Source organism: Hoplias malabaricus, chromosome 2 (assembly GCF_029633855.1).
Source record: "Hoplias malabaricus isolate fHopMal1 chromosome 2, fHopMal1.hap1, whole genome shotgun sequence".
In the NCBI taxonomy this organism is placed as follows: Eukaryota; Metazoa; Chordata; class Actinopteri; order Characiformes; family Erythrinidae; genus Hoplias; species Hoplias malabaricus.
The window spans coordinates 14,476,106-14,620,284 of NC_089801.1; the positions used below are offsets into that span (position 1 = coordinate 14,476,106).

The 144,179-nt window shown below is 39.1% G+C and overlaps 2 protein-coding genes across 3 annotated transcripts; one reads left to right on the top strand and one right to left on the bottom strand.

Annotated features, from left to right (window-relative positions):
• Positions 1 to 3,385: 3,385 nt before the first annotated feature.
• spock3 (SPARC (osteonectin), cwcv and kazal like domains proteoglycan 3) lies at positions 3,386 to 47,889 on the bottom strand. Its single transcript, XM_066659422.1, has 11 exons — positions 47,770 to 47,889; positions 47,528 to 47,650; positions 27,352 to 27,391; positions 23,497 to 23,602; positions 14,442 to 14,532; positions 14,153 to 14,258; positions 12,617 to 12,730; positions 9,366 to 9,587; positions 7,444 to 7,506; positions 6,187 to 6,324; positions 3,386 to 5,493 (listed from the first exon to the last, which is right to left on the bottom strand). The coding sequence occupies exons 2-11, from the start codon at positions 47,648 to 47,650 to the stop codon at positions 5,345 to 5,347; spliced, it is 1,152 nt and encodes a 383-aa protein (XP_066515519.1). The 5' UTR covers positions 47,770 to 47,889; the 3' UTR covers positions 3,386 to 5,344.
• Positions 47,890 to 71,339: 23,450 nt separating this feature from the next.
• On the top strand, positions 71,340 to 109,664 carry ugt8 (UDP glycosyltransferase 8). Of its 2 annotated transcripts, none has more exons than XM_066649139.1 (6): positions 71,340 to 71,531; positions 88,140 to 88,969; positions 93,412 to 93,554; positions 98,295 to 98,371; positions 102,464 to 102,683; positions 105,550 to 109,664. In XM_066649139.1, exons 2-6 carry the CDS (start codon positions 88,142 to 88,144, stop codon positions 105,908 to 105,910), a joined length of 1,629 nt encoding a protein of 542 aa, XP_066505236.1. In that variant the 5' UTR covers positions 71,340 to 71,531; positions 88,140 to 88,141; the 3' UTR covers positions 105,911 to 109,664. The 2 variants fall into 2 exon arrangements, with proteins under 2 accessions (XP_066505236.1, XP_066505246.1); XM_066649149.1 differs by lacking the exon at positions 71,340 to 71,531 and adding an exon at positions 73,339 to 73,433.
• The last annotated feature ends 34,515 nt before the right edge of the window (positions 109,665 to 144,179 follow it).

The following is a 144,179-nucleotide window of genomic DNA, read 5'->3' on the forward strand; positions in this document are numbered from 1 at the left end:
CTGTACTATTTAAAATATTTAATGAATTGCAATGAAATCTGAAGTGAAAGCATCTTATTGGTACAAGGTCTAAAAGGTCTCACCCTCATTACCATATTTAACAATGTCCAGTAAAGATGTCATATATTTAGTTGTTAAAACATGTGCTCCCATTGTTTTACTGGTGTGTCCTGGGTTTGACGTAGACTAGTCTGCTTATTTATTTCTCCTGTATTTGCCTTACACAAGAATAGTGTGTTAATGCTGTTTTTATGTATAAAGAGTTACTTTGATAAAGACTTACTTTGAAAAAAACATTTTCTTTTGTTTATTGTGAAGCACTTTGGTTTTAAATGTGCTCTATAAATAAAATTGTACTTGATTTTAAAAGTCAATTTATGGTCAACACAGATTGTGATGAAATGTCGTTTCTCCAGGACACGGTGCTAACATTGGTTCTATCAAAGAAGCTGTAAGTTCCCAGTGTTTCAGCACTGACCTGCTGCTCTCAGCTCTGCCGTAAAGCAAGCCCCTGTCACTTAATAAAAGTGATGACCAATGAGAAGCGCATTCTCTGGTTAGGAGTTGTGGAATGTCTGCTCTGGAGTTGCTGTCTGTCTCAAACTAACCATTTGTCTAAACTTGTACTTCCACTTCTAATCATATTACTGAGGTAGAATGTAAAATGCAGTGTCTTACACAAGGACTGCACTGAACTGAACACTGCTCTGCTCACAGAATTAATCACTGATGTAAAAGCTGAGATTGGCTGAATAAACGAGTTTAATCAGTTGCTTCTACTTGATTGGAATGACAACTTGATGCTGCAGTGGCTTGCTGACCACTCTGCCAGAGGACAACTGAGATTGTGCACAGGAAACAAGATGTAAAGGTAAGTGGTTCTATGAAAATTAGTATTAGTATTAGATTAGTATTAAATGTTTAGGCAAACATGGTGCATATATATATATATATATATTGTGATATTGTGTGTTCTCCCCGTGTCCATGTGGGTTTCCTCCAGGTGCTCTGGTTGGTAGGTGGATTGGTGACTCAAAAAGTGTCCATCTTTGTGAGTGTGTTGCCCTGTGAAGAACTGACTCCAGGGTGTGTTCCTGTCTTGCACCCAGTGTTTCTGGGTAGGGTCCAGACCCACCCTCACCCTGAACTGGACAAGTGGTTACAGACAATGAATGAATGAATTTCGATGTTAGCAAATATGAAAGTTGCGTGTTAAACCCTTAATTTTTAGGTTTTTATTTTTACTTTTGAATAAAAGGACAATTTCAAAACTTTGCAACTGTTACCATAAAATGGTAGGAGATTGAATTACTATTATGTTACACCACAATGCTTATACAACCAACTTCTGGGACTTAAATTTTAAAATGTGAAGAACAGCTGTGTAAGATTCTTTAAAAACTGCAAGCTCTCTTAGAAAAAATCAACAGATCTATTGCTGTAATTTTCCAGGGAATAAGTGCTTTTTTTTTTAAACTGTGCTGTATATGGCCCAAGATCAAATGACCCACAAATCTTGTGAGATCCATAAAGCCAGTGCTTGTGAATATTCTAACAATCCTTAAGTAAAATATACCATATTTATATTAGCCTAAATTTACCCATGAAAAATGTTTCTTTTTTTAAACTAAATTTATTTTAAACACTGCATTGTGGGGAAGCACGTTCTATTGAGCATTAACTATTTTATTCAGACTAAAAAGCCATTCAATGTATTATTTAGTGGGTTGAACCAGTGCCCCGTTCAGGGTGTGTTTCTGCCTTGTGCCTAATGATGACCCTGAACAAGAGGGAAGGGTTAAAGGAAAGTGAATGCTGACAGTCTCCTTTGAGAGCAATTCCTAAACATATGTGTGTGGGTGTGTTATTAACTTTCATATAAAAATATCACTTATTTCAATATTGTTACTTTAAGTGACTGCTGTCCAAGGCAGTTAGAACTTGCTTTGGGGGGTGCCTTTCAAAGATTTCATTCTTCACCTCTTGATCATCCTGCTTTCTTACCACATAAATACACACACTGAAGTCAGGACCGATTGTAGTAACATGTAGAGAGAGAGAGAGCTCGTGGTCCAGTGTCTGCATTGGTTTTGTCATGTACTCTTTTAAAGGAAGAGGTAATAAGTGAAAACACTATTTTTTCAGTCATTTCCTTCCAAAGAGAAGAATACATTTGTAGGACACATTTTTGTGCTAGCTTTTGGAAAATGAGAAGTAGAGATGCATAAAGCTACAAAAAGTGTGTGTGTGTGTGTGTGTGTGTGGTGGTAGCCACTGGCTCTCGGTCAGAGCATCCACTGTTTCCAGGTCAGCGATTTCCCTTTTTATTTGGTAATTTAATTTCACTGAGTGATGAAAGTGCCCGAAAGAGCCATAATCCTTTCCCTTCCTCTCTCACACAAACACACACTGATTTGACAGATAAGTGATTGGGTTCTAATGATGAACCATGTCACAACTCGCGCCTCAGAATGTCCTGTCTTAAATGTCTTCTTAAATGCCACAGACATTATTTCGTTGACTTAAATTCTAGTCCAAACTGGAGTTTAGAAAGTTGAGCTGTTAGGTGTAAGTAATTCATACTGCAGCGTCAGGAATGATCTTCCTCTGAGATTAATTTCAAAACTATTAGTCATTAATTTGACGGCCGTCCTAGGAATTACTAAAATCGACCATTTGCAGCTGGGTCCTTCAACAACTTACTGTTCCACTTCACATACGCACCAACATTCACACAAACATTATCCACGAACACTTCAGCTGCCTTCCACTTTTCTCATTAACGTGCAGCTACAGCGGCTAAAAGAGAAAGTGAGTGCCCTAAAAGCTGTCATAATATAAACAATGCTTAAAGATTCTGTTTTTAAAAGAGCAGAAAATCGAGCTCCAGTCTGAATACAGAGCTGAACACATCCACAAATCTTTGCTTTTCCTTCCATCGTGAGAAAACAACACTATGGAATTGAAAGAATTTGGAGCTGTCACCCCACTTCATAACTGGGGTGCAGAAACTATCCCTGAAGATTTTTGTGAACGCTGAAAGGCTGGAAGATGTAATTGGAGGTAGGGCGATTTACACTGAATTCAGAAAAGCTTCTTTTTTAATGTTATATATATGTATTCTGTCGTTCCTCTCTAATGAAAACAAATAACTTGCACCTGAGGGCAGTTCTAATTAGACTTAAAAAAGGGTGGCCTCTGACATCTGTTCAGGACTGTAAGTGCGTTCTGCTTTTGTTGAGCCTTGATGAGAAACTGTGGCACATCAAATATTTATATGATATTTATACATAATGCAGCAGTGGCCACATTTCTCTCTCTCTCTTTCACACACCCCAACCCTCACTGAGTAACACAAAAATGAATAAATATAAAACCCCACCGCTCTGGTCGAACTTTATTATCAGCAAATATTACATACTGTTAAAAAAGGAAAGAAAGAAAGAAAAACAAACGCATTTGTCACTTCTATGACAACAACTGGACAGATGTGGACATGGGGAATAGAGGGTACTGTTTTTTTCTCCCCTGCTAGCACCTCCACCAACAATTGGACCAGCGGGAGAATTTTGTAGAACACGACAACAATCAAAAGTGTCCGTAGAAGGAAATCCTCATAGCTTTGAACACAAGTCGCTATGAAATGATATACATCCAAATCAAAATGGAAGAAGGCAAACAAATCGTCAAAATACATGAAGGACATGACGGAGGTTGAACATCTACAACGGTATGTCGGTGTTGGTTTATATTTTGACTGTAACGTACAAACTATTTGCGTATACGTTCTCCTACCAAAGAACCAAAACACATTTTATGTAGAGGTGAGCCCTCTCTGCTGTATGATGGTCATTTCTCCAACATTTTTATGCATTACATTACCAACTCTCTCTATGTCGTCCACTCAAAGGCACCGCACATCCTATGACAGCTAACAAACAAAACAGATAACGATGAATAACTGTTACATGTAGAGTTCTCCAACATACCTGATCTATCAGTTGTCAGTCCAAAAGCCATTAAGCAGAAAGCAGATGCCATGTGTTTACTGTAATATCTCATATCATCAAATGACAGCCATCATCACCCTGTCCATGAAAACATCAGGTGGATATGTGAGAATAATGGCTTGTTATAGCAGATTTCCTTTCTGCATGTAAAAAAATGTTAATCTCATAGTTTAATTTAGCAAGATTATAAACCCAAAAGTGCAATTATCATTAATCTCAGTTCTAAGTTGCAGAAAATGTACAGTATAATACACAAACACAAATATTAGGGATGGGCAATACAGCGATATTTCTGAGAATATTGTGAACAAATAGAGAATAAGATCAAGATATTAACATTTATTAAGTGTGAATATAAAGTTAGTTGAAAGGTAGCATTTGCCAAAAAAATCCCTTCATGACAACATCATAACTTTTAACCGATAGAGATATTCATAGAGACTTAATCCAACAAGCTTCAAATCTAATAATGTCTACTTTCACCCATTTAAATGTTCACCTCTGTGCCTGACAGCCCATGAAGGTTAATGCCAGTTGTCGTACAAATCTTACGCAAGTGTCGTGTAGCCTTATGAACACAGCTCTTTTAAAAGACTCACTACTGATTATTTTTCTGAAAGTTCATACTTCATTATTTACACTTACATAGTGTTTTTCTAGACACCCAAATAAATTTGTATTTTACTGCCTCAAACACCACTTGACCTGGATGATATGACGACAGCTAAGCCACGCCGTTCCAAATGATCAAACAGAGAAGCTAAATAACTCGATACATATTGTGTATCATGTCTTAAAATATAATAATTATATGTTTGCTGCATTGCCCACCCCTCAAACCCACACAAAGTAAATGGATGTAACTGGTTAGAAACATGTCAACGTGTGTGTCTCCATTGCTCTCTGAACAAACAGGACTTGCTTGTTTGCACATGCTTGTCTATGTGTTTGTGTTTGAGAACGTGTGTGTGTGTGTCCACACTAAATCTTAAGCATAATACTTCTATCCTGGACAAAAAAATAATAACCCTTTAGATCACTCCTCAATTACGATCCCAAGAGTTACTGTGGATTATAACCACACAAGAAAAATAAAACATTTTTGTTTTTTGTGTCATGAATAACTGTTTTTGTTTTGTTTTGTAAAAAAGTTGCACACTGAGAGGATGTTAATACCTTTTTTGTCTAAGCCTTTAGTAATATTAGTACTAAACTCTGCCTAAAAACGTGCTTCAGGACCAAACCAGTGTCTCTCGCTTCTTTCGTTGTTTGTGTTTCTTTTGGTTTCCATGTTTTTAGATTTTTTTTATTTTTTTTTTTTTGAAAAAAGTAGATTATGACAGGTAGCCATCATCGTCATCATCATCATCATATTCTTCATCGTCTCCCACCTCCTCTTCGTCATTGAGGAAAACGTCGTCTTCATCGTCTGGGAGCAAGGAATCACCGCTGCCAAAGTCTCCAGAAGACTCATGTATGGGGGCTACACACACAGACACAGTGAGGCGTAAACTGCATGTTAATAGTCATCGTGCACGGCAAGTGATACGTTGTTACCCTAATGAGCTGCTTAATGTACTAGAACACATTCACACCTGGGGAAAAAAAGGCACCTGCTGCTGTCATATTCCATACGCATTTTCAATAACGGCTTTAAGCCTCTTAAAACACTCATTTATCTTTGAAAATGTAAATTTGCTGTCATTCATCTTGCCCTCTTCACCACATTTGGAGTTTAATGTCTACAATACTGTTGTTATTTACATTATGGGAATCTAAATATGTAAAACAGTATTTGAAAACACTCGGGTAAATCTCTGATGACCACTACAATGTTCTTTTTTACCCAGTTTACTCTCAGACATTTACTCTCAGACATTTCAGTGGTTACTAGTTGAACTCTCTCGCTAAGACTCCTGCAATCACATGAAACGACCAAACACTAGAGATCAGCTTACTCAGAGGTGTCTAACTGCCCAGTTCTACTTTGTTGTCTAACAGACACCTGCATTGTCTAACACTGTACTGATTTATGTGGGAGGGGAAGGGCCATCCTACCCAGTCAGGGACTCCTAGCTAATTATGGCATTGGCTTTACTGAGGAATCAAACCTGCAATATCCCATTAAGAGGGATGCTACTTTTAAAAGAACTAAATGAACATAAGGTTTGCGTACAGCATTCAGCTGGTCCCATCCTGCGTGACCCAGCAACCTCGTTTCCATAGCGATCAACGCACCAACACTGACCACTGCTGCCATGGCACTGATGAGACCTGTAAAAGCCGTCCTCGTCGCAGGAGGGGACGTACTGACCTACAAACACACACACGTTATTCATAACAGTGTTTGACGAGCGGAAAATGACCATTTAATGCCCCTACAACTTTCGCAGCCAGCCTCTGATTCATAGCCATTTGGGTTGAGGCCACAAAACTGGCTGTCCTGCCAGGGATTTTCAGCAAATAAATGTATTATTGTTATTATTATTATTATTCATGCTTGCTTATTTATTTATTAATGTATAAATATTTTTACACGCCTGCAGGCCCCGGGCCATCTCTGAGAGTTCTGCTTAAAAAGCAGAGCAGGGGATAAAAATATCCCTTTTCATGTCCAATTTCCACCGTACGTCTCATCGCTCTCTTCACGCAAATTAAACACATGACCTTCAGAGAGGGAGAGAGCAACTCCAAGCATCACACACACACACACACACACACACACACACACACACTTATCTACTAAATCAAATTCAAAATGGACTCAGTTTCCCTCAACTGCTCAGGAACCTCTTTTTACAAATAAGACTGTGAGACTCACGCTATCATACGTAGGTATGATAATACATTTACATTTGCATATTCAGGGTCACATCCCTGTGCATATGCATTTATGCAGATAAGCATGGCATATGTATAATCATGTAATATTAATGCAAATGTGCTGTTACAGTGTATTTGATTGTGTAGCTCACACTGAGGTAGAATTTTAAGTGCTAGTTCTCTTTAGAGATAAAACTGCACATATCTTCTCCGAAATACATTTACTGACTGACTTTTGTTTTTATATACATTAAATGTTGTGGGATTAGTGAATTCAGCTCTTTAAAGGTGCACCCATTGTACACACTGGTCACATAATAGTAGTGGCAGTAGAATGGGCGTAGTGTGATGACCTGGAACAGCTACACATGAGCTTAAAATCTCCATGCCCAAAGCCAAGTGCGGGCTAGAAAGCCCTCAGCATTAAGCAGTGGGTCGGTATTCTCCAGAGTAATGAAGCTCCACAGCAGCATCCTTTGGGATGAGCTGTAGTTGGGTTTATGATCCACAACTAACTCATCCAATGTCAGACACTGCAAATGTGCCAAAATTCAGACAGGAAGAGAAAGATAAGCAAAGAGAGAGTGAAAGAAAAATAGAAGACTCTTACCCAATAGCTTCTTCCCAGCTTGTTGTTTGTGGATGTTGCTAATCTCTGATTGGCAGGGAGTGTCTGAAAAGTGACAAGCAAATAATAAAAAAAGCAATATAAACCACTTGACCTAAAGCTAAAAAGAAATACTGACCACAGTTCAAGAACTAATAGTGGAGATAAGACGGCAGGTTTCTGAATATTATTATTATTATTATAACTAGTAGCTGTTCATTTTCATATGCTGTACATTTTTTACACTTTAACACTTTGATGAGAACAAAAATAAATCCAACGTGGCCAAAAAGACCCATTTTATCCAACCCCTGATCTTAGGGCAAATTCCCAAACTTGAATAATCCCCACAATTGGTCATTATTTTTAGGGCCCAGACTGGGACTGGTCTACCTGCTAGGCCAACTCCAGCCACAAGGGGGAGAAAGGGAGCTGCTCGACTGTAATTCAGGGCAATCAGCAGCACTTGTCCTTCCCCATTTAGGAGATTCACTCTGGCTCCTGTGCTCAGTCTTGGTGGCTCTCTTTAGAGGGCAGTTACCAGACTGGCTGGTATTTTGGTCAAGGTCCTTGAGAATTTCTCTCAGGTTTCTGACTTCACCTTTTACTTTTTACCAAGCAGATTGAAGTTTCTGTAAGTGTGCCTTATCAAAGTCTCAAGTGTTTTCTTGCTCACACAAGCCTTGCTCCAAGGGATCTTTTAAAGTTAAATAAGCCTTTTACCTTTACACCTCCTTATGTTCTCCTTATGTTCTTTAGCCCCCAGAATTTTTTTCTCCGGAGCTGAAAATAATGATTAAAGCCTGTTGTGTTTCCTGCTCCCCAATTAATTTCTCAGTTTGTGTGCTCTCTCAGTTTAACTGTCATAATTCTTCATTACCTAGATAACCTGTATATTTCTGGTTGGGAAAGCTTGTAGTATTTGGATTCCCGTATTGTTCTCATGTTTTGAGCTTATCAGTTTTCCCCGACAGACTTACTACTGTTTTAAATGTTGTGCTCTCTGGTAGCTCTTTGCTCAATGGGTTCCCTATCACATTATACTTAGGGAATTCATAAGACACCCACGTTTGTTTTCATATAATTATTCCTAATTTGTAATTACAGATTTGTAATTTATAACAAATGTCTGTAATTTTAAAATCCAAATTTGACCAAAATCAGAACATTACTGTTAGAGTATTAGTATTAGTCCTAACATTAATTGTTAGATCTCTGGATCAAGTAAATGTGTTTGACATTGTTCTTATTACATGTGCTGGCCTTATTCAAACAATTCAGTCACCACTTGTACAGTTCATGTCTCAGCACAAACCAAATTTCATCTTGAATTTCATGTGGTCTGTTCAGCAGACCACAGAGCTCCAGGAAGTGAACAGAAAATCATGGCAGTGTCAATAGGAACTGGCAGTATATTCATTTTGTAATTTTACAGCATGAATAGTATTACTTTCTACATTCAGATTTACTACTGTAAGGTTGCCATAATTGATTTGAGTATAAAAAGCACATCTAACAGAATTGGAAAGTCTGGAGCTGCTGCACATGAGCCTACACGAAATGCCAAGTGTCAGCTAAAGGGGTATATAGTAGAGATGCATTTTCTGACGTATGGATGACGTATCCAATCTGGAATTAACTAGATACAGAAATTACCATAAAACATCTGCACCTGACCTCACTAATATTCCTAAGGCTGAAGACAGTCAGATCCTTTGTTTTCTAGAATAGTAGAAGCTGTTACTAGTGTGTAGTTTTTTCATTTTCATTGTGTGCTTTTTGAATTAGCACAACACAAAATTTCCATTGTGAATATCTCATGTTGATGTTTAGGCAATAGACCACATTTACAACTTTTTTGTAACTGACTTTTCACACTGAATTTGATTGGGTGCCACGCTGAAAGGTTTTGTGTGTGTGTTTACCCTGGTGTCTCTGGAAACAGGTGCACCACTCCTGGCTGGATATGAGTTGGTCTCTGCCAACGTCACATGACCTGAGGAAGGCTTTGTTGCATGCATCATTTCTTTGTGGACCTAGGTCTGTTAGTTCTGATTGGTCCAGGTGTAGGTCAAAGTTAGTGTCTAGTCTGGTGAACATCCAGCCCAGAGAATCCTTACAGAGAGGAATCTTACTCATGTCCACCCCTACATAGATAATAGAGAAGTGAAAATAAAGATGAGAAAAGGGATGGAAAAAAAATGTAATTCCTCCATTTCAGTTTCCATAGTAATATTCTTACTAGTTCACAGAGATTTGTGGATTTAATTATATATCAGTGAAGGCACTGTTAGTCATTCACATTTACAGTAGAGATCAAAGTCACATTTACCTAAATCTCAAAGTCACTGCTCAACTCAGTTATCAAACCTCAATAGAATGGATCAAAGTCTTTTCCACGGTTCAGTGACTACTGAGTTTCTTTACCATAAATGTTTTACCAATGATCTTCCACAGTTTTATTGAGAATACTGAGTTCAGGTCTGGACTCTGACAATTTCGTTAGAAATTTCTCCTCCAAACATAATTGAATTCTTCACACAGTTTGAGTTCAGTCTTCGTCCAGTTTGCCATTGAACTTTAGGTTTCCCCTTCCAACCCAACTAAACTACATGAGAGTTCGCCTTCATTCACACAACAACCCCCTCAGAGAATGCTAGTCTAGCCTTTTGTTCTTTGTGTTTAGTTACTGCTTGGTTACTGAGGGTGGGCTTTCAGTCTAAATTCTCTCAGACAGCGGGGCACTGCATGTTGAGGCAGAATCTTGCCAGTTCAGTGCTGAATGAACCAATGTATTGAGAGTCTTTATATCATCCTTTTCTCTGGCTCGTTTGGGAACCTGAATGAATTTTTGCTCTGTAAAGTCTATTATAGTTGAGAACATTTTAATTTGAGAAGTGACTGAAATGTAGGTAAATGTAAGTTTAGATCTCTACTGTAGTTAAGGACTGCTTTTCTGAGTTTCGTTTCATTATATGACATGACATTACGTCTGTACTGCTGTGTGACTGGTCAAACCATATATATGAAATAAACCATATATATTTAACATTTTATGTCAATATGTTTAGTATTAAAACCGACATTAGTCAGTATATCCAACAAAAAAATTACCTAAACATTTTTTTGGGCAAAATAATGTATTGGTCACTGCATAATAACAACGTATTCCATCATGAATAAGCCCTGCACAATCATGTGCATTTATATGTATGTTTGTGTAATATTGGTTTAGATGATATAAAGATTTTGATGTCCGTGACTGCGAAAAATTATATAGTGCAAGCATTGCTTGAGAAAGACTCATGTCAAATGCAAAAAGGACTTGCTGAACAACTTTGAGTAACCCAACAAACCATTCCATTTGTTTATACACAATGGGAAAATTTTAAAGGAAAGAAAGTAGAATTGAAGCCTCATGAACTGAATCAGAAGAATAAGGATGAGCGTGTTATGAAGTGTCTGAATATGTAAAAAAATAAATTCAATGAAACCTTTCCTGTGGTAAATTGTTACTGGTAATGAAAGTAGATATTTCTGACAAAAATAAATAAATATAAATAAAAAAAAGGGAAGCTCCTGATATGAATTTGATATGAAAGATGTGCTGTATTATGAACCTCTGGAACTGGGTGAAATTGTTTATGGTGATGACTGCAAACAATTGCTGTGATTGAACCAAGAAATCAGCTGAAAGTGTCCATTTACAGAAAAGATTGTGTCGCGTGAAATTGCTTCATGACGATACAAGGCCTCACAGTGCTAAAGCCGTCAGAGAAACGTACTGACACTTGGTTGGGAAATTCTAGAGCACCCTGTTTACACACAGCCCCTTCCAACTATCATTTGTTCCAATCAATGCAAAGTGCTTTGTCTGATGTACACTTCAAAATTTTTGAAGTAGTGCGAAAATGGGTTGATGGCTTCATTGCATCAAAAGACATCTTTCGTCACTGCTGGAATTGGTAAGCTGCCCGAAAGTTGGCATAAGGTGAAAGATATCTGCGGGGAATACTATGATGATTGAATGCATTGTTGTTTTCTCACAAATAAACTTTAATACTTAAAAGTAAATAAATAAAATATCATTTGTAAACCTAATATACTCCAAGCATGGGTCAAAAAGTGTATCAAGACTGCATTTTTTACTCAGTACTTCGGTTTTTTAAGCTGCTAGTGTATCTACTCAACCAGCACCTCTCAACAGCCATGTTTCTACAATGGCCGATCACTGGACTAGGAACCCCTACCCTGTATTTACAATCACTGTCCTTTTTATCAGTTCTACACACCATACAGGAGCACTGTGTAGTTCTACGATTACAGACTGTACTCCACCTGTTTCTCTGCATATTTCTTACCCCCATTAACCCTGCTCTTCAATGGTCAGGACCACCACAGATCAGGTATGGATCATACTCAGTGCTGCAGTGACATTGCCGTGGTGGTGTTGTGTTAGTGTGTGTTGCGCTTATACGAGAGGATCAGACACAGCAGTTCTGCTCAAGGTTTTAAACACTGTGACCACTCACTGTCCATTCTGTTAGAAAAACCTGGTCTACCTTGTAGATGTAAAGTCAGAGACAGTAGCTCATCTGTTGCTGTAGTTTGTGTTGTTTGTCCTCTAGGCCTTCACCAGTGGACACAGGGTGCTGTTGACTGGATATTTTTGGTTTGTGGACTATTCAGTCCAGCAGTTTCACTGAGGGCTTTAAGCAGCCCTACTGTGTCTGATCCTGTGGGGTCCTGACCATTAAAGAGCAGGGTGAAATGGGGGTAAGGACACATGCAGAGAAACAGGTGGACTACAGTCTTTAACTTTAAAACAAAGTGCTCCTGTATGGTCAGTGGAGCTGTTAAAATGTACAGTGAGTGTAGATACAGTGTAGGTGATGTGATCTTTCTGAGTATAACAATCTAATCTATATTAAACACAGTGAATGAGGTATTAATGTAGGATGTTTTTCAACAAGAAATAAATCGATGTCAGTATGTTTTCTAAACTGGCAATAAATGAGTTTTAGCTGTAACTTGTGTTATGCTATAATTTGTTCACAAGACTTACCGCAAATTTATTGTAGAGGTTTCCAACAGCTTGTGAGTGTAAGTGGTGTGGGAAATATGGGAGAGTCTAAAAGCTTTGTGTAAGTGTGGGTGTGTTTTAAAGGGCACTTACTCTTTTCTGGCTTCTGGAACCTGAGTTTCTTGCTGGGATTCCTGCCTTCATGTTGCTCTCTGATCCAGTCTCTCAGTTTGTTTGCAACGTCACTCATTTCTGCATCACTACAGTCTGAGTGCGCACACAAACACACACACACACACACACACAGAAATACCTTTCTATTGTTGCTTTTACAACAGACACAGACTGTACACAGTCTATTATGTTCACCCACATGGCAAGTCTGTGGAAGCTTTCATTAACCTTCATCTGAACAGCTGTCAGAAACACAATGACTCAAATGCGCTAATTTTAAAAAGCTGCAATTAACTGTAGAGCAGGAAAGAAGGAATATTCCCAGTTCCACGAAGAACAAGAAGTTGTGCTTGACATTTCAGCCTGTATCTGTGCCTACCCTGACTTTTTTATTGCAGCACTCATTAGTGAGCTGACACCTGGACTAGGCTCATCTGTGTAAGCCTCAGAGCTGGAAGTTTTTTTCATATCTGAGCTATAGATTAGTAACGGTAGAGCAGATTTGTGTTCATTTTGGTGAATCAATGCGGATTTTAAAAAGGCAAACATTATGATGGCATCCCATGCATTTTTAAACTGCTTTGCTCGTCACACATTCATTCTCTCTCTCTCTCTCTCTCTCTCTCACATTCGCTCTCACACTCTGATTCTGACATGGAAAACTTTTAATAGGTTTCAAAGGGATGCAGACTTTTAGGGAGGAAAAGAAATAAGGACAGTTTGTCGGACTGTAATCCTTAAAATAATCATGCTCTTAGCTGTTGAAAGCCATAAGGGCTCTCTGTACCATACAATGAGGATGAGAAAGAGTGTGTGCTCGTATGAGAGAGAGAAAGAAAGTGTATGAGAGAGAAATAGGTCATTATGGAGTAGTAGACATACTTTCTGAAGAACTAGGTGTTCTTTTTTTCTTTTGTGTGTGTGTGCGTGTGTGTACACACATGTGGTATAGGAAGTCCATAATCATGGAGTTTTGGGCTGAATTAAGCCTAATTTTTAGATCAATAGTTTAAGTGTTAAATATTTTTAAATACAATTATCAACAAATTTTCTCTCTTGCACACAAGCTCTCTCTCTCTCTCTCTCTCTCTCTCTCTCTCACACACACACACACACACACTCAGATTTCTTACACTCTGTTCCACCCTCTCAAGGCCTAATATAGTTCATAATTGTGTTTGGAACAGCTCTGGAGAATGAAGAATTGGACAAAACGCCCCCAAGTAAAAGTGGAGGTAATATTCATTGTAACATCAGTCTGAATTACACCACAGATGATGAGAGAATACTGTCGGGAAAGTCACAGTGATCTACTTAATTATTAAGCTTACCAATAGTTTAATATTTTCTGCAGTAGCAGCAGCAGCTGTAGTGTGTTTTGGGACTTTTAAATAGAACTTAAAAAGAACTTTATATATTCTACACAAATGGTTCTATACAGCACCAAAAAGGATCAAAAACGCCTTGTTCAGGTTGATGGAGGGGACTTTTGCTAAGTTTGTATTGTGTGAGTACCTTTCTTCCCTATAGGGTTGTCCAGATGTGACAAGCAGGGACAGTATCCAGGACATTTCACAGATATCTGCTTCCCAGAGTTACACGCATGATACTCCAGTTTACACTGTGGCATATGAACACAGAGATTAGATCGGTGTAGTACATTGTTGGTTAGAAATGAATCTTGCAGCCGAATACCTTCCTGGGAAATTACAGTGTAACCATACAACCATCACCATCACAAAGGGGTATGAGTTTATTATATGGGAAAATACTGCAATTCTGTGAATAAGCACACATATGTCACCTTGGTGGAGTAAGTGTGTCCATTTGTCCCACAGACTAGTGAAGGACGCACCACTGGACATCTCTTACACTTCAGCAGAGCCTTAGTGAGGCTAGAGAGAGAGAGGAAGGGAGAGAAAAGGAGTGACTCAGGGGTGACTGAGGTTAAGGTTTTAATGATATGTCCTGTGAAATGCATTATGCTGATTTAAAGCTACATTCAAAGACAAGACTCGGCTTTGCCTGCTTGCTCTTTCACCTCATCCCTTCAAATTCTGGCTCTGAATCACTGGAAGCAGCTCTTAAATACACTCTTTTTAAAAGTAAGATTAAGGCATTTAGCTGCATTAAAGCCAAACATTATTATTCATTATTTCAACTATTTTTACTTGTAGTACATTGAGGGCGACCCTCATTTACAGTGCAGGTGAGATAATGGATACAATATAGAATGAAAAATAAAGAAAAACCCTTTATATATAATAAAACAAGAAACAGCATATAAGAAGTAATAATTTAATCTAAGATTAAAAAGAATAGTTTAAACAAGCCGTGGCAAAGATAATTCAAGTGGTAACAAGAGAAATAATAAAGAAAACGAATGACTGAATGAGTGGAAATATAAAGCATAAGATAGTAGTTAAGCAGAAACCAAAAGCAATATTTAAATAAAAATAAGGGTAAAATAAAGGTATATGAAAGGTCAAATAGACAGCTAAAACGTACCTAAATCATAAAACAAAGTTAACTAGAGTAAAATAAACGTGTTCCGAGGCTAAACCCATATTCAGATGGGATCTGTTTTATGTGGGGTGCTGGGGCAAAGTCATTTTGCCACAGGACATCAGTAATGTTTATGGCAGATTCGCACTGGATAAGAAATCTTGGTGAAAATAACCGGCGGGAAGTGGCTACAGGATTCACACTTCACCATCTGCTGTGGATCAGACACAGCAGAGCTACTGAAGTTTTTAGATTGTCACTATTGTTATGAGAACAGCTCGTCCACCAAAAATATCCATCCCTCAAACGACAGTATTTTCTAGTCCTTCAAAATAAATAATGGCTGAGAATATGAAAAAACTATACTAATCAACCTGTTAAATGGTAACTTAATGAGTAGTACAGACATTCATAACATATCTGTAGGCTGCTACTGTGCAGAAAGCGTCCAGAAGTTTCTCTCGTTTAGGTCGACACTTTAGGTCGTTTTATGGATTCGAATGTGGCATGTTATTCAGCAGCAGGGCTTAGATTTGTTCTTGAAGTGTATATTACAACACTAAACACCTCCTCTGTTCTTAAGAAAACTCTTGAAAAAGTCCTTTCTCTGGAATATGACAAAATAATCCCCCACATGTCAATTCACACTGAATTAAACACCTGGTGTTATTTTTACTACTCATTTTACAGTAGGAAAAAGGGTCCTGAATCTTTCTTGAAATGGAAATGGAAATAACTGAAATGGTCTTTTCAGACAGGATTAAAACCACTGTGATACTTTCAGAATAATTTAAAATCATTTTTAAAATAATTTTTATTAACCCCATGTCCACACCAGCAAGCGGAGCTTTAGTTTCCTGCAAATTTCAGCTGGCTGCTGCTGCACTCTATGTAAAAACAGATTTTTCCAGTTCAGCACAAATTCTTGTTACCTGTAGGTTGATCTATTCACTGGAAAGAGTCTGGGAAGCCCAGTAGCCTAGTTGAGAGTTTACCACTGAGTTTGTGTTAAAAAACAGGTGAAGGAAGATGAAAACAGACAAAATACTCAGAAGACACTTCACTCAATGCTGTAAGGTTTTGTCCTCTATTTTTCTATGCTTTGAGCATCAGTTTGCAGGAAAATCATCTGCTGTGGTGTGCTAAACCACAAGTGTGTGTTAGCTGGCCAGCTATGTTTCTAAACAGTGTAGAGCCAGGCTTATTTTGCTTATTTTCAAACTTTTCTGTTCCTCCAGCACCATTCGCTGAAATGTGCTCTCCAAGAATTTTTTTTAATAAACACGTTTGTCGGTGTTAACTGTCGGGCTGTGCTGAGCTACAATGCACAGCGCAAACACTCTTCACTCAACTTATGCTCACCGATATAAGGCTCAGCACAGACTGACAGTGCACCCCCACCGAGAAGAGGATCTCTGCAGGCACCTCCAAGTGGGAGATACAACCTAACCATAACCTACCACTTGCTGGTATCCACCTACTTACTGGTCTCCGGCCTACAGAGATATGTACTTGTGTGGGGCACACACCCCCTCCCCTAAGTACCGTATGCCACGATAATATTTTGAGACGGTATAAAAATTTAGATACTCCACATCCCTGTCACAGTATCACAGATCAGGCTCACTCATACGCCAATGTGAAAAGATGAGTTTAATGGCTACAGAAGAACAAGCACATAACTCATATTTGTGTCATTTTCATTACTCAATGTTGTGACAGATGTCAGTATACTGCTGTAAGAATTTGATTGGACTCAATCATGAGAGCACTAGTGAGGTCATGTAGTGATGTTGCATGATTAGCTCTGGATCATAGAAGCCACTCCAAACCATCCCAAAGCTATTGGATGGTACTCCAGCACTCCATAGCACTGATTGAAAATCTTTTGGGGCGCATAGGGATCTTCAGTTGGCTACAAGATGGCTGCTAGATTGTTTTTTTATATTTGGGAATTATTCATTAATTCATTGTCTGTAATCGCTTATCCAGTTCAGGGTCACAGTGGGTCCGGAGCCTACCCAGAATCACTGGGTGCAAGGCAGGAACACACCCTGGAGGGGGTGCCAGTCCTTCCTACTTTTCATTTTTTCCTGCTATTATAACCTAGTCTGTGTATCCTGGATGTTCATTTTGATATTTTAGCTATTACGTATTGTTTTTGTTTTATGCGCCATGTATCTCAATGTTCCATGAATGCTCTCAGAACAATCCACAGGATCAAAACAGTCTGGCTTCAAACTGGTGACCAGAGAAGCACCATGCTACAAGATCAGCCTAACCACTGTCCATCTTCATTCTCCTTGACTTCTCTGCAGCCTTCAATACAGAAGACCACAAGATTCTCCTCTCCTGTCATTACACTCAAGTCATCTCATCTTTCCAGCATTCTGACACAGGTTTTTACTCCCATCTCAGCATGCCTCACTGATATCTCTTCATGGGTGGCAGGCCATCGCCTGAAACTCAATTCTAGCAAGACTGAGCTGCTCTGCTTCAATGGAATTACAGGTCTTTACCACGATCTTGCCATCTTCTTTGAGAACTCGATGGTCACTCCAACTGCTGAAGCATGAAGCCTTGTAGTATTTGTCGATGACCAGTTACCATTCTCTATTCATTTTGCAAACCTGTTGATTCATGTTGACTCAGTCAAGCAGATTTCTCCTTTACAACATCCTAAGATGTTGATGTGAGGCCACATGCATGCTTTTTTAGCATGCCAGTCCTTCAAAGGACACACACACAAACATTCACTCAAACCTATGGACACTTTTGGAGTCGCCAATCCACCTACCAACGTGTGTTTTTGGACTATGGGAGGAAACCAGAGAAAACCCACGGGGACACAGGGAGAACACACCAAATTCCTCACAGACAGTCACCCGGAGCAGGACTTGAACCCACAATCTCCAGGTCCCTGGAGCTGTGTGACTGTGACATTTGTGAATTACTTTTGTGAAAACAGTAACAGAAAATGAGACTGAAATGGTTTTAGACAAGTAGTGTTGATTTAAGTCTTTAAGTGGCTAACCTGGCATTAATTATGTCCATTACTTGTAAGCAACTTTAGCCTCCAGAGCCAAATTAAAGATGTAAACATGTCTTGGATGAACGAGTACATTTGGGATAAGTGGAAAATTGAATAAATTAGGTTTCTGGCCTTATCATTGCTTAAAGCAAAATGAAAGATGTTGATAGCTTGTTATTTTCTGCACAGAACACTCTGCTATTCTAAATTAGTGGTGATTATTTTATCCAGCTTTGAGACTGGAAAAATATGCATTCAGTTCTTGCAGTAAGATGATTTTCTTTTCATATACCTTTTTTGTGCCACTGTTTCTTCAAAAATAATGCAACAAAGTGGCCAAATCTGTTGTATTTTGAGCAGACCTCATGTCTTTTTCTGCCTCTCCTCATTCCTCTCCCATGCTTTGCTTTCATCAGATCATTAGCAGACACTTATTGGGCTTTGGTGCTCTCACACACAGCACACTTCCTGCTTCCATTTTCATGGCAACAATAGCTGTTGACAACTGCAGTTTAAGAAGAAAAACCAGGGCAGATTGTACCCTCATGTTCACCTCAGTCACTTACACACACACACACACACACACACACACACACACACACACACACACACACAAACCACTTTGGCAGGAAACACTGTTCATTTAATTGCATGAATCAACATGGGGTATAATGTGTTTATTCTTGAAAACAATTCCTTTTAACTGCCTCTGAGCAAGTTTCTTGCTCTGTCATTATCCAGTAAATGAGTTGGATGATGTCATTGTTGGTCCAGTGTACTGGAGGTCCAGGAACTAGAGCATGATGGAGCCAGAGGGTTCTTGGTTTGATCCCATAAAAATCCCAGAGGGATCAGACTCTCCCCATTACTGCTTCCGTCATGGCAGCAGATATTTATTGTTTTTAAAAACCTGGTTTCCTATCACAATATCAAATTTTTGAAAGGAATAGCCTTTCAGTGTTATTACAATTGTTGTTTAAGCTCACAAATTTGATCTCTTGTTATGCCTTACCTCCATGTTACACCAATTAACGTAGCTAACCCCATCTGATATTGGTCAATCATGAAAGAAGAAAGCATTAGGAAAGAACAGTACAAAAACTTAAATCACAATGTCTTTTGTATAAAGTCGACTGGAAAGAGCTGTATCTGAGGTTGTGTGTTCAGAAAGTATTTATTTTTGATACAACATTTAACTACTTTTCATTTTTTCCTGCTATTATAACCTAGTCTGTGTATCCTGGATGTTCATTTTGATATTTTAGCTATTACGTATTGTTTTTGTTTTATGCGCCATGTATCTCAATGTTCCATGAACGCTCTCAGAACAATCCACAGGACCAAAACAGTCTGGCTTCAAACTGGTGACCAGAGAAGCACTATGCTACAAGATCAGCCTAACCCCTGTCCATCTTCATTCTCCTTTACTTCTCTGCAGCCTTCAATACAGAAGACCACAAGATTCTCCTCTCCTGTCATTACACTCAAGTCATCTCATCTTTCCAGCATTCTGACACAGGTTTTTACTCCCATCTCAGCATGCCTCACTGATATCTCTTCATGGGTGGCAGGCCATCGCCTGAAACTCAATTCTAGCAAGACTGAGCTGCTCTGCTTCAATGGAATTACAGGTCTTTACCACGATCTTGCCATCTTCTTTGAGAACTCGATGGTCACTCCAACTGCTGAAGCATGAAGCCTTGTAGTATTTGTCGATGACCAGTTACCATTCTCTATTCATTTTGCAAACCTGTTGATTCATGTTGACTCAGTCAAGCAGATTTCTCCTTTACAACATCCTAAGATGTTGATGTGAGGCCACATGCATGCTTTTTTAGTCTCTTCTAATTGATAACTCTTATAACTCCTGCAACTCCTTTCTGGCTTTTCTTCCTCTGCATACCAGCAACTGATCCAGAATGCAGCAGCATGACTTGTCTTCAATGTTCCTAAGTTCAGCCATGTATCCCCTCTACTGAGTAGCCAGCCACATCCAATTCAAAAATAGACCAACCCCTCCATACTTGATGGAAACTGTCAAAACCAAGAGCCCTTAGAGCTTCAAATACAGCTTGGTTTGGCCCATCGTCCTTCAAAATGCATGAACAGACTGCTTTTTGTCCTGGCTGGAACAAACTTCCCTTATGTTTCCAAACAACAGTTGCTTGCTGTCTTGTATTGCAGACTGAAGACCCATCCCTCTTTCATGATTACTTAAATCAGCATATATCTTGCACTTATTAAAGGCTTATCTATGTATTCATGTCATACCTGAATTGACATTCAGGCAAAATGTAGTATGTGATCATTGTGCATACTTATTTTTGTATTAATCTACATTTGAGGTATCTCATGGATTCTAGCCGATATGAACTAGCTAAGCTTAATTTTCATTTATGTCATGAGTACATGCACCTGTGCTGCATAATCTGGCTGCTTCTATTGGTGGTGGTAACAGGGAATAAAAAAAGGTATATTGATCTTCATTGTCCAAACATATTATTATTGAGCAACAATTTACTTTGCCCAGCAATAGACAGAATCAGTGCTTGAATATTTATATAACACAGGTCACTCCAGTGATTCAAACACAAGCCCTGGCATCTATTTTGCAAAGCAGTGTAATGACTGTGATGTCTGGCTCAGCAGATGCAATGTGGAGTCCCTACTGCTAATTCAGGAACCAAATATAATTTTTTTTAACTATTAAAACGTTTGCTTAGAGATTGCTGTATTTTTCATTAGATGATCCCAAAAATAAATAGCTATTTGTTTATCTATGGAAACAGGTGAAACCACAGAAATATTACTTTCAAGAACACACACACCCACATGCCTCCAAATGGCTGCATGTCCTTTTTATTCCTCATCACTGTCAGCTAAGATAATGTATGCTAATCAGCAGAGGCTTGAGGTGCTACAGTGCGGTGCAGCGCCACTGATTTAACATGAAATGTTCCAAGTCATCTCCTGAACCCTTGTGCACTCTTGCAACAAGTTCAAACCTGTAAAATTGCTCTAGCCTTAATCAGCCCTCAGGAGTTTGGAGTGCTAGCTTCCTCTAGATATTTTTTAGGGTGAGCACTGAAAAATGAACAATTTCACTCCTCATTATGCAAGACCATACGTGTAATAAGTTTCAAGCTGGTTTTTCCCCATCTCCTGTGATAGACCTGAGGTTGAATCCTGAGTTCATATCCCAACACAAATGTGAGAATACAAGCTATACTAACAAGTAAAAATGAATTCAATTATTACAGCTAAATTTCTGCTCTAGTACAAATTTCTTGATAATACACATGTCCGAAGTGTACCGAGTGTATGTTAAGGTCCATTCATTAAATGTGGTGCTCTATAGCAGCCACATGAGTCTAAGTTCAAAAGTCAATGGGCTATAGGGTTATAAACCATCCAGGCATTTAGCGGTGGAGCAGAATAACTGTGATTTTTGAATTGATAAATCATCCTTCATATCCTCTGGGATATGCTGTAGTGGTGCTTGTGATCCAGAATTAATGTTCCAACATTAGTGCCTGACCTCACCTGAGTTCTTGTGGCAGAATTCAAAGAAAACCTAGTGTAAATCCTTTGCAGAAAAGCAGCAGCAAAGGGGGAAAAACCTATTAATGCCCTTAATTTCAGGGGAAATAAATTGGATGTTCAAATCCTTAGGCATATAGTGTAATTTTCTCCCACTGAGATATGAGGACTATTTGAATGTTAAAATAAAAAAAATCAATCAAATCCCTTACATATTAGGCCTGCAATAAATAACAAGACCCTGAATGGACGTTTTTTGAATCAAGTGTTAAAATTTACTACTGATACTCTCAGGTTAACACTAACAATGTTGATTTAACACTTGCAAATTTGCTGTGATATTCTAGGTGGAGTTTATTAACATAAAACCATCATTGCATTAAAGCTGTAACAAAATCTGCCCAGCCAGGTGATTCTCCCTGCGCACAAGAAAAAATTTCTATGCTTTTGTTCTGACAGGGACTGCCATACCAGACCAAGTATACCCCTAAACACAGCGTGAACAGGGCACTATAACATATTTAATATATATTTAATATATACTGACAAGGACTTGAATTAAACCTACTATAGTGTTGTTTATGTTCTCACATTCATGTGGTCGCCTATGTTCATTTACAGCACTAGCATGAGTATATGCGCCTGAGTTCTTCACCCGGCTGTGCTAACCGGCAATAGAAATGAAGGTTCATTGAGCGCTATTACACAAAGCTTATCACTGTTATCGAGCAAAAGTTAATCATGAAACAAAACGATATAGTTTCATCTCCCAGCACTATTTCAGTATACATTATTTACTGCATCTGTCACTGACTGACGTACATTACAGGCTGTCACCAGTTCACTGCATTAAATTTTTAAATTTGTTTAAAAATATTAGTATTGACAAAGCCAAGAGGTTTGATGTTGATATTAATATCATGTTTTTTTTGTTTGTTCTTGGCAGTTTTCCTGTGGCTTTTATAATGTTCAGAGCATTTTTGAAATCTTATTGGGTGAAGATAAGAATTACATTGTGATTAGTTTTGGCCATGTCATCCAGTCAATAATGTAAATGTAATAAAATTCCTATGTGTTTTACCTTCTACTAAAGAAATCACTGAAAAAAAACTATATTATATTAGTCCCGTACAAATTGCCAGGTTTGAAAATGAGTTTTCATGTGTTTTTGTGGCTAAATCCAAGGTACACATTGGCCTACCTCAAGTGAGTGTGTGGTGGTGGTAGTGGTGGTGGTGGGGGGCTCTATTTTACCTACAGACTTGCCACGCAGAACCCCTCCTAAATCGTTTCAGAGTTCATGTCCGCTGTCTCAAGCTCAGTTTGTGGTTGTGGTCCAATAGCGCCAATGAGCAGTTAATGTTTTCCTCCAAGTGTGTTGACTTTTACATTTGCTCAGATAACATAATGTTAATGGGGTTTTGGGGAAAAAAGAAAATAAAGTGGCTGGCTTCACATGTATTTCGGAAAGAATCTGCTAGCCTTAAACCTCTGAACAAAGTAGCATCCTGTCAGGAATTGAGGAACAGGAGTTGGGGAACACATTAAGAGAATTAACAAAAAATAAATAAATAAATAAAAACCAGATGAACGGAATATGAAAATAAAAAAGAATATATTTGTTTATATATGTATGAATGATAAATATATATGTTATCTGGTATGTTTTCTGTTAGCAAACTCAGAGCTAATCCTAGGTTTAATACACTGCTATTTCTATCTGTGGTTTGAAGTATTAAAATTATATAAGATCATATTGGAAACAGAATAGAGTAAGCTTTACCTCATCCGCTGGCTGACACAGGTGGGGGTTTTGTAGTCTTCAGCCACACACTGCTTATGTCTGCCACATTTGATCTTTAAGCAGGGGTCTTTGGCAGGATCCAAAGCTAATAATAATAATTGTATATATACACACACACACACAAAAGAAAAACATACATAAAGAGAGAAAAGAATGAAATTTGAATGAGAGTACAATGCACCACTTAAGAAGAATATCCAAAGCAGAAGCTGTGCAATTTATCAGGTGTCAATGCTGCCAGAAAAAAACTTAGATGTGATACTAAAAACCTTTTTTAAATTTAAAAGAATTGTCTTTGCAGGTTTCAGCCTTCTGCTTTAGGTCTGTGTGTGTGTGTGTGTGCACTTATAAATAAACACTCTATTTCTGAAGTGTGTTTTCTTGTGTGAGGTAAAGCTAGGGAGTGAGCTAAAGGCAAGCTTCTAATGCCATTAACTCTCTTTATAACTTTAAGAGGCTAACACACACACACACACACACACACACACACACACACCACACACACACACAGTGTATCAGTTATAGATGCTCCTTCGATTGCTCTTGTTCACACACAGAATGAGAGAGAGAGAGAGAGAAAGAGAGAGAGAGAAAGAGAGAGAGAGAGAGAGAGAGAGAGAGAGAGAGAGAGACACTTAGAATGGTCTCTGACCTCACACTGTAAGAGCCTTAGCAAAATCCAGCACAGGCTTCAGCAGCTTATCCCAACCTGATCTCCTCAGCACTCTCTAATTCTATTGTTCCTGTGTGTGTGTGTGTATGTGTGTGTGTGTGTGTAGTGTGTAGTGTGTGTGTGTGTGTTTATCTGTAACAGCACATAAATGTGAGGGTGATCAGTGCATCTTTCGTCACAGATGGACACTAACAACGCTTGACTAAAATTTAAATTGAAACAAGACAAATTAAGTCAAACAGAGCCTGAACATAGCCCTCCTGGGAGCAACCTCTGCACCTACAATTGCTTCTAAACTAAATCAAGCTAAATAATATTGATTCCCTAGGAAGGTACTCTCAGACTCTGTGATTAGGTCTTTACAAACTCACAATAACCTTTAATTCCTTGTGAAACAACCACACCCGGAAAAATGGTGATGCCTCCACTTGTCGAAGTAATGGTGCACCCTATAACAGAGACCTCCTCATTAACAACGTGTTTACTATTATTAAAATTCACAAGTAATACCACAGTCCATATAGAAATGTTTGTTCACATGACAGTCATATTTGTAATGTCACTGAGCAGTTATTTTCCTTCATACAAGAACAGGCTCCTGACTCACTGAATAAGGATAGCCACTTTAATGTAGGAGGAGGTGATTTTTCTCTGAAACAGTTTTTGTTATACTTCTTGAAATACTTTCTACATCCCGATAGCATTCGGTAAATGAAGTTATCTAACAAAATAAATAAAACAGGTTCCATTTCTATATACACCACAGGACTGTTAAGACCCTATCCAATTATTTCACTCAGACTGAACCTAGATTGCATGGCTTACAAGCCTGTCTACTACATCACCCTGTCCCATGCAAATGTGCTGCACACACACAGAGACCATATGCACCTTGAAGATGGAGGCAGAAAGGTGAAGACGGTTAAACAAAGAAATGAAGGACGGAGTGAGAAGGCCTTCAATCAAAAGGGGCTGGTTGAAACCAGAGCGAACACTGCTGTAGCTGCTGGGGTGTTTTCTTACATGTAAATGAGAAATGAGGTAGGTGGATGTTGTGGGAAGGTGAGGATTTGTGTACGTCTCTCTGTATGACTTGTCAAGCCGTGGTGTTCCTTTTTTGAGGAGTTTGGAACAAGGGCTGAATGTACAAGTGAGACCTTTTTCTTTGGACTTTTCCAAAAACTGATTTAAACTTAATGTTTCCTACAAAATCACCTATTTCAGCTTTAGTATTTCAAAAGCATATCATCACTACCCAAAGATAAACATGTATCTCCAAAACAGCAACTTCTAGGAAAGGGGAAAAACCTTCTTAACTTTTAATGGAACTCAATGAAAAAAGGTTTTATCTTAATTTTGGAGCATTTCTGTGGGTCCATTCATCATGAAATTTTCACACTTGGGGACACTTTATTCACACACACACACACACACACACACACACACACACACACACACATACAAACTCTCTTTGCTCAGTTTTTTGGGATGGATATTATTTCTTTTGAAAATAGCTTGAAAATGTAATAATAATAATAATAATAATAAAAACATTTAGCTCAAATTTGATCAAATTCTGACTGATTAAAATCAATGTTAATGTTAAAAATTCATATGGCAAAGTACATGTATTGCTGACTATCATGCCCTGGGAGAAGTAGCTGCTGCCAAATGACCCAAGAGGAATTCATAAACTCGAGGACACACACACACACACACACACACCATTACACATATACGGCATGGCATAAACTGTGGGTGTGAATTCTGCCTACTTCAGCTTTGTCCTTCCAAGACCCTTGTGGACAAAGTCATTTTAAATTTAGTTACAGTGGTGTGAGTCATGTATTTAAAAGTTAATGTAAGGTACAATATTTTAAAGGACTTAAGCCTAATTTAAAAGCTCCTACACCCTGCCCAAATCTTTCTCCTCTGTCAAAAGCACAAAAAGGAAAGGAATATTGGTCTGTCACAAAGATATTCTTACTCAATGCTGTAAGTATATGAAAGAATTAACTGAACAGCTGGCTCCTTTTGGATCTTGCTCTCTTAATTTTACATAATTTCCCAAAGAAATGCCCCTCTGCATTCAAACAGGATCATGCTTTTATTATAATCCGCTGGGAATTTGAAGAGTAAAGTAATGTGGGCTTAATGTAAGACATGTCTGTTAATATGATATAAATTAACAAAACATTTGCTTTAACTTGAATTTTGGGGGAAAAGAAACATTAGTGAAAATTACTTGAAAATGACTTTGTACAAGACTAGGCTTAATATATGTTTGTGAAAAATTGGCTCTACAAATTGCACTACTGATGATACAACTACTATTTATGACAACCTCTTTGTTCCTACACTTCCCATTACAACCCCACTGACTATATATAAGCACTTTTTAGTTCTACAGTTACAGACTGTAGGTCATTTGTGGTTCTGCATACTTTGTTTGCCCACTTTCACCTTGTTCTTCAATGCTCAAGACATCTACAGGAAACCCACAGAGCAGGTATGATTTAAGTGGTGGATCATTCTCAGAGCTGCTGTGGCACTAACGCGATGGTTATGTGTTGATGTGTGCTGTGCTAGTACGAGTGGATCAGACACAGCTGGGTTGCTGGAGTTTTTAACTCAAGGACTAGAAGACGACCAACACATACTGTGCTGCAACAGATGAGCTACTGTCTCTGACTTCACAGCTACAAGGTGGAACAGCAAGGTAGGTGTGTCTAACAGAGTGGGCAATGAGTGGACACTCTCTTTAAAAACTCCAGCAGCACTGCTGTGTCTGATCCCCTCTTACCAGCACAACAAACAGTAACATATCACCACCACGTTAGTGTCTCTGCAGCACTGAGAATGACCCACCACCCAAACCATACCAGCTCTGTGGGGGTCCTGTGGAGGTATTGAGCACTGAAGAACACTGTGAAATGGGGACTGCGGTCTGTAATTGCAGAACTACAACGTGCTCCTGTATAATCAGTGGAGCTGTAATGGGCAGTGAGTGTAGAAACAAAGAGGTGGTCATAAGGTCATGGCTGATTTGTGTATAATAGACATTATTAAATGCAGCAACTCACAATTAGAAACATAGATGTTGTGGTGTAATTGCTTTTAGAAGCATTTAAATCCATAATCTTAAATCTATTCAAACTTACCTTGATCAAATGGCTTCCCAGGGTTCCATGATCCAGGCTCCTGCAACAATAATATATGACTGATCAGAAGAATTAAACTGTAATCTGTATTATTAGAGTATTGCTTGTTTTTTTTTAATGTTGTACACAAGGTAATGCAGCAGTCATTTCCTTAGCCTGAAATAATTTCACATGTTCATACAAACCTCTACTTCCTGATAAGTGGAGGAAGCATTCAAGAGAAAAGCAAAAATAAATACCATCATTAGTGGAAGGCACATATGCACACACATGCTGATGAGCCAAAACATTAAGACCACCCTTAGGTGACACAATAATTTGTATTACCTAATAGCATTAACACAGGTCAAGGTTTGGGATATATTTGAGAAGGTATCAAACAACTGGTTTTCATAGTAGAGTGTGCTGGATGCGGGAGAAATGCTCAAGAGTAAACACCAGAACAAATCTGGGACAAAAGACAAAACAAGTCAAGATGGTTGTTTGGTGCTCCCAGTAAAATGAAAATTGGCAACTAAAACTAAATAACAATACAAGACACGAATGGACCACCCCCCCACCCCCCAAACCCACAATATTGATTGAGCTGACAATCAAGCGATAAATACAATATATTCTGCAGATAAACAAATCATTTTCCATTTAATTGGTGCCAACCAATTTTCCATGAATGGCTGGATAAGTTTGTGGTATCTGAGGAAGTGATGGACCAAGATGCATTACAGGAAGAAGACAAGCCAGTGAAGGGACGGCGATGCTCTGGACAAAAATCCACTGCAAAATCATGGGTCCTGTACAAGAATCTGAGACGTACTAGCTACCCAAGCACCATATAAGGAACAAAGTATTAATGTTTTGGCTCACACAAAGTGAAATACAATCTACTATACGAGAAACCAATACAAACACAGCAGCAAAAAAAATATTTGTCTTATTGAAGCAAACTACACACGTGTTCATGCTCGTCAATATAGTGTCATTATAAGAAGACTGTATCTGATTTGCTGTCAGGCTCATTAATTAGCTCACGCTCCAGTGCCTTCTTAATTGATTCTGACAGTTTGTTAGTCTGTGCTCCTGTCAAGACTGACATTTCTGATCGCTCCATATGGCAACCAACACACACACATGTGCATACATACAAAGATCGCACAATAGTATTTAGAAATGGCTGATTGGTCATTTGACTGACTGGCTCTCTGACAGTTCAGTTTCAAAGATTAGATATCTGCCTCTTTAATATGCATGCAGGTGCACTGTTTATGTGTATGTGTCTATGTGGGAGAGTGAGACACCGCATGAAATCTATTACAGTCTCCATTTGGCTCTAATACCTCACCAGCCTCAAACATACACAACCACCTCCTCATTTGGCAAAGCTTTAATATACATGAGGTGCTTCTTGATCAGAAAAAGCACTGTGCAGCTTTGTTCATTGGTTTATTTGTTAGGGGCTGTCTACAATTCAACAGATTTGGTTGCTCAGCTTGTATCTGCAAGATACTTTCAGTGACCTTCAAAAGACCTTTACCAGGAATGCTCAGATTGTTCAGTGAATCTCTCTAAATCCTTTGTATAATTCAATGGTGTGAGTTGTTAGGGTTATCTAGAGTTACTTATGATGTTTTCCACTGGATGTGATCGGCTCAACTCGGCTCGATGTGATTTCACATGGTCCTATTTTCACTAGCACAGCTTCCACACGAAATGGATTCAGTGATGTCAAAACCCTGTCTCTAAAGAGAACTGCAGGCATTAAAAAACATTACAATGGCAGCATGCTGTTTACTTGATGTGTATTCGCATGTGGTTTTTGTTTTTTGGACTGAACATGGCTCTGTGACCCACTTCTCACAGATCAGTAGAGTTTTCCTTGTTTCATGTCCGGCATTCCCTTGAGTTTTTGTCATCCACCGACCCAAGAAGCGCTTGAACATCTTCAAAACACCACGGGGTAATGTTACGAGCTGATGTTGTGAGTCACATGAAACAAATGGGATTGCTGCTGTAATGTAAAAGAGTTTTTACAAGTGGCTAGTTTGTGCTGGAGCACTGCATTTCGTGATAAATGACAGGTCTCTCTGGCCAATCAGGGCTATGCAAGGTTTACAAGTCACTTACTTGGCTCGCATAATACCAGGCGCAAGCAGGAACCAAAAAAGTACATCGTGATTTTATTGATTTTATACATTTATACATTGATTTTATGTATCTCTTTAATTAGCCTGCTTTAATTAGCTTTGTTTCTACCTGTTGTCTTGCTTTGATTTTCTTATGTACGGTGACCTTGAGAGTCTTGAAAGGCGCCAAAAATAAAATGTATTATTATTGTTATTATTATTATTATTATTATTATCGTTCCAAGGACCAGGTACCAGATTTGGCCAATGGAAAAGCAAAACAGCAAGCCAAGTTGAGTATAGTAGGTTCCATGCACTAGAAAAGTGCCTTTAGTCTCTGGCTTAAACTGTGCCCCTTTAGTAAGTTATGGTTTTGATTTGGAATTTGCTTGTAACTAGATTTCCTTTTCTGAGACGTCATTTACTACAGGTTTTATTTTAAATTTGTGTTAATGATTTTTACAGGGTTTATTTATAAATATAAATTGACACGTCTTGTTGATTTTGTACGTACGTATTATGGCACATATTTTCAACAGAGGAGGTAGTTCTACAAATACTAATGATGAATTTGACCTACCAACAAAACTATTACATTCGTGTGGTCGGTGTTAAAATCATGGCACATTTTGTAGTTCATGTTTTTTATTTTATTTTTGTTCATATTTAATAAAAGTGTACTAAAATTAGTGCACATACATGCCACTTGTCACAGTGGGGTGTTTGTGTGTTTGGGGTGTTTGCCTTTTCACCATTTGACCAAAGTTTGCATATGCGTTATTTATTACTTCAAATTCTATTTCATGTTTAAGAAAGCTGATCTGTATGATACCATGTTACTACAAAATGTAATCCAATTAAAGTTGGGACACTCCCTAAAAAAGAGCAAGACGAACAGAAATCTGTAGTGTGTTGTTTTACTTGAAGATTTCTTTAACAGACAAATGATCAAAAAATAAAAAAGATTTTCAGTGTTTTCAAATGCAAACATATCTATTTGTTAAATATAAACGACTTTAGACATAAAAGGCAACATTCGTGATTGTAATCAAAATACACTTTTCATAAAATTCATAAGATGTTTCCTCACCATCTGCTAGCTTTCCAGTCCGTTTGTGTGTTAAAACTAGTCTGATGTGTTTACGAAGCTCTAGTGTCTGTAAATGAGTGAAAAGACAAACTGGCTCGGTCCGGTATGCTAGTCTCTCTTCTCTCTCTCTCACTCTCTCTCTCTTACACTCTGCTCAAAGGCATCTGGAGTATTTTTATACAGTGGAGAGAACTCCAAAAAAAAAGCATAAACTGAAAGGAGAATATTGCTTGTGATGGCTCCATAGGTGGGTAAAACAGACTTATCTTTGCTGTTTCGAATCACTTAAGGTGGAAATGGCTCCAAACTCTGGAGACGGCTAACAGTCTGTGGTCGCTGTTGTCTGATTCAACTCTGCATGATGCGCCAGACAGATCTGGACTGCAGGCAGGTGAAATGATAAAAAGGCCCATGGTGAAAGACTTCAATTCTTTGCAATTTCACACAGAGAAACACTAGACTTGGACTGACTGACAATTGTCTCATGAAGTTTGCATAACCTTGTCAGTCTTTTATTTTGTATCTGCCCCAACTTTTGGGACACTACCTGCTGCGCGAATATGCCACCCAAATAATGACATAAAATAGCAAAATTTCAACTGGCGCCCCATCCAGGGTTTGTTCCTGCCTTGGATGAATCATCCTGCCTAATGATTCCGGGTAGGCTCCAAACCCAATGCGACCCTGAACTGGATAAGTGGTTACAGACAATGAATGAATGAATGATGTTTGTTGGTGAAAACATTAAAAAAATAAAAATCAGTTTAAAAAAATCTAACAATGTAACAAATTACCACTTTTAGTTTTAATTGGTTTTTTTTTTAAAGTGTCTCAACTTTTCTAGAGTTTTTATTGCCATTTTCACCATTTTCATGAACTCTGGAAAAAATTTAGGAGAATCAAGTCCGGATATTTTCCAGAGTTGTCCAGAGCTGCAAATGTTTAATGTAGATCAGCCATGGGACAGCACCTGTGAAGTATGGCATGATGTTTTGGAAGATTACCTGTTCTATTCACACATGCGCTCACTCTGACATTACCTGCATTTTATGCTAGGAGGCTAGCAGCATAAATCAATCAATCAATATATAAAGCAATCAACAATATCTGCAGCAACTTCTGGAGTGAAGAGGGTACCTTAGTGTTTGGTTGCTATGGCTTTGTTTGCCAGCACATGCCCCAGATTACTGTTTGTGTTTGGTTTTTCTCTCCCACTGAGTTTGAAGCGTGCCCAGATTTCAATACTAGCTCATCTGTGGTACAACAACACAAGCCTCGGGCTCTGCGGCCAGCCAAAAGACTCTCAAAGGAAACACATGCTCTCCCTCCCACTTTCTTTCTTTCTGCATTGCTTCACAAGATTTAGCCCACAGAAGTTGAAAATATCCCCTTTGCAATTTAATTAATGAACCTTTACAGTTCCAAAATAATTATATATATATATATATATATATATATATATATATATATATATATATATATATATATATATGTGTGTGTGTGTGTGTGTGTGTACTGTATATAAAGACATAGTGTACAACACATGTACACGAGCTGACACTAGTGGATATGCATAATGCACTACATTGTTTGGTTTAAAACAAGTATGAGATAAGGTTTGAAATCATTCACTACCCTCCTGTATTCATTTCCATAATACTGCACTGTATTTATTTTGATAAATGACTGAGGGAATGAATAGGGAGACATTTCGGACACAGCAATTGTGTTATCAGTTAAATAAGTTCTGCAAATTTACAACTGGAAGGTTGTTCAAAATTTGAACATGCAAATAAGTAGGGATGCACCAATCCAATATTAGGATCGGATATTGTTCCCAATATTAACAAAATGAGCTGGATTGGGTATTGGATAAATAGGCCGATCCATAAAACACATATTTTGAATTGCACAAAAAGTCTTTGTCTAACGTCACTGCTGGATCAGAGCACTCTGGCGTTTGTCTGGCGACTGCCGCTTCTGCCCATGTCTTACTCGTGTTTTGTGTGTTGTTCAGTTGTTGTGTTTAATTAATGGCTGTCTGTCTGTGTGAGGACCTGGTTTCTCCATTGCTGACTGGGGATTAGTTGTTTGCTTTCTCTGATGCTAACAGCTGGCCTGCTGACCAGAGGAGCCCATGTCCATCACTATTCTTCGGCAACTTCCTGCCTGTCTTTGTCGTTTCTCTTGGCTAGGACTGTAGAGTGGAGAAATCTGCTATCATTGTCTGTGCAGTTCATGTTCTGCTCACATTGTTGTTGGCTGTGGCTGTTGTTGACTGAAGGAGTTTGTCACTTTTGGCCGCTGCTTTGCAGATAGTGGTTTGTTAACACTGGAGCTAGCTGCTGCCGATTCGGCCGAGGAGCGCGTCCAGGTGCTGATGCTCGGCTGTGGGATTGTTTTCTGCCACTGCTCCTGGTGATGGCCAGGGGAGCACATACTGCAGCTATGGACCTAAAGACTCTGCAGCTGTTACTACCCGATGGTCCATTTATATCTACCACCGTGGTCAAACTGCAACTATTAACAATGACCGTCAATCATGGGACACATTTAAACCGGTGGCTCTATTCACTATTCACTTTCATTTTATTTTATTCTTTTGTTTTGTTTTGTACTCTTTGCATTGCTATGTCTTTTGATGTTCTTTGTGCTGTGTATTATTATTGTAAGCACTTTGGGTTTTTGAAAAGCACTATATAAATTAAATGTATTATTATTATTATTATTATTATTATTATTATTATTATTATTATATTATAAATTGTTTGCATGCTTGCAATGTTTGGTTACTCATTGTATTTGACCAAGGTCTTTGTTTATGCTCAGGTTCAGTTGCTACATTTTATTTCGGTTGCCTGTTTACACTAAATATTTAAAAATAAAATTGATTATCCAATTCAATACACCCTGAAGGGGGCGCCAGTCCTTCACAGAGTGAGACACACACACACACACACACACTCTCGTACCTACAGACACTATTTTTGTGTCGCCAGTTCAACCACCAATGTGTGTTTTTGGACCGTGAGAGAAAACCAGAGCACCCAGACAACACACTAAACCTCTCGCAGACCGTCACCTGGAGCGAGACTTGAACCCACAACCTACAGGTTCCTGGAGCTGTATGACTTCAACACTACCTGCTGTGCCACCATGCTGCCCAAAAAATGCAAGCTGTAAATTCACTGTACTAATTTAACTCTTAACACCATTGCTTTGTCCAAACTGTATTCCTATTCCCTTTTCCCTATACTTCTCACTATACAGTGCACTATTATAGGGAACTGGATTAAGGAGGGTAGTGAATAATTTCAAACCTTATCTCACGTATGTTTTTTACGAAACAACGCAGTGCATTGTTGGATATCCACTATCCACTAGTGTCAGCTAATGGACATGGGTTGTACATTATGTTTTAGGACACTTCAAAACAAAATAGCAGATCCCCAAAATAGTGTACTATATAGTGAATAGGGCACTGTTTTGGATACAGTGCATTAGAAATCTGATCTTAACCATGCTTTGTCAAAACCATCAACTAAAAGCTTGAAAATTCCTGAAACAAGAACATAAAAGGTCCAAGAGCTTTTTTTTCCAAAACCTATTTTTACTTATGTTTTAATAAATATAAAGTGCCATTGATGTTTGCTAAAAAAGGTTGCATTTACATCTCACATTAAAAATGTGTTGCATGCACTTATGTATGTAGCATTTTGGATAAACACAGGTTTTTTTTTTTTTTTTTTTTTACTCAAAAGCCACATGCAAAACTCAGTCAAAAATTACACCATAAACTTTGTTTTAATCTTTGTGTGTGTATATATACACTACATTATGAAAATCTGTCATTCCATTTGGTTCATATGAAAATAAAATCATAACGTGTCTGAACAAATCTACCAGTTCCGCACAAATCTCCGTGAGGCACCGTTGCCAAGAGATGGACAGATGCAGTCAGAGCGTATCAAGTTTCTCCACCTAAAACCAATAACAATGAATGAATGACTGAATTAATGTATAAATAATATTTGTTAAAAAACGTTATGAATCTAAAATAATGAAATAACACCTATAGGTTTGGAATTTCTAAAAACAGAAACTTTGATTCTCCATTTGTTTACTTCTGGAGGATTGGCTGTGTTTAAATGTAGGACTAATTACTAGAAATTGAAAGACTAGCCATAAACATTGTCCGTTTTTTCCACCATATATTTTTGTGCACACTAAAAAAAAAATTTGAAGTCATTATGTATACGACTGATTAGACTTAAGATTCTACTGATATGCAAGTTGTCATTCTACCTTAAATAATCCTTTTTTTTAAATAATCGTTTTATTTTAATTTAAATTGTACAATTTTAATAACAACAGCAATATGTAGTGTATAGTTTTCATGTCTTAAAAAAATAATATGGCACTTGGTGGACTTGATCTTGAAGCTGTAAGACATCCTCTATTAAATTAGAACTCATTAGAACCCCCCTCCCTCCGCTTGCCCTTAATCGGAATCAGAATACGAGTGTGAATCTGGAATCAGAAATTGAAGTAAAATTGGCTGATTTTCCTGTGTTACCTGTTAGCTGGTGCCACTACTGCTTACATACTTTAGTGCATCTAATGAATTATTAAAGCCTGGATGATTTAACAGCTGGTTCAGAAGAGCAGCAATGCACTGGACAGTGGACAGAGTGCTTAAATGTGGCCTTCCAGCCTCAGCAGTGATTCGTCTGACTATAAAAAATATAACCAGGGCCTATAACCTTGAAGAGTACGCTGCATCAGATGAGAAGAGACAGAGAGCAAGAAGGAGAGAAATCTGTACTTACTGCATGAGAGAGAGAGAGAGAGAGAGAGAGAGAGAGAGAGAGAGAGAGAGAGAGAGAGAGAGAGAGAGAGAGAGAGATGAAAGGCTGAATTGCTTTGTCCTATCCTGCATTGCCCACAGGACTCTAAATCCTAATGGTACAGAGCTCAAAACACACGCAATCACTCACACACACACACACACACACACACACACACACACACACACACACACACACACACACACACACACACACACACACACACACACACACACCCCTTGCAGATTATTACAGTCTGAGTAATGTAAATTATGGCTGCAGCAAGTTTGCGGTAATCACCTTAAATATATGAGCACAATATGAGAGCGCTGAAGTTGTACCGTGTATGAACAATGGCCAGAGAGATTTAAAGCAGAGGTGGGCAACAGGATGATTGATATACACACACACACCTAAGCATGACTTAAAATAAAACAATGGGGATCATCTGCACATGAGCCCAATGTAAACACACTCAATGTCAATGGTTGGTTACAGTGGTACTAATCACCCCCCAGCACTGGGCTGAGGATCAGTGGCACTGCGTTCTCTGGAGTGACAAAGCACCATCCAATATTTCTGAGATGGGTATGAGTCGGATTTGATTTAAGATGGCACCTCACTAATGTTCTCTTGGCTGAATGCCTGCAAATCCTCATCGAAATCTCTTGTGAAACCTCTGCAGTAGAGGCTGCTGCAGTGAAGTGGGAACAAACTCCTTATCAATACCCTTTGTTTTAGAAGAAATATCTGATCCATCATCAATTTTGGTCCGATCAATTCAATTAATCCAAGAGTTCTGCTTAATAGAATATAAACTCATACTGGTGATCGTTTCATTATATAGCAGTATTTCAAAAAGAGCAAGGAAATAGACTTAAGAACAACTAATCACCACATAGACATACAGAAGGAGAGGGGATTGTTTCTTGTGTGTGTTTGTGTGTATGTGTGTGTGTGTGTTTGTGAGCAGACCGTATGACAGCCATGGGGTTGCTCTCTCAGGCAGAATGTGCCAGAAGCAGAAGCATCTTACTTTCCCCATATCATTCATTCTTTATGACACACACGCTTCTTTTCTCCAAAAGTCCCTGATACACACACACGGCAACAAATAATTTATAATGGAGATTAGATCACTTTATCACAGTTGACCAGTATAGAGCTAGCATAAAGCTATCATGGTGCCAATTATTTTATAATTATATTATATTATGATAATTTAATATTTACAGTCCCCAAATTTACAGATAAACAGAAACAATGTAATGATATTGCACTGTATTTTTCACAAGCATCATAACATGATGGTGTCAGATGCACTTGCTTATGTGGAGAACGTTTCATATTTACAAAGGTAAACTCTTAAACCGACATAAATACCAGAGAAAACAGAGACCAGAGAAAACAAACCCACTGGGCAACCCACCCAGAGAGATCGGAGTTAAGTCTCAAATGGTTTTGTGTCTGTCTTCTCTCTTGTCTGCTCTCTAAATATGTTATTAACAAAAACAAACCGTATATTTAATGTATATAATGTGTGTACAATTAACCATTGGAACTGATTAATGATATTTACATTTTTTTTTTCTAAAGTAAAAAATAAGCAACATACACGTTCTACTGCCCCACGCTGTATGTTTACCTAACGATAATTAACTTCAATAAAATCTGGTAGGTACCATAGGGAGATAAAAACAATAAATGATTATGTGGGACAGGGCTCCTGACGGTGCTGTTAGACTGGTGTGTCATCTTGGGTCAAAGGATTGGTAAGATGGCGGATCAAGTGCATCCGAGGTGGCGTGCATACTACATGCTTGCATGCTAGAAGTGTATACTAGTTTAGCAGTTAAGTAGTACATACTCACACTCCAAGGTTGCATGTAGTACTTAACTATGCCATTTCGGATGCAGCCTATATAAAAAGGCTTATATACACACATATATAAACTAGGTGACCCTGTGAGTTTTGATCACATGACTAGGAAAGCTTACAGGTGTGGGGGGTGTGGCTCGATGACATAGGGGACTTAGGACAAAGACAGGGCATGACACTAAAGCTAGGCCCTTGTCTATAGTTTTTTTTACAAGCAGAACATTCTGGGGGTGCCAGTCCTTCAAAGGGTGACACACACACGGACACTTTTGAGTCACCAATCTACCTACTAACATGTGATTTTGGACTGTGGGAGGAAACCCACACAGACATGGGGAGAACACACCAAACTTCTCACAGACCCAGAGCGGGACTTGAACCCACAACCTCCAGGTCCTTGGAGCTGTGTGACTGCGACACTAATTGCTGCGACACCATGTCACCCTACAAGCAGAATTGATTAGAATAATACATTTTTAATGTTACAAGCGGAAATTATAAAATATAATTATATTTTACCCAGCTTCCTAAGAAAGCAATATAAAAATGTGTATAAAATGCAGCAGCATGGATCCTGACAAAAGAAACACACCCTCAAGCCTTCACACTGATTTTGTAAAACCTACAGTGGTTAATTATTTGGGATGATTCAAAACCTAAGAATATTATAACAGTAATGAAAATGTAAAATGTGAATAATATAATAGGGTTTTTCATATGAAATTTATATTCTCTTTGACATCATACATTCTGAACTCATTCTGAAGGCCATGTAAATCCCACATCTAATGTTAAAGGAAGCAAAGTAAGGAAGCTACAGATGCCTAAAGGCTGGTGCCTCTTTTTAACGGTGGAGATGAACTTGTTACCTCTTTTATAATAATTTTTGTTCTACCGTTCTTGTTTTTGTATCTGTTTGTTTGAATACTCCTTTACTTTTATTTATTGAACTCTATTAATGTTACTGAAACATTAATACAGACTGAAAAAATGGTTATCTTGCCCAGCTACCTGTGTAGGAATTACTTACTTAAATAACATACAGTTAATCAACATACATTTTCATATTAATTGTAGATATCTTGTAATAATCTTGAATAATATTGAAATTTTATGGACTTCTTCCAAAGAATATTTTAAACAAAAATGTAACTAAAAGAATGAGAATTCTTAAAATTAATGTTGTGCATGTCTGTTTGTGTGTGTGTGTGTGAGTGAGTGAGAGAGTGTCGGCCTTTGCCTGCTGAAGTTGAATGTCCTTATGTTAGAGATATAAACACTGCAAGGTGCCAGGTATAGAGGAGGTGACACAGCCCGAGGGAGAGAGAGAGACAGATACAGGCTGCTATTGCACATCTTAGTGAAATATGATCAGGAATATATCAAGCTGTCAAAATTACTCAATTACACTCGATTACTCAATTAAAAAACTTGCTTGATTAAAATTTACCTCAGTGAACTGGCACTGATTAGCATGATGAATATTTTAAGCCCTCCAACTATTTTTTTCAGCAAATAAGCCTGACAAACTACTGAACTAACTATTACACAGCCATCTACACACATAAGACAGATTACCCTGTATTAATCACTGTCATATTATTGCTTTCAATAATTCAATTACATTTCTTTTACAGTGTGAACATAGAGGAACATAGAGAACATTACATGTATGAGCTTGAAAATGATTTAAAGTAAAGAAGACTTCTAATTTTTAATCACTCACATCTGGTGAGAGCAATAGTGACTGCACGCTCTGTATAAACTGCATATAAATGAGTTTATATATCACATTTCATACATACAGACCGTGGTTCCCATTTAACTTGAACTGAAGTCCCTCCTTTTCATTTTATACAATTTAGAAGGCCTTGTTAGAGTGGAGGCTCTTGAACTGAAACTTTCCATTTGGCTTTTGTTAGTTTACTACTCGCTGATTTACTCAGAGGCCCCCCATGAGCACTAGAGGTCTGGAAGTATAAAGTTAACCCAAACCTGCTTCCACAAAATAGTACGATAATAGTATTTATCCACTGGGCTATGCAGTAAGCAGAGCAATTCTTTGATCATGCATTTTTGTTTATGTTCACATTACTCCACAGACGCTCCAGCCACAAGCTGACAGAGACTTTGATAAGTTCAGTGCACTAATATGGCTTCACTGTCAGGATTCTGCCAGTGTCATTCTGATTGGCTGTCTGCACATCTGCATATACACATTTCCGCGTATTGTTTTGTACGGGCTCCGCTATTGGTCCAACCTGAAAGACTGCCTGCACATTTCGTGCCAAAAAACCAGACTTGTGATTGTTTCTTTGTGTGTCAATTAAATTTCTTTTCCTGTAGTAGTAGGCGGTTCTTGGCCACGTTAAGTAGCAAAAGGTACCAGACTCTCTGTAGGGAGTCTGGCAGTTCAAGACTATGTTCACATCCATTTTTTTACCCAGATCAGATATGACTGTCTTAAGGGTTTACATTTGTATATGTACCCAAATCTGACTTGGCAAAATGTCCACACAACCTGGAAAAAAATTCATTTGAGTCACTTCAGGCTGATAATGTGAACAAAGCCTTTGTTCATTTTTCCATTTCTAAGAGACCTATACCATATCACAGCAACCAAATTCAGTTCATGCCTTGGAAGCTCCTCTGTTTTGTATGTACTGTTTACATTATTATCACGTGACAAACACACAGCCTCAAAAAATAAATAAATAAATTGATTAATTAAATAATCATCATCATCATCATCATCATCATTTCATCACCAGTGGTTTTTTTTTACCAAAGTCCAGACTTCAACATCACTGAATATCTCAATAATTACTTGGAGCAACAGAAGGAGAACATGCCACAAAATGCTTATAAAAGAATACATTAAAATGGCCTCGTACCTATTATGTTTATAGGAGCGTCTAGAGACATGTGGCTTTAAAAACCCTAATAAAATGTCTTTTACAACCCTTAAATCAGCATGGACAATAAAGAAAATATTACCACTTCCATAGCACGCCTGCATTTAATCTCACTTAATTGCTGCTCGTGAAATAATGCGGTGTGATAATTTGACAGTAATTTGAGATTAAAATCTACAAGGTGAGAACTGTATTCTCATCTAAAGTTTTGAAGTTTAGGCTGTTAAAATCTCATAAGGGTCTCCTGAGGAAAATCAGACACATGGCTTCTGCCAGGCTCATGTCTTAACACACGAGGATCAAAACGTGAACACACACACGCATCACTTTAGATGTCTCTTACACGCACTTAATAAACACATTCATTTCACCCCTTGGGGAAGATTTCCTGGCTGGGGCATTCAAACTCTGGTGTTCATATTTTATGAACACACATACACACACACACACACACCATGCACTCAACCAAGACTAGTTGTGCCCGAGGTTCAGTTCATATATATATCTGTGTGTGTGTGTGGTGCTAGACATTGTCTATTGCCTTTGGCCACAATATTTCACATTCTGAATTCACTGCCCTTTTGCTTTTTTAAAAAAACTCTTTAGTTAGATATCTAATCAGACAATTAAGTATTTGTCAGAATTTACTAACTGTAAAATCTGCAATAGGTAATATTACGGTGTTTGTAGAGTCACTAAACCATTTACTTGGTGAGTCCAGGTTCCAGGCTGGGATTATAAAATGGCCAGCTGGTATGACAATATCGCTCAACTGCTAATGCAACTTACTACCCATATACTACCCTATAGTGTCATACTGGCCAGCCATTGTAAATCTCAGGTTGGAACCTGGTTCAAAGGTCCAGATTTGAGGAGATCTGACCCAGAGCATCACTATATTTCATGATCATATGACCATGTGATGCAATCATCTGTGTTCGCAGAAAATTCATCTCTCAAGAAAATCTGCTGTCCAATGGTAATAATTAAACTGAGGTAAAAAAAAAAAACATTTACTGTCCCATTGTCTGAGGTTTGCTAATCATGAAACAGGTTGACACAACCCGAATGCTGTCTACTAAGGAGGTATTCTGAGGGTAGTTTTTATAACTTATGTAAACCAGCTACACTGTGTTAATGTTATCAATCTCTCACCAGTTTTTTTTTTTTTTACCTTCATTAATTTACAACATATTTAAACAAATAAGAGGTATTTACATATAAAGTAGCCAGGGCAGCTTCTCAATGGTTGTATTGCACTGAAGAAGTACCAAATACTGTCATCAAATAACAATATTTAAACAAATAAATAATAACAACAATCATAAATAGCAACAATGTGCAACTCCCAGGAATAATACTATTGAAACTTTAGCTAGAAACCATTAACAGTAAGTGTTTGTTTTTGGTCCACGTCCTACCTTTTAAACCCAAAGTACCTGCAGACAACAGACACGGCTCCACCACATACAGGGCTTTTTAACACAAGGGCTGTGTTCTGGACACGGTTAGGCTTTTTAAACCGGTGTGGCCGGCATATTACAAATTCATATCATAACAAAAATGAAATCCAGTTTTTCTGTGTGAACCGGTGTATCGCCCAGCACTAGTCTGAATTGAATGCTTGTACAAAATCGTGCCTTCTTTTGCCCTAACATTTGGGGTATTTCAGTGTGAGAGTGTTTGGGCACCAGTGTTCTAGCAACTAGGGGTGGGCAATATGGTCCTAAAATAATATCATGATAGTTGAAGGTCTTTCTGCAATAATGATATTCTGGCAATATTGTAAACAATATATTTTATTCATTTTAAGAACATGTTAATAAAAATGTTACATTTTTTTTTGTAAAATGTAACCATTTCAAACATTCAGTATTTTGTAAACAGTAACTTACCAAGATTCTGACTTTGTATGTAACCAATAAATCTACCACAAAACTAAAGTGCAGAAAATGTTGTACAATAAATAATACTCAATACAAATTTTCTTCATTTGCACCTGGCTGCTTCTGCTCGAGGTGGTGAAACAGATTTATTGTTTATCCGTTGTATTCCCTGTTTTGTTGTTACAGGCCTCTTACGTATTTTATATATTATTGTGTTTTGTTGCAAATATATTATTTTGTAACCAGACCACTTCCAAAGGATTGAAATTGCTCCCCTTTATGGAACCATCTTTTCCACTGCACAGCCATTTTCCACCATGATGATCTTTCTTGTTTTACACTTTGTGGTGTGTGTGTGTGTGTGTGTGTGTGATGAATGTTATCTAAATTCATTAAAATCGTAAAACAATGTTAGGATTGTAATTTTTCCCAACTGTTGGCATTTGAACTGCTGAGGCTGAACGGCCGCAATGGCAGCAAATGTAGTCACAAAACCAAATGCAACATCGACAGTTTGGGAGCATTTCGGCTTTCAACCAAATGAAAAGGGAGAGCCAGGCAATTCAGACAAGGCTATGTGCAAAATCTGTGCCAGAAAAGTTGCTATAAAATAAAGAAATGTGAATTGGAGATCTCTTCTAGCTACCTATCATCCAACTATCAAAGTCTAACTGCCTCCACCAGCACAGACTCATGGAGCAGCCTCAAAAGGAACAGTTCAGGCTGGATCCAGGTGACAGTAAGGAGTGCAGCACTGGAATCAGGATGAATTAAGTAATTTGGGATGGTAATAATGTAGTGTTGAGCCCCGATAAAAACTGCACGGGAAATCCATTCACTGCGACTGCCTTAAAATGACATTATTACGTAAACAAGTCAGAATATTGCTATTATCACAATATGTTTTTTTTTTTAACCTTTTTAAACATTATATCAATATGTTACAGCCCACTGTCTCTAATGTGATTCAGTTACAAACCCAGACCCGCAAGAGAGCAAGGCATTTATGGTTAATGTCTTCTTTTTCAGACAGCCATAGAATCTTAGCTACACTAAGAGGCTATGACAGCAGAATTAAAACAGTACTTGATTAACAAACCTACACTTTCTTGGAACTGAACGTAAATGTATATACAACGTTTGTTTTATTTTGGGCACAAATTCTTTATTATTCTTTATAAGATTCATCAGCCTAGCCAGCACAAATTTCTATATTTGTCTCATAGTGTTTTTCTACTGCACGTCTCCTGTTCCAATTGACTCGACTCAATCATGCATTTTTGTTTTTCAATTAGGCAAATTTTGTATCTGGTACCTGGACCAGAGTATCTTTTAATACAGGTTTGCTTGTGGTTCAGAGTGAGCCGAGAACTTAATATGAGTACAATCATTGGAGAGAGCTATTTGGCCAGAGAGACTTCTTAATCACCATGAGGTGTAGACATCCAACACAAACTAGATGTTTGTAAAATCACCCAAGCTACAGTAGAGAATTGTTTATTGTTGTACTTACAACAGCAGCATGTAATTTCACCATAGACTTTTAAAGTGGTTCAAACGTTCCCTGGAATTGTGCCCAAGGAGAGACTCCAGCGAGAGCTGGACGGTGCAACAAGGAATGAAACACTACACTGATCAGTCTGAACTGCAGTGAGGATACATGACGAGTAAACAACACTTAATGTTACTGCTGCCGTTGCTGTGGTTTCCATAGCCTTGTGTTTTGCAATGTCATGGACTACATTTCTGGTTGGGGGTAGGTTTCCGGTGGAAATCCAGCCAGGTACCAAGCGAGTAGAGCCATGTAGAATAAGTACCATGCAGTGGAAAATGGAATTACTCTAACCACACATCTGCATACATACATTTATACACATAACCGCTCACGTTAAAGTACACAAGCAGACACACACAAACAAACAAACAATTTATATACCCACAGGGATATAAAAACAAGCCTTGTTTTCACACTTCAGTGCATAAATTTATGCTTGTAATCACATTCATAAAACTGCAGAAGCTGACAGTACTCATGCATAATTCTGGGTACGGGTGTTTTTAGTGGAAGAGTAGAAGAGTAGACAGAGTGGAGTAGGAAGAATGGAATGGGAGGGGCTTAGGAAAAGGATGGTCGGGGCTACAAAGGTGATTTCCTGCTCCCATAAAAGTGGCTATGCTCCAGTAATGTCAGGATGGGTTGCCTCAAGTCAAATTCTCAGAAATTCTGGGTTGTGAGATTAGGGTGTGAGTGACATGGCCTATTGGCAACATGGTAATCACACCACTTCACATTTCCCTTCCTTCTGCTCAACAGTGGTAAAATGTTAAAGTGTTAAAACGTAGCTGCTGATTAGAATTCTAGGCTAATAGGTGTTAATCTTGCCTACATTAATTCACCCAATTTTCCCTCATTAAACTAAGCGTCTTGTTAAGTCACATTTAGAGAGATACTAATCTACATAAATCCCATTCCGCTCACTGATTGCCCTTGAAGAGTCACGTGGAGTGACTTAACAAATCTATACTGCCCTTTAACCAGGGACAGTCATATATGTTGAAAGAGAGATGCGTGTGACCAAGCATAGGGTCACATCAGCAACATGTTGTTTAATATTTTGTTTTCCATAATTTCTTGGCTGCACAATATCTAAGAATTTGTTCTCTCATATTTTTAATGACGTAAATAGTGAAAGCTTGTTCAATGTTAAGTTTCTTCTCAATCATAAATTCATTAATTCTTTTTCTGCAATCATTCATCCTATTCAGGGTTTCCACATTTCTGGAGGCTACATAGAATCACTGGGCACAAGACAGGAACACATTCGTTCACACTTTTAGACACTTTTGCACAGTCAATTCACCTATTGTGGTTTTGAACCGTCAGAGAACCCAGAGTAGCCCTCACAGACACTGGGAAAATACACCAAACTCCTCACTGACCGTAACCCAAGGCTGGAATTGAACCCACAAACCCAGGGCTTTGGAGCTCTGTGACAGCAACACTACCTGTTGCAACACCAAGCCACTAATGTTGAGGACCTTAATAAGCTTCCCCTGCCATTAGTCAACACTACACCGGTGACTATACCAATGCACGGAACTGAACTGGACTAGGATGCTATAGAATATAAGCTATATGAACATAGGTGTGAACATACACTAATACAATATGTCAAATCAAGGGCACTAAATCATTTATACTCTCTTTTACATTTTTACATAAAATGATGTATCACTGACTAAAACGCCCTGCACAAATGCTTAATCCAGCTGGACAAAGTAGGGTTAAGTATATATCAATGACGACATTTACTTCCAGATCACGAAAATGCAATTCTCTCACTCTGAAACACTATTACAACACATCGCAAAAATGGAAGTGAGGTATGATACCTCGTAATTTTGTTGAAGGTTCTTTACAGAACTGATGAACGTGGATGATGTTGATTCAGCATATTAAAGACCATCACAAAGAGATAACATGAATATATATCTATATGAAGAGAGCTAATGCAATGCCATGAAAATGAAACATAAACGACTGGATTGACTTAACAAGAGTGCTACAAAACAATAAATTGTCATTAAATACATGAGTGGAAAACTGGAAAATATAGTTTTGCAGTCGCGCTATTTGGAAGAATGACACTGAGATCCTCAGTGGGGCTGCTGGCAAAACGTGGTTCAATAAAACATCCCCCCTGCTAGAGGAATGTGGATTGGCAGTTTTCACTGTTGCAGGTTTTGGACATTAGGATCTCCTATCATTTAACTGCTCATTCTCATTACTTGAATATAATAATTATTTAGAATTCATATCCCTAACAGAAACTGCTTCTAATTTTCTGACAAGACTAGACTAATTATTGACCATATCTGTTATGATTTGTTGGCATTTTGACATGACATTTTCATGATACAACATATGGAGTTTGATATTCTGACACAAATATATAGTGCACAAGTACTCCTAAGTTTAAAAACTGCAAACATCCTAACAAACATTTCATGTACTGTACTGCACTAAATTCAAGAAAAAAGGATCCCGTTATCTATTATTCCTTTCTTTTGCATGAAATATGAAATCAGTTAATGCTTTTAATGCTGATATCCAAGAGAAACATGTTGTTTGTAAAAATGGCAAAACACTTTTATACTACCCACCTTGAGAGAGAGAGAGAGAGAGAGAGAGAGAGAGAGAGAGAGAGAGAGAGAGAGAGAGAGAGACAGCAAGCTTTCTTGGTCTGTTTCCAGTAAGACAACGGCTTTGCATGAAAAGACTGTAGCAAGCTGTCTATGTGACAGTCTAAACTGCAGACCTTACATAAACATCATTACCACAAACACACACAAACAGTAGTGGAACTGGAAGCTCTCTGGTGCAACACATCTCATGGGGATCTGGGTTCAGTTTCACTAAACGTCATCTTATTGTGAAAAAAAAAACAAATGTATAAATCTATCATAATTTATAACATGACGAAGCTGTGTAAAAATATTACAATTATCTGATACATCTAAGCATTATACCACACAGCAATCTTCCAAAGTTCACACTCGAAAAGAATTGATAACGCCCACCTCTGTGGACAATTAAAAAGTGCCTGATATGGAGGGTCCAATAACAGTTCAAGTCCAAGCTCTAGGCTTCATCTGAGCTACAGATGCTTAATTTGGCCTGTCGAGTAGCCATCACTAAGCACACAAGCTTTTGGGTTCATAAGGTTTTGTGCTCTTAAAGAATGACAGCATTAGGTCTGTGTCTGTAATTAGCAAATGGACTTAATTTGTGGGCACTTACCCACCATTTACAAACCACATTACATTATCTGTAAGTACTAGCCTAACCCAAACCCTAAATAACCTAACCCTAAATATGTTTTTACCTTTAAATAAACGATTATTTTGGGGGATCAGCCAAGGAAATAAACTAATGTGAGTGAATATAAAGGTTATGGACACCATAGGTGATGTATACTAGACACACACACACTTCTCCTTCAGCTTATCTGACCTACACATATCAGGAAGACATAATGTGACGCTGATGTTCGGCTACACTGTGGCGTCTGCTAACGGTCGGTTAGACTGCGGGGGACAGACGGGCATTGAGGCTATACCTTATACAGGCTTCTTGCTCGAATTTTCCGTTCCACCTTAAAACGGTGCCTCAAAATTTAAGGTGGGCCAGTGTTATTCGATAACGAAGCCAATTTCAACGCTGTAGCTCGGTGATACGGGAGTAAACATAGACCCAGACACACACACACACACACACACACACACACACACAGAGAGAGAGAGAGAGAGAGAGAGAGAGAGAGAGAGAGAGGGATGGAGAGGGAGAGCGAGAAAGAGACTGAGGAGAAAAATAGAAGCTGCTGAGAAAAACAGAACTGATAACGATGCAAAAAAAAACAAAAAACATATTGTCCTCACGTCTCGAAATTTGTCCCACCGTCCTGTCAGCCATTTGTCGTCCAAAAAATTACCGCTGTCGTCTCCAGGGAGCGAAGCTGAACACACACACACCAACACCACCAGGAGCGAGGCGCGGAGCATCTGCAACAAAAAACAACACAGAGAAAAAACCTTCAGGCAAAACAAAGCCAGTATTTAACAACGAATGGAAATTTACACGCGACAGTTAAAAGCCGTTATAATTTGAAAATTTGAATCACCTTCGGAACGCAGCGCTGTCGCGTGAACCTCTCTTCTCTTCCCGCGCCGAGCGTGTGGATGGAGAGCTGCTTCGAGTCTTGTACTAACACTGCACCTCTCTCTCTCTCTCTCTCTCTCTCCCTCGCTCTCTCTCTCTCTCTCTCTCTCTCACTCTCGCTCTCTCTCTCTCTCTCACTCACTCGCTCTCTCTCTCTCTCACTCTCACTCTCGCTCACTCGCTCTCTCTCTCTCTCTCTCTCTCGCTCTCTCTATCTCTCTCACTCTCTCTCTCTCACTCGCTCTCTCTCTCTCACTCACTCGCTCTCTCTCTCTCTCGCCCTCGCTCTCTCTCTCTCACTCACTCGCTCTCTCTCTCTCTCACTCTCGCTCACTCGCTCTCTCTCTCTCTCTCTCTCTCGCTCTCTCTCTCTCTCTCTCTCTCTCTCTCGCTCTCTCTCTCACTCGCTCTCTCTCTCTCTCTCTCTCACTCTCTCTCTCTCTCTCTCGCTCTCTCTCTCTCTCACTCACTCGCTCGCTCTCTCTCTCACTCTCGCTCACTCGCTCTCTCTCTTTCTCTCTCTCTCTCTCGCTCTCTCTCTCTCTCACTCTCTCTCTCTCTCTCTCTCTCTCTCGCTCTCTCTCTCTCTCTCTCTCTCACTCGCTCTCTCTCTCTCACTCACTCGCTCTCTCTCTCGCCCTCGCTCTCTCTCTCTCACTCACTCGCTCTCTCTCTCTCACTCACTCGCTCTCTCTCTCTCTCTCTCTCTCACTCGCTCTCTCTCTCTCACTCACTCGCTCTCTCTCTCGCCCTCGCTCTCTCTCTCTCACTCTCGCCTAGTTCTCTCACCGTCTTCTCCAACGCCTTCTACTTTTTGTCTTAAGTAACTCTCTTTCAATTTCTACTATTTGTCTCGCTTTCTTTTAGCTGTACTAATCTCTCTCTCTCTCTCTCTCTCTCTCTCTCTCTCTCTCTCTCTAGAGCCTATGTCCTCGCCCGTCAGGTCAAAACGTTAGCGCCTATTACACAATCATTAATCAATCACCAAGTTTATTTAGGATTTGTTTGCCACAAACTTAAAACACGAAAATCACACTAGAGGGACGTTAAATTATAACAAAATTTAAAAAATAAATAAACAACAACAAAAACAATTATAAGTAAATATTGTGTCTCTTTTCGATTATAAGGTTGGTTTGTAACATTAATAGAGATAATGTAATTTATGCAGAGTATACATCCATTAATCAAAGCATCAAAACTGCAGCTGCTGTACCTGGCACTAAGATGTTACAACAGATAAGTCGCACGGTGCATATGAATTGGACTTGTTTTTCTACGTACATCCCACAAAAGCTTAAAATTGAAATTTGCAGAATATGGAGGTCATGATTTTTCAGACCCTTCTTATATTGCTTGGATGCTCCCATGACTAGTGCGGGTAGTGTACATTCACGTTGTTGCTTGCCCGTTTTAGTATGTGTGTGTGTGTGTGTGTTTGTGAGTGTGTGTGTGTGTGTGTGTGTGTGTGTTTGTGTGTTTGTGAGTTGACAATCTTGTAAAATAGTTATAGTTAATAAAAGCCGGGTATGCTTCAGAACCACAGAGACACTGAAATGGATTAGTGGTTACAGACAATGCATGAATAATTGATATATGAGTATCCAGGAGAGTTGACAGGTAAACGTTATTTTGCTAAATAAATTAATAGGACTGAAATTAACATAACCCTGTAGGTTTACCTTAGGTGAATTTTAGGTGGTCCTACAATCTGATTTTATAAATTCTCACATGATTTTGAATTTCAAGCTACATGAAATATAGTCACCGCGACCCTGAAGTGGAGAAGCGGAAAAGAAAATGTATGTATGTATGAAATGTAGTCTTGCATTGACAGATTCTCTAGGGGGAGTCTGGGGCCTTGCTACTTAACATGGTCAAGAACTGCAATTTGACTTACCCACAAAAGGACCAATCACAAGTCTGTATTAGCATGATCTGTAGAAGGAAGTGATTCACGTCGGACTAGTAGCAGTGAGTACACAAAGATACAAGTGGAAGTGTGTATATGTGCATGCACAGAGAGGCCAGAATAGTGGACTGAAAGTCTGAAAGTATCAGACTCTCTGTAAACTTGTGGGCGGAGCATCTGTGGCTGAGAATATATTAAATGTAACTAAATAAAATAAATAAATAAATAAACAAATAAATTAAATATATATATATAATTAAAACATGCGGAGCAATGTTTTCTATCCGTGAGTCAAAGATCATAGGAAATATAGGTGACATTTTCATTATGGAAGCTTTAGCAAGAAAAAGCATCATGTTCGCTTCGAAATGTATGTCAAAAATAATGATACAGCAAGCTTGAGTGGTGAATGTGTGTGTGTGTGTGTGTGTGTGTACTGAGAGGTGTTGGCCTTTGAGCTTGTAGCTAATGGATGTTTCTGAAAGTCTTTTCATTTCAGCCAGACGGAGAAGCAGAAGAGATTTCCTCTTAAACGCACACACACACTGCTAAATTGCAGGAAAGGATGCATGTAAATGCAGTATAAAACAATTAAGAGACCATTTACTGAAGCCAGGAGAACAGACTAAATGAGCCTATGGAGCAGCAGCACAGACAGATAATCAAACACTTTAGCCTTTACAGTGGTGGACAAAGTACACAAACCATGTACTTGAGTAAAATACAGATACTCAGTGTAAAATATTACTCCAGTAAAAGTAGAAGTCCACTCAATGTAGATCTCCACTTGAATAAAAGTACAAAAGTATTTACCTTCAAATGTACTTAAGTAGGGCAGCACGGTGGCGCAATAGCTAGTGTTGCAGTCACACAACTCCAGGGACCTGTAGGTTGTGGGTTCAAGTCCTGCTCCGGGTGGCTGTCTGTGAGAAGTTTGGTGTGTTCTCCCTGTGTCAGCGTGGGTTTCCTCTTATGGTCCACAAACACATGGGAGGTGGATTGGCGACTCAAAAAATGTCCATAGGTGTGAGTGAATGTGTGTGTGTCCTTGTGAAGGACTGGCGCCCCCTCCAGGCTGTGTTTCTGTCTTGCGCCCAATGATTCCGGGTAGGTTCCAGACCCACCGCGACCCAGAACAGGACAAGCGGTTACAGACAATGAGTGAATGTATTTAAGTCGAATATAAAAGTGCCATGACGAATTATGGTTCTAATGTCCTATTATAATTATTGTAACAAGACTCATGCTTAACACGTTGTACGTGAAAATACTCTAGTGTCACTCTTGGTTCCCCAGTGTTTTAATAGTTTGTCATTAATTAGTCTGACTCCGAACACAGCAGAAATGGCCAAAGATTAAATACAATGAATGATGTTATATCAATTATTACATACACCCAAGGTGCTGCCCCTCCAAACCAACAGAGGTCACTGTCTCCAGAGTATTGAACCCAATTTATGCTTCTGTGTTGAACCTACGCCTTAGGTTCAACCTATGCCAGATGCGCACTACTCCAGAAGTGTAATTCATCGCATCTATGCAGACCACGATACCAAAATTGATTGGTCTGCAGTCGGACGAACATGGTTCAAGTTGCTCAAGTCAAGAAGTGCGAAAATTTTATCTCCTCTACACTACACTCCCTAAATAGTGCACCTAAAACTAATACCATTACACCACTACATTGTGTACTACATAGGGTTGAAGAAGATGTTTGAAATTCAGCCCTAGTGAGACACAGATGCCAGCCCTAATGAGAAACCTTTTACTCCTTTAGGAACACTAGGCAAGATTTGGGTTTTTTTTCTGTTCCCTGGGCTCCCCCTAGTGCAATTAACTTTTATAGCAGTACTGAAATTGGGGGGAGGCAAGGGGTGGTTTCCTATTGTCCTCCAAAATTTACATAGTGCAGTTTCTGCAGTGCTGAGCTGAGAGTAGCAAGGACAGAGGCTAAATTCTCCATGCTAAGGATCAGTGGAGCATCACAATGATTTTGAAGCTGTATCTATTTTTTTAGGTAAAAATGTTACATGATGTTCCTTTAAATGCTCTGTTTTGTCTACATAGTTGCAGAGTATAGTTTGTGCTATAGTTCAGAGTATAGTTTGTTCATCTCTCTGAACTGATTTTTGTGTTTTGGAATGTTTCTGAACATTCTGGAGAACAACCGTGCCCTCAAGACGAAGGAGGTCATAGTGGACATGGGGAAAGAGGGGAGACCTCATCAGCCACTGTTTATTGGCTGCTTAAAGTGAACAGCTTTAAATTGGGCGTCCACATGAGTGAGGACTTCACATGGACACTGAACGCCACGCAACTGGTCAAAACAGCGGTTGTACTTCCTGAGGAGGCTGAGAAAGTTTGGGATTTCTCCCAAAATCCTCAGCAATTTTTGAGAGACTCAGACCTCCCACCTCCAGAAGAACTGCTCACACTTCTGCCCTCAGGCTGGAGGTACAGAAGTGTCAAATGCAAGACCACCAGGTTTAACAACTCTTTCTACCACACTGCCATCAGACTTCGGAACCTACCTCAGAAATAATCCTGCACTTTACTGTTTAGCATTACTATTTTTTTACTTTTCAAAAACAAGGTCTGATTATATAGCTTCTAAAAAATTATATCATGAAACATGCAAATTATTGGGTGGCAATGGACCACCCACAGTCTAAAAACACACGTTGGTAGGTGGATTGGTGACTCAAAAGTGTATATAGGTGTGAATGTGTGTCGCCCTGTGAAGGACTGGCGCCCCCTCCAGGGTGTGTTTGTGCCTTGCGCCCAGTGATTCCAGGTAGACTCCGGACCCACTGCGACACTGAATTGGATAAGCACTTAGAGACAATGAATGAATTAATGCAAAACATTGGTTCTGATCCTGAAGCCATTTTAATTTTCTCCATATTTAATCAGTGCACTTAATTCTTTGTGCTCCTTGTATATGTTTTGTTCTTTTTTAATTATTCTTTTTGCTCTCACAAATGCAGCACTGTGATTGGAGAGACTCAGATGAGGGGGCTTGAGCCCTCAGCATTAGGCAGATCACAGAACTCACTGGGTTATATAATTTCATAGCTTTTGAATTGCTATGAGATCCAGATCCCCAGAATAAGATGCTAAGGCACTCTGTCAGTGATATTTTTCATAATATGTCTCTTTAAGTTGAAGATATTGTCCATTGTTGCTTATTACTATTCTTAGTTTATATCTTTGTTTACTCTGTAGAACTACTGTATAAAAGCAATAGAACACTCAAGGTATCGTGTTGTCATTGATAATAATAACATACTGAGCAATCTGGGCAGAGCTACAATCAGTGCAATAGTCACATAATTATCATACGTTGTCATTTGATAATACATTTCTAAAAGTTATTGCTAGCTTAGAATAGTCTTGGATTTTCCCTATTAATTAAAATGAAAATGGGCTGTTGTAAAGTGCTGGCAGATGCTGGTTAATGCGAGTTGTTAGCTCTTAATTAGTGCTCTCCTAGAAGCGTCTTGAGTTGTCCATTGGCATTGTGTTAGCTAACATAACAAGTGCTTAGAGAGCACTTACTAGTCATCATAGTTCCAGTTGTTTTTAATCTGATAAATGATATAACTCTTGATGTCGAAATTAACCTCTCTTGGTTAAAACCAAATGCCCTCTGGTTCTATCTCTTCTGGCAGTGGTCCTTATCTTACAGTAAGCTGCCTCCACTAAACAGTCTCTCTTAGGACCCAGAAAGCTGTGAATACTCTTGTTATCATGGCTGGCTCTTTAGACTGCAGCAAACTCATTCAAGTGTTAAAAAGGGTTTTCATGTTTGAGTTGTTGCAACCTGGACCCTTTACCAACTGTACTTTGTCAATGTTTTGCCAATTATGAGCTTGTTTAGACAGTTTCATACACTTGGGAATGTTTACAGAGAAGGAATAATGTATGAATCATGCAGGCTTTTTACATGGAATTTGGACAGGCAGTTTGAGAAGTACCCACACAAACACACACACACACACACACACTCCAGAATAGTGAGGATGTGTTCTGGCCATGGGCTCTTCTGCATTATTTAAAATCACATCAAAAATGCAAGACTAAGGCCTGAGACGTAGGCAAGAGCGAGGTCCCTCTGCTTTCACACTCTTTTTCACTTGCTCTCTCTCTCTCTTTCTGCATGCACACACACACACACACACACACACTATACCTAGTCTTTTCTTTGTGTGTGGGCAGGTGTGGATGGGAAGGAGAAGAGAGAGTCAAGTGCATTGTGTGTGTGTGTATGTGTGTGTGTGTGTGTGTGTGTGTGTGTTTGCATTTCATTAGAAAGGACATGTGAGAGTTTTACTTTAAGAACAGATGGCACTCCAGCCAGACTGAACAGAAAGTGAAAGAAGAAGTCCAGAAACACACACATAAAGAAATATACCTGTTTCCTTTAAATATCTGGATTTGGGGTCACATTTGTCAGCTGTGCTAGATATAAATAAGGGTGTATAATGCATTCTATGTATATGTAAGTGTATATAAAAATAATAATGTCATTATTATTACATAAGTCACTTTGTCTGAATTTCCATTAATACATAAATACATACACATACCAGTGTATATGTATGTTACACTCATGTGTATATGTTACATGCATATTACATGTGTTTTATATGTATAAATACACATGCATATGTGCACAAAATCTTATACATACTGACCTTAGGCAGGAACACACCTTGTGCATGTGTCAGCCCTCACATGGCATAATACACCTGTGCCCAGCAACACAAAGTGACGATATCACATACTAATATGTTATTGATGTTAACAGAAATCCAGCATTTCTCAATAGCACCCTTTAAAAAAAAAAAAAAAAAAATTAAAAATCACCAGAAATCCAGTTTCCTCCCACAGTCCAAAAACACACGTTGGTAGGTGGATTGGCGACTCAAAAGTGTCCGTAGGTGTGAATGTGTGAGTGAATGTGTGTGTGTCTGTGTTGCCCTGTGAAGGACTGGCGCCCCCTCCAGGGTGTATTCCGCCTTGTACCCAATGATTCCAGGTAGGCTCTGGATCCACCGTGACCCTGAACTGGATAAGCGCTTACAGATAATGAATGAATGAATGAATTCTCAAAATTGACTCAGGGGAGTGAGCACAGGTCAGACAGGTCCAAACAGGTACAAGGCCCTCCCAGTCAGCAATTGTTAATTCACCCGGAGTCTGAACTGGAGCTGAGAAAAGTGAGGGGGGCACGAGACACACAAGACGCTGTCACAGCTTTGTTTTTGTGAAGCGCATAAAATGCATCCCCCCTGGTCAGCAAAGTGAAAACAAAACACTTCAGAACCAGATGCGATTTTATTTCTGGCCATGCCACTGTTCCGTTATTGTAGCTGCATTTTCATGATAAAATAAAAACGATAGCGGAAGTAAAAACTTTACTTCAGAAACGTTAGAACATTCAAAGGTCAGCAAAGTCAATGATGATCAAAGAAATTAATCATGCAATGGCCTTAGTACAGAAATGTTTATAGCTAGAGTCTAGAGTTGAAAAGTGTAAAAAGTAGATTCCTTTCTTCTCTAATGAAAGTACAAATCCATTACTGTGCTTAAGTACTACTCAAATAAATTTAACTAGTTACTACTCCTGGCAACTTATCAGCATTTATTACACTAATATCCATTCAGTAGACACTCAAAGAGTACACACTGTAGGAAAAATGGAGCAGAATTAATGAGGGATAAAAAAAGGGTAGAAATGTAAAGTGAAGAAAAACAGGAGAGAGTGAGACCTGGTTTTGTAACCTGGGGGAGGGAAAACAAAAGTGTGCAGAGAAGTGCATGATGGGATGTCTTAGGATGGCCACATTCTCACGGATGAGAGATCTGTCCTTGTGCACCTGCTCACTGAGAGAGAAAGAGAGAGAGGGAGAGGGAGGAATGAATCTTTAATTAAATAAACTTTTCAGTGGCCATGATGTGGCTCAGGCACGAATGAACATTTGGAGGAATGTGGTGATAGTTAGCACTCAGAGGTATGGGGTGTAAATGTGTGTGTGTGTGTGTGTAGGCCTAATAATAGCATCATTACGAACAATAGGACAACAATGAATACTTATTCTTATAGAAACTGTGAAGAGGAATATAAACACTTTGTGTGTGTGTGTGTGTGTGTGTGTGTGTGTGAGAGAGAGAGAGAGAGAGAGAGAGAGAGAGAGAGAGAGAGAGAGAGAGAGAGAGAGAGAGAGAGAGAGAGAGAGAGAGAGAGAGAGAGAGAATGCGAATCATTACCAATTGACTTCTTCCAGAGGGGTTGGGTGAAAACACAATGATTCTAAAATTGTAATCTAAATTATGGAAACGTGTCTCTTTTTATCTATTTATGAATTTTAGATTAATAATGTCATCAAGAAATATTCAATAACATTTAATAATAAAAATAAATAAATATATATATATATTAAAGAAAAAAAAGGGATGTTCTGAAGAAGTTGCACATAAGTAACTATGGTAACAACACCCAAAAACTAGGCCCAAGGTTTGAGTGGCATCTTCAATTGGAGTGATTCCTACCCTCCTCCAAAAGTGGAGTTACTGCAGTACTGAGCCTGGACTAGCAACAACAGAGGCTCTACTCTCCCTATTATAGGTCAGGTGTAATTTAAAGTAAAAGTAGTACCTAGTGTTCCTATAAACACACCTTAGTGAATGTATTCGCACAAGCACAGGTCTAAATGACCATAATATCTGTTCAGATTTGCAGTGTTTTTGCTGTGTCAGGTTTGTGTGTGAACTAGACTTGAATGGCTAGTTCACAAAGTGTAGTTTTTTTTTTTTCAAATGTAAGCATCAATCTGAACTGTATTTATAGTATTTATGTTAGATGCCACAGTTTCTGGAAATAAATCTGTTGTGTGTTTACATTGCATTATGAATGTGATAATACTCGTAATTTCACTATTAAACATCGGAAAGTGACCAACCTGAGATGCAAGTGGTTAAAATTCTATCAGGATCCAATTCACATACTTGACTCATGAAACTACCTTGTGTAAATGGAGTTAGTAATAAATGGACACAATAACTAGCAAGCAACGTAGCTATTTAGCCAAATTACATGTTTTGGAATGGCATCGTGGCCATAAAGACAATGAAATGCTTAACTGTGATCATTATTATGGCCCTTAATCTCTCAAGCAAAATAACTAACCAGCAGTTTTTGAGTTTTTGTTTTTGGGATGTTAGAAAATGAAAATAATAACAATAATATGACAAGGGCAAAGGTTATCAAGGTATTAATATTAAATAATTGAGACAAAGTTGCTGTACGGACTGTACGTCGACAGTACGAACAAGTGCAGCTTTCATGCTAATTTCGTGCTAATTTGCTCAGTCAAGTACAACTTTAATGTTTTAACAGACGCCTAATACACGAAAAAAGGATAATAAGGATATGTCTCCACCTTGTGTACAGAATATTGAACTACACCTTAAAACCTCATAAATATAATGAATAATTAATTGGAAATGTATATATCTGGCTTCAAGAATTTTCATTTAAGGCCTATTTAATATGATACATTTCTGTCAATTATTTTTAAACGTTCCAAGTTCAGCATTACTGAGAACATTTCTGACTCTTTCTGACCATTTTATTCTGTGGAAATGAGCACTTAGCGTCAAACCACTCTGTGGCAAGCAGGCCATGAAAATGAGGGATGTGAGCCACACAAGGGCCAGGATTTTTTTTTTTGCTCTATGGGTGGGCCCTCATTCAAGACATTCATTAATTTCAAATGCCTCTATTCTATGTCACAGTGAGCACAGTGTAACTGTAGTCATGATTGTGCTCTTGGAGAAATTTTGGGGACCATCCACTCTTGGGAAGTTTCACAACTGTTCCATATTTGTAAAATGGCTAACAATAGGGACATTATCTATTAACTACTGTAACTTTTTCCAAACTGGTAGTTTTCAATTAATTGGTTTCGCATCTGCTTTTGTACATCATGTGCTGCACTTGAGACCTTTTAGCCTTTGCCCGTTTCAGTGATGTTTAGATTCAGCAGGTCTGGAATTTGCCTGTCCATTTGCAAACTCTGATTTGGTGATTTAAGGGGCAAATCATTTTTTTTCACATAGGGCCAGACAGAGTTGGACAGCGTTTTTCCTTCAATAAATCATAATTTACAGAATTGCTTTACTTGGATAATTCATTCATTCATTAGCTGTAAGCGCTTATCCAGTTCAGGGTCGCAGTGGGTCCAGAGCCTACCTGGAATCATTGGGCGCAAGGCAGGAATACACCCTGGAGGGGGCGCCAGTCCTTCACAGTCTTTCACGCCAATCCACCCGCCAACACGTGTTTTTGGACTGTGGGAGGAAACCGGAGCACCCGGAGGAAACCCACGCAGACAAGGGGAGAACACACCAAACTCCTCACAGACAGTCACCCGGAGGAAACCCACGCGGACAAGGGGAGAACACACCAAACTCCTCACAGACAGTCACCCGGAGCGGGACTCAAACCCACAACCTCCAGGTCCCTGGAGCTGTGTGACTGCGACACTACCTGCTGCACCACCGTGTCGCACCACATGTGACTGAACTGGAAAAACTGTTACAGACAATGAAAGAATGAATGAATCCTATATTCAATCTGTTAGGATTCAGCTTTACATTCATCCATGTTAGTGTCCAGGAGGCAATACTCAAAATAATCAATATTCACTCTGTGTTATTTTGTACTTTTTGTCCAGGGGGCTTTTCTCTAGGCCCTTAAATGATTTTCATTCTGGATCTTGCAGCTTTGATCTGCCTTTCTAAGTTGGCGTGTACAATTTATAACACGACTCCTACCAGTTTTCACACTAGAACCAAACAGAGTTGTGAACAACTATTAACTTATTATATAAAGGCATCTGTAAAATATACATTCATAACGTCAGGAAAGAACATAAACATCAGTTCAGTCTGCCCTAACACTGCAGTGTTTTATGCATGAACATTTTAACTGGCTTTTCCAGGAGGTTTACTTTACAGACGTCAATAATAAGGTTTCCTCTGTTAGCATAATGCTGTTTCAGCTAGTGCATCAGTGGCTTTTCAATTTGGCTCATTAAAGACTGTAACAGACATTCAATTAGTGATTTTTCTTCATTTTTGTCTTGAAATGACACTCACAGTAGGCAAGGCAAGGCACGTTTATTTATAGAGCACCTTTCATACAAAAGCAATTCAAAGTGCTTTACAGAAGAAACTGTTAAATTAAAAGCAAGAATAAAAATTATAAAAGTCCAATAAAACAATTAAAATATTTCAGTGAAAGGAAATACATAAAAAGAGTAAAATGATTAAATGATTAAAACAATTTAAAAAGATACAATAAAAGAAAAGAACTAAAATACTGTTACAGAATAAAAGTGCAGAGTATTTTAAACCGAGCTGTAGCTGCTTAAACAGGAATGTTTTCAGTCTTGATTTAAAAGTGTCTGGGGCTCTTCTAATGTTCTCAGTCGGCTGGTTCCATTTAAGAATGGCGTCAGCGCTATACACTGCTTCTCCATGTTTAGTTCTCACTTGAGGAAGGACTAACTGACTAGTTCCTAATTATCTGAGAGCTCTGCTCGGCTCATATCTCTGTAGCAGATTTATAATAACACCTTAAAGTCTATTCTGTAACAGACTTGTATCCAGTGTAAAGATTTGAGGATGGGGGGTGATACGATCTCTTCTTTTGCTCCAAGTGAGAACTCTGGCAGCTGCATTTTGAATCAGCTGAAGCTGTATAATGGTCATTTTTGGAAGTCCAGCTAAAAGACCATTACAGTAATCAATCCTGCTAGAAATAATAGCATGAATAAGTTTATCCGGGTCTGGTTTAGTCATAAAATCTCTAATCTAACTCATGTTCTTAAGATGGGAAAATGCTGATCTAGTAACCGCTTTAAAATGAGACTAAAACTGATTTGAGTCCATTAATACACCAAGGTTGCGAGCCAGTTTTTTAGATTTGAGGGCTCTTGAGTCCAGATACGCAGCCAATCTTTGTCTCTCATTGCTGTTCCCAAACAGTATCATTTCAGTTTTATCTTTATTTAGCTGCAGAAAGTTTTGTCCCATCCAGTTAGTGATGTGTTCAAGGTACTTGCTTAATAAGCAACTGGACCAGAGTCATTTGGGGACAGGGCCATGTAAATCTGAGTATCATCTGCATAGCTGTGATAAGACAGCCCATAGTCCTGTAGAATCTGGCCAAGAAGAAGCATGTATAACTTAAATAAAAGTGGACCAAGAATAGAGCCCTGGGGGACACCACAGGTCACTGGCATGTTCTCTGAAATATTATTTTCTATTTTTACCAAGTAGTTCCTGCCTTCCAGGTAAGAAACAAACTACTTCAGGACTGTTCCTGAGAGTCCAGTTTGTGAGTTTATATATAAGAATCTTATGGTCAATGGTATCAAAGGCAGCACTGAGGTCAAAAAGTATTAGAAGAGATATCTTTCCAGTCTCTGTATTTAAGCGAATGTCATTAATTACCTTGATTAGAGCAGTCTCAGTGCTGTGATTAGACCAGAACCCAGACAGGAATTTGTCTAGGCTACTGTTTATGGACAAGAAACCAGTGATTTGCCTGAAAACTATTTTCTCAATGATTTTGCCAATGAACAATAAATTACAAATTGGTCTGTAGTTTCTTATCTGAGATGATTCTAAATTTTTCTTTTTAGAGGAGGCTTTACAACTGCAGCTTTTAGTGAGCTCGGAAAGACCCCCGACATGAGTGAGGTGTTTACAATGTGGAGTATGTCTGGTGCTATAGTGTGAAACACACTCTTTAAAAAATTTGGTTGGTAGTGTGTCAAGACTGCAAGTGGATGGTTTGAGATGATTAACTGTGTCAATTAAATTTTAACTAAGGAGTTTTTATGAGGTGATGGAGAGGGTACAGACTCATTGTTGGATACATGTACTAATCACTTGTCTGATATTCTTGATTTTAGTGTTAAAAAATAATGCAAACTCATTACATCTCTCAGTTGATACTAATTCAGGTGCCATTGGTGTGGGTGAGTTAGTGAGTCTGTTGGCCACGGTGAAGAGGATTTTGCTGTTGTTAATGTTATTGTTGATGATGCTAGAGAAATAGGATTGTCGTGTTTTGCATATTATCGTGTTGTATTCACGTAGCTTATCTTTGTAGATTTCTTTGTGAATATGAAGACTTGTTTTACACCATCTGTGTTCTGCCCTGCGACACTCCCTCATTTGGATTTGAACAACAGAAGCATTTTTCCATGGTGCTTTCTGTTTGCAAGACAAGGCCTTCACTTTAACTGCCGCAATCTCATCCAACAATCTTTGGATTAAAACTTTTCAGCAGATCATCAGCAGAGTTGGATCGTTCACATGGCGTAGTGCACATTTTACCCATGAAAAGTGTAGCTGTGCAGTCCTTTATAATCTTTTTCTGGACACAAACTCTTCTGCCCGTGAAGACTGGTGAGGCCCACATATCAAAGAACACACAGTAGTGGTCTTACAGTGCAACGTCCTTCACAGTCGCTGATATGTTGAGACTCTTTGAGATAACAACATCCAGTGTGTGACCATGACAATATGTACTCCCTGTGAAACGCCAAAAGAGTCCAATATGGCATGCAGTTACTTGGTAAAACAGTCCTTGGGATTGTTGATATGTTAAAGTCACCAGCAAAAACAAAATGGTCAAAGTCAGTAGAAATAAAAGACAGCATCTCTGTAAATTCATCAATAAAATCAGCACTGTACTTCAGAGGCCTGTAGACAGTAACTAGTAATACCTGTGGTGTTCCATTCAGAAATACACAGAGATTCTAAAAATTGTGAAGTCACCAAATGATAACTGCTTGCACTGAAAAGAACCATGGAACAGAGCAGCTAGACCTCCACCTTTTCTACTGGCACAAGGTACATTTAAATAATGAAAATCCGGAGCCGACTCCAATAAAACAGTTGCAGCACTACATTCATTTAGCCAAGTCTCAGTTAAAAATATAAAATCAAGCCCATGTGCTGTAATAAAATTATTAATTAAGTGTGATTTGTTTGTGAGAGATCTGATATTTAGAGCTAACTTAATAGTTTGTGCACTTTGCCACAGAATCTGTGTCTCACATTTTATTAGCTGTAGATACATTCACAATATCTGACCTGAACTCCCTGTTCTTTCTCTCTCTGATAAGTACTGGAATGGGAGAGATTACAGGCACCCAGGGTCCAAGCTTGTTTTGAAAACATGTTACTGCTGACATCATCACTGCAGCAGCCAGGACCCGAAAAACATCACTTTTCCTCGCCATTATCAGCTGACGAAGCTGTGTGGAGCTCCTGCTGGCGATGGGGCCGTGAGCGAAGCTGCATTTCCGGGGGCCGAGGAGCTTGTCTCTCCCATTGAGGGGCTCTAGGTGGTGATGGAGCGTGATTTTTCTAAGGGGACTGTCTGGTGGGCTGCAGTGGGGAAGTGGCAGTAGATGAGGGTGGAGTAGAAGCTGGGGTGGTTCTTCTTTGCACCTGAGGGCTGGCTGACAGGGAAAGAGACAGCCTTGTCCCAGCCGATACCAGCTTCTCCATGGCTGCTGGGAGGTTCATGTGGGGTGTTGTGGAGGGAGAAATAGAGGACATGAAGGATTCCTCTTGGGGTTTTGGTGTCTCTGGCAGCTGATAGAATTGGTCATTGCCACTCATGTCCAGTGTCTTCTGCACCCTCAGTGGGGGGAGGATGTTCTGGCTCTGACATGGTGTCATCAGCTTGTATAGCAGAGTTCCTGGATGTTGATGCTGATGCGCCACCACCAAGAGAAGTGGATAAATTACACACTGAGAAAATGAGGTTGTCTGTCAGACGTTTAACACCCCTCTTGTTCGTGTGCAGTCCATCTCTCCTAAAAAGTTCTCTCTTCCCAAAAACAAGTTAAAGTTGTCAATGAAGTATAGTCCATTTGACCTGCAGCTGTTCTGTAGCCAGGTGTTTAATCCCAGTAACCTTCAGAACATACTGGTGCCTCCTGCAGGTAGAGGTCCACTGATGAAAAATTTTATGTTGAACTTGCTGAGTGTGTTAAGGAGGTCATTAAAGTCTCTTTTTAAAACTTCAGACTCCTGCTTGACAGTGTCATTCTTTCCAGCGTGTACAATAATCCTCTTCACAGTCGTGTACTCAGCCAGTACAGCTGGAAGCTTTGCAGTAAGTTCAGGGACTGTGATGTTTGGTTTACATAGCACTATGAGTTTTGGGTTTGTTTCCCATTAACAGTGTCATCTCCAAAGATCAGGGTGTCTGCTGTAGGTTTGTTAGGGTTTTGTGACCAGCTGACACTTCTGGTACTTTCTGTGTTGTGTTCACTGTGTTTGGGATTCTCATGAAGGGCATGCAGTGGTTCTGGGCTGTGATCTCTCAGCAGCAGTGTTAGGTTTAGCAGCTGAATTTCCTGGACCAGCTGTGGTACCAGGAGTAGAAGACAAGACTACAGAGCTATATAAAGCACGGCGCTTGGGTCTAGCTTCAGTCTGCACCCATTGCCCATCTCTAGCTGTACTCACGGCAGTGTTGCCATCCACACGATTTTCTGGTCTGGATCTGTGTCTGCTGCTCTGTTAAGACCTCAGCCCGCTGTCTGCTGCCCGTACTCCCACTCACTGTTAATCCTCACACAGCTCCAAAATGCCATATATATAATGGTAATATCACAAAATATTGAGATGGCTTTTCATTCATTCATCTTTGCTACTTGATCCGTTTCAGGGTTGCAGTAGCAACTTACATATCAATGAAATAAAAACTGATGCCTTTTTTTTCAATTTTATTTTATGTGTTATGGAAGTTATCTTCTATAGGCCTAGCATACAGAGACCCTGCAATTTCTGGCCATTTACTGACACATGGGCTTCATAAATACATTGAATGTCCAGGTACCAGATTTGGCCAGTGGAAAAGCAAAAGAGCTGTGTCGAGTCAAGTAGAGTCGTGTAGGTTCCAAGCAATGAAAAAGCACCATTTAGCTACGCTCCTTACCCAACGTTGTAAAACAAGCTGCAAATCTAAAAAAAAAAAAAAAAAAAAAACTGGGATTTTACTTACTTCTGTGTTGAGATATCCTCTTCAGTGAAGGAGGGAGATGTGTGTCCAGGAAAGTTCGCAAGTTGTATGACTTCAGGACCTAATAGTCAGACCTATATACACCTTTACCATCCAATGGCAATAAGACATAATGACTATGTAAATATGGTCTTACAAGAAAAAAAAACATTTGTAGGGTTGGTTTTGGTACAGCTAAAAGTCATATTTTGCAACAGAGGGCCTTGCAGGGTTAAACACAAATCCTCTCCTTCATTCTCGAGAAATCCTGCAAAACACTCATTTACCCTGGGATAGGACGGAATATTCCCCCACATGTCAATTCACACTGGATTAATATAACCAGGGGATATTTTTACTGATCGCTTTACAGTAGGGGAAAAGGCTCTACAATATTTCCCTTAACAGGGACATGCACTACAAAAAAAAATACTGAAATGGTCTATTCAGACAAGATTAATACTTCTGACATACTCCAGTAATAATTACTTTACCCCAAGCCCACAGGTAAAACTAAATCCATCTGAATTGTGCTTTTTTCCCCCTCTGTAATCAAAAATATAAACAAATGTAGTGTGTCCCTCATTGCTCCAGTAGGTGCCTCCACCTGTTTTAAGATTTCTGTTAGCATTTAGTTGCACTCATCTTGTGAATTTGGATGATAATTCCTTGATCCGGGCGGCACAGTGGCGCAGCAGGTAGTGTCGCAGTCACACAGCTCCAGGGGCCTGGAGGTTGTGGGTTCGATTCCTGCTCCAGGTGACTGTCTGTGAGGAGTTGGTGTGTTGTCCGCGTGGGTTTCCTCCGGGTGCTCCGGTTTCCTCCCACAGTCCAAAAACACACGTTGGTAGGTGGATTGGCGACTCAAAAGTGTCCATAGGTGTGAGTGAATGTGTCTGGGTTACCCTGTGAAGGACTGGCGCCCCCTGCAGGGTGTATTCCTGCCTTGTGCCCAATGATTCCAGGTAGGCTCTGGACCCACCGCGACCCTGAATTGGATAAGCGGTTACAGATAATGAATGAATGAATTCCTTGATCAAATACATGACTCCAAGTTTTCCAAAAGGTACTGGATGGAGCTGAATGTCTGCAGCCACAGTGAGTGAGTTTGTCTTGAAGTATCTGAATTTTCTTGTTATAAAAACTGTACAAACAATTGGACATATATTATTCTGCTTAACACTCATCATTTCCACTTTCTCTCTCTCTCTCTCTCTCTCTCATCTTTACCTATTCCTCTCTCTTCTCTTTATCTATTCCTGACTCTCTCTGCCCTTCCTTTTCTCTCTCTTCTCTCACTTTCTCTTCTTTTCCTGTTTTTTCCCTTCCCCACTTACCCAAATGCTACATCAGACTTCATCAGCCTCTCTCTCTCTCTCTCTCTCTCTCTCTCTCTCTCTCTCTCTCTCTCTCACTCTCCCTTCTTTCTGTTCTCTCACATTCTCAGTTACAGCTGGTGATTAAGAATTGATATCAGTCTCAAGTGTCTTAACTGATACTGGCTTTACAGTTGCAGTATGCTAGGTAACACACACAGACACACACACACACACACACACACACATTACATCGTTTTCAAACACTTTAAACTAGGAGTTTCAGAATAAGAAATCCCGAAAGTCAATTAGCCAAATCATGCTTTTTTTTTACCAGTTTTTCACAGGAGCTACATATGGTGGAGAGACCCCAGAATGTTAAAAATCATGATAATGGTTGAGGGTGTTGTACTATTCCTGCTCCATTAGTGGGTTAAATTAACTTATTTTTGCTGTTTTTTTTTATTTAAAGTGGAACAGATTCCAACTACTAACATACCACATGCTACAAGACTAAACAGCTTTAGTTACATATGAATTTTAGTGGTAATTTCAACAGTGAATATATACTTACTAGTAAAACATCAGCCATAAATAAGGAACAGTTGGCTTTTTACTGAAACATACAGTTCCCCCTGGAATCACAAGAGGTAAATTTTTTTGCTCTGAAAACAGTAATTCTCCAGAATTGTCTATGTTTACGTTAATTATGCTCATTTCTCATGTAGAGATTTCTATTGCTTGCTAATTAGAATAACCCTGTAACTGTTAATCTATACCAAATGTATAATAGCAGATCAGCTACTTTTAAGATATTGTATTTTTAATATTACCCAATTTCTCTCCCTATTTATTCATCACCAATCACACCTGTTAGGTCTCTCCTAGTCACACACAATACCAATAATGTTAACTCCAAGACATGTGAATCTCATCTTCTGCTTGGAGGAGAATGATAACTGTCCTGATCTGTTTCGCCATGAAGTTACAGGAGAAGGCCAGTATACCACCATGTATCCTCCTCCACCTCACCCCCACGACCACCACCATCACCACCAAGAAAGCAAGATCAATTGTGGTCAAAGCTTTGGGAAGGTGAGGCATCTCTAGAGTCTGAACCAGTGATCTCAATATGGACAAACTTTAATCCGCTATGCTAATAAGGAGCCATGAAAAGCTTGTTTCACTTTAGGCTCCTGTCACTTTAACTACTACTTTTGAAATCACTGATACAATCTGCCCAAACATTTGCATATATAATTTGTAGCTTGTTTGATCTTTGGCCAAAGTAACACTTTTGTTTGTGTGTGTGTGTGTGTGTGTGTGTGCGTGTGTGTGTGTGTATGTGCTTAAAATTCAATAGCAGTCATAGGATCAATGTAATTAGCAGAAAAAGCAGTACAACCAAATGTGATCAAAATAAGACTGAAAAGTTTATAGAACTCCCGGAATCCCAGGAGTTGGGGGGATAGATGGATATCAGCATGGGTGACTTGCATATGTGTGAAGTTTCTACTGATGTAGAGAAAGGCAAACGCTACCTTTAAGGCATAATCTTATACCTGGAAGTCCATGGTTATTTCAGCAATAAAATGCCAGGCTTCATTCTATACATGCTACAACAACATGACTTCATAAACACAGAGTGTGTGTGCTAGACTGTATCACAATGAAAAACATTCATTTATTATCTGTAACCGCTTATCCAGTTCAGGGTCTACCTGGAATCATTGGGCACAAGGCAGGAATACACCCTGGAGGGGGTGCCAGTCCTTCACAGACACTTTTGAGTCGCCAATCCACCTACCAACATGTGTTTTTGGACTGTGGGAGGAAACCCATGCAGACACAGGGAGAACACACCAACTCCTCACAGACAGTCACCCAGAGCGGGAATCGAACCCACAACCTCCAGGTCCCTGGTCCTATATATATATATATATATATATATATATATATATATTAGCCATAACATTATGACACCACCTCTTTGTTTCTACACTCACTGTCCATTCTCACAGGACCATATAGGAGCACTTTGTAGTTCTACAATTACAGACAGTAGTCCACCTGCTTCTTTGTTTCTCTGTATACATTGTTTGCTCACTTTCACAATGTTCTTCAGAAGGACCACCACAGAGCAGTGATGATTTGGGTGATGGATCATTCTCAGTGCTGCAGTGGCACTAATACTAGTGGATCAGACACAGCAGTGCTGCTGCAGTTTTTAAAGCCCTCAGTGTCACAGATGGATTGAGAATAGTCCACCAATCAAATCAAAAACCCAGCCAACAGCATCTTATGTCCAATGATGAAGGACTAAAGGATGGTCAACACAAACTGTAAAGCGACAGATGAGCTCTTGTCCCTGACTTTACATCTACAAGGTGGACTAAGCAGGTAGGTGTATCTAACAGAGTGAACAGTGCTTAAACGATCCTGTGGGGCTCCTGAAAAATGAAGAACAGGGTGAAAGGGGGTAAATAAAGTATACACCACAACAACTGGACTTTAGTCTATAATTATGATGATATATAACTACAAAATGCTCCTGTATGGTCAGTGGAGCTGAGAGTGTATGTGTGTGTCTCTTTGTGTGTTTGCGTGTATGATCAGGGTGGGGTGCTAATGCAATTCAGTATCACTGCACCCTTCCCTAAGGTGCAACAGCCCAACCTTTCTCCAATATTACCTTCCCTCTTTCCCACAGATTTACAGTTTTCCTTCTCTCTCTCTCTCTCTCTTTCATATGCAGAGACACACCCACACAGGACTCGTTGGAGTGTTATAGCTTAACCATAACTTTTCTTGCCTAACCCTAACTCATATCCTTACCCTTACCTTATCCTTAACATGTTTTCACCTCAAACTGTAATGATTTATATTATGGGGACATGATTATTGTGTAAACAAATCTGAGCCCCTTCAGTGTGTTGTATATCCTTATATCCTTTAAACCTAAAACACTTACAGCTGTTTGTTCTAAACTGACACTCACTTAAGCCCTGTGTCACAGTCAACAGAGATGCAGGCTAAGGTATAACACAGAATATATATATTTATATATGTGTGTGTGTGTGTGTGTGTGGGGGGGGGGGGGGGGGGTGAAAAAGTATGCATGCTTTATTAGTGTGGTTTATGATTAATTAAGGTCACATGGACAGTTATGGTTTGACTGGGACAAAGTCTGTCTGCACTGTGTGCTCATAGAAACATGAACCTTTTCGACAGGGGAATATCATCAATGATTTAAACAAACCTCATCTCTCTCTCTCTCTCTCTCTCTCTCTCTCTCTCACTCTCTCTCCTGTCTCCTTGGATCTGGCCCATTATGGCATTTTGTAGGGGTTTGTAGGATAGTGAAGATACGTGTAGGGAACAATGGTATAGATTTGCTCTTGATATTGGTGTGGACCTATATATTATTGGTTGGGACAATTCAATAATCACCGGATATTGGTGGGGACACATCACCTCTGTTCATGCTAATTCTATGCCCCTGTTAGGGAATAATTGCAAGATCCATGTACAGCAATCAACCATAACATTATGACCACCTCCTTCCTCTTTACTACATTCAGCCTTGCTGACGACGGTTCAGTAGCACTTTGTAGTTCTACAATTACATACTTTATTACTCTGTTGTTCTGCATACATTGTTTGTGTATTTTATCCCCTAAATATAGCTTTTAAATGTGAAATTCTTAAGAACGCAGACGTGAAGCCCTCCCCAGGTTGTGAAGCCAGTTTGATGAAAACTGAACAAACAAGCCAGAGATGAATTATTCCCTCTGTAATCAAAAATATAAACAAATGTAGTGTGTCCCTCATTGCTCCAGTAGGTGCCTCTACCTGTTTTAAGATTTCTGTTAGCATTTAGTTGCATTCATCTTGTGAATTTGGATGAAAATTCCTTGATCAAATACATGACTCCAAATTTTCCACTTTCTCTCTCGCTCTTGCTCTCTCTCTCTTGCTGAACATGAAACGTGGAATATTTCGACTAGACAATGTTGGGGTTATTTATCGATTTTCCCTTCCACTATAAATATCATTTATGAGGCAGATCTTCTTTTCCACAATTTCCGTTGTCAAAATTTCATTCCATCTTACATGTGTCTGTTTACGAGTCTTATTGTCGTTATTTGCCAGCTTCGTCAATTCTCTGTTCCACCTTAAGAGCTGAAGCTAGCTCTATAGTTTTTGAAACCTTTTGAAGCAACTGCTTCTTATTCACAATTTTCATATTCAAGCATTTAGTTTCCCCTTAAATGGGTCAGTTAGCGTTATTCTCCAGCTTCTTATTGAACAGTCATTTCCACCATACACAGCTATGTGATGCTAAAGCTAGCCCTAGGTTTTATAAACAAAACTTGTTTTAAAACACTTCTTATTTTCCATTTTGTAGCAATTCATAACACACAATCAAGTGTACACCATTTACCTAAAACATCTACCTACTAGTGCAAGGCTTTGCTGTGTACTGCCATGCTTGATTTCTATGTTTCACATTGAATAGGTGAATATGCAAAGCTTTTCTAACAAAATTCTTACTCCTTAATTTGTTTAAAACACATACACATGTGAAACACACACGAATCTGTTTCTTTAAAACAAACAGCAATGGTATTTAAACCTTTCAGTCATGTTGTTATTCACCTTCTTCATATAAAACTCATAAAACACAGTCCTGGCACCTTTCAAAAGTTGTTATGCTTCACTTTTTTATATAAAACACACAATCTATGGAGTTCACTCCTTTTAATCTATACATAGGCATCTGTACTTCTATAATTTTTTCAGAAATGATTTGCTGTTACCTGTTCAGGAGAAAATTAGCCAGCTCTGGCTCTGGTCTGTAGAGTTGCTGCTTGTAAACTTCCTCCACCTTTGAAACATAAGGCCAATATTTCCTCTCATTTTACTCAGTTTCTGGTCATGGATATATTTAGAAGGGCAATGGGGCTTTTTGGGTCTGGTAAAATATAACATTAACTCTGTTCACTTGGTTATTTCATGGCTGCAAGACACTTTATCTGTAGACCTGGTCACATGGTGAACTGTAAAATGACTGGACAGAGTGCGGGATCACAGGAACTCCACTCTGGACTGGGCAGTTCTCAAAGAGAATATACTTCTTTAGCAATATTATGAGAGAAAGCAGTGCATTAGTTTTGACTGTTTCCTTAATCTATGATAACACACCCTGGATATTTTATGACTAAGTACCGTAAATATCCTTCAGATTGCTCCTTTAAAGCAGGAGCACATACCAAACGTGTGGATGTGGACAAACTAAATAAATTGCTTTTTTTTGGAATAAATTAACACATTTTTAAAAAGGCATTCAAAGAAAATATTGGACATGGGCCCTGTAAAAGCTGTTGTTTTTGAGCAGGTTTGATTGTATATAAATCTCTTTTTACCCTACACTAAACTTGAAACCACTTTATAAGCTAAAGGGCATTTGTCTGTTCATACAGTTAGTAAATACTATTTTATTCACAGTGTAAACATCCTAACAACTCTTCCTTCCATAAAAAAAGGCGAGAGCGGCTATTACCTAGCAACCAGCTGCGTTCTTTTTCTGAATGCTTCATTTTGTCCTCACCCTCATGTATTGTGATTGGTCAATGCCTCCTGCGCTCTGTGATTGGCTGTTAATTCATTCTCACCAGCTACAACAAAGAGCTGAACAGTAATAGAGGATAAAATAAGATACATAAGGTATATCATTTTAATATAGGCGTATAAAGGTATCAGTTCTACAATGTATTAGGGTAATAATGACTCAGTGCAGTGTTTGTTAAAGGCTTTATTTATTTTATTGTGTTAAATTGTGATATGTTTAATGTGCATTTTTTTATTGTGCAAATAACAGGATGGCATCTGAATATTTGTTTTATTTTATTTTTTAAACACACACGTGTATACCTATACATGTACACATACAGAACATGAATGAATAAATGAACTAATGAAAAAGCAATAAATATAATATAATATAATAAATCAGCTTTACAGAGCTTCCACTGTTTTATTTTAATAAAATAGAAAAAAAGGTGGCTTTACAAACACAGGAATATAAATGAGAGCGTCAGAGTATCCAATCCGAGAGCCTGAGGTCGGGGTTTGTAGCTTTAAGCCCGTCCCTCTACTCCTTCTCCCTCCCTCCCTCCCTGTTGTAGTTCGATAACAGCCTCTTCAACCGTTTAAAACTTAGGCGTTTAACCTTAACTGTAATAGCTGTAAGCCTCAAAACGAACAAAATTAATCCCGTCTGAGTCGAAACGAGGATATTTACTTAAACGGACCGAAAAAAAGCCAGAGTCCTTGTAGCTTGGGGGACGTGAGAGGGCTCTTTTGCTTTAACTCACCTGATTCACCTGTTCAAGGTAAGAGACTTTAATCGGAGGCGTTGCCCAATGGAGTCCTGTGAGAACGAGCAACTGCGTTAATGTCTTTAGACCCAGGTTTTTCGGTCTGAAATGCACACAGTCGTTTTAAACAGCTCTGAAATAACGGAGGGTGTTTCAGCGTAATATTTAATCGACTGTGCGGCTCTGAAAAGTTTAATGTTGATACATAAAGAGCTCAAAAACGCCAACTTGCCCTCCACACCTATCCTCTACAACTACACACTTCTCAAAGCTTTCCTATCAGCAAAGCTGTTTTCCTTATAAATATGAGGGGGAATTATATATAAATCTGGCTTATTAATAAGCTTAGATAAACTCTCCCATATATTAATGGTTATAAGCGACCTCTTTAAGTAATTAATACGTGGGTCTGTCTATCGGTTTAAATACATATTAAATGAAAAGTATGGGGGAATGTATTTGGACAATGAAAAGTACTATAGGACTCCAAAAGTAAACCTTGCTGGAAATGATCCCTTTAACTTGTAGTCTTCAAACATAATATTTGTATCTAATATTTATCTAATTGCCACTGAAATATAAACCCATCAGCTTTAACGTTAAAGCCACCTCCTGGTTTCTGTCCACTATCCATATATGTGCACTTTGTAGTTCTACAGTTACAGACTGTAGTCCATCTGTTAGCCTCCATTCAGCCTGTCTTTCAATGGTCGGGACCACCCCAGAGCAGGTATTATTTGTTGGTAGATGTTAGTGTGTGTGGAGCTTGTACAAGTGGAGGAGAAACAGCAGTTGCTTTTGGAGCTTTTATATCATCAATTTCAGAGCTGTATTGAGAAGTTCACCAACACAAAATATTCAGCCAACAGCTCCTTGTGACCACTGATATTCCATCTTCATGGTAGACTAACAAGGTAGCTGTGTGTTTAATATCTTTGAGCACTGCTTTGTCTGAGAATGATTCCCCTGCCCAAATAATACCTAATCTGTGGCGGTACTGGGGTGGAGTGGTGTAACAGCAATATATATTCATGTTTTTAATTTCCACTCACAACAGCCAGTCATAGGGAAATGACATTAAAATCAGGAGTTTAAAAAAACACAATAAGAAGATACAGAGATAACCATGCATGACCAGTGTCCCCATCAGACAAACGGCATGTGAAGCTTTGATTTTTACACTGTGAGAATGCCACTCAGTGTTCTGAGCCTTAAAGACTGTGGAGCTATCCCCAAACCCTTTCTTTCATTAATCCCTTTGCCCTTTGGTCAATGGTAGATACATCAACTGGTAGATGACACAGATGCCTCAACAGCTAAATAATATATCAAATTTCTCAGTATATCATGTGCCCAACCTTTCTCTTTATTACAGCTTCCTTTCAGTTTTTCCAAGAGACATACAGGGACTTTTTCTTTCTTTCTTTCTTTCTTTCTTTCATTCTTTCTTTCTTTCCCCACACCTCATAAAATTAGTCTGAGAAGTTGTTAGTATTTCTGGCTTTTCACAATCTGGTATTCTCAGATAAAGTCAGTGATGATGAGAACTGGACTTCAGAGTCAGGCCATGGTTCTGAAAAAAGCAAACAAACAAAGAAAACTGCTATTTGCACAGTACCCGCTGTACTGTACCAAAGATTTCCAAGAGAGAGTCAAGCGGGCTTCCAGGAGTCTCCCAGCCCACTGTGTTGACAGTCAAACACTAACTTGTCAGTCTTCTCACAAGTTACAGTCCACTTCAGGCTGTGACCACAGTAAAACGGAGCAACATGAGAATAGCGGAGAATCATTTTTTTTTTCAATGGAAGAAAAAAAAGAAAGATACAGAGAACACTGCCACGCCTCAGATATGAAAGCGTACTGCCTCGCCTACATTTTATTTAGCAGTTTCCTCATCAATATTTAAGCAGGCTTGAGGTAGGTTGATACTTGGCCTTCCAGTGGGGGGATCTTTCCGTAATCAGGCTGACATTCAACCCCCGTCTTGCTTTAACACTGATCTAAAGAACCAACCGAGGTGCTTACCAGGCTTGTTTATCACCCTGATGAAGAGAGCGTATGAGATGAACCATAGTCTCTGGGACTGTGAGTGTATATGTTGTTGTGAAAAGATTATAAGGAAAGATATTGATGTGATATTTTGGCTAACCATCTAATTTCCTCAGTGGTCTGACTTTGACTTACTCCAAAATGCAGTTGATCAAGCAAGACATCTTGGGTCTTTGAATTCGGTGGCGTGTGTTGGAACTATGAGGGTAATACAGCTAAGTAACGCAAGCTGATACTCAGCAGATTAGCCGTCATTCAAGCTGCAAACTGTTTGAATTTGGGAAGTAGACTCAAGCTACATAGTTTAGTCTGGTGTAGCATATGGTATCACGAAGGAGGTATGCAGTTTACATAAGGCTAATGCTTTACATGTAAGCTTCCTCTTGGCTTAGTTTTGTAGCTCTGGGAAAAAGAAACAGCGAAGTATGCTTTGGCTAATTTCAATTAATTAATAAATTTTAAATATATTGGTCACACTGGTTTGTCTCTTTGTGCTAAAAGGTATGTGTGTGTGTGTGTTTGTTTTTTGGGGGAGGTGATATGTACCAATCCTGTTTTTCAAGTTTGAAGGTTGTTCCTTCATGAGCTTTGTTGGTTTTGTTTGTGCTCTACCATCGTAAAAGTGTGTCTGTGTGTGTGTTGGGATCAGGGGGCTTTTCATTTGACAGCAATGGCTTATAGGAAAATACATTTTTCTTTGGACGGGATAGTTGGGGTTGGGGTCAGAGCAGTGCGTTATGGTACACACTTAAAATTAATGTAAAAATAATGGTTCTACAAGGGTTCTTTAATAAAGGTAATAGTTCTATATAGAACCCTACCCACTTGGAAGAACATGGTCCTTTTGCGTTATGAAAGTGTTCTTCAGATGGATGGGGAATGGATGGTTCTGTATAGCCCATTTTAGAACAGGGTTCTGTGGCACCAAAAACTGTTCCTCTAGTGGTATGATGTCAAGCTTCTTACAATCAAGGAACCATACTGTAGGCCATATAGAACCCTTTTCTGAAAGGTGCTATATAGAACAATCTGTAGCCCATGCTCAATGTGAATAACCCATTCAAGATGCAAAGGACCCTATAATCAGGCAAGTGGTTCAAGTATTTAGAGTTACAACAATTTCCTTTAATAAACCATAATTTTGAGGTGTGTGCATTGTAAGTACAAGTGATTTGTTTGTAGTCTCAGTAAATGTCTGAATATCCAGCCATAATATTAAAACTGCCTCCTTGTATCTTCATTCACTGTTCATTGTATCAGCTACAGGTGCACGATGTCGTTCTACAATTACAGATCTTGTCCGTTTGTTGCTCTGCAGCCGTTTATGCTCATTTCACCATGTTCTGCAATGATCAGTACCTCGAAGGACCCCCACAGAGCCCGGTATGATTTGTCAGTAGATCATTCTCAGTGCTGCAGTAACACAGAGAAGGTGGTGGTGGTGGTGGTATGTTAGCTTGTGCTGCGCTGGTAAAAGTGGATCAGACACAGCAGTGCTGCAGGAGTTTTTAAATCTCTGTGTCTCTGCTGGTCTGAGAATAGTCCACCACCTAAAAATGTCATGTAAACGGTGTCCTGTGTCAACTGATGAAAGACTAGAGAACGACGAACGCAGAATGTGCAGTGACAGATGAGCTACACTCTGACTTTTACACCTGCAATGTGTAGCAGCACGTTAGGTATGTCTAATAATAGAGTTTCCAATAAGTGGGCACAGAGTTTTAAAAAATCCGGCAGCACTGCTGTGTCTATTTCATTGCATACCAGCACAACAGACTAACTCGTCCCCACCACATCAGTGTCACTGCGGTGCTGAGAATGTTCCAACCTCTAAACGGGGTTCTGACAATTGAAGAACAAGGTGAAAGGGGGCTAACAGATTATGGAAATCTACAGATGGACTACAGTTTGTAGTTAAACTATAGAATGCCGCTGGATGGTAAGTGGAGCTGATGAAATGGATGATGAGTGCAGTTGTAATGTCAGTTTATATTTTTATAAAGTAGCCTAAAAATCATCATATAAAATGTCAGAGTTTAATATTGTGTATACACACCTGGCATTTATAACAGGATAAATGATTTTAACCTTAAAATTACAGCTTCAAAATCATTGCCATGCTCCACTGATCTGTAATAAGGAGAATAGAGACTCTGTTTTTGCTGCTCGGGGGTTAGCACTGCTGAAACTGCACTATGTAACTACACTAGTATCTCTAGGAGGGTAGGAAAATGGTAGGTTGGCTGCAAAATACATAAGGGGTTTCCCAGACTTTTTGCAGGACAGTATTTTAATCTTATAAAAGCATAGGCATGTATATTACGTCTTATCTATGCCTTGATATAAGAATTTAGATTAAGTACGAGCATATCTGAGCTAATCACCATTATTTCCCATAGGTTATGGCTTTCCTAATTGTGTATTTGGATTATAACACACTGTCAATTGATCTGTTAGAACAAGGCTTGGGTATGTATGTAAATAAAAGAAAGCAGTGTTCTAAAGTCCCACAGTTTCTTGGAACACACAGATTTAAAGGTACGTGATTGCTTATTTGAGCTCAGGCTGTGTATTGCCAGTTAGCTCCTCCTCATCAATGTGCATACATGGCCTACCTCCATAAGTAGCCTATATTTAAAGAAAAAAAAAAAGAAAAAAAAGTGAGGGTCACACCCCGAGCTTATCCTGCATTTTTAATTGCACAGGTAAAAGTGTAAGATTGTGACTGGAGTGTTACCTGTAAGCCCTATCCACACATCTTCCATTTGAATGTCAGCACCATAGCAAGGAACATGGAACATTCAAATGGAGGTGACTCTGATTTTTGCATTCCTTTGCATAGTGAATATCTTTGAGTGCTTTCCATTTACTATCAGACTTTGGCCATGCTCCCTACACTTACCTACCCGTTTATTTATTAATGCCCATTCATTTACCTGAGCCTTTTGCCATATTTTGCTAATCACTGTAAAATCCTGAGAACACTGGATTCTCTGATCAGTATAAGAGGGTCAGGTTTCTTATTAGGTACGCTCTCTTTTGAGTGTTATCAGTAAACATGTTTAGTGATTTAAGTTGTATTTTCAGATTATTTAATTGGGTTATCAGACGTTATTGTGTGAATTCTGAAATGTATCAAACCATGCCAGCAACCGTTCTAGTTCATTATTAGTCATTTAAAAGCTACATTTTATATTTATTGTTGCATTTTTATGTATGTATGTATTTATTTTTGTTTGATTTAAGATCTCTCCTCACTTGAGCAGGACAGACCACTCAAGCACTAGTGATGCACTTGAATTGCCACGATTTCTTTCAGTCACTAATCTGACCAACTCCATTCGCAGCAAGTACTGGGCGCAGTACATTCTCATACACTTTAATGCAGTATAGTGTGTAACTGAAGTGAAAGTCATGGAAATTGGTGTTACACTTGAAATGAAGTAACTACTGGATTGGGCTTACACACACACACACACACACACACACACTCCTTTACAGAAAGTTGGGACACCTAAAGGTGCATTAAAACAAAATTTGTCATTTAAGTTGCTTGAATCCAGTGTTTTCTCTAGCGAACTTAATTATATTTTGGAAATACAGGGTGAGTGAAAAGTCACAGGACACACAGAGTGAGGGGGGGCCTATATTTTAGGGTATGTCTGGAATATGGCTGCCATCTTGAAAGCCTCCATATTGGATCAATGGCAAGTTTTTCCAGTGGGAAGCTGGTCATGTAGCATATCAAAGAGATAAATAGGTGTCCTGTGACTTTTGACTTAACCTGTACAGAAAACAATGCATTTGTTTGACACCTGCAACATGCTCAAAAAACAAAACAAAAAACATTTGGGACAGAGGCAAAATAAGAGTGAAAAAATTGTAAAAGTAGGTGCCGCGTTTGCTCCTGGCCTCCCCCTACAGTTGCAGTGTCTCTCACTTTTACTGCACTGTCCTGAAAGGGGGAGGTAGAGGGAGGGGTGGTTTCCTACCCCTTAAAATTAGCCCCCTACAAGTTCCATAGTGCAGTTTCTGTTCAGAGTAGCAAACACAGAGCCTCTGTTCTCCTTGTTTTATGTCACAAGAAGCATCACAGTGATTCTGAAACTAATTTTAAGGTAAATAAAATACTACCTAGTGTTACTTTAACATTTGGTGTTGTTAAATATGGGTGCGATTGGAAAATGGGACAGAGTGAAAATGTGGACTCTAGAGGACTGGGCTTGCAAATGTGTGGATTCCTAGTGATGTCCTAGCTTTAGTTTCACCCTGTTCCTTCAAAACCTGGTTACATTCATATCAGTGTACAAGTATTTTAGCATCCGAATCATGTGTTGCTCTCTATTGTAGAGCCCTTGGAGCAACACCTGGTTATATTGGGTCTAATTTAAAAATGTATTTGTTTATTTTTAAAAGTCACAGAGGCATTGTAAATAGCACAGCGATTTTTATTTATACCTGCCTCGCTTTCCTCCACCAATGAGAATGTAATTAGAATTATTGATACTTTTCACACATTGTATCCAAAGACATCACACGGCCAAGCATTTCAGTGAAAGGTTGAGTTCTTTTGACCACTAGTATGTGGTCCCTATTATTAAGCTTCCTGCTGGCCCAGTACTGTCTGTGTAACATGATCTAGACAGCTGGAGAATGCCTACTCGGTCTGAATAGGCAAAAAGTTATGTCATCTGTTGGTTAATTTAGTATAAAAGGAGTTATCTGTATTTGATTCTGTCTGGGGACATTTTGTTGTTAAATTCTAGACATCAATTGTCTTTTAAGATCAAGATGACCTTCATTTTCCCATTTACTCGATTGTCATCACCGTTACCTGATTTGTAGAGTCTCCTGATGTTCTCAGACTATAATGTACACAATGCTGTGTTGATGTAAAAGTGCTGCATTGTGGAATAAGTTTGTGAATTGTTGTAGCAAGTGCAGGAGTGTCAATAGTGTTGTTGGGTGGAGATCTATTGTCTAATGTGGGAAAGGAGTTGAGTCGATCTCCCAAAAGGTAGCGCATTCATATAGTTAATATTTCCAACAATAAAGATGCAGATCTAGACACGGATGAAGTGTCTGGGTCCAGCCCAGACAACCTACTTCTAATAGAACCCATCTATTGACCGTGTAATCCAAGGCTGGGCATTGTCTGGGTTTGGGAAATATTCTGTATTGTGTTTTAAAACTCTTGAGATCTGTTGATGCTGGAACAAGTCATTGTTTTTTTCAAAGCGCACTGAGGCCTATTATTTGTGCATCTCTGAACAAAGCTGTCCAAGGAGAAAATGAAGTCTACATGGAATTTGAGAGCAGGTATTTTTAGTGAGAGGTTTAGAGATGAGTTGTGTGAAGTAATAATAGTTAAGGCCTTCCCCAGTGAGATGAGGGCATGGAAAGCAGTGTTGGGGGTAACGTGGTACAAAGGAACGCATCAGAGTAATGTGATTTACTTTCTTTTTGTAACAAAGTAATGTTTATTAAATATTACTTCCATGACTCCCATGAAAAGATCATTTTCATATCCAGTACATTAAACATTTCCCAAGCCATTTTCTGTGTAACTTCTACATGCCCTAACACCTCACCACAGCTGACTGCACAGCATGTCATATGACGAGTGCAGCACACATGCAGTTTGTCTACAACGACATGGGGGAGAATTGATATTTCCACATGGACTGGTTCAGAGAAAATGGGAACATCAAGTATAGTGAAAGTAATGTTTAATGTTGTTGATCCTAAAGAACCATTATGTTTTTTGTACTTTGCAGATTTGATTACAGTATATTTGTAGTTTTAGAATATAACTTAAAAGTAATGGGATTTGAGATGACATTTTCCTGGATGTTATTAGTATCCCATTACTATTTAAGTTAATCAATGGGGAATCAGTAATGGATTACTTCGAGTCACTACCCCAGCACTGATTGAAAGCTTTTGTGTGTGTGGGTTATGTATATCTTCAACTGTAATAAACTGATTAGTACACCCTCTACACCAAATCCACATCCAGGTTTCAAGTCAGCATCTTAAAATGGCCGCCTGGTACGACACTACAGCTGCGTCTCATTTTAGGGGCTGCATTCTTCAAAGGACGCATTTGTAAACAGATTACGTCACAGCGGCGCGACTAGACCACCCCATTTCAGAGGCTCCTTCATAAGCAGCCGACAAGTGATTCTTTTCCTGTCCTACACCAGCCGTGATATCCCATGGTTCATTGCGTGCTGGGGATTTCAGAATATTGTGACGTCAGCAGAGGAGCGAACAGGGTTTTAAACTTAATGTAATCAACATCACATCATTAATGATATACAAATATTAAGAAGAAAACTGTATTCGAATGTTTCATTTGTTTAAGGAGCAATGAGGGTGGCGTAGTCACACAGCTCCAGGGACCTGGAGGATGTGGGTTCAAGTCCCGCTCCAGGTGACTGTGTCTGTGAGGGGTTTGGTGTGTTCTCCCTGTGTCCGTGTGGGTTTCCTCCCACGGTCTAAAAACACACATTGGTAGGTGGGTTGGCGACTCAAAAGTGTCCGTAGGTGTGAGTGTGTGTGTGTGTGTGTTGCCCGGTGAAGGACTGGCGTCCCCTCCAGGGTGTATTCCTGCCCTGCGCCCAGTGATTCCCTGTAGGCCCTGGACCTACCGTCACCCTGAACGGGATAAGCGCTTGCAGATAATGAATGAAGGAACATTGAGCAGTTTATTAAACTGAGAGGAAATATAGTGCTTATCTATGAATTAATCTCTCGTTTATCCTCTGCTGTGTCAAACGACACAGGTCTGAGGTAAATACACAGCGACTGAAACTTCAGCAGAACACAGTGATTATTTCTGTAAAATACTGTTTATAAGGGAGTACTGTTGAGATCTGATCACTTCAGAAAGCTGTTGTGGTTACTGATACAGCCTTTCCATTTTCCACAATCACTGAATTAAATGATCACTGCTAATTTGACCATTTTATTACCATTATACGTGTCATGTCTTACATCTGCTGACTATTTACTAACATTTTAGACAAACAAAATATTGTTTTTTTTATTTTTTTTGTATAGAATTTACTGCTACTACACATTTGCAACACTGTTTAAGGGGTGGGGAGTTTTGAACTCTGGCCAGAACACATTCTTTTCTGTGCTAGGTGTCTTTTTTGTCATTTAAAAAATGCACCTAATGACTAAACCATCTCATTTAAACGCAGAGTGTCTAAAAGCCATATTACACAGTAAGTTTCGAAAAGCTTAGCCTACTTTTGACTTAAGCCAGATCAAAAGGAAAAAAATAACAGTGCCTTGAAGCGTAAAGCCCCAAAAATAAATAATTACATTTAAAAAAAACCTTTGTATCAGATGGAGTACCCAGTTCCAGGGGCCAGGTATCAGATTTGGCTAGTGGAAAAGCGAAAGAGCCAAGCTAAACATGTTCCATGCAGTGGAAAAGCATCCTAATAATATACAGGGTATATACAACACTATGGTTTTTAAAACTTCAGCAGCACTGCTGTGTCTGATCCACTTGTACCAGCACAACGTCTGAATGACCCACCACCCAAATCTTACCTGCCCTGTGGGGGTCCTGACCATTCAAAAGCAGGGTGAAACAGAGTAAGAAAATATGCAGAGAAACAGGTGGACTACAGTTTAATTCTGCATTTCATTTTCACCTCTCTTACTGTTTATTAGTAAAACGTTGCATTTTATAACGCCTGAAACTGAATCGTTTGTTTTATAAAATTGCTGCCATACTACCCAAGCCTACTGTACCCACACAGAAGGATCAATCACCTGCTGACTCATGCACTCATATGACCGCCTCCTGATGTTCAGTTTGTACACAGAAGCATGATATCACTGTGAAAAGGCATTGACTCCCTTGTGTGACATCACTCGTTGATATCTGAGAGGAGTTAATGGGCGTTGTTCTAATTTGCACAAGCCTTGATTCTCGGTGCTGTGCATTGAGCTGTCACGGATATTAACCTGACTCTCTCTGGCTGGGTGGAATTAATTTTACTATCAAACTTAAAGGAATGTATTATTATGTATGTTACTGAGAAATTAACAACAGCTATAATGAGGTATTAGGATTTAATCTTCTGAGTTTATTTACAACCAGACAACCTCTTGTCTGTTTTATCAGTACATTGGGAAGTAATTGAATTGGTGTATGTGCAGGGATGTGTGCGTGGGGGTTTCAGATGTACTCCATGGGTCTTCTTGTAATCACTGACAGAGCAGACAGTTAGTCTTATCAACTTGTGATATGTAGGCTACTATCATGTCCAAAAACTAAAGTGGTGTCTTAATATTTCCTGTGTCTAAAGAAAAGTCCACATGTATGAATGGACCAATTTTTTTTCTCTCCATTTGTCTTGCTTATTTGACCTCTCTGGACTGTCAGCTTCGTGGAACTTATTTAAGTGAACCCCAGAGATAAGTATTTGATTAACCCTTCTCTAAAACGAAACCCAAATTCAGTACAGGGCGTCCTCGAGTTACGACGTTGATCCGTTCCTACTTCGCGTCGTAAACCGATTTCCGGTGTACGTCAGAACATACGTACATACTGTGCATAAATAACATACTATAAGCACTTATCCTATCCTAACACCTATCCTCCTCGGTCCCGAGCCGCGTAACCGTGTATTCTTCCGCCGCACCGCGCACACCAAACACGAAGTTCACGTTACGATGTTTAAGACGCAAAACCACTTAAGTCGAAACAAGGCTTTATACAGTAAATGGGAGATGTGTCGTAACCACGAAACATCGTAACTCGGGACTGACGTAACCCGAGGACCTCCTGTACTGGGCAACAGTCAGTCTCCACCCATCATTTGTTTTAGAAATTTTAAAATTTGAAAATGTCAATTTAAAGAAGCACTAAGTAGTCATTTTACTTGAGAGTTTCAATATCGCGGAGATACTTCACTGACTGTAATAGGGGGAATAAAACCTCTTTCATTGCTTCTTCAGTATTTAGTGTCCACCTTTAACATTCAGGTCTTCCATCTTCCTCTTTTCCAGAGTGTTGCTTTCAATAATAAAATGAATAAATAAATATTTCCCCATAGCTTTAAAAGTTGTTTATATGTATTTTCTACTGCTCTTGACCCAAGTAATCCCGTGATGATGATGCTGATGTCTGACTCTTGGGTCATTCCATTTTCCTTTCATACATTAAATAAACACTTGGTAGCATTTTTACCTTAAAATGTAAAGATTTCAGCTTCAAACTCACTGATGATTTACAGAGCTGTAATAAAGAATAGATCCTCAGTTGCTACTCCGGGTTCAGCACTGCACCTTCCCTAGTCTCCACACAATGAGCAGCACTGCAATAACTAACCACAGGCACTTTCATCACACATTTACAGCAATTCCACATGGCATTTTACTGAACAAAATTAAATTACCGTATTCATTATTTGGTCTGTGTTTTTAAGAAAGATGTATTCAATTTTACAACAACTTTCTAAAAGCGTTCAAAAACACAGAAAAGTCCAAGGCTCAAACGGAACAACTTTATAATGTTACAAAGAAGAATTCACCCTAGGAACAAAGACTCCCAAGAGTATGAGGAAGGAAATCTGATGGGCACTGATACTCAAAAGGGGAAATAAAATCATAAAAATATGAGAAAAATGTAGTTTCAGACCAGAGGTGCACTGAATTACACTCTACAGCTCTAGGGGGAGCCCAGGAGCAAAAATAACAAATCTTGCCTAGTGTTCCTTTTAAGGGATTTAACCACTCTACGTTCTTTCTGATCCATCTGGTTTAGTTGTCTTCTCACAGAGGATGAATGAGCTGGAACAGTTGTGGACTGTTAGACATTTGAAGCTATAAATGAGCCTTTTATTTTTTGTCTTTATAGATGGAAGTTAATTTGATGGGGACAGTTTGTGCTGTACCAGGTTTTGTCTGGCTGTTAAATTTTCATTTTCTCCATCTGTTTTAAATACTCTTTTATACTCCTGTTGGATGAATAGGCCTGCTGTGTCTCTGTGTATTTGCAGACACACATCTGTTGTGTTTACCTGGATAAAGGTTTGCATAAGTTGATATGCAGCGGTTTGAGACCAGAGGACTATCAAATAAATTCAAATTTAAACACTTTACAACATAAAGGGAACAACCTTGATATAACTCTTTAAAATAGTTTAATGGTAATGAAATCCTTGCGTTTATATGACTATAGTGACTTTAAAGAGCCCCTCGTGAAAAATCCCCGCCCACCTTGTGAATGGACTGAAGGTGACTTCTCTGTGAAACAGGGGACCCGAGCTGCTCAGCGTATTCGTTGTTCACATCAGTGCTTTAAGTGTTGACGATACCTGGCGTGTCTCTTCAGGGACAAACGGCCAGGTAACCCGAGTCCTCCGGCTGAAACCCAAGCTGTGACGTCGCTCAGCTAGAGCTCAGTTCTGACTTTGTTGCCAAGGAGACAGTCAACAAGTCCGGTCTGAAAAAGAAAAGTTGTAATGCTGATAGCCCACCTGAAACCGCTCGAGCCAAAGCGTGCGAGCAGGGCATCAGAAACCTGACAGCTGGCCTCTAAAAGCTGCAGAATTAGGAAATCTTACCTCAGCAGGTGGTGGATGAATTTGGAGATAAGTTCCTCCTTTTTAAAAAAGAGGAAAAAAATATAGGAACAGGCAACAAACCTGTCCATTCAGATCTATGCTCATGTCAGTAATGATTAATGAATGTTCTGTTACTCATTTTGGTCAAATTACCACAAAGATCAAACACTACATCAGCTTTTTATTTATTTATTTATTTATTTTTCTCTTTATCTCCCTCATCTAAACAGCCCTGTTTCCGCACCTATTCCTTTAAATGGGAACGAGCCTCTGCTCAGTTCAGCATGAGAGCCCAGGAGTGAGGAATAGATGCTCTGATTTGAAGTCATTTTCGCTCAGCCCTCTTTCTTTACTGCTCCTGTTTATTTCCAAAATGTGTCAGTACTCTTGTTTTTCTCCACTAATTGTGTTTACTTTGTTCCATTTAACCTCATATTGGCTTTCTCACATAAACACGGTTCCAAAGCTGTGATTGGAAAGACTCAGACAAAGAGGTGGGACAATTCAAAAGTTTCTGAACTCTACGTAAGATGCCGCAACCACTCGTTTAAATGGGATATATTTTATGTCGGGGTTAGGGGTAATGTCATTTTACCACAGGACATCAGTAATGTTCAATGGATCCACACTGGATAATAAAGCTTGTTAAAAATGACAGATGGAACAACACCATTTTCAGCGACATGTGACTGACATGATAGTGGAATGTGTGCATGCATGTTTTTCACAGCAAGTCACAACAGGGTTTAAACCGTAATGTTACTTATGTGCATTGTGGGGGTGGGTATGATTTTTCTTTTTCATGGTATGGCCCCTTTTAATGGGCAGATACTTATTTTCAGAAATTTTTCTAAAGATAGAAAACTATCCCTTGGGTTATAAGAAGTACAAAATGCGTGGTGGTAGAAAAATAATGCTTCAGCTTTCTTGAAAACTTGAAAGCATGTCGCATTTAGATTTCATAATGTTAAAAACGTCACTGTCGTAATCCCTAGGGTGACCAGATCTAAGATGGTGAAAAAGAGGCCACACGTGTCCTTTATGTCCTTTACACTTTTATTTGCTACACAAAACATGGGAATTTCTTTTTTACTTCATCCGAGAACTTACATTTACGTTTCGGCATAGCTGCTTGAGATGAGGGTAGGTACATGAGCTTTGCCTGACGTAAACAAGGACTACTGACGTGCAGACTGACCAATTAAATGTTTACAGAGAAGGTTATCGACCAATAACGGTAGCTCTACAGTCAGACCGTCCAATCAGAAGATTTTAGGCTACTTCACCACTCCCCCTTCTCACTCAAGCGAACCAATCGGAGTAGGGGAGGGCGGGACTAGTTTGTGAACGAAACGCTTCTCGAAGTTCTATGTAAGCTCTAGAAAAACAAAATCCCGGACGTTTGTGAAATTCCGCCCGGACATTTTTTTTAAGTCTAAAAAAGAGGACATGTCCGGGTAAAAGAGGACGTCTGGTCACCCTAGTAATCCCCCCTCCTACCCTTGTTTTAAGATTCATAAATTCAACGGAGGTTTAAAAAAAAATCTCTATGTCCAAAATGGCTTCCTATTCACTAGTTATAGTACTCACTATACAGTGCACTGTTGTAGGGAATTGCATTCAGGACGATTTCAGACATTGCCTCATGCTTGATTTCTCCCAGACAATGCAATGTATGATGGGTATCCGCTATGGTGTACAGGGGTTGTATAGTACTTTATTTATGTTTATTGTGGGAATGTATGAGTACACTGAAGTGTCCACAATGTTTTCGAACACTACTTATAAAATAGTGGAACTCCAAAGAGGCACACTACATAGTGAATATATACGGACCTACTGACAATGCTTTAGCGTTAGAATGGTAAGCTTCTGTGCTGTGATCATTGAGTTTATCCAACCTTAAAAAAAAAAAAAAAAACGAGTAAAACGAGTTATGCTGCATACAGCTGTTGCTGAGAAATGTCTACCTTCCTTGTCTTATATGGTCTTACACAGGCACCTGTTTTGTAATTGCCCTGGACCCCTGAGACTTGAGTAGTGTGTGTGCTCTCTAATTAAGGTGTGAGACTAAGGAGTGCTTTGCAGCTGACTGTGCAAGGGTCAGAGCTCAGGGACTTTTATCACTTTGGAACAGTCCTTTCGCGTGAGGTGCCTTTCAAAGGACTAGTTATAACCCTAAGAAGGTTAATGCTGCATTTGGAATGGCTCACTATTCTCTCTCTCTCTCTCACACACACACACACACACACACACACACACACATACATATATATTAATTAGTCTGTCTGTATACTACATAATCATATAAAGCTACTCTTTACAGAGTGAGTGGCTAAGAGACTGTTGAAGTTCATTCTTGTGTAAACCAATATGCCATTTAACACAATGGACAATAATGAGAAAATTGAGGAAATATTCATATCTATTTCCAGATACTGACCCTGAAAGTCACTCAGACACTTGACACTGTTCCATGGTGCTTCATGTGAGCAATGATTTACACCAGTGACACTGTAGATCCTTGTTATATGTTATTATCATTATAGTGAAATAGTTCTTAGTACATTTTCTTTTATAGGAATAGTGTGGCTTTTGCCTTAAAGCAACACTCTGTAGTATTTTTACATTTAAAATTACAGCTTCAAAATCATTATGATGCTTCCCTGAGCTGTAATGGGGAGAATAGAGCCTCTTTTGTTGCTATTCTAACATTTGGAGGAGGGTAGGAAACAACTCTGTCTGTGAGGAGTTGGTGTCTTCTCCCCGTGTCCGCGTGGGTTTCCTCCGGGTGCTCTGGTTTCCTCCCACAGTCCAAAAACACACGTTGGTAGGTGGATTGGTGACTCCAAAGTGTCCGTAGGTGTGAGTGAATGTGTGAGTGTGTGTTGCCCTGTGAAGGACTGGCGCCCCCTCCAGGGTGTATTCCCACCTTGCGCCCAATGATTCCAGGTAGGCTCTGGACCCACCGTGACCCTGAACTGGATAAGCGCTTACAGATAATGAATGGTTTTTGTTTTTGTTTATTTATTTTTATTTTAAAATCGTGTATACACCTCTACACTGTGAATATATTTTCAAGCATATGTTATAGGCCATCATAAATTAATGTTTCAGGCATTTATTTCCTGTCCTCAGTGTGGCAGAGGTTAGGTTATAAGAACCTGTGCGTGCACACATGCACTGTGCTTTTACCTTCATCTTTATCTGGGGAAACTATCTCTGGGGCATAGTTGAGCTTGAGTCTCTTCAGTCACTATCACACTTCACTCATGAGTTCACACACGTCGGTTTCTGACCACTCCCTGAAACCACTCCCTGACGCCTGAAATCTTTCTCGTGTCAGAACTGTGGCTGATCACTGGATTAGGAACACCTACCTTGTATCTCCACTCATTGAGCACAGGAGCACTTTGTGGTTCTACAATTACAGATTAGTCCCTCTGTTTCTGTGCATAATTATTTTCCCTATTTCACCCTGCTCAATGGTCAGGACCACCACAGAGCAGGTTTGAATTGGGTGGTGGATTCTCAGCTCTGCAGTGACAGTGATGTGGTGTTAGTGTATTTACAGTTAGAAGATTTAGCAGACGCTCATATCCAGAGCAAATTACAAAAGTGCTAAGTGTTCAGACAGAATGTGGATCCTACCTAGGACAAGCAGACTAGAGTCCAAACTCGCCTTGAGCTCAGTCACTACCAGAACAAGAGCCAGTGCTGATACCTAGAAAGAACAAAATGTAGTATAAGTGCTAAACACAGCTTCTAGTCAGTGTAAATACAAGGCAGGTGAATCTAATCCAAGCATATAATGTGAAGTATGTGTAGTACACTATTGGGACCCAGACATTGAAATAGTTACTTCCTTGAAATAGGAAGCAAGACAATTTGCTGCTCCATGTATATATGTTTATAACATTACAGCAGCTGTGTTTGGCCAATTAAACTGATTGATGATGTTTCTGATTTCATCTCCCAGCCATGAAGTCCTCCTCCGTCCTCCTGGCCACGCTGCTGTGGTACCTAGCGCCAAGTCCGCTTTGGGCAGCTAAGATCATTGTGGTCCCTCCCATCATGTTCGAAAGCCATCTGTACATCTTCAAGACCCTGGCATCAGCCTTGCATGCTGAGGGTCACGACACAGTGTTCCTGGTCTCGGAAGGCCGCGAGGTCCCACCGTCTACTCACTATCGGCTCCAGAGGTACCCAGGCATCTTCAACAGCTCGTCAGCTGACGACTTCCTTCAGTCTAAGGTGCGCAACATATTCTCTGGGCGACTGACGCCTCTGGAGCTCTTTGACATACTGGACCACTACTCGCAGAACTGCGATAGCGTAGTGGGCAGTGCCAAGGTCATGGAGCAGCTAAAGCAGGAACGTTTCGACTTGCTTCTCGTGGACCCCAACGAAATGTGCGGCTTCGTCATCGCCCACATCCTGGGTGTGCAGTACGCCGTCTTCAGCACCGGACTCTGGTACCCTGCTGAGGTGGGAGCCCCAGCTCCTCTGTCCTACGTGCCCGAGTTCAACTCTCTGCTCACAGACCGAATGACCCTGACACAGCGCCTGGCCAACACTGCCGTCTACTTGGTGTCCCGCTTCGGCGTGCAGTTCCTCGTGCTGCCCAAATACGACCGCATCATGAGGAAGTATGACGTGCGGCCTCCCGTCTCCATGCACGATCTGGTGCAGGGCAGTCGCCTCTGGATGCTGTGCACAGACATGGCGCTGGAGTTCCCACGGCCAACTTTGCCACATGTCGTCTATGTAGGGGGGATCCTCACCAAGCCCCCAAGTCCTCTGCCACAGGTAAGACTGCTGTAGGCTGCTAAAGCTTTGGATACACTACACTACTTTTAAATCAGGGTAGAATATAAACAGACTGTAAATACCCCCTGTGAACATGTAAAAATATCTTTGGCTCGTGGATTGGAGAATGTGTTCAAAACGGTCTAGTGGGAGCTGGAGATTATTAGAATATGCTATGTTCCACATTAAATGTTTCAGAAACATTAGTGGTACCAGTAATGCACTCCAAAGTGCTACATTATTTAAGGTGGAATCGAGAATTAGTATTAAGGCCTGTTCTGTGGCCCAATGTGTTGTTTCTCTTACAGGTAACATTGGTTATTTGGGGACATGTGCAACTAGCACTATGTAATGTTTTACCGTTTAATCCGTCCTCCACTTTAGAGCTCCACTGCACATGTTTATCTGCGTCAGAGTCTGCAGACGAGCCAACTGCACAGACTTGGCAGATTCAGAGCAGATAGTTTCTGTTACAGGTAATACTGGTTATTTAGGAACATATTCATCTGGCATGATGTAATACCCATTATAGTGTTTTCACACAGCTCATTGCAAAATTAATAATTTCTTCTTGCTTGCCATTTTCAAACTGTTTAAATTTTAGGTTAAAGTAAAACTTATTTGTACACTTAATATGCACTGAACCAAGGCTTGTGCTCAAAATGGCACATTCATGTATTCATTTTCTGTAAGAGCTTATCCAGTTCAGGGTTGCGGTGGGTCCAGGGCCTACCCGGAATCACTGTGCACAAGGCGGGAACACACCCTGTAGGGGATGCCAGTCTTTTGCAGGGCGACACACATTTTCACATTCACTCACACCCAGGGACAATTTTGAGTCGCCAATCCACCTACCAATGTGTGTTTTTGGACTGTGGGAGGAAACCATAGCAACCAGAGGAAACCCACTCAGACACAAGGAGAACACACCAAACTCCACGCAGACAGTTAACTCAGAGCGGGACTTGAAACCCACAGCCTCCAGGACCCTGGAGCTGCAAAAACTACCTGCTGTGTCGCCCCAAAATGGAACAATCAACCTCAGTTGTTGATATTAATGTGTTGGTGTCTGAACTTTTTTTTTGTTTGCTATCAGTGCATCGCTTAATAAACACAGGTAAAAGTTGATAGCAATATTGGGGGAAAAAAAAAACAAACAAGCCCCAAGCAAACTGTAAGAAGCTGGGTGAAGAGCCATGTTTAAGGTCAATAAGACTTTCTTAAGAAGCCAAACCGCAGTTTGGCTCCAGTTCTCATTGCCATTTTAGTAAATGCTTCCTCTGTGTTGGTGTGGGGGTCTGTCTGGCTCTTGTCCTTCCACCCGCCCCTCCATTTTAATGCTATTGATAGACGTCATTGTGTAACGTCACATGTCAGTGCAGGGGTCCACTGACGCAGCAACTGCTCCTTGACTGGGCAGGAATACAACACATCTCAGACTTCATCTGATACTGGACCAAATGTCAAATAGCCAACCCACACCCATAAAACATAGGACACCATTTCTATTCAACTACACACTGTTTTATCACAATTCAAGTTAGAATTTCACATTACACAGTGTTTGATGTTCAAACATAACTGAAAATATTTTAAAATCTATAAATATTCACTACATAAACCAATGTGTGTGTGTCATGCCATATCCTCTGGCCGACCCTTGTCATTGAGTGCTGTGAGATTAGGCTCATGTGCAGCTACTCCAGAATGCCCCAATGTATATTTATTTTCCTCTATGGAGGTTTTATAAACCCAGTTTCATGACTGACCCCAGCCTGAGCGTAAACTTTTAGTTATGGTGTGCTTTAGGGACATTTTGAAATTCAATAATTCAATAAACGTGATCTGCCACTGTCATATTGTGTAAAAAATCAATAATCTTTGGTTCCTGCTCAGATTGGCTCTAAAAGATCACAAAGGAAGTCCTTATCAATGTGAGTGAGTGATTGCACAGGCAGCGAGTAGAATAGGAGTGGGGGGGTTCTTAGCGATGGCTTGCAGTTTTGGAATACCAATCGCCCAAAGAAGCTCATTGTGTGCCATTATGGTGTGTGTGTGTGTAGACACGAGTTGTGTGTGAGTAAATGTGCCCATTGTAGAATGTATTTGGAAGACAGTGAGACTAGTGTGAGGGGACGGATTGTCCGTGCCAGGCCAATGCAGACCATTCTGCTGCAGCTGGACTCCCTCATGCTGCTAGGAAGCGGCACTAACACAAAACCCCTACTGATTCTGCTCATTCTTAGGGCACACTAACACACTAGCGCTAACGCTCTGTGAACTGGTGCTAATGTGCTAAACGGAAGCTCTCTCTTCTACTTTAGAAAGGCCACCACACTGTAGAAACATTTAAAATCCCAGAAAACCCACACTTCAACAATGCTAACTTACCTGGTACGGCCTTGCTAATGCTAGTCAGATACTTGTGAATGCTATTATGTCAGCACACCATCAGCCAGCTTTTACAATGTCGGACAAAGATTCCCTCACTTCTCCCACAATATAATGCTCTGAAGAACAGATAAGTATTCCATTTACAACATGGCAATGCTAGCATTGTCAATGCTAATTCTGACAATGGCTATTTAAGGAAAAAGGCCATTGATAATTTCAGCTGAGCAAAGCATAAACACTGGTACGAGCAGTAACCCATTATTTATACTGAGAAAAGCCATGTAAACCTTGCTCATTTGGGTCCTGTAGTGTGCTGGCATCAAATACAGTAATGTAAAATTTCCAATGGCTTTTAAATGTAGACGTAAACAACCTCATTGGTTCAAGTGCTTTGTGCAAATGTTTATTCATAAAAGTATGAAGTATTCTCTTTTGTTAGCTTTCTTAGAAATTAGATATAATAAACATAGCATGAAATATTATTGGTATCTGCTTGTATACTTTGGATGTGCTGACTTATTCAAATAAACGAATGCTAGGATGAGATAGTCAAATGAAATCTCACACTCATAGAACCCAGTGCGGTGGGACCATCCTAAATACAACCCAGCTTTATTCTAAGCATTAGAATAAAATAAGTATTACTATTATTACTTATAAATTTCAAGGGTGATTTAAAGAGTAGGCTTCAAGTAGGTCCAAGTCATAGGACGAACCATGGCAGGATGTGTATGCGTGGTGGGGGGTGTAGAAAGGCATTAAATTAACCTATGTTATCTGTAAAATCATGCAACTATTTTTAATTAGCTCAGCATTTAACAACTTTGATTTTTAGGTTCATGCCTGTGTAATATATTAATAATGCATCAATGAAATAAAGGCAGGTAAAGTCAAACTGATTTGCATTTATTTGCATTTGCTGTCATTAAGCTGTTGTCAGTCAGCTGTGGTTGGAAGTAGTCCGCCTAATGAATGATGAAGGTTGTAGGCCAAATGGCTGCAGTGAGAAGGCAGGACATAAACAGATGTTACAAAAAATCCCAGACATTTTGCATAATTCATAAAGTCCAACTGAGCACATTTTTTTAAAACTCAAAGGGGACATGTCAAGGCTAAAGAGGATGTATGGTCACCCTATTTACTTTTTCATAATCCTTACACCATAGGCTTCTCATTCAAATGGACCAACTATTTAAGCTACAATGCATAGACTATAAGCTGAAAACACCGTACTTTATAGGAAACAGCCCCGAACAGTGCAGTTGAAATGGTTAACAATCTTGATTGCGTACGAGAACTGTAGGTTCTGAACTTCACAGTGGAAAAGATGTTTTAACTATTGTGGATCAAAGGCCAGTTCTCCATTGTTCCTTTGTGTCTGTGTGGGACGTGAGGAGGAGCTCAAGTGCTGGCCTGACATTGAGGGTGAACAAGGTTGAGAGAGGGGGAGAGAGGTCATAGCTTCAACTGGACATTGGTCATTGAAACTGATGTACAGTGCAGGACTTTAAAATATTTTATGACTGTTATAATAACAAAATATCAAATAATAAATCTGTCTCTTAAAATCTGTTACTCCGACCTCAGTTCTTGTTCAGTTAGGAGCAATTACATGCTGCATGTGACTGACTTTACTGTATTTATTACTTTTTAAATCTGTTTATTTTGGTAAAACAGGTATAACCCATGGCCTTTCATGATTTATAGCACCTCAAAATGCAGATGCATGTAAAACATTGTTGCTCAATTATTAATTAATTTTAAAATTACTGTTAATCAAGTATGCATTCAATTTGACCAATGCAGAAGTCTATGGATGCAATACCTTTATTTTTTGTAAAGTTGTATTTGTTGTTATGTTGGCAAGGGCGTGCATGAATTTTGGAGGCTTCTGTGGAGTTAACATCATCAGTCATTCTCCAGAATCTCATACAATGCCTTTAATGATGCTTATTATAATTAAGATTACTTTTTAAAACAGGAGATATTATCGTAGAATGTCTTAAATGATTGTGTATGTGAATCTAAATTAAATTTTGTGTGTGTAGGAGTTTGAGGCCTGGGTGAAGGACACGGATGAGCATGGCTTTGTGGTGGTGTCGTTTGGTGCTGGAGTGAAATATCTCTCTGAAGATATTGCACACAAGCTGGCTGGAGCCTTGAGTCGTCTGCCTCAAAGAGTGATCTGGAGGTACGTTTACTAAGTCTGCTGTGATATTTTTCAGCTCATCAATTTAATGGTGGGTGATATGACCCTAAAATTATATCACGATAATTCTGAATGTTTTGGTGATAACGATATTATTGGCGACATGAAAAAACACTGGAAATAATTTTACTCATTATTTTCAGCAACAAAATAAATGTGAATTATATTAAATTAAAAGTAGATTTACGATATGGCACTGCTCTAATGTTTAATACAATTTAATTTAAAACAATTTAAAACCAAAGTAGAGTAGGTTCTTCAGCGTAAAACAGGAACACACCCCGTTTGTGTGTTTCTGGGGCTGTGTTTGGCTTTGTGTTATTTATGTTACTCCGATGTTCACAAACTCGGCAGGATGCCTCGGAACACGTATTATATCTCACAGAGAGTAGAGGACTGCTGAATTTGTCTTGTTTCATGTAAATGTGTGTCTTTGCCTTAAATATTGTAAAGGGAAGTGGTGGGGAGACATTTTGTGGCATTAGTGTGTTTTTAAAACTCCATATAGCTGCACACAGCCTCCTTAAACTTCACCTGGTTTACTGTAACCATTTGCGTTGAATGGTTTAAATAAGTAATTGTAATACAGTAAAATCGACAAAATGTTCTTGGTCTTTTGTTTTTTGGTGGTAGATCGTTTAGTATTTATTTTTAAATAAAATTAACAAGAAAAACACTGATGCTGGTGTTATACATTATGAACAAAACTTTGTGTTCCTTTTTCATTTCTGCATTTATTAGTTCTGCCCTCATATTTTCTGTACAACACAATCACATAAAAACCACATGTAAACAAAGACATTGATATGAAGCACCAAAGCTTCTGCAGACCTTCCAATGAAAAGGGTATATATTTTAGGCCTTCCTGTTTTTGAAATGCCAGAAACACCTCTGTGACAATGGCTAATGGCAGTCCGGTTTACCTAGTTTTCTTGTTTTTATATGGTGACAGCCACTCTGATCTGCCATTTATTTTGAGAAAGTTCAGTCAATGCAAATCTACCTACAAATGCTACAAATACTACAGGCGTCCTGTGGCAGAATAACAATACTCTACCTCTACATATAAAACTATTCCTGTCCAAAAAGGGCTTAGGAAAAGCTGCTAATTTTCTGAAACATTGTTTACTTCCACCATTCTCTAGTAAAGTCCCCCATCACTAGCTGTCCTCTGATGTGACTTTTCAAACGAGTGGCCACACAGGACGTAAACCCAGCTTAGTTCTACCCTGAGAGTGTAATACATGTCATGTTGCTTGGTGATGGGTCAGAGATGGTCCCCACTGTCCCTTTTCTCTCGGTAAAACAGTTCCACCCGGATGGCGTGGCGTTATTGTTGTTGTTTGAGCGCATTGGTCATGGCTTTTGCTAATGAGACTGTGCTTAGACGCCTCAGGGACAGTCTTACAGCACAGTCCCCACCAGAATGACTGCATTTATATATATATACACATGCACACACACATTTTTACATCAACAGACCTTTTAACCCCCTCCCCAAAACATTGTCCTATTGTTTAAAATCAGCATAAAGTAGTAAGCTGTAAAATGAATATATTTTAGTGATGAACTCATTTTAAGTAAAAGAGGGGGGGAAAGTCAGCCGTTTAATATCTACATTCCAAGTGTTTTTAAAAGTGGATTAGATCTTGATTTTTTAAAATTATTATTATTATTAGCTTCTTGTGCGTGTTCAAATGTTTCATTTTGAACAAATAAAGAAGTATATATATATATATATATTTGCAGTGAAACTACGTTATATTGATTGTTCACGTATACACTAGTAATAAATGTTAAAATATTTATAAAATATTATATTATTATAATTAAGCCTACTATCTACATTCTAGTGTTTGAAAATATGCAGGGTGTCCCAAAAAGTAAGGAGACAGAATTTAAAGTAAATGTCCATATAAAAATGGTGATTTTTAGACACTTGATGTAAGGGAACAGCAAACCTGTTGGCCAAGGTTCCCCCACAGCTTATTTCTAAAATTTGATCACCATTTTGATTAGAAGGTTTTTTCCTATATTTTCTGTCTCCTTACTATTGGAACGCAACATCTTAAATAGTAATAAGAAATCACTAATATTTAAGTTATTTTTAGAATGAATTAAATATAAAAGAAATACAATGAAGATTTCAGAACAATGACACTTCTCTGCCCTTCCCCTCCCAGTGACTTCAGCCCAGTCTCCTGGTGAATGTAGAATGTCATTACTTTCTGCACCGGTGCACAATGTTTGTGTGTTCCTGTGGGTTTTTTTTTTTTCTTCTTCTCTTCTCTCTCTTTCTCCTTCATTTCATGCTAGGACACACTTCTCAGAATTTCTCAGAGGACACACATGCTTGTACCCAACAGCTGTCATGAATGAATGAATAAATAGGCAGCCACACAACCAATTAATTTAGTGGCATATTGAAAGATTTGATGTGATTATGGAGTTAACTTTGACATCTGACAAGATAAGACTTTTATGCTTGAATCTATTGTCTAGTCTAATATTGCTGTTGGTATATTTCTGTTTCTAACCTGATTCCAGCGGTCCAAGACATGTTTAATGTCCAAAGTACGGTGTTTTTTGTTAAGGTGGGGGAGTCAATTTTACAAACAACAGTATGTCTTAGTGTCATAAACAACATAAACTTTTCCTAGATTACTCAACAACTCAAGCAAACGACTGTTCTGACCCCATTCAATCTTGTCGTTTCCATTCAGTCATATGGATGGACTATATTTTGATAAAGACAGAAGCCTCAAGTGAGTTGTTGGTTACTTTTTGACACAACCGTCTTTGTGGAGATGTAAAGTGAGCATTCACCCACATTGCTCGCGAACAACTCAACACAGCTCTTGTTTATGTCAATGAAAGGGACGTTACAGCTATTCAGATCACATGGATAAGGAAAAGGAAGCAAAACACCCTACAGAGCTGCTTTTGTTTCTACTGTGAGGACAGTTGATCAAGGTGGTCCTTTGTTGCTTTGTAGGTCACACAAGGACAATTTAGTGATTCAAATAATTTTTACCCTAGTGCTCATGTTCTTCTCAATACTTCCAGAGGTTGTTTGAGTAATTGGATTACAGTTTCTCCAAAACATATTCAGCTGTATTCACTACTGTACTTAGCCCTGTCTACGTATGTGTGGATCAGTCAGGACACACGTTAATGCCAGGGGTGAGACTCTGGTTTATTTGATATTGGAGTTCCATGGGAAGAATTTCATGTAGCTTAGCTGTAGAACAGGTTTTCCTTTTTTTTTCTTTTCTCTGAGAAGTATGGAGGGCCAACAGTTATATCACAAACACAAGTACATAAAGTCCAAACAAATGCTTTAACAGTTAAACAAATGCCTGAATAAATAGAGCCTTTACTGGTTTGCCAAACTGAACAATCCTCCTTTTGAATGAGGGTAGGAAGGCCCACTCAGTTAGCATACAGACACAGAAATGCAGAAATAAATAAATGTACTGTAACAGTCTAATACATGGACACGCCCACTCAGGGAGGGTTTCCTTTGTTTTGGGCCAGTTTTCATATTTTGTGAATGTACAGTACAAAGTTTGGACAACTTCTCATTCAATGTTTTTTCTTAATTTTTTATTATTTTCTACATTGTAAATGAATATGGAAGACATTAAAACTATGAAGGAACACATGGAATTATTTAATAAAAAAGTGTTAAATGAACTAGAATTATATTATGAATTATAATTTAGTTTCTTCAAAGTAGCCACCTTTTTCTTTGATGACAGCTTTCCACACTCTCAGCTTTCTCTCAGTCAGCTTCATGAGGTCGTCACCTGGAATGGTTTTCAGTGAACAGCTGTGGCCTTTTCCAGAGTTAATTTGTAGAACTGCTTGCCTTCTTAATGTGTTGAGACCGTAACTTGTGCAGAGGTAGGGGCTGGTATACAGTTCTGTAGAGTGAATATTCATTGGTGGAGTAGGACTAATGTGAAGATGTGTCCAATCTTTTGACTGGTTCTGTATATAAATATATAACTGAGTTGCAAATAAATGAATAAATGTGGAAATAAAGAAATGTATACATTTTTATTTGTTCACGTATGTCCTTTTCATGACACATTTATTCAGTTATTTAACTAAATTTATCTTATGTCACTTTTGGTCCTCCGTACAGAAGTACACCTACTGAAAGAAGCTAGAGTTTAAATTTTAGAATTTAAATGTTGCTTCTGCATGTGAGGACCTCCGTATTTAAATAATGAATACTGTAGTCAATTAGCACTACACCTACACCTAACCTTTACCACGGTAACCTTTACCCCCACGCCAACCATTGTTGGAACTTTTCTTCTGTTTGTACATCATTCAGATTATAAGGTGAAGACATGTTTTAAAGTTAGGATTAGGGTAGGCAAAGGCCCCACAAAATGAATGGATGTCTGTGTAATGGCATGTGTGTGTGCTCACAGCAGCTGCCTTGAATGAATCTTTCAGCTTTTAGTCGGGCCGATATTTGAAGTGTGTGAATTGTTCCTTTGAGTTCAGTAATGATGAATGTAAGCCTTGTGATGACTCCAAATATATGCAAGCTGGGAATCTCTCTCTCTCTCTCTCTCTCTCTCTCTCTCATGCAGCCAGCTTAATGGGAAATAACTAGAGTGTGAAGTAGGTTCCAGAGGACAAATCCTCTGCTGATTGGTAACAGTACAAATTACATGACTAATATCCCTTTTGTGTTTTCTGCAGGTTTTCTGGTGTCCCCCCCAGTAACCTTGGTAATAACACTAAACTAGTGGAGTGGATGCCTCAAAATGACCTCTTGGGTGAGTGTAGAGCCACACTGTCCTACACTAATCCTGTACACACACACACACGGTCACTGTGGCAATGTGTTCTGTCACTGTACACAAGCTTGGATAGTGTTTTGGACATGGACTTTGTCATCACTCACTTGGCGTCTGTGTGTGTGTGTGAGAGAGAGAGAATCTGAACACTTTCTCTCTAGTCTCCTGCACTGTCTGTTTTGGACAATATTTCTGTTGTACAAGAAGACACATAGTGGTCGTGTGTGTGTGTAAAACTCGCAGCCCATTTGTGTGTTGTATATTTCCCTCCACAGATGCATGTAATATTTTCAATTTGCAAAGTTTGGTGAATCACAATTACAGTATGAAGCAATACAAACATCTAACCCATGTTCATTAATAATCTCAGGCAAGCACAACCCATTAGCCATAATACTCAAGCACTCATCGATGTAACATTATATTCACCTACTACCATCGTACCAATCAAAAATTCTAATTGGAATCTAAACAAATTGGTTTTACCCAACATCGAATACTGATGTAATCTATTATACAGAACATCTGCATTACAACCTGCATTATATTGAGTCAAATCATTTATTTTTGGGACATTTTGCTTCATTTTAGTTTTGTTGATGTCGGGGGTCCAGAGTTGACTACCCCTGCATTAGAAAAATAATTCTATTCATTAAAAAGCCAGAACACAGCCTTGTAATTCTCATCGGGATCTGAGAACACACAGTAAATATAGCTTGGCTAGTTCTACAAAGGAGTGTATTGCAATAACGGTTAACAAAGCTATATGTTGCACAGTTCTTGTAGAAAGAGGGAGACAAAGGAGCTCAGGGTTAATTAGTGTCTGGGGCATATCCTGTTTCTGGAAGTCTATAGCGCATACATTACTCAAGCACGCACTTATTCACTGCAGTCATGCATTTCTATCACTGCATCTATCTCTCTCACTCTTTGTGTGTGTGTAAAATAAACAAAACCATATGTTTTTTTTTAAATATATATTTTTGATAGCTGTGATATAGAAGTTATAACCATCAATGAACCTAGAGGTAAATCTGTAAATTAAATTTCTCTGTATTAGGGCTGAGCAACTAATCAAAATCATTCAGAACGTCTAATGACATCATTTTGTTTATATCGATTATTTTTATTCTGTTCTGTCCCCACTGTGTGTTTATGTACTGTCCCTTTAAAACCACGCTACCAAGCTGTAGTCACGTGATTCTGCCCCTATCTTCCACATGGAAGTAGCCTAAACTCCGGGGCTGACCAAGTGACTTGAGCAGCTAGTACCAAGGAAAAACACAACGTCTGTTGTTTGGATGAGTTTTGCTTTGACTACAATTAACACGACACAACAAAAAGAAGTCAAATGAACTATGAGGGTCAAATGTAAAATTAATGGTAAAATTTACAGTTAATCATGATATTGATTTGTGCTCATATCGCCCAGCACTACTAATATTTTGCCTTATGAAACCATGCCTGTACCTCTCTGACCCACCTTGATTTTAATCTTTGTGATGATACAGAAACAGTGACTGTTTGTCAGTTAATACGTATAAATTTTGATCTAACCCAAGCCAAAACTCCAGAAAGCGGTTATAAAATAGCATTTTCAACAAGAAAACATAAATAGGAATATATTGTCTCTGTCCAAAGAAAAACGTGTTTATTTTATGTTTTCTATGCTGTTTACTACATCGTTTGAACACAGCAGCTGTAATGTGAACAGTTCCTGATGAACTGACCAATAGAAATGCTCCAAAATTACATACAATATTTTTACATTGACATCCATTAAATTTCTGAAGTATTTATTTATTTGATATATATTTATTTATTTTATATATATATATATATATATATATTTTTTTTTTAATGTATTTGTATTATGTAGTTACCACTTTTGGAGATTCAGGTTGCATTCATTTTGCACATTGACCTATATGTTAATATTGATCAGCATATCTTTTGTTGCTGGTTTGGCAGGTTTCAATGAACTTAAACTTATTTTTTACTAATTGCCTCAGGCAGTGAATGTTAGTAACCATTTTGTGTAAAAGAAGTCTAGAGACATGCTGCTGCAAATTCTAATGACCTTTGTGGTCTTTGTAGCATATATAATCCCCTGTACTTTGAAAAGAATCCAAAAGCCATTGACATGAGAGAGAAAGAAATGACAGAGTAGAAACAAATAGGCGAGTGTCACCTAAGAAAAATGCTGCAGTACTCCCTTGAAGTCCTGTTAAAACTTGAAAAGAGCAAAGTTTGTACTTTGATAGACACTGCTTCATCACCAGTTTTAGCATTAGTGGTTAATCATCAGCTAGGACAAATAAGCACACCCATATATCCTCCCAGGATGGATGCTTTCACAAGCTAACAGAGAGGCTGCTAACCTGGGCCAGGCATATTTTCCCACACAGGTTGAATGACAGCTCAGAGACAAAAAAATAAGTCAATCTGACACTTAATATTTACCAGCAGAAACACAGCTTACTGGGTACAATGCTTGTAATCTATTGGATGTAATATATGTTACTATATACACACACACACAGGCTACACCTTTATGTACATAACACCTGATACTAAGGTTTCACATAACTATCAGTATATGGGAATACTTTGGTGACTTTGTTTTAACTGGAATGTACAGATTTAATCACATCCCACTTCTAATGGAAGGCTATGCACTGATTTCTAGTTATTAGTTGTATATGCTTTGTACAATTGTTGTACTGATTTAGCACATTAAAGTAATTAAAATTACATTTTTAAAATCATTGTGATGTTCCACTGACTTGTAATAGTGAGAATAAAGCCTCTGTCGTTGCTAATCAGGGCTCAGAAACTGCATATGAAAATGTACATTTTAAAGGAGGGTCTCCTCCGCCTCTTTCAGAACAGTGCTGTAAAAATTACACTCTGCCACTGTAGAGGGGGCCAAGGAGATACCTTTCCCTGTACTGGGATAGAGAGAAACTCTATAGCACTGACACTTTATCGTTTGGTGTGAGGGTGTCTGAAAACATCAAGTTTAGTCTTTGCTCATGCAAACAGGGATATGACGTTGTAAAACAGTAAGTAGTGCAAAGTGCTGTGTTTAATGTACATTGTAAAAACTTTCTTGTAAATTTTACAGTAAAATACTGGCAGCAGAGTTCCCAGGCATTTACCGTATTTTTACAGGAACACTACTGTATTTCAAATTTACAGCGTATTACTGTAATTGAATAATACAATAATTTACTGTCAATACTGTGATTTACAATAAAATACTGTAGCAGACTTGCTGTAACTTTACAGCAATTTTTACAGTGTAGGAAAATGATTATATTTGGACTTGTGTTCATGTGAGACTGTTTATTTAAATAAGTTGCAGCCTACCAACTCTCCCCCACTTGAGGGTACCACCACAGTGGCAGCAAAAGATACCACCAGTTTTTCTGACAGTATACTGAGGATTCTAGTTGTAGTCTTTCAATTACTGACCCTGCATGAGTCTTTGCAAAATCCTGCATTGGGGCTAAAAACTGCTGTTGTCTCAGACATTGTTGCTGTTGTTTCAGACATTTTAAAAGTCTTTTAGGGTTAGAATAAGACGCATTTGAGAACACACACATACAAACACACACACTCTCACAGCTCTCCACAGGAAAGTGGAGCTTTCCCAGCGTGAGCGCCCCCTCGAGCGCAGTGTTTCTGGTAATGTGCGCTTTGCAGGTGGTGAATGTTGCCGTCCCCTAGGTCTGAAGGAATGCACAGTGATGTGTTAAAATTTATGAGATGATGATAGGTGTAGAATTTTGCTGCTGGAAGAAATTGATTGGGTAAATGACCAGATGGCAACCATTTAACAAGCAGATCTGCATATTCCATCCCACACAGCAATCAGATTTCAGTCAGAGATGCGTTTGACTAGAGGCTAAAACCTTATCAGGACATAATCCAGATACAAGTCACATAGACCCCCATAATGTGCTAGTATTAGAATGTTTACCTTACACAACTATGATATTTATACTGGTATATGCTTCCAATTTTCTAATATCTATACACATACTTTTCTGTTTCTCTCTTTTTTAGGACACAGAAACACCCGTGCGTTCCTGAGTCACGGAGGCCTGAACAGCATCTACGAGGCCATGTATCATGGCGTTCCCGTGGTGGGTGTTCCTCTGTTTGGAGACCATTACGACACCATGACACGTGTTCAAGCTAAAGGCATGGGCATCATGCTGGAGTGGAAAAGAATGAGCCAAGAGGATCTGTATACTGCCATGGTCAGCGTTATCACTGACAGCAGGTAACCCACTGAGCTAGGTTAATAATTAATGGCGGTGGGACTGGGGTAACTCGTGTTTAAAAAGAGGCCAGCTCCACTGAATGAATAAGAGAGTATTTGCACAAGAATTCCATTCACTGATACCAGCATAAAGGAGAATTAATAGCTCTGGAGAACACCTAGAGATTTTATCACTATAAATAAGATTCCCCTTACAGGTGTGGACTAACTCTAAATGCAAAAAAAAAAAACAAAAACTGGATTACAAGGGAAAATCCCTTTTTTCTTTGAATATCCTGTAGTGCATTTTAAATAGAAATCATTAGGTACAAAAACAACGGGACTGGTTCTACCAGATTGTTTAAAAATAACAGCAACCATGTCTCTTGTGTGGGGAAAAAATAAACAAATCAGAAGAGATAAGACAAATATTTAGTCTGTGTTCTCAGAGGATGTAGGAGTAATTTTCACACAGGAGTGAACAATTATAGAGGCAGACATGGTGCAATCCTAACAACTGTGTAGTGTGATAAAGAGATATGCTCTAACCAGTTTGTCCTGCGTATCACACTTCATATTTACCTCCCTCCCAATGATACAAGGACTACAATTATAACTACTTTATTGATGTTTTTTTTAATCTGTAGACAAAAATAATATAAATATTACCTTGTGTTGATCTTGCATTGAGTCTTTAATTTTACATTTAAATTTCCAATATTAAAAAATTTAGTCTTGAAAAGGGACAATGCGATTAATCACAGTAAATTACTTTTTTTAATTAAGCAACATCCCTAATGTATACACTGACCGATCACTGGATTAGGAACAAGTACCTTGTATCTACACGCATTTTATCAGTTCCACTGACCACACAGGAGCACTTTGTAGTTCTACAATTACAGTGTGTGTGGGTCACCTGTTGCTTTTACCCACCTTTCACCCCGCTCTTTAATGATCAGGACCCCCATGGGACCACCACAGTGCAGGCATGAAGCAGGTATTTGGGTGGTGGGTCGTTCTCAGCGCTGCAGTGACAATGACGTGGGGGTGATGTTGGTATGTGTTCCGCAAGTGTGAGTGGAATAGACACAGCAGTGTTGCTGGAGTTTTTAAACCCTGTGGCCGGTAAACAATTAGCCGTTGATTCAACGTTAAAATTTGTGTTGGTCGTCTTCTAGTCTTTCATCAATGGACACGGGACACTGTTAGCTGGATACTTTTAATTGGTGGACTATTCTCAGTCCAGCAGTGAGGATGACAGCTTTAAAAAGTATCTGATCCACTCACACCACCACCATGTCAGTGTCACTGCAGCACTGAGAATTATCCACCACCCAAATCATACCTGCTCGGTGGTGGTCCTGCTGCCCCGAATGGAATTCCATGGTTGGAGGTGTGTGGTGTTAATCGTTCCAGGCCAATGTAGGAGAGTGCCGATGTGATTTTGAGGCCACCTTGTGGTCAAAAAGGATACTTGCAAATAACATACTCTCAAGTAATACTGGTACGATCTTGATACACTCAGGGTTTGAATTACGATGGGGACTAAAACTTGAACCCCACCCCCAAAAAAAGGGTAAAATAAATAGTTTTTTTGTTTTGTTTTTTTAACATTAATATAAATGTACAATATCCATCCCTGGAACAATCTTGAAATACGATTTCAAACACCGCCACCCCAGACACTTAACACCTCTCCTCTGCCTGCCTCACGCTTATTATTGGTTGCGTCCTCATTAAGGTGTAAATAGCTATCTAGATAAAAAAAAAACACTTTATTGCCTCCAGTAAATCAGACGAGGACGTTAGGTTTGTTCAATTTTACCATTCCACCTTAAATGCTGCAGTGGCGACACAGGTTTCAGGCTGAATATGTGTTTTTTAGGCACTTTGAACGCTACTTCGTCGGCTTTTAAGGTGGAACAGATCATTGAAACAAGGCAGGTTTATTATTTTTTAATGTGGATTGTTTTTATTTTCTGCACAACATAAGCAGAAATGTATAAAACTCATCAAAAACTTAACATCTACCACAAGCTCAATGTAATGCATGCACAGTTTTAAGGTGGAATGGAACAATTGAACAAGAACCTGAAAACTTCGTAATCTGTTGGCTGTAGTAGTGAGGTATTAGTTGCTGCTTTGAGTAGTTCTACAGTAAACACAGATATTACTGCAGTGAATCAATACATTGATGTATAAACTTGAAGTACATGGCTGAGATACATTGGTTAAAACCCAAAAAACAAAACTTGTTTCACTTAATATGATCCACTAGAAGAGAATTAACTTTGGAGATTAACAATAGCAAAGCTTCTATATAAAGGCATTCCACCTCTCTCCTCTTAACATATCACATTGTAGATGCTGTATTGGTCCCAGTATGAATGGATAAGATGGGAACTAAAGCCTAAGCTACAGTGACTTTCAGTGGCATTATTCTCATTTATTCAGAGTTAAGTAACAGTTGGTTCCTGTGAAAGAGATTCTGTATAATATGAATATCATTTTCAGGGCAAGAAAACTTCTGACAGATTTTGATTATCGGGTGGTCTATGCCTTTAATGTTAGTCAGGTACAGGCCTACATTTTATATGGTAGTAACCAATAGCATTTTGATATTGTTGGTGACTCCTGACTACAAAGGTTGTTGTGTGGTATTTGACACATTAATGATAATTCTATTACACCAGCTACAAGCAAGACTCTGTAAGGACTGAAAGACTTGATTGAAGTATGCGCCTGCACTGTACTGGTTTCCCATTATGACCTGAAGAAAAAGTTGCCCCCCAATTGTCATTGTATAGTCGCAACCTGGGTACACTCCCTCCTCCTCCTCTTTCTCCTCCTTTTACATATCAACCCTTCTCTCTGTCTTCATTAGGTATCGTGAGAGAGCTCAGAAGCTGTCTGTGATCCACAAGGATCAGCCAGGTCATCCTGTAACCCGTGCTGTTTATTGGATCAGCTACATTCTGCGTCACCATGGTGCCGAGCACCTACGAGCTGCTGTCTACAGCGTCCCCACCTACCAGTACTTCCTATTGGACGTTTCTATGGTGATGGGTGCGGCCCTGCTGCTCATTTGCTTCTGCTTATACCGGATAGGCAGGTTCCTCCAGTCTAGGCTGAGGCTGGGTGCTGCTTCTGTGGAAAAGGCCAATGGGCACTGCCACAATGGCATTCCTAACGGCAAGCACAAACGGAACGGGCACGTAAAGAGCATGGACAAGAAGCTCAAATAAACAAACATGGCGCAGACACAGTCCATGCTAACGCCGCGTTAAAGAGGAGAAACTAACTACCCTGCCATGCAAAAGGAGGCCTACACAGGGAATAAACACACAAGGCCAGCACACAGCAGCAGACAAACAAACACCAACAACACACAGACGAAGCAAGCTGAAAGCCAAATCAGGCTGGAACCCACCCTGAAAATCACGGCTCCGGATACTTCCATCTGGATCGCGCTCCTTTTGTTTCCTACTGACCAATTTGCAATGGAGTGAACAGTTGACGTGTGATTCGGAATGTCTCCTCTTCTCCCTGACGCATTTGGCAAATTAACGTTTTTAACTACAACATGCCACGATGCCACAGAGCATCAGGCTTCTGTACATATTACAACTTTTTAAATCTATTTATTTTGTTGATAACTGAAACTAATTTTATTAGTTGGAAGTTTGTAACCCCAAGCTTAAGCTTTGTAGATTAGGTATTTAAATCATGGTAATCATACCTAGAAGAAGTGTTTGGAAGAATTAAGGGCTGTAATACTAGGCTTGATGTTAGTAATCATGCAGGAAACCTCTTATGCAAGCTTTTCTCAGTGAAATGCTGCTAATATGAGGCAAGGACCACTAGATGAAGCCCACTTGCCACGTTTTCCATTTAGTTTTTTTTTTTTTGTCTTGTTACTTAAAATAATTCAATTTTATTTTTATTAGTCAACAAAGTAACACATTTTCTCTTATTGCAATTCATTAATGATCAAAACCATCCCTTTAATATTGAGATTTTTTTTCTTTAAATTAAATTGGCAGGTGCTTAATTGATACATGTCTTTTTCCTAACATTAGTCTTATTTTTTTTTTCTTTTTCCCCTCTTCACCCACACACTCCACTCCATTCTGCCCCCAGGCATTTTGCATTTGCACGCTCGAACAAGACAACATAACTCGTAAAAAGTACTGAAATAAAGACCTTTTTTGCATGATTGTGCAAGCTTAAAAGGGTTGGTATCTTTCCCACAAACTCCCACAAATCTGTGGGACTAGATGTTAGGAGGAAATCTACTAGAAAAGGTAAGGCACTAGTTTGGTCCTGTAGATGGTTATTCCATGGAACAGTAATCATATTCGTTAAATCATTTTTGGAACAAAAAGGTGTCAAAAATATTTGTTTGTCAGACATTTTGTACAAGAATTACTTTTGTTTCCTTAAAGAAATGTTCAGTTAAATTGTTGCTAGGGGTGTGGTGGGTCAAAGTTGTCGAAGGCCTAGAATGAGGTGCCTTTTTGAACGTACACTCTCAGGAAAAATAGTTACTTTACAGGTGGAAAGTGTACATCCTTGATGTACATGTAAGTCCTTGAAATGAAATGAGGCATATGACATCAGAGCAGCTTAAAAATCTAGGTAAACGTGGAAAATACAGGTTTTCTGTAAAATTTCACTGTATTTTCTTACAAAATATATTTAAATTTTCTAAGCTTTACCTATATGTATATTCATGTTTACCTAACATTTAAACATATTTACCTATCCCTAACCCACCATCACCTAATACTTACATTAATTGTAAAAGTAAAAATCTGAATTGTTATAACAGCAGTAGTAGTATATATTCATAAATATTCAGTGAAATATCCTTCAGATTATAAACTAAAATCATAAAAATCTCTTACTGTGTCAAAAATAGCATTTCTGAAAGTCCTGAAGTTGTTGAAAATTAATTATAGGCAAAACACCACAGTTAAATCGTGAAAACAGCATTTATTAGTTAGTTCTGAAATGTTACTCTAACTAACCTAAAAGCTTTAAATATTTAGTTGCAGTAAAATGAGTTGAAGATAGATGTATTATGTGGTATATATGTATGTAGAGATGCAGATCTAGGTTTCTGTTCAACTTGGTCTTCAACTACCAGTGTATTGCACACATTGGTTGTTCTTCTACTCAAACACTGGTTAAGCCTGGCATGAAAATCATCAGTGTGCAGGACACATCTAATATAATAAATATATTGTTGGTAGGTGAAGGAGATTCTATTAGATAAACCTTAAAGTAGGCTTAAATATCCTCATAAACAACTTTGGGCATCCCTTGGCTGTCTTACCTGGTGTAAACGTGACTGGTCCTAATCTTGGTTGTAGGTAATCTGAAGTGTTATGCCTTCAGTTCAGCTCCTGAAGGCCTGAGCAGTAGAATTACCCACATACGTTTTCAGTTATAGTAACATTAATGCAATATGAACTTAACCTGTTTAGACTTCAGGACGTTTTTTTAGAGAACTGCGTCATCATCTTTAGAATTGCTCCAAATAACTGTTTTTGGCACCTTTTTAAATTTTTTTTTATTTTATTTTAATTGTCCACACTTTGCTCCAAACATCCTGAAAACATTCTGCTTTGAATATGTATTAAATGCTTTATAATAATTTGCTATAATGTGCTACACACTTTGGGAAATGTCTGGATGGTCACTGAGATAATTTATTACGTATGCAAATAAGTTTTAAACATTAAACATATAAAAAAAAAAAGTCTACATATAGCTTAAATTTAATTTAAAATCCAAACCTTCACCCACTCTTTTGTCATTTTATGGCAACTGTGGTTTTAAATATGAAAACAGTCATTTTAATTAATAAACAACTACAAAAAAAATCTTTAACTTGTGTATTAATAAGCAATGTTCACAATTGCTAACATTGAAATGACCTTTAAATTGTGTAAATCAAACTTCACACGTTCTTTGGAGACAATATTTTCCCAAAAACAGAGCACAACGAATGCAGCGACCAATATATTTTTTCGCTTGCCGTTTTCAAACTATATAAATTTCTGTTGTTGAATATAATTAAAATGGTCATTTTAGCTACTATGCAGCAGTTACCATAAAATTACAATTTTTAAATTACAATTATATGGTACACAAAAACTTTCTAAAGTTATTTTTACCTGTAATAAAAGACCCACATTTTTGTAGTCAGATATTACCATGACTGAGTTTTACAGCTAAAGGTTTGAGTTGCAATGATTGTTTTATGAGAACGAGCAAGTGTCTATGACGTCTTGCGTGCAGGTGTCAAATGCACTAAAAGCTCTCGTCTTTTTCGGATTAGAAAAGACGATTACTGACTGACACTTCAATCCTGTCATCGTACTGAAAACATTTTGAACAAATGTTTGTGGAAGAATAACCGAATCACTGTCACTCTCTCCATGAGCTTCAGGCATATTTCCAGCCAAGCACTGTTCATGACTGTCTATGTCCATACTTGAATACTGTACATGTAAAAATGGCTGTGAAATGGCTGGAAATGCCCCCATAGTTATGACTGGAGAGATGGTTGAACACAACTCATGCTTTTTTTTTTTTGTTAATGATTACAGTATTAATAGATGGTTAATATCAGAAGACAGAACTGTAGTTGCTTTAATGTAAACGTGTGTGTGTGTGTGTATGTGTGTGTGTGTGAGAGAGAGAGAGAGAGGTTGTGAGAATACATTTTTGCCGAGCCTGCTGTTTTCAGCCCAGTCTTAATACTGATGTGATATTTTAAAAAGTTACTATTGACTTCACTTCCTTCTGAGTCCTGTGTCTCTCTGTATTTCACAATCTTGATTTCATAGAGTTAGCTAATAGCTGCTTACATGTTTGTTTTTTTTTATTTCATAATGATTTAAATATTCAAGTGTCGTGTGTCCATGTTGTAATGTAAATATAAGCAAATGTAAGCAAAAGAACTAAAACAAAAATAAACATTAAATATTTTGTTTGCTTAATCTCTGCCTTGTGAAATGTCTTGTTGACATGTCTTTGTCAGGTCTGCATCACTGGGCAGCTCAACACACTTGGAGGAGATGATTTAACATAGAACAAATTCTGTTACTTCATTTAACAGATGTTTACACTGAAGCTTATCATGCCGTCTTAAACTCCAGCTACAGATGACTGTTGGGTGTCGGAGCTGGGAATGATATCGCACCCAAGTTGACCTTTCTCATTTAAACATTCAGAAAAACCTGTATTCTAGGTTTTCATTGTTAGCTTGTTCCCAGTTAGCACTGTTAGCAATAATAGTTTATAACAGCATATTATGAGATATTTTAAGCAACTAAACACAGCTGTCTACAAACAGCAGGTGGACTGTACACTGTGTAAGATAAATAAATAGAAACGATGATAAACTGTATGACACTACGTGTTTTACACACTGTTGATATGTGCGCAGCCATCTTGGATTGTCAGAGGGACAAATTCAGAATTCAAGTAGGAAATCTGACATGTGGGGCATTCTGGTAAAAGTATCCTACTTGGAACCTGGAAATTCCACCATCTGAGTTCAAATGGAATGCAGTATTAGTTTGGAAAGAAGAGGTCAACCCCTACAGTCCACTGCTTTTGATTACAGGCCAGTGGATCAATGACCAGTTCATCATAGGTACACTATGTGAATGCTCTTAGGCCCTGTCCACACAGATGCAGATATTTTTCATAATGGCCTGCCGTCCACATAAATGTCATTTTAGGTCACTGAAAATTGAGGTTTTTGGAAACACACTCCAAGGTGAGGTATCAGTTTAAGAACTTCTATGGCCCCCTACTGGACTGGCATCATAATGCAACCATTTTCATAGTTGTCTGTACAGGCATATTAAAAAAAATATGTGGACAGGTCCTTAAAGTGATAGTAGTTGACCATCCAAAACATGTCTCCAGCTGAATTGTTACATGGTATGGAACCGAATACTTGTTTTAGTTCCTGCTCGCTTCATGTTCCAAGCGAGCTGAGTAGGGACTAAAGATGATGTGTAAACTTTTCAGAGTGCTGACTAGCCACAGATGCATGTTACTCATGATGAAATGCAGACATCCAGCACAACTAGGCATTTGTAAAATCTCCATGCTACAGATCATGTGTCTTTATCCGAAACTCGACAGGGGGTGATCTTTTGAAAACTTTCAAATGCTCTTTGGATCAGTGGCTGCAACAAGGAACAAAAAAAAACTGGAACACAATGTTGTGTTCAGTCCCTAAGCCTGTGGTTCCTGTAGGAGATTGGGATTTGTGACATCACCTGCTACATTGAGTGGAGTCAGTGTAACGGTAAACAAAGCAAGAAGTAAAAAGCGAGCATAGCCGAGTAGAGTAGATACCATGCCATGGACAAGTGACGTTAGAGCCTGAATTTTATCTGCACATCTGCTTGTTCTTATAGAAATGGAGGGCTATCCTGCCCACTCAAGAGAGATCAAGGCCAGTTGTTCCACAGATGACAGCATCAAAATTTTAGTTGCTACAACGACTTTAGTTGGAAAGTCCTTTGCCTTGGTACTTTTCAAATGACTGTTTTGATGCGTATGTGTATTGAGTTCTGCAATGTTAGCTGCCTTAGCCTCATATCTGCAGTGCAAGACTAAAGAAATAAATGTAAATTACCAAGCCTCTTAAAAAAACACTTCAAAAGGTAATGGGGGATTATCTTAAAGAAATTAGGTAAGTGAAGGATTGGGCTTTGCAGGTGGTAAACTGCTGGGGGAGCAGGGTGGGTCTGTAGAAAAAAGGAATTCACCTGCACACCAGGACAGGTATCAGATGATCCAGGAGACTAATGCTGTGGACTGTAATACTAGATCTACGTGTGTGGGTGTGTGTGTGTGTTCTTTTGCTGACTGATAGAAGGTAAGATGACACTTAGCCTCCCCTCATCTTTCTCTTCATTATTCACTGACAGCTGTATATTGCACTCTGCATGGAAGTAGGGAGGGAGGGAGGAACAAAGAAGAGGAAAGACAGGAGAGATAACAGTGAAGGAGAGGAACAGATGGAAAGGTAGAGAGTGGCTTTAGACCCAAGAAGCTGGATGAAGAACCAGCACAATGGATTACTGCCGTTTCTCTTTCATAGTCAGTGCAGTTAATCCATCATTTGGTGCAATGCAATCACTAGGACAGTTCGCATGTCCTACAAAGACAATACAATATCTTATACTTTAAGAATAGCAGAAGTGTGATCTGCTGAAACGGGGTTGGCATTAAAACAATAATGTTTTCAAATCAATAAATATACGAAAAATTGGGAGGCCATTTTTTTATTTTCAATAAAAGCAGCCAATAAGTGGAAGGCTAATTTCAGTGTTTCCGATATAGTGGCCAATAGGAGGGAGGCCAAAATCTGAATAAATGGTACTCTAACAGCCCTGCTGTGTCTGATCCATTCGTCCCAGTGTAACTGAAGCGCTGAGAACGACTCATTAGCAAAATCATACCTGCTTTTTGGGGGATCCTAACCATTTGAAGAAGGGAAAAGGGGGCTAATAAAGTATGCAGAGCAGCAGGTATATTACAGTCAGTAATTGTAGAACTACAGAATACTCCTGTGTGGTCAGTGAAGCTGTACTCTTTTGACTGATCGATGTATGCTCCGTCTCCTGCTGTACTGTCCGTTAAAAACAGTAAAAACTTCATCTCGCTCAGATAATTATCAGACAGCAGAAATACTGAGTTTGGCCGCAGGGCGGCAGTAGAGTCACAACAATAAACGAGAGACAGCAACCACAACGAAGTGCTGTAATAACAATAACACTGCGGTGAAGCTGATATTCATTTAATTTTAAAAGGGTTCAAAAGGCTTTGGGTTTCATTTTTAAATATTATTTCTGTAAAATATGTTCACCATATTGAACTTAAAACTCATGTGCCTTTGTTTAAATCAGATTTCTCTGCTTACTGGGGTTTTTTATTTCTCAGTTAAATTATACACATGGGGTCCCTCCTAAGATAACTTAAGATAACTGTAGCTTTTAGGAAAACTTGGATAATTTGGACCATTAGTCAACTTTTGGCTGACTCATATTTTGGGCTTAAGATATCTGGCTAACTTTATTTTGTTTTTGTGGTCTGTATATTGTCCCAGAAATAATTTTGATAACCAATATTATGTTATATTATGTGTTGCTGGTATAAGATAATATTGGGTTGTTTGATTTTCTTCAGTTCAACTCAATCCCTAAGTTTAACTTCTTCAGTAGAGGAGCAGCTATACAATTACCCCATTCAGATCATATGGAGCTGGAGAGAGGTGAAAAAAAGGAAAAGATTTGAGGGAGATTTGGAAAGTTCTCGAATACTGGACTTTAGCTATCACACTAATTTTGTGAAATACGCCCCCCAGTGGTTAATCCGTGTCATGGACGCTGTGGTGTTTGTGTTTAGATGCTAAATGAAGAACCACGGCCCTTATGTTTTAGAGCGGTGGTCAGCAATTTTCATGCATTTCTGCAGAGTTTATTTCCAGATGCATCAGCCATGCTGTGTCTTAATGTTCAGAATCTGGGAAACTGTGCCCAGGTGAGTGTGCGAAATTGTCCACAGGTGTGTGAGTGTGTGTGTGTGAGTGACTGGGTGAATGTGTAAACTGAAATGAATGAATGATTATTTGACATTTCTTGAATTCTGATGTGATATTTTTGCTCTTGGGTTCCAGCTGCAGAGTGTGATTCACTTTTACAGCACTGTCCTGAAATCAGGGGGGTTGTTTCCTAACCTCCTCTAAATGTTACATAGTACAGCTTCTACGGTATTGAGCCCAAAGGTTTTTTTTTTTTCATGTTTTTTTTTTTTTTTTGCAAAAAGTGTTCTAGGGCTGCTCTCAATTTCAGTTTTCACTCTTTTCTCCAATAAAACTCATTCTTCTTCTGGTTGGTGAGATATCTCATGACCTCCTCAGTAGGTCACCAACATCTGCCAGCCCTAGAAACCCATTAAAGCATGAATGGAAGGAGAATGAGGTGGGGTCAATTTAAAAATATCTGTGGGCAAGAATCTACAAGTATTTTTGGACATGTCTTCACACTCACGGTAACTTTGATGTTCAATACCTTCTCCTGTGTTTCCATGAAGCTGAAGCCTAGCTCACCATGCTAATAAAGATTAATCAACATTGTAGTTTAATTCTTCATACACACAAGCTCATCCCTGATGCCCGTTCAAGACGTCCAGAACCACCATTATTAGATAAACAGCCCTATCGAGGACGACCGGTTTCAGCGCCTGTTCCTTTAAATGAGAATGAGCCACACACTGCTCACCACAGCCATGAGCGTGCAGCAGATTCAAGCCAGGTCCACAGGAGCTCTTGTCTTAGCTCAGTTCTCGCATCTCTCCACTCTCGTTTTGTTTTAAATCTCTTAACCCCACCTTTATCTGTCACATAAATGAGGGTCTGAGTGTTTTGGGATACTCAGATGTGGGAGTCGTACTTTTCTAAACAGTGTGTGGCAATCAACACACACGTGGATTTCATTATACTTAGTGAATGACATGGAAATGATTACAGCGTTTACAGAGCTGTATTTAACAAACACCATCTTTAACACACACACACACTAATGTTATATCATACCCGTCGTGTATGTGTGTATATGGTTTGCAGTGTGTGTGTGTGTGTGTGTGGTGATTTATATTTTCAGGTCCTGTGTAGATTGCAGATTAAATTTTTGATTACCCGCACTAGTCGTCTTAGCAAGATTTAGCACTGGGGCCACCCACCCACTCTCTCTCTCTCTCTCTCTCTCTCTCTCTCTCTCTCTCTCACTCTCTGAGAGAAGCTGGAGATGAACTTATGCTCCTTGGCTCTGAACTACATCACAGTAGAAGTGTTTGATATCCTCATTCTTCTTAAAGCAGGCACAGCCTGTCCAGATCGGACTGTCCACCACTGTGTGGGCAGTTAGATTAACAGAGCATCATAAGCTGCAGGTGTGTGTGTGTGTGTGTCTGTCCAAGAGTGAATAAAGAAAGAAAATACTAGGTGGCGTTATTTGTCCCGTGTTCTCACTCTTTGTTTTTTAAGGGATTTTATTGTTTAGATGTGTTTATTTGTTTGTTTATTGTGTTTATTTGTTTACATGCATTGTGTTCCCTTTGTGTTTATTCCACTTTACGTCTTTTTGTGTTATCTACATTTGTGTTGCTTTGTGGGTCTGAGAGTTAGCTCTAGGTAAGTGTCTCTGTAGTGCTTACCAGTAGAGAGACCAGCACATTGGAAGCCTTGGTGTCTTTTATGGGAACACCACAATATTGAAACTAAATTTCACTCTGGGGTTGTGGGTTCAGTTACAGTGGGGTTACTGTGTGTGAAGCGTCTTGTGTTTAATCTGGGTGCTCTGGTTTTCTATCACAGTGCAGGAACACATTTTTGTAGGAAAGGATTTTTGAGGATGTCAGTCCAAAGCCTCTGTAATAATCCAGATGCAAACAAACGTAACATATGTCTTGCCATTTAAGCAGCCTTTGGAGGGATTCCTCTCTGTTTTGCCTAGGAGTAGGGTCTCAATTTTTGTTGGGGAGGGCGGGGCTATACACCCCTTGAAACAGGAATTTTTCAGGGGCACATATAAAACCTTGTGAATCAGCAGCACATTAGTCATGCAAGTGACTAAAGAAGGCCACAAATGTCAGTATTTTCTCCTTTAAAACATAACAATCATTTTATTTTTGTTTGTTTCAATGCATTATGGCGGCACGGTGGCGCAGCATGTAGTGTCACAGTCACACAGCTCCAGGGACCTGGAGGTTGTGGGTTTGATTCCCGCTCCGGGTGACTGTCTGTGAGGAGTTGGTGTGTTCTCCCCGTGTCCGTGTGGGTTTCCTCCGGGTGCTCCGGTTTCCTGCCACAGTCCAAAAACACACGTTGGTAGGTGGATTGGCGACTCAAAAGTGAATGTTTGTGTGTGTGTGTGAGGGTGTGTGTTGCCCTGTGAAGGACTGACGCCCCCTCCAGGGTGTATTCCCGCCTTGCACCCAATGATTCCAGGTAGGCTCTGGACCCACCGTGACCCTGAACTGGATCAGCGGTTACAGATAATGAATGAATCAATCAATGCATAATGAAATTGCTAATAGTTTGCTGATGTCTCTGAATTTCCACCTTAAATGGGGAAACAACTACATTCTAACACCTGTGGCTGCTGGTACATTTAAAGTGGAATTGGAAGATTTGAACAAAAGCCACTGCATATCACAGTGAGTTAGAAGTGGGTGTTAATATTTGATTGTGGGAAGCTTTTGAAGGTGCATTTAATCCCTACGTTTAACTACATTTAAGTCCAGAAGCTCTTATATCACTGCAGACCAACAACTGAGCAACTCTAATGCGCTGCTCTTTCATGCTCTGATCTATCAGGCTCTTGAAGGGCCATGCCATTTTGCAGGGGAAGATTTAAACACTGCATCTTGTACCTCAGTTCCAAGAGCCAAGATAACACTTGAAAACAAAGGGGTAAAGAGGATTAAAAATAAGAAATGGGATTCACCCTTTATTCGCTCATGCCCTAGTAAACTCTGGATAAGTGAGCTCATGTGTGAATGAAGCCGCTGATGTCCCAGAGTATTTCTTGAACGTACTGAACAGCCCCCAGGCCTGATATATGTGAAAGGGGCTCAAGAGAGCATAATTGACCTCGCTCTTTCAGGGTGGGTGGGCGGCCCCCCTCCCTTCCCAGTCAGTAATAATAATTTTCTACTTCTCTTCTCTTCTCTCTGTACCCTGCTTTCAAAAATAAAATAAAAACCCACAATGGGTGTGCATTGTTTCCGCATGGCTGAAATACGTCAGCCCACTTTTGTTTGTTATTTGCCAGTAATTGTGTTGATGTTTCCTGTGAAAATGATGGATGTCAGTGCTTTACTTTTTTCAGTGTAGCAGCAGAGAGAGAGAGGGAGAGAGAGAACGACAAAGGGAGAATAAGAGAGAGAGAGAGAAAGGAAGATAGAGAGAGAGGTCTAAGTCAAGTACTTGATTTAATATGAGTGAAGAGAATGACTTCAGATTGAGGCCTACGGCAACAACCTTTTAACAGCAACACACGCGCACACACACACACACACACACACACACACACACACACACACACACACACACTTTGCTTGAGCTGTGTCACTTGAGCCTTCAGTAGTAAAGATAAATATAAAGAGAAAGGCACCCAGACACAGACCTGTGTTCAGCAGACCCCCGTCAACTTCATTAAACACTGATCTGAGACAAGGCCCTCAGCTAAGTCTACTGTACTGCAGTGTGTGTGAATGTGGGCATGTTTTAATATGTTTGTGAGGACAAGGATAGGAGTATCTTGTCTTTTGTCATTTTGGTGGTCCCCACTACTACCTTAAAGGAACACTAGGTAAGATTTTTTATTCCTCCCTCCTGGGGCTCTGCGTAGTGTAAAACATGTTTTGAGCACTGTACTGAAATCAATGACGTGCTAGGGGTCCTACCCTCCTCCTGGGGTTACATAGTGCAGTTTCTGCAGTGCTGAGCTTGCATACTAGCCTGCAATCTAGCATACTGATCCTGCTGAGCCTGCAATCTACCATACCATGTAGATTTAGTGTTAATTAGCTATATTAGCTCTGTGTGTGTGTGTGTCTTTCTCAGAAATCAGAACAGTTGTTTGTATAACCCTAAACCTAACCAAATTAATAATTAGTAACATTGCATTATCCAATTGTTTATTCATTAATTCATTTGTCCAGAGACTACTCTGAATCCCTGTCCGCAGTGCAGAAGCACACCCTACATAAGGTGCCTGTCCATCACACACTCACCCAGCTCCCCCCCACCCCCTCTCTGGGTGGGTAGTATGGACCTCTTACTCTTCTAATCACAAGCAGAAAGTTAGCCAGCACAGGCATCAGCACAGGTTGAAAAGAAGTGGTAACTGGCTTCACATGACTTGGAATAATCATGTACCTGACCCCACCCTCCCATTGTGTGTGATTGTGGGAGTCCTAGCCTGGGCTCCCCTGCCTCTGCCCCTGCACACTGTCCTGAGCGGTGGTCCTGTCGCCTGAGCCTTGGGAGCAGAGGCGAATGCTAACTACGACCTGTTTATCTCTCTCTCCTCACTGTGGCGACAGGCAAGGTTTGATTTTATCTCTCTCTCAATCATCCACCCTTTCACGGCCCCTCGGCGCCAAAAGATGCTATCGTCCTCTCCTTGGGCACCTCCGCTGACCTCCATCTGCTCTCCTCCGGTCTTGTCCTCCATCTCCCTCGTCCAGACGCAGTCCCCATTCCTCACTCTGTGGGCTTTCGCCAAAAAAAGAGTCGGACTTTAGTGGGTTCTTCTTTTAAACTCACTGTTTAAAATAACACTTAGGAGACCCTGTCTGTCTGTCTGTCTGTCCATTCGTCTATCTGTCTATCTATCTATCTGCCTCTCTGTGTATTTGCTTTGTATGTGTGGTCCGACGTGAGTGGACATACAGCTCTGAGTGGACAGTGGTCGGAGAAGGACGCAGAGCTCTGAGCTGAGGGACACTGTGCTGTGGTTAAAGACCCTGGGATGAATGAGGGATGAGGGATATAAAGGATGTACAGAGTGATGGAGGTATAAATAAAGAATGAGTGCTTGCATTTCTAAACTATAATTATATGTTAATGTGTCACATGCAAATGACAGCATGAATCATCTCTCTCTTTCTCTCTCTCTTCTCCCTTCTATCTCTTCTATCTCTCCATCCCCCACCTCTCTCTCCCCACATGCTTCTTTCTATACACTTTCTCTGTGCCCTGTCTTTGTTCTCTCTTTTTTCTATACACTTTCTTTTTCTGTTTGCTTTCTCTCTCGCTCCATGCTCTTTCCTTTCTTTCTATACACATTTTCTGTTTAATCTCTCTCTCTCTCTCCCACACTTTCTTTACATTTTCTCTGCTCTCTCTCCTCATACACCTTTTCTATTTCTTTCTCAGTTGTCTCTTTTTCCTCTTTTTTCTATAACCTTTTCTACTTTTCTCTCTCTCTCTCTCTCTTCATACTCTTCTCCTGTTTCTTTCTATACACTTTTTTACTTTTCTCTCTCTCTCTCTCTCTCTTCATACTCTTCTCCTGTTTCTTTCTATACACTTTTTTACTTTTCTCTCTCTCTCTCTCTCTCTTCATACTCTTCTCTCGTTTTCTTTCTATACACTTTTTTTACTTTTCTCTCTCTCTCTTCAAACTCTTCTCTCGTTTTCGTTTACTTATTTCTCTCTTCTTTCTCTCACTCTCATTTTATATATATACTCTTAATTTTTCCTCTGTTATCTGTCACTTTCTTTTTCTTATACAATCTAGACAACTCATGTTTCTCTAGGATTCCTCTCTCTCTCTCTCTCTCTCTCTCTCTCTCTCTCTGTTCTATGTCATTAGGCGGGGGTCTTATAGAGGAACCTCGTCCTTTGTCTTCCTGTCTCTGCTTTATTCACAATAACTCTCTTCTGTTTCTATCTCTTTATTCATATTCCCTCTCTGTGCTTTATGACGCTTCATATTCCGCACCAATCCCCCCCCCCCCCCTTGCTCTCCGGCTCACTCCCCTTCCTCTTTGTCTTGCTGTCGATCTCTTGCCTCTTTCTCTCTCTCTCTCTCTGAATAGGATGAGATCTGCGGTGGTCTGTGTCTGAAGTGAGCCCCCTCTTCTCCGTCTCTGTCAGGGGGCTAGCATTTAGCTAACGTTTGACAGATGTTCCGGTGCTGACCTTTGTCACTGCGCTGTTTAAGCCCTGCTTCTGGAGCTTGTCCCTCGTTTGTCTCTTGCAGAGACATGTCCCTTTAAAGAGCACTATATTGAAGACAAAACTCATCGTGTCACCCTCGTCCTCATCCTCATCCTCCTTCTGTTCTTCATCCTCATCCTCATCTTCATCCACATATCGATCCTCATTTTCATTCTCCTCTTTATACACATTTTCACCCACATCCTGCTCGTCTTCGTCATCCTCCTCCCTGGTTTCATCTGCAGCCACATACGTTATCCTCAATTTAATCTTGATTCACATCTTCATCCTCAAACTTATCCTCATCTTCATCCACACTCTGATCCTCATTTTCATCCTTAGTTATCCTTATCCTCAAACTTATCCTCATCTTCATCCTCAAACTTATCCTCATCTTCATCCTCAAACTTATCCCTTATCTTCATCCTTAAATTTATCCTCATCTTCATCCACACCCTGATCCTCATCTTCATCCTTAGTTATCCTCATCCTCAAAATTATCCTCATCTAAATCCTGATCCTCATCTCCATCCTCAAACTTGTCTTCATCCTCGTCTTCATCCTCATCCTGATACTCATCTTCATCCTCCTCTCTGTCATCCCCATCTTTGTCCTCATCTTCATCCACATCATCTTCCTCAACTTCATCCTCTTCCCGATCCTCATCAATCTTCCTCCTCAAACTTGTTCTCATCCTTATCTTCATCCTCTTCTTTATCTTCTTTTTCATCTTCGTCCTGATACTCGTCTTCATCCTCCCCTCTGTCATCATCTACAAATCTATATATTTTTACACAAAACTAAATCAAAACAACAACAACAACAAAAGGCAGCTTTTACTTTTTGGTGGGGTTCTGGCATGTGCCTGTGCACAGACTTTCCTAAAGGCCTCATGTGTTGCTAGGGCATGGGTGCGGTGGTGGGCTTGAGTGTGAACATGAGTGTCTTTTGAATATCTCCTCTGATCCACAGCAGTCTGACAGTAAGAAAAGCCTGGGAACCTTCCTCCAGCTCGGCTTTCACAGCAAGACATGACACCAGCTTCAAGAGCAAGTGATATGACTTTGAATGCTTTAGCTTAGACACCTAATATCTTTCTCTAGGATACCTTTCTTTCTCTCTCTCTCTCTCTCCCTCTCGTGCACATGCTTTTATACTCCACATTAGGTTTAACCTTTCAAACACGCTTTGGTTCCTTTTGCTTGACACTATGTGACTTGCATATTGATTTCACACTCCATACAGAATCATTCACTGTATTTTCTGAAGAAGACTTTTTGAAATTTGGTTTCTATCTTTGCATTTTAGCATTTAATAAGATTTTATTGCTGTGTTTTCAAGGTTCTTTTAAAACATTTTGTAATTGGTCTTTATCCATTTTTAACAATGCTCTCTCCCTCTCTCTCTCTCTTTATATATATATATAACTTTAACCTTTATTATAAACTTCATATACATAAACTTCCCCCTTTCCACCCTGTTGTTTTAAAGGACACCCACAGGACCACCACAGAGTAAATATGATTTGGGTGGTGGATCATTCTCAGTGTTGCAGTGACATAGAAGTGGTGGTGGTGTGTTAGTGTGTGTTGCGTTGGTACGAGTGGATCAGACACAGCAGTGCTACTGGAGTTTTTAAACACTGTTTCCACTCAGGGTCCGCTCATCAGTAGCTCATCTGGTGCTGAACAGCTTGTGTTGGCCGTCCTCTAGTCCTTCATCAGTGGACACAGGATGCTGCCCACAGAACACTGTTGGCTGGATATTTTTGGTTTGAGGATTTTTCGCAGTCCAGCAATGACATAAAGTGCTCTATAAACTCCAGCAGCACTGCTGTGTCTGATCCACTCGTACCAGTGTTAATGACTATGGCCTTGGACATTCGTTTTATTTTTATTCTGTGGGGCCATGATAGTCTCATTCACTACTGTCTTAACACCCATTTCTCAGGATTTCTTCCCCCCAATATTTATGATTATGCATGAGGTCCTCATTTGCCTAAGTGCTGCTCCCTGATTGATTGGCAGATACGTTTCCAAACTGGGCGCATCATGGGAGACGTCACGCTCAATTTATCCACCCATCAGTTGCCTCCTTCCCCTTTCCTTTCCTCTGTAATAGTGCCCGCACCCCAGCAGGAATATTATACAATATTACAAATTCACTTTCAAATCCATTCCCGTGCTTCCTCCTCTCTGTCATTTGCATCACAATAGGCCGAGGCGGCCACGCCAACATGGTTCCTTGTTCTAATGGGCCTCCATTCCTCCTGAACGAACGAGTATTCGGGCTACAATTACCACACGGCTCTGTGTCAATGAATATAAATGGAGCCGTGGGGAGGGCCGCAAATGGAGCTTCTTAATATCAATATTGGACGTTTCTCCCCACTGTTATTATTTGATGATAGTTATTTTCCGTTTGGAGCGAGGTTGGTAACCGTGTGATTGACAGCTGATAGCTGATGTGAGGATGTATGTGTGATTACAGCCCTGGGCTCTTGAAGTTAAAATGTGTATTTTGCTTGGTTTATATGTTATTTACCTCTAGGATTTGTTGCTTAGTGATGGCTGTTTCATTTCCATTTGGATTGTTAATTATTATCTATTAATTAATAAATTGCTTGTTTCAAAATGGAGTGACCAATTGTATCAAATGCTCACATCATTAATATTTAAACAGAAAAGTTTACATAATTTCTCTAAAACATTTACCTACGCTGAAAAAAAATCAAAAATGAAGAAGTGGTCACTGTTTTCCTGTATTTACCAGCTTCTTATTTGACTTAACATGTCCACCTTAAATGTTTCACTAGAAAAGGCTGTTGTATTCCTTATTGATTATTCCGTTCTACCTTAAATGTTATTTTAAGTGTTTCTTATTCACACTTTTCGAATTCAAACGTTTAGTTCCGCCTTAAATGAGTATGTTTACGAGGCTAATACTGAAGCTATTCGGAATGCAGCTTCCGATCTGGATTATCAGTTCTACCTTAAACAGGCGACTAGGCAAAGCTAAAGTTAGTGTTGATACATAACAATTATTATTCACTTTATTCTTCTAAAACACACACAAACAATGGATTTTATATCCTTTATCTACTTTTAATACTCACTGTATACATTTAAAACACACAAGCCATGAAGTCGAAGTCTCGAATTTAAAATTTATTTGTAAAATGTAGAATCTGCGTTTGTGGATAAAGTCACTCTCGTGTTTTCCGTGACGTGCATTTGTTCATTTCCTCTCACGGGTTTTTGGATTTTGAGACTTTCCTTTCGCATTTTTCCCGATCCAAATACAAATGCAGCCTGATCCACAAATGTGGAGAGCAGGCAAGCGAGCTACCACTAGGTAGCACATATTTGTGACTTGTGTTTTATTTGTGGATTAACATTTATGCATGTAAAGTATTTTAAGATGAATTTCTCTCCAAAGTATAGCCTCTTGTTTTACTCCATCTCTGGTCATGTTGATTTTTAGCAGGACGCCAAGGCTTTTGGTCCAGTAGGATCTAAATTTATCTTTATTTACTCGCTCGATTCCATGGCTTTAGCCTGCAGTTTGTGTCTGCTATTATGTTTCATACCTGGAAAACCAGAGTGTGCAAACTACTGAGGATTGGACAATGGGCGGATCACAGGCCAAAACACCAATAGTTTTCTTCTCCAGAAAGAACACTCCCCAAAGAATGATCTATGAGCTGATGACACACCCTGGTCATTTTATGATTTAGTGCAAAAATACATATTTCAGGTTGCTCCCAAATCTATCACTACAATATTTACCAAGAATCTATCTGGCAGGCAGTGGTATGGCCCAGTAATTTTATATATATATACATATATGCGTGTGTGTGTGTGTGTGTTCTCGACTCATCCACAAGATGGTGTGAGAAAAAGCTGCACCCTCTCTAAAGCACAACTGTAATTTAATCCACTTTAAGGAGAACTGGTGAGAAAGAGAGTGAGAGAATGAAGGAGGGTTATGGAGAGAGAAATGCACTTCTGTAGAGCCGTGTTTTCCGAATGGTTGCCTCTTGACATCCACTAGCCGAATATCCAGCGTCAATCAAACACCAGGGCTTCTGGCTGTGGTACTTTTCACCGCTTGGGCCCAGAGAGCCCGGAGAACCCCGGGGCCATTAATGTTTGATACGTACACGCCACGCCTGACATATTACAACTTATTACTGAAATATTCATGCCCTGCTGAGTAAAAAATTAATGCGGCAGCGATTCGCCAGTTAAAATGCACTTGACCGATCTGTGGGGGTGGAGGGCATGATGTGTGTGGCTCTGTGTGGGACTATATACAGTGTCAGTCAAAAGTTTGGACACATCTTCTCATTAGTCATTGGTGGAGTAGGGCTATTCACTCTATAGAACTGTGTACCAGCCCCTACCTCTGAACGAGTTACGGTCTCAAACACATTAAAGCAGCGAGCAGTTCTACAGATTAACTCTGGAAAAGACCACAGCTGTTCACTGAAAACCATTCCAGGTGACGACCTCATGAAGCTGACTGAGAGAACGCAGAGAGTGTGGAAAGCTCCCATCAAAGGAAAAGGTGGCTACTTTGAAGAATCTAAATTATAAAATATATTTTTGTTTAACACGTTTTTGTTTACTACATAATTCCCTATGTATTCCTTCACAGTTTTAATGTCTTCCATATTCATAGAAATTGTTCAGAAATCTTTATTTAATAAAGTAATAAAATATCTTTATCTAGTGCCCTATATTGACCATTTGGTATATTCACATTGGGTGGGCATTGGAAATTCACATATACATCCCCAAATCCTGACCTATGATTTTATTTTTGTATATACACATAACTTGTTCAGAGGTAGGGGCTGGTACACAGCTCTGTAGAGTGAATAGCCCTACTCCACCAATGACTAATGAGAAGATGTGTCCAAACTTTTGACTGACACTGTATATAGTCCCACACAGAGCCACACACATCATGCCCTCCACCCCCACAGATCGGTCAAGTGCATTTTAACTGGCGAACTTTTGACTGGCACTGTATGAAAAATAAACACTCATCTGCAATGTCTTGTAGCATTTAGGAATTTAGAAATTCATTTTAAGCACAAAGACGTTTGATTGACCACAATCAAGATGAAGGATGAATAGATGAATTATAATCATACACAGGATAAGATGTAAAATGTCCTATGCCAATCCATTAGAACTTCACATAGGGCCCACCACACTCTTCCTACCTGCAGCAACATTTAATAGTATTCTACACCTATCCACTAGGCTTGCTGTGGCTGTTTATGATTCAATCAGCAATCAGCTATCCTTAACAACTACGGTTAGTCATTGAGCCAAGAACATGAGTACCCAAACCAATCACTGCATACTCAATTATTTATTCATTCATTCATTGTCTGTAAGCGCTTATACAGTTCAGGGTCGCGGTGGGTTCCGGAGCCTACCTGGAATCATTGGGCGCAAGGCGGGAATACACCCTGGAGGGGGCGCCAGTCCTTCACAGGGTGACACACTCACACATCTATGGACACTTTTGAGTCGTGGGCGACAAGGCCAACTGTAAGCAATAATATTTACAAGCCTCTCTAGTCTATTACAGAATTGACCTAGGAGGACTGGGGCCATACACCCAATCAATTACCAGCCTACAATGAAGAGACATATGAAGAGAATATGATTAGCTATTACAAGAGACATAATATTCCTTAAACACAGTGAGTGACCAACTAACAAGAAATATCAAGTCCATGCTGGAATGTAAATAACCTGTAACCTGTAATGGAGGAAGGGATTTGGCGGGGTGAACATTTCGAGTAGCTTTAACTGGGGGAAAAATCCAGTCATCACCAGGGCAGGATGGGGTTAAAATACAGTCAGACCCATACTGAAAATCTCAGACAAAGCAAAGGGTGGCAATAAAAGTGTCAGGTTTTGGTTTATGTAACAGAGACTTTACAACTTGCACAGAAACAGAGGGGTTTCTATAGGAGAGTGTTCATGGTCCAGTGAGTTGCTGCAGGTGAGAGTAGTTGTTGAGTTGTTTAAGAGTCTGAGCAGGGATGAACCATGAATTTGGGGGCGGTGCATCTGAAGGAGCACTTCAGGGAAGAATGACTTTGTTTTGCTGTTGAGTTGAAGTATCAACTTTTGTCATCCAGAATCTTTTAATTTTGTTTGATTTATTTATTTATTTATTTTTAATCACACACACACACACACACACACACACACACACACACACACACACACACACACACAAAAACCCAGTTAGGTGGTCATGATAAAACTTTCATTATAGTGGTCCAAATGTATTACAAAAACATACAAACCATTTTACATTTTTTATTTGTTTTTCAATTGTTTTGGAATGGTTTTGTATAATAAACGACCAGTGAGATTGTAAATTACTATTATTTTGTTAACCTATGAGGGTTTACAGGCATTTTGGAGTATTATTATTATTCATTGGTATTCAAAAGAGGAAAAGTGTTAATGAATTATGTAATGTGTAATCCATTAATATTATTATTATTAATTGCTCCTCCACTTTCCGGAGATTGAAGCTATCTTCCACTGCCACTCGTAATCATTCATAATGATGCAGGGTGCTCTTACATAATGACGAAGGAAGTAAAGCCCTGCCGTTTCCCAAGTAAATGTGCCCCTTGAAGAAATCAGTGAGCCACTGATCCTTTGATTTGATAGAGTACTTCAAAAAGGTGCCCTCCCACTTTGTTATTTATTAAATACATATAATAACTATGTAACTTAAGTATGTACTATATAGCTTATTCAAGTGTCTGCGAGAACATTTTTCACATAGGCAAAATGTTATATTAAATATAAAGTGTTTGTAATAACTAGTTACATAGTATTACATAAAAAATACAATAAAAATGTAACTTATGACGATGTATTGCCTAATCCTTGGGAAAGTCAATGAGGCATTTACTTTTAGATTTGATCAGTTACCTTAAAGTATTTATCCTGATTCAGATTTTGTTTGTAATAAATACATTGTTACATATTAATGACACTTGCAATTAAAACATAACTTCTAATTAGCTGATGTATTGACTGTTGTTATGGATTAGAGAAGAACAACATGTAAATACAATTTCAGATGTCATTAATGTGATCAGTTGTATTTTGACAATTGTAATCACCTATTAATTGATATGTTATTACATATATATAATATTATGAACTGTTGTTTTTCCCACAAGGCTTTTCTGATTGTATTAGGTACTGTTTGTAGTGGAGCTACATTACATATACCAACTTTAACATTTAGCGAGTTGCTGTAAAATGCTAAAGCTGTGACGTTGTATAACCAAACTCTACCACTAATAGGTTTGTTTTATCTTTATTATATTTATCTATATGTGGGTACAGGTAAGTTATATATGGGTATTTATGTGATAGCCCTTGTATAATCCAATAATTGAATATTGCTGTAATTTGTCTTTCCTTCATAAAAGAGACTAATTTTCACGACTTTCATGCTCTATCGCTCTACTTAAAAATAATTTGGTCATGCCCAGTGAACAGACGTAATGACCTTAATGACTAATGTGCATTAAAATTAAAGTCAAATTAAAGCAACAGGGGTCACCTTTGAATCACAAGGAATCTCCATCTAAAATCTGATGCATAATTGCTTCCACCTACAACAAGAACTCCAAAAACTAGTAGATATATTAGAAAAAACAGCACTCCAGATCATTTGTAGTGGTTTTATATTTACTGGTGGCATGGATCTCACTCATCTCTTAAACAAACAAGGTCCTTTAAAGAACCAAGCATCGCTCAAATAACACTTTGTAGCACCTGTATTTTAAAGAATGTATTAACCCCAAGAAAAGAAGAAATCAATGCACATGTTATTGCAGCACTTTTTCCTTCGTGAAACACTTAATGAATGCAAGGACTAATAAATTCTTCCTGCTTTCCATTTTCAAGCTTAATTGTATGTGTAATATCCAAAGAAGAGCAACAGAAACAGTGCTGTAATCTGTTTGCGAGAGTCTTACACAAATAGAACTATCATAACCTCTTAAGGTTTACATTTAGGGTTACAGTTAGGTTTAGTGTTAGCATGTTAGAGATAGGGTGAAACAAGTACGTTAAGGGTTATGGTTAACTTTTAGCTGCCATTTTCCAAAACTTTGGATCTTAGTGTCATGTTAACAGTAAAGTTTAGGTTTAGGACTAGGGCTAGATTTAGAGTTTGGGTTAGTTGTAGTTTTAGGGAGATATTCTAGGCTGATGTTTTACACTGGGTTGCCAATAATTCACATGAACATCCACAAATATAGTATACATTATATGGATGACAATTACATTCTATGAATTCTGGGAATGGTCTTTTAATAAAATGCATATGAATTCACACTGAGACACACTGGGCTCTGATCTGATTGGAATCTGGACTTGGTCTGACGCAATATGCAGTGCTTGACCTTTTTGGTTACAGATGGAGAGTGTCCATATCAACAGGGTAAGTTTAGCTTATGATGACATTGCCAATAGACTTGATAGAATACATGAATTTAGCTGAGAATACTGAATAGCACTCAATCTCTCTATGCCCCTGTTTCTTTCACTCTTGTTGAAGACAGCAAAGCTTGTCTCTGTAGTTCATGAGTGTCATTCTTTTGGTGTATTGCTGCATTTTGATGTTGTTTATGTTATTTGTATGTAAATGTCTCTGTGTATTAGGGACAACAGAAAAGAAAATTATAGTTATACTATTGTATACTATTGTATCGTATTCAGTCAGAATACAATAGTAAAACTAGGGACATATTCTACCCCTTTTTAACAAGCGATTGGAACTCTAATTAAATGTCTGTGGTAGGTTTTGCTCAAAATACCACAAGGATCAAACAACACAGCATTGTTCTTCCGCTTTCTAAGCAGCCCTCTTCAGAAAGGCTGGTTTCAGCGACTGTTCCTTTAAATGATGATGAGCCTCCTTTCACCTGCCGGCATACACACTTAGTTGTCTTGCTTCTCCGTTCTTCGTTTTGCCATTTTGAATGTTTTACATTTGTTTAATCTCATATTGTCGCTCTCACAAAAACACAGGCCCGGCTCTGTGACTGGACAGTCTCAGACGAGAAGGCGGGACAAATCCTTACGTTTGTTTACTTGACACCAGAGGTGGAGGAAAATCATAACATCACATTTTATCCCATGTTTATTGACTCTGTAAAAAAATCACTGGGTCTTGTTTTAAATGAATGTCCACAAATATTTTTCCCCTTTATGGGACAGAACAAATACATTAATAAGGAACAAATCAACATCAAGGGAGTGTCTTAATACACGAAAACTATAAACAATAACTTTAATGCAATAAAGAAATATTCTATATCTTTCTCTCTCTCTTTTTCTCTGTTTCTCTTTTCTCTGTCTCTCTTACTTGCTCTTTCCTTCCTTCTCTCCATCTTTCTTTCCTTCAATCAATATCCCTCCCTTTTTGCCCCAGCCACCAACACTACACATTAATTACACACACACACACACACACACACACACACACAGAAGGACAAGCTAATGGCTGTTTTCACAGCCACAGCAACGTAATCTCTGTCACTCTCTCTCTCACTCTCTCTCTCTCTCTCTCTCTCTCTCTCTCACACACACACACACACACACACACACACACACACACACACATTATTTACAGCCCTGTGTAGCAGGGTGAATCAATAGTTTAATATCAGTGCTTGTGCAGTGCAGGGTTCTCTCTCCGTCAGACAGCCAGCTGGATGGCACACACACATCAGGAAAACACACTTCAGCACGTCCTAGCACTTACACTTAACACTGAGCAACTCAACACACACACACAAACACACACATGTACTGTGCAACATTCAGATACCTTTTCTTTCTTTCATTTCAAGTCAGTAAAAGTCATAAAACCCAACCCTACAAATGTATCTATTGAGCATAAGGAAATAAAACAGGCAGGAGTTACAGCTTCATGACAGCTCCACGTCTTTTCAGACCCATCGTACTGAACTATCTTCAGACTCAGCTTTGGATGGTGGAGCAGTGAAACTGTTTCCTTTGAAGTGATGGAGCACTGACCTAACACCAACACCTCACCACCTCCACAAATATAGACAAACAGACAAGCGATTCCGTAAATGCCCACCAGCAGGTGCTAGGAAGCTGAAGATGTGCTGTTACAGACGTGTCAATAACAGAGAGCCCCCCAGGCACCACTGCAGGGGCGCCAGAAGGCAGACCAGAGGCACATCCATAGGGATACAGCCATAGTTAGAGTCGGTCCCAATTCAATTCCACATTCATAACGTTATTGGGGTTCAATATACACCTTTTAGACCCGTGGTGGACAAAGACGTTGTCTTGGGTGGGATAGAGTGCAGTGTTTGGGGTAACAGACAAAAGACAAAAGACCAATCTTCCCACACTCATTGTCTTTTCTCTCAGCTCCACTGACCATAAAGGAGCACTCTGCAGATCTACAAGTAGAGACTGTTGTCCAATGGTTGCTCTGCATACTTTGTTAGCCACCCTGGGAGCACTGTACTGACACTGATGTGGTGGTGGTTTGTTAGTGTGCGTTGTGCTGGTATGAGTGGATCAGACACAGCAGTGCTTCTAGAGACACTTCCTCTGGTCTCTTTTCCAGTGTTTAGAGAAATTTTGGAGGTAATAGTTTAGCTACAGATTCAGCTTCTCCAACTGGTCACTGAAGGACTTGTTTGTTGTCAGGGTACAGGGGACTGTAAAAACAGGACTGTAATGGAAAACTGGACGTGGAAGGCTTTAGGAGGCAGGAGTTAATGCTCAGAGAGGTGTATGACCATGTCAACTACAAGCTTCTGAAAACTTCAACACAACTGGAATTGTATCACCTCAGATAGCAAATTATTCTAGCCCTGCTCTGGCTGATCCCCACTTTTGTTTCTCATGCAGTTTGGCAGTACCCACAGTGGACCACTCATGCTGCATCCTTGCCAAAACCACAACATCCTTCCCACAACCACATGCTCCAAATCCGAGTTTGTCCATGTGGTTCCGGTTCTGGCATTAACAGTCCCAATACTGTGGCTGGGACTGTGTTTGTGCATTGTTTTTGCTGCAGGATTTGGGTAATTTTGGCATGGCAGAGTGAGATTGGAGTGGAGTCAGTGTGTGTTTTCAGGCTTGGATTACACAGGCTGGGAATGTTTGGTATTTCTTACTTATAGGATTAGTCAACATCTGCTTCTGTATTCCTGCTCCAATCCAGAGCTGCATGGTCCCTGTAGAGTAACTCCTGCTTGTACAGTAGAGCTTTAAATATCTGACCAAACCTGACAGGAATAAACATGTCAGGGTTATATATTATCTTTGAGAATTCAGGGTTCTGGGGGAAGCTTTTACAGTTGAGTTCATACAAAGATGGTCCAGGTTTGGACAGAATGTTATTGGATTACAGGTTGAAGTAAGGTGCAGAAATGATTTTGTTTGTCTGCAGCTGGGTTTGAATGGAAATTTGTTGGGGGTGTAAGCCAGATATAATTTTTCTGACCCTGGTCTGGCCCAAATCCCCCACTTTTGTATTCCACTTGCCACATGGATTGACAGCACTTGAGCAGATTCCTCCCACTCACCATGAGAGCCACAGAAACAGTAAATCAGGGCCCCGTATTGCCAAAATTAACTTTTTTTGCCTGTTTCTGGCTCAAATCCGATTTGCCACAAGTGCCTGTAAGCCAATTGTGGGCCAGAGGACCTTTGTCCAAATCAGAACCTCTAATGCGCAGGGTGCTTTAACGTCACAGTTTACCAGTGCTGATGGGCCAGCTATGCAGCATCTTTGCCAGAAGTGGCCTGCATTTGCATGTTATCTTCTTTTTGGGATACTGTTGGCTTAAAAAGGAATTTTGTTGGGAATTTATTGATGTAAAAGGAGAATTTTGGGGCCCAGTTGGTTTAAAAGGAATTTTGTTGGGACACAGTCAATTTTAAAAGAATTTTTTTGGGACCCAGCTGAGTCTAAAGGGAATTTTGTTGAGACACTGTCAGATTAATAATGAATTTTGTTTTGACACAGTGGATTAAAAAAAGGAATTTTGGTGAGGAAACATCCATCCATCCATTATCTGTAACCCTTATCCAATTTAGGGTCGCGGGGGGTCCAGAGCCTACCTGGAATCATCGGGCGCAAGGCGGGAATACACCCTGGAGGGGACGCCAGTCCTTCACAGGGCAACACAGACACACACACATTCACTCACACACTCACACCTACGGACACTTTCGAGTCGCCAATCCACCTGCAACGTGTGTTTTTGGACTGTGGGAGGATACCGGAGCACCCGGAGGAAACCCACGCGGACACGGGGAGAACACACCAACTCCTGGTGAGGAAACAGTTGATGTAAAATTTCATTTTGTTGGGACAATTGATTTTAAAGGAGTTTCATTGGGAAACAGCTGATTTAAAAGGGAATTTTGTTTGGACACCTTAGATTTAATAAGGTATTTTGTTGGGCTACAGACCGCATTTACAATGTTAGCATGTCAGACATGGTTTACACAACATTTCGTTTTGCTGCTGATGGGTTTTGAATAAAATTTGTCGGGTTACATGTAAATACAGATAACGTTTGTAAGGATACACTCAGATCTGGACAAATGGCAACAACTCCAAATGTGCAGGGAGTACGCTGTTTACATGTTTATGTGTTTACATGTTTGCCCAGGGTTCTTTGTGTATGCTTTTGCCCTTGCGTCGGCCTGCCTGAAAGTGTGTGTGTGCACGCGCATAAGTGTGTATTCCCTCATGCCTGGGGAAAAAGAGGTGGCTTAACCTAAATGGGAATTCTCTGTTCTCTGTGCTCCTGCGGCTTGCACCGGTGTACGGCCTCCTTATCTAAAGCTGCTTTGTAGAGTGGGCAGATTCTTTCATTAGGCCCTTATTTCCATCTCCTCCGCTGCCTCCTTCCCTCCGTTCGGCCGAGCAGATCCGCGCCCTTTCATGTAGCATCATGCTGAAGAGTGCTCTCAGAGGAAGCCTCTGTAGGGGATTATTATCTAACCCTGTATTATATGGCCGGAGACGGAGAGAAGGAGCGCTGCTTAAAGACAGTCAATAGGGAAGAATGGGGCCAGGCTTGTAGAAGAGTTATGTCCTGAATGGAGGATTTAATGAGAAGATGGTGAACATGTCTCAAGGCCGTTTTTGTCTTCGCTTAAAGTCTTTGTAGTAGTTATGAAATGATTTACACATTACAGAATTTTTAGAATAAAGTAATTTTTAGAATAAAAAAGTTTTTCTGGGTAATATTTGGGAATTATGTTTGGGGCAAGCCATCTCAGGACACAGTATACATTATTTTTATTAAAATTACTAAAATGCATAAAAATGTAATTACCAAATAAAATAAATAACCTATAGTTATCAAAACCACGTTAAAAGAAATGTGTTACTGCCCTATTTTTACACCAAGTTCAGTAAAATGGTGGCATGCTTTTTTAAACTCCCCCCCCCCTTCACTGGAACAGGATTTAATGGTGGGCACAACCCACTTTCCATAAATTGTACGCACTTTTTAATGTCACAAACATCATTCAGTCGTTTATTATTCCTTTACCGAAACATTGCGTGCTTTTATTGTGATTTTTTATTGTGAATTTGATGCTTGTCTAGTGGCATGTTTCAGGCCTCTCTGGAATTGACTCTGAGTTCTCTGGAGTCGATACCCGCGATGGAATAAACTGAACTGATTTAATTTAACTGAGACAGTACCACAACTATAGAGTAAATAAACAACTCTCCTGGCCATTGTTTACTCAAAAAAGATCTGTAACTAAAAAAGGATATGAAACTAAAAAAATAAAGTCTGAATCTAAAAATATAATCTGCAACTGAATAATATCAATTTTCCAGACATTAAATATCAAAATATACAGGGAAATGAAAATGATTTTAATATTATTTACTCAAAAAAATTGCAGAATTAAATATATTTTATTTAAACTGGAAAAAATCTGCCTACTCTTACATTTTTTTAATTTTTATTTTTCAAAGTTCAATCTCAAGATTTGAACTTTCAGTTTCAGTTTTTTTGTTTTCCAATGAACAAACCTTTTGTCCTTTGTGTTGTGTCCCCTCAGACTGACACTTAGGATTATGACCTTTGGCTCATGTGCTGCTGCTCCAGAGTGTCCCATTTCATGTCATGATTTTCTGTGGAGGTTATACAAGCTGTGCCTCTGCAGTTGAAAGTCTGTTCCCAAATTGGGTGGAAGTAGTATATGTTTATGGCTTGTAAAAAAATAAATGCCATTGGCTTTATTTAGATATGGAAATTCACTTGATGTAGTAAACTTTATGCATCTGAATGAATGATCTTTAAGCTTCAAACTTCAAGTTGCCCTGAGTGGTCCAGAGCACTGGAAGATCTGTTTGCTAATTCTAATTGCAGACTTTGGCCTTGCTCCCAACATACCAATGAGTCTGGATTACTCCGGCTGCACAGATCTAATGAGAGGACTTTGACCTAAAATTGCAGTCAATACTGTGCTTGGAGTTTAAAAAAGCATGGTTAGCCCAATGCTAAAAGTGAGGCAGGAGCACATAATTCCTTACACTTAAGTATTACTTACAGCGAAAAAATTCCCAACACTAGGCAACACTAGGTATAATTCTGACCTTGAAATTACAGCTTTAACAGCATTCTGATTCTTCGCTAATTTGCAATAGGGAGGATAGAACCCCTGTTATTGTACAACACAGCAGAAACTGCATTATGTAACTATTGGAGGCAATTAGGAAATATTTACTATAACTATAACCATATCCCTAAACCTAATAATAGAAACAGCACAGTTTTGTGTTGTAATTATTGTGTTGCTATCGGTAACAGAAAGCTGCTGTTTTTATAGCTCTTCCTCAGGTACATAATAGAAAAAAAGCCAGTGGATTTAGAGAAGACTAACACCAACGACAAGGAGCTCCATTGTTGTTCTTTCCCACTGTATAATACCTTTACTACTCGGCTCTACTTGACTCTGCTCACTTTTTGGGACCTGGGACCTGGTTCATTTTCCATTGCAAAGATCCCCCCTGAAGGCATCGAATAATTTTGTCACCAATGGGAATATCACTCTCATCATGTCTTTACATTTTGTTTTTTGCTTTTTGGGACTGAAAACAGATCGGCACATTTGTTCCAAAAGATCAGAAGATTTTTCATTCCTTACTGCACTGTCCAACTTTACCTGGAGTTTTTACTGGCCACAAATCCAAGCAGCATTTGAAACTCTTCAAAAGACTATGGCATAATATTACAAGCTGCTGATGTGAGTTGGTAAATAATAAACATTGTGATCTCGACTGTAGCTTGGAGATTTTCTCTATGGCTAATTAGATGTACACATCACGGTTTAGTCCCTACTCAGTTCACCTGGAACCACGAGCAAACAGGTACCAGTTTCCAAACTGACCTATTGGAAAAGCAAAAAAAAATATAAGTAGATTTGAGTATGTACCATGCAGTAGAAAACTGCCAATGGTGTTAGAATTACTCCAAAATATGATGAAGCAAAACTGTCATATGCTAATGATATTTGGAGTGGTCTTTTTAAACCAGTGTATACTAATTTTTGGAGATAAGCTTGCATTGCAATGTTGAAAATAGACTTGGTACAGAATATGACACATCCAGGACACAAAGTGCAATGTATAATGGCTGTTTCGCAACATGAAGAAGAAGCATGATTGGTGCTCCCTTGTGGTAAGTTTACAATTTAATGCTTGCCATGATAATTAAATCAAATAATATTGCTAACTATTGGCCATGAGTTTAAAACTGACTGCCTATTTGTACCTATTCCATTCAATTTCAAAGATGTTTGAGAATTGTTGTGCATGGTATTTCTATATTGTTTATGGTAATACACTACACAAAAGGTTGGGCTGGATTATTACTTGACACACCACTAATGTAAACACACTAGGCAGCTGATCAATACCTTCAAGTGTTGACTCTCAATTACCAAACACAAACCATCAAAACACTGCACTCGTCCACTATTGCACAAACACAGACAAATTAGCGTCCTGGATGTGAAGCGGCTCAAACTCAAACGTGCTGATTAGCATTCTCCTCTCTCTGCGGGTGGGTGGGGCATAGCGGGTGGCTCTTGTTTGTTTTTTGAGAATTAATTTACTGTGCTCCCGGCCTCGGCGTGCCTAATTATGTGCCGCCGCCGCTGCCTGGCAGAGCGGAACGGAAGCGGAGATGGCAGGTGAATAGATGAGTGTGTTTAACCTCCACGTCCCACTGCAAGAGGGTCCCGAGCACCCACCGTTAGCTTGGCCCGACTCTCGTAGCCAGGCAGAAAATCACTCCATTAGCTCCGGAGCACATCCATATTAAACAGCCAACATTAACCTTGGTAAACGCCTCGGAAAGAGGAGGAGAAGAAGGTGGTGACAGATGTCAACATTGGTGGAGGAGTGATTTGCTACAGTGATAAGGTCTGGGCACATGTTTAGCAACAGTTCCTGTAACATCACAGACCTTATAGTACTCTTCATTTTGGTTACATTAACTAACATATCCCATAATTAACCGTTACTAAGTTGGTAGATGATCGTAGTTCAGAGATTAGTTTAGGACTAATCTCTTATCTTCATACATTGTTTGCCCTCTTTCACCATCCTTCAGTGGTCAGGACCTGCCTAGAATACCACCACTGGGCAGGTGTGTTGTGGTGGTGTCAGTGGATCAGACACAGCAGTGCTGCTTGAGTTTTAAACCCACTCAGTGTCAAAGCTAGTCTGGAGTATGCTGGTCCACTAACCAAATATTTACAAAGTGCACACATATAGTCTGTTTTGGCTGGCAAGTTGTGGTGTATATATTAACCCTTTCAGCCAGCATTTCACAAGTTGAATATGCTTCTATGCTTCATGAATATGAACTTGGGCTGATGTTCATGTTCTTTGAATTTGTCTTTTTTTCTGATTGGCCAAAGAAAAGCAACTCTACATCTGTGTGTGCTGGAATAAATCTTAGGACCAACCTCACTACCTTTCCAGTTAAATGTCAGTCCTGCTAAAAGCATAAGTGCTGTCTAAGTGAGGTTGAAACATCTGGGAACAACAAAACAACTTTAAAGTGTCAGGTCTCAAAACTCAGTATGTATTTGGTGACAGGGAGCAGCACTGTAAATTTTAACTATTTTAAACAGGATTGTTAATGAAAAAAAAACATATCTGGCAGCGATTAATTGTAATTAATCAAGATTAATCATCATTACTCACACTGTCCTCTGTGAAGATTTTAATGAGGAATACTTAAACATAAAATAAAGAATCATTGCAAGATCAACACAATTGAATTATTCATTCATTCATTGAATAATAACTTCTTTTTCAGTTCAAAGTCATGGAGGGTCTGGTGCCTACCGGGAATCACTGGGCCTGGAGGGGGTGCCAGTCCTTCACAGGGTGATACACACACACACACATTCACACCTATGGAGATAACTGAATTATATATATTTACATTGGTAGTGTCTATAAGTTAAAAAAAATAATAACAGCAAAAAAGTTAAAATGCTAATACTTTAATTATTTCTGGGAGGGAGATACATGTGTAGTGTGTTAGGCAGGACAAAGTGGTGAGAAAACATTTATTTTTGTTTTACTTTATTATAATATCTCTTTTGATTAATTTTTAAAGTAAAATCTCATAATTTGCTGAGAACAATTTTAGGGAGATCTCTAGCATCAGACACCATCTCTAGCGCTACACCTGTGACCTCTACATGAAGTGATTAAGCGAGGTACAGGACAAAAGAACTGTGTGGGTGTGTGTGTGTGAGAGAGAGAGAGAGAAGGAAAGAAAAGTGGATGGTCAAGAGAGAGAGTTATGATGTTTAATACATATTTCGGCATGAATAAAGTGTAATCTACCCCATGAATTGAACAGTAGCAATGCTGTGTTTACATTGCTAAATATATTAATATACTAAATACCGAGAATATATCAATCACTATGTTGTGTAAAAGGAGGTAATTGTAGGAGGACGTTGCAGGCAAATGCGCTAAAATTACTAATTGGCTTTAAGCCAAGAGGTTAAGGTGTTGGATTCCTGCGTGTGTTTACATGCATTAATTGCATTCATTTTGACAGCTGCTTCACCGAATCTGAACAAAGGCTGATATATACAAAAAAAATATCAGAGACAATGTTGTAAACTGTTGTGCGAGAATGGTACACTGGACCATAGTTATGTTTAGGGTTATAGTTACAACTTTTGGATTTTAGAGTTAGGTTGGGGGTGAAGGGTTAAGTTCTAGGTTTATATAAATTGGTTAATTTGAGAATTACAAAGCTGTCTCTTCATCTCTTGGGATTTGCAATATATACAGCACCTGAAACTACGAATACTGGAAGCCTGTGCTAGCACGTCTCCTGCGGTGTTGCTATCAGTGTGTGAAGAGTGGGAGAAGAGGGTTGCACTGACAATCCAACACAATGGGCAGCACCTTGAACACATTTAATAAGTGGTCAGAAACTTGAAAATAACTCATGAAAGAATAAAGTTAAAACCAAGCACACCATTGTTTTTCTTGTGAAATTCCCAATAAGTTTCATGTGTCACATGACCCTCTTCCCATTGAAAAAACAAAAGTTGGATCCAAAATGGCCGACTTAAAAATGGCCTCCATGGTCACCACCCATCTTGAAATGTTTCCCCCCCCTCCCATATACTTCCCACAAACAGGAAGTTAATATCACCAACCATTCCCATTTTATTAAGGTGTATCCATATAAATGGCCCAACATGTAGAACGCAAGAAAAATTAAACATCATTTAGACAGTAGCTTTTGGTAGTAAGATTTTTATTGATATACTTTAATGATCTAATTGTATCTGTTTATGGATCTTTTCCATTAAGTGTCACATTCAAAGGGGCCCCAGGAAACACCTGATGAAGGGAGAAAGGTAGGAAATCAGGCAGAAAATAAACACCACCTGCTTTTTTCTCCATTTAAAGTAGCATAATTAGTGTTAGACAGTTGATCATTTTCTAAAGGCCTCTTCACAATGAGTGCTCCAGTATTTTGGGAGCGGCAGCTGAGGAGATGTCAGACCTGTCAATCATGCTCCTGTCAGAACGAGAGGCTGCTTTTTCTGGCCATCGCTGACAGCTATTTCTGGTCCCGATTTACTCAATCTTGTCTTCAGATCGCTTTAAAAAGCACTTCCTAAACCTACCACTGGCAGCACTCCATGTTCTGTTTCCAACATTGCTTCCAACTTTGGCGTGTGCTTCAGAGGAGCATCAGTCAAATCTTATAAAACACTTTTTGACAAATGAGAAACAAGAGCTAATAGCTTTGTTGTGTAAAGGGCAAGGCTTAGGCCTCCTGAATACTGATGAAGACCAGTTGATGCAAGCTGGGGGATTTTCAGCAAGAATTTCTAGTGCTGGGATTAATCAAAGAGAACATGGCAAAAATCACATATTCCATATTTAAAAGAGGCTTTGTTGTTGATTTAGCCTTCGATCTCTGTCCAAGAAGGGGTCTCTGGAGGGTAGAAGGAGCAGTGCTGGTTTCCTAATGAACCTTTCACTTGCTGAAATGTTTGGGAAACAAAAGTGGCCCTTCTCTGGCATCCTAATCTAGTAAGTGCAACAATGTAATATTCCTGTGACCCTGACTAGAGATATCAGTAAACTATGTGGGAGGACAAGGAGATTTTTGAATAATATTTCTGAGCAAAAAATAACACTGATTGAGAAGAAATTAATTATACATAAAACAAATATGAACAAACAATACTGAGATCAAGATATATTTATCACATTAAGAATAAGAAGCTGCTGGTGTTCTCATAACAACAGACTGACCCCAGAGTTCAGACCACTACATCGCTAAATATGTTTGGGGTTGTTTGGGATATTGGGATTATGCAATGAAACAGAAAAATCAGCAAACTTCAAAGTCTTTGGCAGTTTGGAAAAATATATACACATTTCTGTGAAAAGCTGAAATCAGGTGTTGCAAAAAAACATACAATGATGACATATGGTAGACACTGCTGATATACTGACTACTTTAAAAATTTGGATATGTCCAATGTAAATAAATAAATTGAACCTTCAGTGAAAATCCACTTTTCCAAATTGTTAACATGTCTGCGTGTTGTTGTTCATATGCTAGAACATCACTGTATCATGAGTAAAACAAGACAAGAATAAGAATATCCTCAAATAGGCAAATTCAGACAGCCAGGGTTCCTGATGTCATTAAAATTAAGGAATCAATCCCAAGAGAGGTAGGGCTTTTGAGTTGTAGAAATGGAGATTGGGAACAAGCTGCATATTCATTAATCCATGTGTACTGAATGAAGGCTAGAGTGTGGAGCTACATCTAAACAAATTTCAAAGAAGTCTCCTGGTAATAACTTCTAAATGTGTAATGCTGATGCACACAGATAGATTTTTAGGGGTCCAGTCAATGATTAAACTGTTGTGATGAAGCAAGAAAGGAGGCAGGATGCAAGTACATGTAGGTTTTAATGAAAAACGTAATGAATGAAAAGGACCTACAATACAGATATTACCACTTTATCCAAAGCAATGGAATTTGGCCTTATGCATGTGTCCAGTAGCTTATGTAACACATTTGGGCAGTTAGGGTGTTCAGCTGTCGAGTAGCACAGTTTTAGTTGAAGCAAAGAAACAGTGGTAGACCTAGTGTTTTTTTTTTTTTTTTACACATTGCACACACTGGAATACACACACACACAAAGGATAATGATGTAAATTGAGCTATACTACTAGAATATAGTGTATTTACAAGTGTTGTCGGTTTTTTCTTCCTTTTCTTCTCCTTTTTAGTACTCCAGCCGCTTTTTCATTTTCCCTTTTATTCTCCCTGCTCTCTTGATTTGTATTTGTTTCCCTACCCCCCACTTATTACTGTACTTCTATAAGTATGTAATATATTTTATATACTATTACAAAATAAAGTTATCAGAAATATAAAAAGGAAATGTTGATTTTATCCATTTCTATCTAAAACCTTTATGATAAATAAGCCTGGCCTGTGTGTGTGTGTGTGTATGTGTGTGTATATATATATATATATATATATATATATATATATATATATAGATAAATTTCCCCTATTGTGGGATGCACCTTCTAGGGGTTTTTATCGTGGTCCAGATGGACACCTGCTTTTCACACTTTTCTGTTTTCCCTTTTGTAATCAGCCTAACGCAACTCAGCAGCTAATTATCACACCCACCCTGAAATTAATCATGATGGTGAACTGCTGATTCTACTGAGAATTTGTGGCATTCATTATGTGGAGTAACTGCACTAAGTCTGTCTTTCTCAAACACACCAAAAAAATAAATTTTAGACATAACCACATAAAATGTATATTTATTATTTCAGTGTAAATATTAAACACATGGACGACAAGATAGAAAAAACTAAACAAAACTAATTATCAACAACAAGCTCTCATAATGGTGATAGTGTTTTGTCTGGCGGAAAAATATCCATTATTACCAAGTAAACAATATACATTTGTGTTTGCTTTGTTTCACTTGGATGTGTTTTTGTTGTATCACCACTCATCGTGATTGCCTGCGCAACATGCTAAAACATTGATCTTTTATTGGTCTATCTAAAGTGAATCAGCTTCTTTCCAAGTATTTGAAACCCTAACAATAGAAATCACCCTCTTGTAAGAAAACCCTCTGTTTGATTAGGATCAGGTTTAAGCATGATGCTTGTTAGACTGGGAAAAGAAATAGTGAAAAGTATTACTTCCTTCAACCTTAAGGCTCCACTGATATTTTGAAGTAAATGGAGCACATCTTAAAATAATTTATACACAAGATGGATCCTTGGGAATTTAAATGACCCTGGCATAAAATATTTTATTCTGATGCTGATATTCATGTAATACTTTCATAGAGGGTTTAGTAAAGATAATCATTCTCCTGGTGTCATCATCAGAAGAATTGCATTTATTTTCACAAAAAAAGCTTAAAAACCAAGACATTTCATGGACAGAATGCTTCAAAAGAATTACATTTACCTGGGGACTAGATTAAGAGCTCCTATATTTTTTAAATTCTCTCATTTTGCTTATACAAGTGTTATAAGCACATTCTACAAAATACATCCACACTGTTTACAGACCAAGTTATTTTGTCAAGAGAATTCACTTCAAATATTTTTCTACAGCTTATATGTAAATGGACTTGGAGTTTTGCAGTTAGCCTAATACACATTTTGGATCAAAGTTGGAATTGTGCCTTCCTCTGGCACAATTTAGATGCAGAAGAAAGGGTAACATTAAGCACTTGAAGTGTGGGTTTGAAAAATGTCAAAAACATACAGTTGGATAAAAAATTACAACATGATTACAAACTGTCAGGACACGGCTAAAAGGAGACAAGTGCAGAGATAAAAGTATAGAGGCTTTAATAAAGGGCTTAGGCAAAAAGATAAGGTCAGATACGGTCTAGGTCAGTAACAGACGAGCATAATGAGAACAAAGGAACATACCAGAAGGAGTAACGACAAAACCAGGCAAGAGTCCAAAACCAGAATATCTGAACATAACAGGGCAAGGCAAAAGCAGGGTCAAAATACAATCAGGGCCATACACGAAAGCATAATCAAGAGACAGAGATATTAAGAATGACTATCAAATAGGCAAAACTTGGCAGAGAAAGTGAGAAAGGACTGGGTATATATATACACAGAGATACAGGTAGCATATGGGAGTCACGTGATCAGCTACAGCATTCTGGGTAGTGAAGTCTGTAAGGTCTTTGGATATGACTGGAAGCATGACACAATCAAACTTTTATATCAGTGGGGAACCAGTTCTAATGCCTGTACTCTTTGTTCAACAGAATCATTCTTGTATTTAAATTCTGTACGCACTACAAATCTTGTATGTGTTCAGTATTAAGATTTGGCTGAAATTTGTCATATGTTCATATGTTACTATTAATCAAATCAAGACCCAGTTGCATTGGTACGGCGACTGCTGTAATCAGCTGTAATTGAAAAAAGAAAACAGTTTTAAATACAATTATGGTGATAACAGGTCATTTGGATTTTTTTTATTGAGTAATTTGCTTGAGAATTCACTACAGAGAGGAACTAACAATCTAAAGAAGAACCCATATAGTGTGACTGCGACACTACCTGCTGCGCCACTGTGCCCTCATACATACATTGTCTGAAAAAAATATTAACTGTGGTGGTACTTTAAGAGCACATATTTACTTGAATCTTCTCGAATTTTGGTACCTGGTGCTTGGTTTGTTTTCCACTACCACGGCTCCCCCAAAAATGTACCTGGTGAAGTCACAATACAACGTCACTAACAGGAACAGGGGTCCTTGGAAAACCACAGCAATGTGGGTGGTAATATAAAGTGTTGTTTATTCATTTTTTGCAGAACACATTTTTGCGCATCACTTCAAACAGATCCATGTAGTTTCTTTGTTCCTTGTTGCACCATCCAGCTCTCACTGGATTTTTTTCTTCAGCCACCAATCCGGAGTGTTAGAACCTCTTCAGAAGACCATGGTATAGTTTTACAAGCTGCTAGTGGATTAAAGAAAAAAAAGTGTCATCTACTGTGATTTGAAGATTTGACCTAGTTTACGCTGGAGGTCTGCATTTTGTCATAATTGACATCTCTCTGGCAAATCCGTGCTTTGCAAAGTTTACACATAATAGTTTAGTCAAGTAGATTAGGTACTATATACAGTGGAAAAGTATCAGCCAGGGAATAGAATTTTGCCACATTCCATATTTCTTGTACATATTTAAGTAGCGTTCATGTCATAAACCCAAATTCAAACCCTGGACTCTTTCACTGTGTTTCTATTTAAAAGAATTTCTTAGAAAACTTACAAATATTCAACTTTCCTTCTAGAGGATAGAATGTAATGTTCCTCCAGGGTACACAACTGGACATTAAGACCAAAACGCAATGCATCTGTACAGGACCAATTTTTGACAGTGCAATCAATGTTGTTTCCACTCTTAGAAAGTCTCTTGATCAGCTCAGTCACCTCTGCTACCACAGTGAAAAAGGCCCTGCATTTCAGCCCAGCCAAAGCCTGCTACCATGCCAAAAATTTCCCAAGTTTGTGGTCCAGAAAAAGGTCTATTGCTAGCGGTCAGTCAACTGCACCACCATGATGGAAAATCTCTTGTCGGGGTCTTAGACAATGATTGAAAATACTCCCAAGGGGAGTGTGGAAAGTTCAGAAAAGAAATGAATCACAATCATGCCCCAAACAATACCAAAAAAAGCAGCTGCTAGAAATGTGCACATAGGTCTTGTATCGGACATACACATACATGTATCTGGACTGTATATCACTGTATCCCAAGCTTTCATTAAATTAACGCTTTGGATATTAATGAGTAAAAGTCCACAGTACTCTCAGTCACAGTTAAACCAATAAATATTTCTCCTCAACATTCTTTAATGGCCTCCAAGCTGTTATTAGATTATTCCACCTTGAACAGTTTTATTCCTGACAAGAAACTCCAGTGCGGGAAAGTTTTGGGCTGCAATTTGAAGCACAGATGGGGAAGAAGAATTGCTTTGAAATAAAGTGATGTCATAAATAGATGTGCAGCGGCCCTTGATTTTCTGGGGGATTATGACGAGCGTGAGATTGAATCAG

Bases quoted from the DNA above. Each gene is read 5' to 3' on its own strand.
- spock3 (XM_066659422.1), bottom strand. From the start codon at position 47,650: ATGCTCCGCGCCTCGCTCCTGGTGGTGTTGGTGTGTGTGTGTTCAGCT. The intron at 9,588-12,616 runs GTAAGTGCCCTT...TTATCTATGTAG, and splicing joins GTTCCAGAAGCCAGAAAAGA to GGGTGGACATGAGTAAGATT. The intron at 6,325-7,443 runs GTAAGAGTCTTC...GTGTGTTTGTAG, and splicing joins AGCTGGGAAGAAGCTATTGG to GTCAGTACGTCCCCTCCTGC.
- ugt8 (XM_066649139.1), top strand. From the start codon at position 88,142: ATGAAGTCCTCCTCCGTCCTCCTGGCCACGCTGCTGTGGTACCTAGCG. The intron at 93,555-98,294 runs GTACGTTTACTA...TGTTTTCTGCAG, and splicing joins CCTCAAAGAGTGATCTGGAG to GTTTTCTGGTGTCCCCCCCA. The intron at 102,684-105,549 runs GTAACCCACTGA...TGTCTTCATTAG, and splicing joins AGCGTTATCACTGACAGCAG to GTATCGTGAGAGAGCTCAGA.